This window comes from Myotis nattereri (genome assembly GCF_964212035.1).
Source record: "Myotis nattereri genome assembly, chromosome: 4".
Classification (NCBI taxonomy): domain Eukaryota; kingdom Metazoa; phylum Chordata; class Mammalia; order Chiroptera; family Vespertilionidae; genus Myotis; species Myotis nattereri.
This window is the reverse complement of record NC_138079.1, coordinates 33,390,855-33,535,033: the sequence shown is the minus strand read 5'-3', so window position 1 is coordinate 33,535,033 and position 144,179 is coordinate 33,390,855. Positions and strand designations below refer to the sequence as shown.

The 144,179-nt window shown below is 41.3% G+C and overlaps 1 protein-coding gene across 1 annotated transcript; it reads right to left on the bottom strand.

Moving 5' to 3' along the window:
* Window positions 1-48,615: 48,615 nt before the first annotated feature.
* On the bottom strand, window positions 48,616-142,694 carry RGS7BP (regulator of G protein signaling 7 binding protein). The gene is made up of 6 exons (XM_081089110.1): window positions 141,825-142,694; window positions 140,737-140,903; window positions 83,394-83,524; window positions 67,750-67,897; window positions 64,389-64,459; window positions 48,616-51,649 (listed from the first exon to the last, which is right to left on the bottom strand). Exons 1-6 carry the CDS (start codon window positions 141,987-141,989, stop codon window positions 51,558-51,560), a joined length of 774 nt encoding a protein of 257 aa, XP_080945236.1. The 5' UTR covers window positions 141,990-142,694; the 3' UTR covers window positions 48,616-51,557.
* Between the last annotated feature and the right edge of the window lie 1,485 nt (window positions 142,695-144,179).

Here is a 144,179-nt window from a genome sequence, read left to right as displayed (position 1 = left end):
AACACAAGGCATCCTGCTTGCCTTTCTGTTGCTTAGCAACAACCTCCTCCTTGATTACCAGAGTTTTTCTGAGCTATCTACTCGGAAACTGGGTACATGGGGCTACAAGGAAGAAGGCAAAGGCCTGCTAGTTCAATAAAATACAAGTTCACTTGAAAGTACCAGCAAGTGCATTCCCAGTACACCAGTACAAGCTCTGAGTGGGAGCAACAGACTGATGTCATGCTGAACCCAAATATAGATGGGAGGGGAGTGGGGATGGGAGGGAGAGGGAATCCTAATGTTCTGTAAATCCTGGAATTATCAGAAATGGAGAGAGAGAGAGAGAGAGAGAGAGAGAGAGAGAGAGAGAGGTAAGTAAATAAAATGTCAGACGCTGTTATTTTAAATATTAGATATGTTTTAAATGTATATTAAAATCAAATTTCTGCCGAAACCGGTTTGGCTCAGTGGATAGAGCGTCGGCCTGCAGACTGAGAGGTCCCAGGTTCGATTCTGGTCAAGGGCATGTACCTGGGTTGCGGGCACATCCCTGGTGGGGGGTGTGCAGGAGGCAGCTGATCGATGTTTCTCTCTCATAGATGTTTCTAGCTCTCTATCTCTCTCCCTTTCTCTCTGTAAAAAAATCAATAAAATATATTTTAAAAAAATCAAATTTCTTCATCATTCTCTTTCTAGTATAGAGATTAATTAATTCTGCCAAACACGAAGAAAAGCAAGTACCTTGACATTCAAAGAGCTTCAAACTTCCCAGATTAAAATGGTCATAAACATTCCTCAGGAATTGCAGAAATGAAATGCTGACATGTTAAATTGTTGGGAAATCCTGTTCTCTGCAAGGTAGAACAAGGACCGAGTCATCAAGGAGATGACATAATGCCACAGACAGTTTTGAAAAGTCAGGGGTAGACATCTGAAGGCTCTATGCCCACCTGGAAGATCATCAGATGGAAAACATTCTACCTCCATGGATCACATTTGAATCTGGAGGCACTGTGCTTAGGAGAAGAGCAGCAAGTTGAGAGTCTCTGTGTCTGTCCGTTAAAGCCTTAAGCTATGTATCTATCAGCCATAGCTGATGGAAAACACGTCTGTGCATGTCTCTTCTTTAAAATTAGGGATGTAGAATATTCTATTACGATTAGGTATCGCTGACACTCCCACCCGAATCAACATTCTCAAGCAAGTTAAAAAATGCACAGAGTTCTTTCAGTCTTTGTGGACTTAAAAAAATCGTTTTTGTTTAAACAGAACTTTTTGCCATTTCACTCACCACTTATTTATTCAATGAGGTATGCCTAAAAAGAGAAATCTTTCAGGCCGTATTCTGGTCAGTGCTGGTAAAAATTGTAGTAGGAGAGAGGGGACAGGCGGGAGAAAGGGGGCGGGAAGGAAGGTAGAAAAGGTGGAAGGGGGTAAGGAGCTAGGACTGAGAGGGGTAGAGGTACCCGGCCACATGCTCTAGGCCAGTGGTCAGCAAACTGCGGCTCGGCAAACCGTGGCTCGCGAGCCACATGCGGCTCTTTGGCCCCTACAGTGTGGCTCTTCCACAAAATACTGACTTCTGTGCATGGGCCACGAAGTTTCAATCGCACTGTACGAGCGCCTGCACGTGGTATTTTGAGGAAGAGCCACACTGAAGGGGCCAAAGAGCCGCATGTGGCTCGCGAGCTGCGGTTTGCCGACCACGCCTCTAGGCCATCAAGGCCACAGTTGTATAGTTGATAAAATTATTATTATTATCACCCCTTGAAGTTTTATTTCATTTTTGCAGTAGAAATTATTGCTTGGTTTCCTTTTAAGACGTCCAAGTTTATTTTCTCAAGAAATTACTACAATCCCCCCGCCCCCCAGATCATCTAAGGATGTGACCAGTTTACTTTAAAATATTAGAAACATTGGGTAATTTACATAGCTATCAGTGCAAAAGTTTCTGCCCTCTCCCTTCAAAAAATCAGAAAGCACACCAAACAATATTTGGATAATTTATTTTAAATTAATTTTTCCTCTGTATCAAAGTAATACATGTGGATAATTAAAAATTCAAATAGTACTAAAAGGCTTATCAGGGAAAGCAGTAGTCCTTTAATGGGTTTCCTCCCTATCTGCCCCGCATACTCTCCCTAATGCAGTCTCACTTCCTGGAGGCAGTGACTTAGCTGTTAATTTTGCTACTTTTTGATACTTTTCTCCATATTTTAAAATAATGTTTGCTATTTATTGATTTATTCATTTTAGACATTATCAATTTACTTTATGGTATAGATGTTTAGCTTTTTTCATATATATTCCTGTATTCCTTTCTTCCCTCCCAATATAGTTATAGCACCTTAGTCTGCCTTGATACTGTAATAATAATACTACATATAATTATATCATAATTAATCATTATTATTATAATTGTTCACTATGGAGGCAAATCATCTGATATGATTATGCTTCTTTCTTGTACAATGTTTCGTTCTTCTTGAATTTCTTTTGTCCCTCATTGGTCTCATTTTCTGCAGTTGCCATATGTGTGTGATGTGTGTATGTATGTGTGCATACTAGTACACATGTATCCCTTAGTCTCTCGTATTAGAACATTCCTTAAATGTCTAGTGATCTTTGAGTCCATTCGTGTTGAAATGTGAAGTACTGAAAATCTGAACTGAAGCTCTGTGAGTTGTGTGGGCTTGCCAGATTTGTATTGGGAAACCGCTAAGAATAATTTGTGGAAGCTCTTTTTTTCTGGAGCATTCAGTTTTTTTCTGGAAAAGCAATTGCTGATTTCCTCTGTGTGTGTGTGTGTGTGTGTGTGTGTGTGTATCCGGTGTGTGTGTGTCTGGGTGTGTGTGTGATCTTGGCTGCTGGTATTGCCGGGAGTGGGTTGGGTGAAGGAGGCTGCCTATCCCACTATTCAGTGTACAGATCGTCACTTAATTGTTTTTAGACCCATGTGTCTCCTTCTGGTGCTGGCTGCGTGAGTGTTGAGTCAGCCTGTGTCAGGCTCCGGGTGCCGGCGCCTGCAGTGAGTGCTGTGTAGTCTGAGAGGAGAGTGTCCCCTCACCTCTGGTTGGTGACCCCTCTGCAAACCCTAGGTTCTAGATTCTTTAGATTCATCTCCAACCCTCCACGCAACTTCCATTGCAATGACCATGTTTCATGGGGAGTCTTACTTAAGAAATTAATCATGAATGACAAACACAATCCAAAACCATTAAAATATACACTTTAGTGAGTAAATTGCATGGTATGTGAATTGTATCTCAATGAAGCTGTAAAAAAATTATCCTCACATCAAAGCAGTGTGCAAACCAGTGAACACTACTTTTCTAATGAAATAAACTGGATAGGTCTATGTGTGTCCATAAAATAATTCAAATTTACTTTTCATATTGGAGATGAAAAATAAATAGTTAAAAAGGCTACGGAGAACATTCAACTTGGTAGCAATAAATAAAGTAATGTAAATAATCGAAACTTTCAAATTTGAACTAACTTCCTAATTGTTATGTAAATTATAGGAAAATCTGAGAAATAATATGGACATGTGCAGCAATGAAAACAATTCTCTGTAAATGTTCCATTTTCTATAGAAGTTACTCTCGTAGGAATAATTCCCAAAGAAATTAAGGGTTATAACAAACAAAAAAACAAAACACCCCCAAAATAGAAAAACATAAAAGGCAACTTCTATAATAAATGGTGTTTGTGGCATGCATACACACTGAAATAAACAACACTGCCACATTTACATTTCCAATTTAATAAATAATCATAGAAAACACACTGTACAGAGAAATCATTCATATAAAGATGTAATAAGAAATGAAATTTTGGATGCAGTATAATGAAAATTGTAAGCCGAGGAACATGGTTTGAAAAAAGTCTATCTATCTCTCCAACGTGTATGATGAAAATAAAGTTTAGAAGCGTCTTCGATCCTATCCTACAAGTAAACCTAGAAAATCAACAGGGGCTTTTTAAATCCTCAATAACATTACTTAGGAGAACAGATGGGTCAAAGAAGATAAGTAGCTAAAGGATACTAAAATAAGAGGAACTCATACATCTTAATGGACAAAACCACAAGATTTCTTTTGTGAAATAATAACCCTAATACCTATATTATACATTAAGGACTTGTTTGCTGTTAAAGGCTGATCTTAGGTACTGAAGGTCGAAATGGTAAATCTTACAATTTTAAAAATGGGCAGATGGGGCGCACCCCTGCTCTGTAGAGCACGCCCGCCTGAATCTTCTTTCGGAGTGTACTTCGTTTTCTCTTAAACTTCCAGCGCCCTTCTTTTGCCCATCACTCCTTTCCTGAGCCCATGCCCAACTGGCTCACTTTTCCTGCTTCTGTGACTTTCTAAATAAAGAGAAATAGGCAGATGGAAACCTCTGCTTTTCTTATCTTTGCTTTTTCAGAGGTAATGACTTTATCTCCTTCCAGAATACTTTACGCAAATTATTTAGATACAGGCAGATGAGGTGCCCCAATCAAACTACTCACAGCTCTGCTCTTTTAGTTTTGAGGAAATGATGGAGAGCTATGTCAGTTTCCTGTGGGTGCTGTAACAAATGACCACAAGTGGACATCTTAATGAACAGAAGTTTATCTCTCACAGTAGGCTGAATTCAAGGCGCCAGCAGACCAAATATTAGAACAGGAGTTGCCCCTAGTGTTCTTATCATTTAGGAAATTGTAAGGATTTTTTAAAAATGTATTTTTATTGATTTCAGAGAGGAAGGGAAAGGGAGAGAGAGAAGCATCAGTGATGAGAGAGAATTATTGATTGGCTGCCTCCTGCACATCCCTCACTGGGGATTGAGCCTGAAACCTGGGCATATGCTCTGACCGGGAATGGAACCGTGACCTCCTAATTTATAGGTCAATGCTCAACCACTGAGCCACACTAGTCAGGCAAGGAAATTGAAAGGATTTTAAGAGCTCTGTGTGGAGCTGGGGCGGGACCAATATATAAATTTCATAGTATTTCACATATACCAAAACAAGTTTCAAGTCAAAAGTCATTTTGCTGGGGAGGTCAGTCTTCTATTAAGGCTGATTAAGTGAAGCCCACCCACATTATGGAGGATAGTCATTTTACTCAAAGTCCGCTGATTTGAATATTGATCTCATCTAAAAAATACCTTCACAGAACATCCAGAATAATATTTGGCCAAATATCTGGGTACTGTGGTCTCGCTAAATTGACACTTCAAATTAACCATCACAGTGATCTTTGCTTCAGAGCTCCCCATTGGTTCAGCTGAGACGATTGGATCTGCATTGCAATCCGAGAGTCTTCCTAACAATTCTGATTCTCCCCCACTTCTTTGTTTTCACAGAATCGTGGTCCAAAAACTCTTCCTGCCCATTCCTGTTTCCTTCTCCTGTTTCTCTTCAGGGTGTTGCACTGCCCCTCCCCCACCTCTTACCTGTTACACTCCTAACTGCCTCAGTGTGCTTCCTGAAGACCTGCACGGACACACCCTCAGAGAAGAGTTTGGGAATAAATACTTGCAGCCCTCTTTTTTTCACCCCTTCCTCCCATTGGATTTCCTGGGTGATGGGAGTGTCTTCTGTTCTAATAGACAACTCTTGGTGAGCTAACAGGTCAGGATGGGAGTTGGTCAACAGAAAGACCAAAGACCACTCTGGGAAGGAGAGAGGGAATGGTGAATGAGTTATTGATAAGTCACAACTAGATGATGCAACCTCCATAAAAATCCCCAATATTTGGGATCAGAGAGCTTTCAGGTTGGTAAACATGTGAAGGGCCTGGGAGAACAGTGTCCCTGGAGGGGACATGGCAGCTCCATGCCCTTCCCACACACCTTGCCCTGTGTGTCTCCTCATCTGGCTGTTCATCTGTATCCTTCGTTATATTCTTTACAATAGATCTGTGTGTTTCCCTGAGTTCTGTGAGCCATCCTAGTAAATTATCGAACTCAAGGAGAGGATGAGGGAACCCCAACCTATGGCTGATTGGTCGGAAGAACAGGTGACAACCTGGGACTTGTGGTTGGCATCTGAAATGGGGCAGCTAAGGCACTGAACCTGTGTGGGAAGCACTAACTCTAGATAGATAGTGTCAGAATTTAATTGAATTACAGGTCACTCCCTCTACCCCCGGTGCTGCAGAGAACTGTGCCATGTATGTAAAACCCACACATCTGGTGCCAGAGGTATTGTGAGTAAAGAAAAACACAGGGGTATTTTTTCTAAACAGAGTTATCAGATTGAGCCCACACTCAAGGAAAGGGGATTACACAGGGTGTAAGAACCTGGAGGCAGGGATCACTGGGGCCATTTTAGAGGGGGACCATCTATGCTAAAGTAAGTCAGCTTTACTATTCATGTTTTCAAATGGTAAGGAAAGACCATACCGTATCACATTGTGACAATGGTTTTTAAAGTTGGGTTTTATGTTCCAATAGCACTGATAAACATTCCTGCCAGAGCCCACGCCCCGAGGAGAAAAGGGTGTTAGCTTTCAGAGAAATGGAATGGTGGAACATGCACCTTTTCTCATTTGTCCTCTGCCTACTCTTGTCATGCTTATATGTTGCCTCCTCACTCGCCTTAGGCTTGGCCATCTGACTTGCTCTGACCAGTGGGACGTGAGGTGAAGGAACACAGTGCCAGTTCTGAGTGGAACTTTAAGAGGCATTGTGTGTTCCCCCTTACCCTCTTGCCCTCCTGCCTGCCAGAATGAAAACACACAGAATGAGAGGCACAGGACACAGACCCCACCCAGAGTCAAGTCTAAGCCAGCTGAGCCACCGTGAGCTGCAGACCTGCAAGCAAGCAGCGTGTCCTTGCTGTGGTCAGCCTTGACAGTCTGTGGTGTATTAATGCTGTGGCAAAAGTTGACTGGGGACAGCGCGGATAGAGCCAACTTCCCAAAGAGTACCTAGTTCTGTCAGTATTAATACTGCTTCCAAATCCCACTGAGACTGATGGAGCCCAGAGGATACTGTGTTTCAGGAGCATTGGTCCCCAAGGCCGACTGTATGACTCTAGAAAAATTCTCAGTGCTGCCTGGCCGGTGTGGCTCACATCGACCTATGAACTAGTAAGTCATGGTGCGATTTCTGGTCAGGGCACATGCCTGGGTTGCGGGCTTTATCCCCAGTGTGGAGCGTGCAGGAGGCAGCCAATCAATGATTCTCTCTCATCTTGATGTTTCTATCTCCCTGTACCTCTCTCTTCCTCTCTGAAATCAATAAAAAATTTCATTTAAAAAGTTCTCAGTGCCTTCAGTAAAGACTTTCGCAAGAAAGGATTTTTTTTTTTAAACCACTGATGACAAGCTATTGTCTTTAAAACTTAGGAAATGTTCAGTTTCTAAAATTTCAGATATCGTATTTTACCTCTGTCCAAAACTTTTCAATTTGGTTTACTTTTTAACTGAGATAATTGCCATTGAATCCAAATAGTGGAAAAGGAAACTCCTAAAATGAAATAGTGAGTGGGCTGACTATTATTAACTCAGTAGGATAGCTATTTAGATGGCTATGTGATTGTGCTATGTCTCTGAACACAGAGGAAAAACCTGAAAGGGAAGTGGCAAACAACATATTGCCTCTCAACATCTCTGGGAACACTGATGTAAATGAAGCAATTATATTTCTTATCTCAAAAAGAGCAAAGCAAAACAAAACACTGAACAATGTGGGAGACACTCATTACAGAGTTTAATTTTTTAAACATTTTTGTTTAATTTATTTGTTTCTTAATCCTTTGCCTGCATAGTCAAAGAAAAGCCAAGGTTGAAAAATTGTTTAATGCTATGAGGATCAGAAATTATCTTGATATAGTATTTGGGTTATTCTGGAATATCGTGTGTGTGTGTGTGCGTGTGTGTGTGTGTGTGTGCGTGTGTGTGTGTGTGTGTGTGTGTGTGTGTGTGTTAGCCTTGGTATTTTTTAAATGCTCTCCAGGAGATTGTAATCCAGGTAAACTCTACATTTGCAATCCTCTGGTGAACTCTAAATTCCAATTATAAGACAGGCTCAGAGGTCTACCTGGATCATACCTTCCATTAGCCCCAAGCCAGCTAGCATTTCATTCTGATTCCATGTTTACTGAGCAATTCCCTGCTCACTGGAGTTTGGCCAGAGAAGGAGTTCACACTCATCAACTTCTTGTGATGATTCTCTTGCAGATTCTAAAAGAGCTTCTTGTCATGATTTTCCAATTTATGATGGAAAGAATACGTTCAATTTTTTGACATGAGAATTTCCAGTCTGTGGGACGTTATACTTCTCACAGTAAATAAATGAATTGGAATTCCTGTGCTCATTCTAGTCTCCTGTGGATTTTAATTATCATAGTCTGTCTTTCACTCCTTAGTGCAAACAAGTTCCTTGCCTGGGGACTTCAAAGTAGAAGGCGAGATTTAGCAGGCTTTCCCTACAGGCCCACCTACCCTGCTTTTGCCTGCTCCTAGTGTCTACATCCTGCAGCTCAATTACATCTCTCTAAAGTGCAGTTTTGGTCCTGTTACAATTCTGCTTAAAAATCTTTCAGGCCTGGCTGGCATGGCTCAATGGTTGAGCATCGACCTACGAACCAGGAGGTCTCAGTTTGAATCCCGGTCAGGGCACATGCCTGGGATGTGGGCTCGATCACCAGTGTGGGGTGTGCAGGAGGCAGCTGATCAATGATTCTCTCTCATCATTGCTGTTTCTATCTCTATCTCTCTCCCTTCCTCTCTGAAATCAATAAAAATATATTTTTTAAAAATATCTATCAGGACCTCCTCATCGCCTCTGGCCCCAACCTACTTTTCTTCACTCGGTGCTTTCCTTGAGAACCCACTCCTATGCTCCAGGCAAACTGAAGTATGTAAGCTCCACATGTTCCTGCCTATTAATTTTAAGCTGAAACTGGGTTTTTCATCTGACACACTCTCACTTCCACCCTCTTATCAATCCTTTCTGTATTACCTGGCTAATTCAATTTACCTTTACATGTGATCTCAGTCATGCTGCCTTCCTCCATCACCCTAGCCAGTGGTTCTCAACCTTCTGGCCCTTTAAAACAGTTCCTCATGTTATGACCCCCAACCATAAAATTATTTTCGTTGCTACTTTATAACTGTAATGTTGTTACTGTTATGAATCATAATGTAAATATCTGATATGCAGGATGGTCTTAGGCGACCTCTGTGAAAGGATCGTTCGACCGCCGATGGGGTCGCGACCCACAGGTTGAGAACCGCTGCTAGCCATAAGCGAACTATTCCTTGTAGGCGTTCCTTTAGCAATACCAACCCAATAGGTTTTCTCAGTGTAGACCTCTCTCCACGCCCTCCTACTAGTTGGCCCCCCTCTACATTTTATTCATATCTGAACTTGTGGAGGCTTTTTGTGACTCCTAAGCATCAGTGAGCTTCCTAATATATGTCCCATAATGCTCTTTACTTGTCCATTGTGACAATCATCACATTGCAATTACTTGCCCAGAATCTGTGATCCCTGATGGTCTGTGAGTTTCATGAACATAAGGACAAGTCTATTTTATTCATTGCTGAATATCAAGCCTCTAGCACCGTGCCTGGCACATAGTAGGTACTAAATATGTATTTGTCAAATGGATGTTGAATGAATTCAATTTCAATTCAAAAAATTTCATTAAGCACCTTCAACATTCCAGACAGTGTTCTAGGTGTTTGAGTTTTATCAGTGAATAAAGAGAAGACAAAATACTGCCATTTGCAACAACATGGATAGGCCTTGAGGATATTATGCTAAGTGAAATAAGTCATTCAGAATAAGCTAAGGATCATCCGATTTCACCCATATGTGGGATATAAAACTGAAACTCATAGACATGAACAGTAGTTTGGTGGTTACCAGAGGGGAGGGTATGGGGAGTAGTAAAGGGTAAAGAGGGCCAAATATATGGTGACAAAAGATGATTTGACTTTGTGGTGGGCACACAGTGCAATATACAGATCGTGTATTATTGAAATGTACACTTGAAACTATATAATCTTATTAACCAATGTAACTCTAATAAATTTAATTGGAAAAAAAAACCCCACATAAAATAAAGATCCCTTCCTTCATGGAGCTCAGCTTCTAGCAGGGAGAGACAAACAATACAGATGATAGTAAGGAAATTACATATGTTAGAAAGTGATAACTGCTATGGGAAAATGACAAGGTAAAGTAAAATGAAAATGAAAAACTAAAGTATAAAGAAAAAATGGAGGCGCATAATCTGCAGCATTAAATAAGGTGATCGGGGGGTCCAATTGCAATGGTGGCTTTTGAGCCAAGGCTTAAAGGAGCGGAAGGGGTTAATCATGCAGGCATCTGGGCTAGGGGTAGAGTGGTTAGGAGGGATGACCCGTGCAAAGGCCCTGAGAATTCCTGGTGTGTTGGGGAAATAGCAGGAAGCAGTGTGTCTAGAGCAGGGGTGGGCAACCTTTTTGTGAGTGCGTGCCAAACCCAGCAAAATCTCTAACTCAAAATTCTTCTGCATGTCAACCCTAATTTTTTGAGAACATGTTACGCCTACTTGATATCTCTTAAGGTGTACGTATGTGAAGAACCTTGAAGAAATAATAAAATTCATTCAAGCGACAAAAACACAGTATATGATGATGAAAAATACATTTATTTTTTAATGTATACATGTACACTGATAGTCTGACAGAAAACTTTATGACTCCGTTTGATATTATCAATGGGACTTTTGCTGCTGCATCACTGATGACAGAGATTTTACATCAGGTTTATATTTCGTGACCTTCAGAGATATGCACGAGCTACTACTTTCATCCGTCAGGCTACTCCTATTAGGAGACTTAATAAAATTCATCACTTGAGAACAAAGATTCACAAGCATATGTGGATGAAACCAAAACACTGGTCAGATCTAGGAAGGCAGGGAGAGTTAAGGCAGAGGCATAGAAATTGCTCTTCCCCTCTCTTGTCAATCCATGTGTATGGTCTTTAAGATAACTTGTTATGTAAAATTATTTATTTATCTAAGATGCACCTACACTGAATTTATCTGAAAAATAAAAAAGTCGATATTAAGAAAAAAATTGTAAATGAAAGATTATAAGAGAGGGTTTCATGTGCCAGCAAAAGTTACTGGCATGCCATGTTTGACACGAGTGCCAGGGGTTGCCCACCCTTGGTCTAGAGCAAGTGAGCAAGGAGAAGGAGAAGAGTAACATCATCTCAGAGGACTTTTGGCCATTTGTAAAGACTCTGGCTTTCATGATAAGTTGAAAAGATAAGCTATTGTGGGGTTTTGGACATGATCTGAGTTATCTGACTTAAGTTTTACAAGAATTACTCTGGCAGTGAGGTTGATAATAGTCTAAGGTAGGAGGGCAAAAGTTGAAGTAGAGAGATCAGTTAGAATGTAAGAAAACCTGACAGGACCAGGTTACTTAGATCACAGTGTAGCCTTGAAGATGGTGAGAAATGATAAAGTTTTAAGTTTTTTAAAAAAGGTAGAGCCAACAAGAGTTCCAAAAATGTTTGCATATGAGATGTGAGAGAGAGAGTGGAACCACAGATGACTCCAAGGTTTTAAGCCTGAGTTAATAGAAGAATAGAGTTGCCATAAACTGAGAAAGGGAAAGTTGTAGGTTAAGTAGATTTGATGGAATGGGGGGTGGGTGGGCGGTAGAGATTAGAAGTTCAGTTTTGGATAGGTTGGACATGAGATGTTTATTAGATGTTCAAGTTTGGGTATCAAGAACCCAGTTGGATATATGAATCTCAAGTTCAGAAAGAAGGTCTAGGTTGGAGCTATTAATTTGGGAGTTATCAGCAAGAAGGTGGTATTTAGAGTCATAAACCTAGATGAAATCATCAAGGGGGTGACTGTAGACAGAGAGCAGAAGAGGATGACAATCAAGTTCTGGCACATGTCAGCATAAAGAAATATGAGAGAAGCTGAAGAACTAATAAAGGATTCAAAAAGAGACAGAAGAGAGAGGATGAAACCAAGAGTGCATGTTCTGGAAGCCAAGAGAAGACTGTATTTCAGGGAGAATGCTGGGTTGTGACAAATACTGCTAATAAGTCAGATAAGGCCGAAACCGGTTTGGCTCAGCGGATGGAGCGTTGGCCTGCGGACTGAGGGGTCCCAGGTTCGATTCCGGTCGGGGGCATGTGCCTGGGTTGCGGGCACATCCCCAGTGGGAGATGTGCAGGAGGCAGCTGATCGATGTTTCTCTCTCATCGATGTTTCTAACTCTCTATCTCTCTCCCTTCCTCTCTGTAAAAAATCAATAAAATATATTAAAAAAAAAATAAGTCAGATAAGGACTGAGAACTGGCCATTACATTTAGCATTTGATCATGAGTGACCTTTCTGAAAGTGGTTTTGGAGGAGTAGTGGGGGTAAGAACCTTTGTAGAGTGGACTTAAGAGAAAATGGAGGAGAGGAATTCAAGGATGAATGAATGCACAGCCTTGATCTCATTCTACCTTCTGTTAACATCATTGTCTTCACCTTTTCTCCTCTTCTAGGTTATACAATCCTTGAAGACAGGAAGAAGCGGTGTCTTTGACACCTGCATAGCATGGAAGTGGCACAGCACCAGCATACAGCAGGCACGCAATAAATGTTGGTTGACTGACTGATGGGCTGCATGAACATTAAGGGTGAAATTATCCTTATTTCTTATCCTTTTTGCCTTCTCCTGTTTCCTTTATAATTTTCCTTCCCTTCTCCTCTCCCATCTAGACAGATGCCCAGTGTACTCCTGCCCCAACTTTTCCCATCCTCCCTGCACCCCTCATCTACTTGACCAGGGGTCCTCAAACTTTTTAAACAGGGGGCCAGTTCACTGTCCCTCAGACCATTGGAGGGCCGGACTATAGTTTAAAAAAAAACTATGAACAAATTCCTCTGCACACTGCACATATCTTATTGTGAAGTAAAAAAAAATAAAACGGGAACAAATACAATATTTGTATTTGCATGTGGCCCGCGGGCCGTAGTTTGAGGACCCCTGGACTTGACAATTTAGCCACATTGAACCTAGTCCCTCAGGAAGGCCAAGAGGGTAAAAACAAGATAGCTAATCTAATAAAGGAAGCCAACCTGGGAATCTAGCATTTCATAGGGGCTTGTAATGGGTAAAATCCACCTAAGAAATGTATTCTAAGGCTGGGTGGTAAAGGAACCAGATCTCACAATACAAGAAAAAGAGCTTAAAATATGAAAGTGTAGTTTTTCCCCTTCCTTTAATATGAATTACACGCAGCTAACAGGAATGTTAATCAGCTGTTTCTAATAGAGTCAGAAAACAGACCTAATTGCCTTCTCATGGTATTAGCTTTTAAAGTTGTAAAAGAGAATTACATTTTTAAAATGAGGCATGGGCCCATCTGTCTAATGATTTAATGTACTTTCTTCAAATTCATCACTGTAATGGGTTGGTTTTAGGCTGCTATATAGTCTTTAATTAATTCTGGAGTATAGTATTTAAATTTCTGGATTTCATTCATTCATTTACTTAAGGGATATTTATATCTGTTAGACACTGTGGTTCAACAACAACAACAATAAAAATGCATTTAAAGCAAAGGCCAGATAATATCAGTTTAAGAATTAGAAGCCACTGTTGCCCATTAGGGTTGATAGGCTAAAACTAGAAATTTTCCTGTTCCCTTTCTATCCTCTCCTTTGCAATTATGATACACAATTCAACTATGAGCCTCAAACAGTTAAAAGTATATTTTGAACAACTGAATCCTCAACAGATAGAAGCTGTTTGCTATTGGAAACAAAAACATTATGGTACAAAGAAAAAAATGAACGTAGTTCAATTATTTAACACCCAATGAGAAAATTCAAGCAACAGAATTACCCAGGTGTGAAGTCTGAAAGCAGCTTGATAAATACCGTCCACCAGCTTGAAGGTAAGAATGGTATGAATTCAATAAACCAAATTATTTCTGCAGGGAGAAAGCCACAGGAAGGGCACCGAGAACATTTCTGTCATCTGGGTCTCTTATATTTCCAGGCAATCAGCAAAAAGTGACCATGATTTTTCCTTGTTTACAAAGACTGCCTGGAAGCCAAAGGTTAGCATCTGGGGTGAACAGACAGGCCTCAGGAAAGTGAAAGGATCTGAGTGCAAACTGTAAACGATTTGGCCATTAAAGAACATAAGTGCATACATCATAAATTCATTAGATTTTAATCAAAGGAATACTGAAAAAGATGAAGAAGTAAATCCTAACTGCTGAGCTTATTCAGGAAATAGAAGGATTATCTGCTCGGGAAAGTATAATAGTCATGGTTTGGCTAATCCAGTGGTTCTCAACCTTGGCTGCACATTAGAATCACCTGGGAATCTTTTTAAAATCCTGATTTCTGGGCCTCATTCTGGAGGTGGGCCAGGCGAGGCTGCACCAGCTGTAGCCATTCAAGCTTGTTCTTGTATTGTTCAGGCATTTTTGCAATAAGACCGAGTTAAAATCAGCTAGTTTTTTGCATTTCTTTTTGCAGCCCTCCCCCAACAATCAAGCTATCAGAACAACAAAATAAAACCAAAACAGTCTCTCAGTAAGAACATTTTATGAGTTTCTTCTCTATCATTATTCTCTTTGGCTGAGATCTCCTTTTTTTGACATGCCTATTTATCTTCTTTGCAATGCCTGGATTCATGGTCTTCTTCCATCCACTGTAGTCATAATTTAGCTGGATAAAAGGTAAAGAGCAAGTCTATTTTGGAAGTCAATTTGTCATTTTTTGCATTTTAAACTATTTTTGTTCAGTCTCAAAATCCATTTCAGATACATTTAAAAGTTAGACTAATAAAATACTAACATTTAGAAATCAGAATAAAATATAATTAACAGCTATGAAAATTGTGAAGGGATATCTTTATAATTATAAGCTTAGAAACAATAGATATAATAGTAAAGAAAATACTGACAAATTTGAGTGCATACAAAGAACAGCCTTTGCACATAAAAAACAAAAAGAAGTTACAGTATTTATGTTATGACCTCTTGAAGAAGAATGAATTCATCTCTGCAGTGTCATCAGCTCTTCTATTATTGCTTTTCCTATAACAAAGGCCTTTTATAATATACTTTTAAAAATCCTCAATGTCAGTAAAAATAAATCATAATACATCATAGACCATAGAAGACTGAACAAATGAGAAAAGAACACTACGCCTTAAAAACATAAATGAGCAAATTCTACAAATAGTCAAATTCTCACAAGAAGAAATCCATGGACTCAATAAACATATTAGAAAAAAGTTCAAATTCACTGGTGAACAAAGAAATGAAAACCAATCAATGAGGTGTACTTCTCCCCCCACCCACTTAATTAGAAAATCATATAATTACACACATTTCTTGTGAAGGTACAAAATAGTGGCTGTACAAATTGCTTCAAAATGTTTGGACCCAATGTTGTGTCCAACATGTTGGATCTACTATAGTTCAAGAGCTATAAAAATGTCGAAGTATCTGCTCTCTGCCAAAGTGACAGACTAGCCTGGGTGCCAGTCGCCAACACTCAAAGCTCTGTTGTAACTGTAACTATAGAAGTGAGAGGATGGCATGGATCCCAGGAACCAACATCACCAACAATAGTAATCATTGAAAAATCCACTGAGGATCCTTGCTTTGATTAACTATTATGTTGAGAGTTGCAAAATGTTCATTTCCTCCTTCTACCATTTCATCTACATTTATTAGCTGCATTCTTTTATAAAAAGGAACTTGCCTTTTTTTTCTTTTAAATATAACTATGGACTTTTGGAGGTTATAATTCACTGTCATCATTATTCCACATTTAACCAGTGGAAGTCTCTATGTCCATTTGATATGACCCAATTAGTTTTTGAGCACTTCTTTTTTTTTGAAAATCTTTATTGTTGAAAGTATTACCTATGTCCCCTTTTTCCTCCCATTGACCCCTTATAGCCCCCTCCCCTGCATCCCCCAACCCAGTTGAGCATTTCTTTGGTTTGTGAGACAAGATGTTCAGGGCTCACATTGAACTTTTTCTGCCCTTGACCTGGAATCAGCCATTTCCAAGATGTGCTATTCCTTTTAGTGGGGAATGGTATTTAGAAACTCATCTGGGTCAGCGGTTCTCAACCTGTGGGTCGCGACCCCTTTGGCGGTGGAACGACCCTTTCACAGGGGTCGCCTAAGACCATCCTGCATATCAGATATTTACATTACGATTCATAACAGTAGCAACATTACAGTTATGAAGTAGCAACGAAAATAATTTTATGGTTGGGTCACAACATGAGGAGCTGTATTTAAAGGGCGAGAAGGTTGAGAACCACTGGCTTAGATGAATCTTTAATGATGAGATTTCTGGCATCGCTATCATTATTATTTTTTTATTTTTTTTTTTGCCAGGGTCCTGTTGGAGTAGTCATGGCCTTCTGGAAGCTTCTCCAAGCACACTGTGTATAATACTATGTATAACATTTGTCACTCGAACGCACAAGGCTGGCCTGTGAGTCAGACACATTCCTGGAGCTTCAGAAAGCTGAATAAGACTGAGAAGGGGCGATTAGAGCAGAATCTACATCTTAGTTTCAACCTCAGTGTCATAGAACAAAAATAACTTTAGGAAAAAAATATGTTTTTTTTCCCCACTGACATTTCTACTTCGTTTGGGTCATTGAATAGACAGACATAATCCAAAGCTAAAACTTCTTCCAGATGTATTCTTTATGCCCTCATTTATTCCACCCACAGAATTCAGTCTATTCTAAGGTGACTATAGTCTATTCTAAGGCTTTATTTGTCTCTAGGCCTTAGGCCTGAGAATAAACTTACTTCTGGCCTTAACAGGAGAATGTGGAATACCCAGTTACTGAATGTGAACATGTGTGGTCTGTGTAAATTCTTTGTAGCATAGCCCAGTTAGTGTGGCTCAGTGGTTGAGCATCAATCTATGAACCAGGAGGTCACTGTTCAATTCCCAGTCATGGGAACATGCCCAGGTTGCAGGCTCGATCCCCAGTAGGGGGCATGCAGGAGGCAGCTGATCAATGATTCTCTCTCATCATTGGTGTTTCTATCCCTTTTCCCCTCTCCCTTCCTCTCTGAAATCAATAAAAATATAATTTAAAAATTTATTTTTAGCAAAAATACCAATGTATCTTTCATACCCAATTTAATTTTCTAGTTTTAAACTCTCTTACTCCAGCCATGCTGAGTGGACATAGGTGATCCTGTCCAGAGATAGTCACCTCACTCTATCAGATTTCTTTTCTCAAGTATTTGAATCAAGAGACCCTAGAGGGAGGGTCCAGTCATTGGTGGTCTAATGTGAAGTTGGGCCAATGGCCCAATATAAGATGAGGGGATAAAGAAAAATGACTGAGGTGATGACAGTTGGAGTAGACTGTAGAAAGAATCAGAGAAGAAGGAGACCACACCATCACTAAGACAGAGAGCTTCCAATAATCCCACCCTCTGTCTCATTGTCTTGGAATCTGTGAAGTTTATGTAGCCTTGAAATTAACTTCTTTCTTTAGTAGGATTAGTTTGATTGCTCTTTGACACTGACAAATCTTGGCTTAATATTATACTATACTAGAGGCCTGCTGCACACAATTCATGCATTGGGGGGGTCTTTCAGCTCAGCCTGCACCCTCTCGCAATCTGGGACCCCTCGAGGGATGTCTGACTGCTGGTTTAGGCCCGATCCCACGCGGGATTGAGACTAAACCGGCAGTCCAACATCCTTCTTGCAATCTGGGACCACTGGCTTCTAAGCGCTCGCCTGCCTGCCTGACCACCCCTAACCACTCTGCCTGACTGCCTGATTGCCCCTAACCACCTCTGCTTCAGCCCCGCCTGCCCCCTGGCTATGTCTGGATTCGGATGTCCAGAGGGTTGTTCGTCTGTCTGGTTTAATTAGCATATTACGCTTTTATTATTATAGATAATGGTGCATGCTTTATTTCAATTCTTTTTTGATATAAGATACCTTTGTGTTTTGGGTTATTTTTATCTGTAGTTATCAGATAAAAAGACATTGTCAAATATTTGCTTAGAAAAAACTGCTCTATAAAATATTAACTAAATATGACATCTTGTTTTGCAAGAGCAATCAAATATTTGTGAATCTTTGCCACTCTAGCTAAGATTTGGATCAATCAATCTACAGTTGACCCTGAATAACATGGGTTTGAACTGCATGGGTCCACTTAGCTGTGGATTTTTTCCATCTTGTAAATAAACTGTGTAAACTTACAGCATTGATAAATATAGTATAGTACTGTAAATGTATTTTCTCTTCTTTTCAATTTTCTTAATAACATTTTATTTTCTCTAGTTTACTTTATTGTAAGACTATAGTATATGAAACATATGCAAAATATGTATTAATCAACTTTATGTTATTGGTAAGGCTTCCAGTCAATAGTAGGCTATTAGTAGTTAAGTTTAAAAGTTATACATGGGTTTTTGGCTGCACAAGAGTTGGCACCCTTAACTCCAACATTGTTCAAGGGTCAACAGTAATCCAACCAATCAGAAGGCAGTAATACCTCAATCCTTTATAGGCCTCATATGTGTGTCCAGCTATGCTATCTAACAGAATTGGTAGCTCAACTGTAGTGGTGCCCATTGTGGAGCCAATCAATATTCATCAGAACATAAATGTTTATGGTTAGTGAGTCAAGAATATAAAAATATAAAATATAAAGATATAAAAGGGGTAGAAATTTTAAATTGGAGAAGATAAAAATGCAACAAAAGTGACTGGCGGAATGCAGTTTGGTGTATATTTGATCTCCAGGGTCTGGCCAGTTCCAGAGCTGCCTAACTGGCTCCAGGCCTGGCCCCCTGGTATCATTCTTGCTCCAGAGTTTCCTGTGGGATCAAGCTGGGATCATACTGATTGAGCCCACATCTTTACCTGGCTTTTCCCCTGACCTCATCCTGCTTTCCCCATCCCTACAGGCTTTCCCTGCAGGCATTTTCTCAATGAAACAACTTGCACAGTAATTTGCATCTCAGTTCCATTTCTAGGGAATCCAGCTTAAGACAGACATCTCACATTTGACCTGACTAAGCAAAGATGGTCTTCCACTTTGCTGTTGTCTGTGGATTTGTTAGCACATCAGAGGAGGGATAACTATCCAGGCTGATCCTTTCATATTCAGTTACAGGCACATTTTGTATGATTGCATGTTCTTTATTGCACTTCACAGATATTGAGGTTTTTTTTTATGAATTGAAGGCAAGACCTTCCACCAGCAAAATGATTATGATTTGCTTTACTGTGACACTGGCTTTACTGCCACAGTCTGGAACCCACAGTATCTCGGAGGTATGATTGTACAGTTTTCCTCTGTGAGAATTCTTCATCTCGTCACATATGTTTACCATTTAGCACCTGGTGCCAGAACTCTCTTCAGAGTTGTCTTCATGTCTTTATTTGGAAAATGCCTTGATGAGTTGTATGAGGATGAAGGGAAAGACCCCGAGGGCATGTATTTAAAGAGAATGATAAAACTAAAAGGTAGGTAAGTTATTTGCATGAGAATAAACAGAGTTTATACTGGGGTGAATCTAAAAGGACAGAGGATTCAGAGAGGAGAAAGAGATTTGGCAATAGGACAGAGGAAGTAAATTCCCAATAGTAGCTGGAAGACATTTAAAACTAAGGACATCTAATAGTTCATTGTAAGTTGTGTTGTTATGAAGCAAACTTCCTATAACTAAATCTTCAGTGTAAATGTAACAACCTTGTGATGGGGTAAAGAAAAAGTCAGGGCAGTAAAAATGCCAGACCTTTGCTGACACCTACAACTAGTAGTAACAACATACCTTCACTGGGACAATGGGCCAAGTGTCCTGGCAGCAACTAGCAGTAAAGTGAATGATGGCCCTGGGAATCCTAACAGAGACAGAGAGTGCAGCTGTGACATGAAACTGACTTAGGAAAGGTATGAAACAAATCCTCCTTTCCCCTGAAGAAAAGACAGAACAGGGAGAGAAGGCTGGAATCTGGATCACACACACACACACACACACACACACACACGCAGTCAGTACCTCCTAACTATTGTAAACTCACAGACTTTACTGAAATTCTGCCACAGAGAAACACAAAGACTTTAAATGTGTTACGTAACCTTTACTTGTCTTTCTCCCCAACCCCACACAATAGACAACATCAGAGACTATTACTGTTGTCCTTGGGAGGATGAAGTGCTTTTGGAAAGTGTACCCTGGAATAAACAAAAGATAAGCACAATTTGGGAACTAAAAATAATTTCCTAAGAGGAAAGAGTACCTTTCTTTCCTCCTCTCTAAGTCCTACTGACTATTTTATGTCCTGTCTCAAGCATCCACCTTTGTAAAGGGCCTGCTGACCTATTCTCAATCAGCAATGACCTCTTCCTGCTTTGAGTCCTCTGAAGCTTAGAGTTTGAAGAGTTCTTACAAAACATTTACCCGACAGAACATCAAGAGTTTTACTGGCCACATGGAATTCTTCACACCAAGAAAGTCAATTCATGTGACAGGCCATGTCTAATTCAGAGACAGGGTTTTAGAATCTATAAAATAATTACTAATAAAAGGGTAATATGCTAATTAGACCAAATAGACTGGATGTCCTTCTGGATGTCCTTCTGGACGTCTTTATGGACAAGGCCACAGTGGCTGCGAGGGCCGAGGAGGGCAGGCAGCCGCAACAGCTGTAAGGGCCGAGGAGGGCCTGTGGCCAGCAGTTGTAGCAGCAGCAAGGTGATGGTGGTGGTGCCTTCCCCTGATCACCCGGTCACCTCCTGCAGAGAAGCGACCTAAGCCATCAGTAGTGCATCCCCTGAGGACTCCCAGACTGTGAGAGGGGGCAGGCTGGGCTGAGGGACCCCCCTGCCCCGCCCCAGTGCACAAATTTTCGTGCACCGGGCCTCTAGTATCTTTATAAACTCTAAAAATACAAGAACAACAGTTAATGGGTATATAGCATGTGCTGTGTATAAATACTTTGCTCATACTGACTCATCTAATTCTCATTGTGATCCTATGAGATAAGTACAGCTCTTATTCTCATTTAATAGGTAAGATAAATGAAAAGCAGAAATGCTAACTGGCTTCTCTAAGGAAATAGCAAAGCTAAGATTGAACCCAAGCAGTCTGCCCTAAACTGGTAAGCCATAGTGCCTGTTGTATAAATTTTAAAATCCTGGCTCACAAATTCTATTCTTCTCCCAACAAAACACTGTAACAGCTCCCATGACAAAGCTCAGGAGGGCAGACGAAAGTGAACAGGATCAGGAAAACAGATTATTTTCCCCCTCTGTTCTGGGAAATCACCAACCGTAAATCCTGAGCTCTTGGTATTCTTCACTTTTTACCAAAAAGATTATGCATCATAAATATTAGTGGATCTGGGCCTTTGCTATATATCTTGTTGCCCCATGTCAGCCTTCAAAGGTCATAAACATACATCAGATAGGTGCTGGAGTGAGTCCCAGGTCCAGAAACATGTATATTAAGGTAACTATTCTGCCTTGTTCTTACACAAGATAAGGCAGATATGTCCCCACTCAGTCACTAGCTGTTAAAGAGATTCTTTTTAAACAATAGGGAACAGAGCAAATTTGAACATTGTCTGCCTTCTCAATTATTCTATTTTAATATTTATAATGAATAGAATTGATCTGTATGTTGATTATGTAATTATTTGTTTTTTCCAAAATATATATTTTATTGACCTCATAGAGGGAGGGAGAGAGAGAGAGAGAGAGAGAGAGAGAGAGAGAGAGAGAGAGAGAGAAACATCATTGATCGGCTGCCTCCTGCACACGCCCCACTTAGAATCAAGTTCACAACCTGGGCATGTGCACTGACTGGGAATCAAACCATGACCTCCTGGTTCATAGGTCAATGCTCAACCACTGAGCCATGTCAGCTGGGCTACTATGTAATTATTTGTATATCTTCTCATTTTTCCTCACTGTATTGAAGAACTAAAAGGCAAGACAGAATCTTTGTGTCCTCTGTATTACCTTGTACAATGCCTTGCACCCTAAAAACTCATTGAATTGGACTAAGTATATATGTATGTGTTGAATCTGACAAGGTTTGGGCAGGAAAAGGAGAGAAATCAAGAAGACAAAGAACCAAAAAAGAAATAGGAAGAAGTTTAAAGAAGGAACTCTTTACAAAGATGTGGGTTGAGGGTAGGTGGAGAAGCATATTTTCCCAAATAGCTTCTATTTCTTATATATTTAAGGCCTGTCACCTATGTCGAGGTGCGGGGGGTTCCCATATAGGTGCTGCTCCTAAGTGGGACATGCACAGGTGGTCTGGACCATCTGCTTGAGGCTTGTGCCAATACCTTCTGGTCAGACACTTTCACAGAGACAGCACCGAGATCTGAGCCGAGCGGGAGAAATTACACACAGACAAACAGGTTAGATGCAAGCACACAGGGGGTTTATTTACCAGTTCCTGATGGGTCTCAGGCACCGGGAAGGATCCACCCGGCGATGCTCACTGATACACACAAAGGGGTAGATGATGCCGTTGGCTGCTGGCTCTTTCTTCAATCGACAGTTAATTGGGCAGAGTTTCATGCTGGGAACCGAAATGTGAGCACACACAGGTCCTCACGCTCTGGCGACAGGAGAGCTATGCGCTGCTGAGTTGATCAGACTGTCTGGTTATATATCCCTCTGTAGGCGTGGTCTTCGTTGGTGTGTGTATTATCAGCGGCTGCCATGTGTGGATCCACCCGGGGTCTGTTAATCTATGGGTGTGTACAGGCTTTGGGCGTTCCCATCAGATAGGTTGTTTACCAGTACTAGTTGGGTTACAAGGGTGCATTCTTGGGTCTCACACAGTATTCCTATATCTAACATTAGGCACTATAATAATTACTATAACAGTCCACACAGGGTTACATGCTTTAAGTCTTACATTCTAAGGTCCTAACATTAAGTACCGTAATGATTACTATAACACATATAGGGGCTAGAAAGAGCAGAGAGCTTTCTCCTTCTCGGGGTCTGAAGGGACAAGTAGAGGGTGTGGCTGCTGGAATCTGGCAAGAACTGAAGCTGTAGGAGAAAGGCTGTCTAGCAAGAGCTGTCAACTTGGGGAGGGGGGGTGGGGGGACACACAGACACTGCTAAAGTGTGACCTAGCAGAGACAGAGAGAGGGGGAAAGAGGAAGAGGTGATGGAGCAAATACCTGGACCTCTATCTCTTCCCATAATCAGAGCCCCTGGAGGAGCCTCCCAATGGCCCAGTCAACTGGAAGCCAACAGACAGTGTGGGTACAGTCAGATCGGTATAGGGCAAGGTTCATTTATTCATTCAATACCTGTTGATTACTTAGTATGTGCAAAGCATGGGACTCAGTAACGTGAAAGAAACAAATATAAAAAATGGCACAATTGCTATTTACATTTTGAAAATGATTCATAATGGATTGCACCAAAAAAGCTTTTACCTGTTTAAAACCTGAAGAGCGCAGTGCGGGTGGGAGTCATTCACACCAGAGGAGCCGAGGGGGTGCTGGGACCAAAGGCTAGGAGGGCCACCATCCCACTGCCTTCCTCTCTCCCCTTGTGGCACACACCACGCTTTGAATGTTTAAGTGCTCCCAGTGGGCTTGAATGCAAAGTGACAATTTGCTCTTCTCAACTCCTCACCATCACTCCTTAGAGAAAAAAATCTGTTTAATTCTGGTGACAATCTCTAAAAATACGCTTATACTGAAATCTTGATTGGTCAACTGTGGACACTATTAACTGACTTCAGGAAAATAGCCGCAGAGAAAAGACCTTCGTTTAATTACAATCACAGATGACTGGTCCCCATGATCTACCCATCACCCAGAGTGAAGGTCAACAGCTGCCCAGCTCCACCCAGGTCTGCAGAGTCTCCAGTTGGCTCCTGGGCATCTCACACTTTTTTTTTTTTTTTTTTTTTTTACAATTTTAACTTTAGTTTTTTCAAAGTAATACATGAATCACTTTTTAAAAAACCCATTAGTATTACAAAACTTATAATGAAAAAAACCTAGGCCCTGTTCCCTATCCTATTCTGTCTCCATTTTTCTTTCCACAGAGGAACTATTTTCAAATCTTTTAGTTGTTTCTTCTGGTATTTTTCTCTATATTTCTACAAATATAATGGTAATATTTTTACTTTTATACACATCAAAAATATTCACAGTAGTTATATAGGTAACATCATGCTTACAAAGTCTTTAACCTCCGCTTTTTGGGGGGTCTCTATTTCATTTGCTTTTTATTCCAATTTCTCCACATCTCTAGATGAGATTTCCAACTGAGAATTTTATACCTTAAAGATTACACAATTGCAATGGAACATGAAGAATATATTTTAATGCCCACAAGTACTTAATACATTTATTCTTGAGATATGCATGAACTGCACTAATAAATGACTTTAAGTTTATTTAAGGAAACTTTAAGAAACTTGCTATTTAAAGATAGACCTGTGTATGAGCCCTTTGTCAAAAAGTAGTTTGTTTTTCAATCCCTGTTCATTAGTATTATATGCCTTATTCATCATCTTTAATGTCATATTTACTCTAAAAATATCCTTACATTCAATTTATGACCTATTGTGACATGAAGATAAATTCTTTCTCTATTTCCTTGTCTTGCACTTCGTAAGGTTTTTCTCTATTAAGTGAATTGCTCAGTCTCTATTATTTCATTTGGATCCTAAATTAATTTGCCCCCCCCCTCCCCCGACATATCTGTATATGCTGGATCTGTATGCTTTGTTCAACAAATTTTTAAGAAGATTATTATGTTCCAAAGTTGTTTTTCAAAGAACCAGTTCAGTTCTATTTCTGAATACCATCATTTCCCATCGTTATAAAAATCTTTCCAAAAGCATTCTTTCTCCTAAGTGATTTGATATGGTGTCTATTTTGAACATATGAGCAAGCAGACTTATTTCTAAATCGTAGCAAAGGGTTTAACCTACAGCTGAAAGTTTCATTCAGTTCTGGAAGCTTTATCAGAGTGGATGTGGATGTCCTCATCACAGAACAAGGTGCGGAAATATCAGATACAACACCTGAATTCAGGAAGTTTCGGTGTTTGGAGTGATGCATACATGAAAGAAATAAAACTTAACATGTATGGAGTTTGAAAGCCAAAAGCGAACGATGCAGGTAAACTGTGCTTATAGGGTCTCCAGGAAATGAGGAGATCACTGTGGGGGCCTTGGCCGTCGATGGAAGGTTTTGTGTGGTTCTTGAGATCAGAAAGCTTTAAAAATGGAGCAGGGCACAGGCAGGGGGGACGGTGGAGAACAAGAGACAGTGCTGTGGCAGAAGTGACCTGTGGTTTCTGGGAGATACGGAAGGCCCTGACTTGCTTGCACTGAGCTGAAGCTGAGAGCTAAAATGGAACCTATCTGACAGCAAGGGCTTCCTTCCACATTGTCGAGTATGACATCGGGATAATTTTTATTGTAAGGATGTCTTATTACAGATGTGCTGGGGACACTCGAGTCTCAACTTACGCAAAGCAGACCTTAGAAAAAAACGTTGCATACTATGCACCAACAAAGGTTTGCCATAAGAAAGAATTCTGTGTGGTATGAAACTACAAAGTGGGTTGAAGTGGGGAAGATTATCTCCAAGCGGCACAAGACGTACATTTTCAGGGCATTAGTGCGGGTTGCTTCAGGGTTATTTGTATTATTCCACCTCCTCTCCGCCCCCCCCTTTCCTCTTTTGCATTCTGATCATGCCTGGGAGGATTCTGCTAAGGCTGGACCTGTATTAAGAGAGCCACTTACACCAGATTCATGACTAGTCATGCATGGTTCATTAGATTTTACATTTATGCCAAAACAGTGAAGCTTTGGGTGCTAATATGGAAGCAATATAAATGTATCTTAAAGTGTTTTCAACTAGTGCAAAATTTGAGTGGCTAAAACAGTAGAGTCAAAATAAATATCATGGAAGTAGGGATTCTTTGCATTTTCTTACCACGAGTGCAAAACAGATCAATTCACTGAATAGCAGTTTATCAAAAGATCAGTTTTCTAAAACACCAATTTGCTGAGTACCAGTTCATGATTTATGATACAGTGATTAGCTGATTGATTGCTTCATCAAAAGACCTGCTTGCTGAATTATCAATACACTTAAAACTTCATTCCATTAGCTACTATAGCAGAATGGCATATTTACTCATTCTATCCATAAAAATGCAAAGAAAATGTGGCTATTTTATTTTTCAACAATTAATTCAATCTCCCTTATGAGCACTCCCTTCAGTCCCCAAACTCCTACCCTACTTGTTAGTGTGGGCCAGGGAAACTTAAATTAAGGGTTTATCATATTCTGCTTTCAAATGTCTTCTTTTAGTCTATGCCTTTTAAATGCTTATTCTTTCCCAGTTTTTCACTTTCCGCCTTGTCCCTGACAAAGACTGGCTTCTGGGATCATGGTCTTATGTGTCCTGTGGCAGTGATGGTGGGGAGGGGGAGTACTCCTATCTGTGAGTGGATCCTTGTGCTTCTGTGGCAAGAATGTCACCTGTCCATCTTGTCCCTGCTCTCCCTGCTAGCTCACGTTGCTGAAGTCTGGTAAGGTTACCGGACAGCTTGTGCTCTAGTTTCTCTCAGACTAGTCTAGTTTGTTAACTCAGACTCCCCTCAGCTGTTGGTGATGCTGTATATTTCCCCTAAGATCTGGCTGTGAATCCTATTTGGTTCTTGCCCTGGAGACATGGCTCTCACTGCAGGATGACCCTGAAAAGCTTATCGCCAGCAATAGTGACTCCTGTGTGCTCTACCAGTGCCACATGGGAGCTACGAGTAATTTTCCATATCACCAGAAGCCGAGGAAGATTAGGCAGCCGCCAAGACCATGCAATCTCATAGCTCTTGCAATTTTACTCTAAAGCAGCTGCCTCGAGCTGTTGAAGGGCTGCTCCCAAAGTCGTGCCTTCTGACATTGTGTGATGCAAGGATCCCAGGTACCTCCTTGAAGTTTGCATCTTTCTCTCAGCCTGTCTTCACTGGGATACCAGCCCTGAAATAACAAATTAGACAGCAAACATCACAAATCTTGCTTTGTCTCTACTTCTGTCCTTTTCTCTTCTCCATAATCTCCTAGCGCCTGAGACGGTCCCAACTGCCACCTCTTGCCTTCCACCATATCTTTCTTCCTGGGAGGGGGGCTTTGTCACTCTGCTCCTCCCTTCTTTGGGGCTAGCACAGAATGTCTCCCTGCCTGAGAACTTAATTTACTGGGGAGAAGAAAGACAACTTGAATTTCTGAGAGATCTGACTTTGTTTATGTTCTCAGGGCATGTTAATTTTCATATATCCTTAATTTAAAGGGTAATGAAAGACTGACCATTTGTGTATCACACATTCAACACTGACAAAGTGCTAAAATATCTGAACTGGGGGGAAATAACTTGGTTTTATTTTATGATGTGTTGGACTAGAGGCAAGTAGAGAAATGTCCTCTTATATTCACAATATCTTTCAGCTATTGCATTTTGCTGCCCTCTCACAAAAAGCTGCCTCTGAATAGCATATTAAAACTTCAAGGAAATTTGAACCAAGCTGAGACCAGAGTAGATAATGATGCCAAATGTGTTGAGCCAGTAAGTCTCGAATCAACAAGAGTAACTCCAAAGATTATGTCCTATCTAGGAAGTAGAAGAAAATATTTTTCCCCAAACAAAACTTAACACTGAATTATAATTTCATAGATATTTCCTAAATAGTATTAAGGGTAAGGCAATGTGCTGGGCAGCACTTCACAGAACTTCCACAGAGCCACTAGGTAACCAATGGACAAGGTGATTCAGGATGCTCATTACCAACTGTCCTGTTTTGTTTGGGACTCAGGGGGGTTCCCAGGATGTGGGACTTTCAGTGCTAAAACTGGTAAAGCCCCAAGCAAACCAAGATGAATTGTTCATCTTACTGAGACAACCTCAGCACCAAATTTTATGATTTTAATCCCAAATTTCTGCTGGATTATAATATCCCCTGGATGTTTCAGTTAAGATGGTGGAGTAGGTAAATGCAATATTGGGGACCTACTACAACCACATCAAAATTACAGAACCACCATTATTCATAACTGCTTGAAATCTTGCTGAACACAAGTCCTACAACTAAGGATATAAAGAAAAAGCCACATCGAGACTGGGAGGAGGAACGGAGACAGGAATGGTCTGGTTCCACACCCACGTATGGTGGATAAAAATTGGGAGGGATATCTTGGCTACAGAGAAGCCCCCTGAGGAGCTAGGGGGTCTCAGTCCCACACCAGTATCCTAAGCCCATAGTTCCAGTGCCAGAAAGAGAAGTCCCCATAACTTCTAACTGTGAAAGCCAGCTTGGATTGTGGCTGAGTGAGATGGAGGGCTGCTGGAGTCCCAGGTGTTCCTCTTAAAGGGCCCACACAGGAACTTACTCAGATTTTCTTGCTTTGAGCTTCAATGCTAGGGCAGCAGCTCAAAAGGCACCAGAGACATAGGTAGGGAACTGAATTGTTTGGCTTCAGGGTGAAGGCTAGGGGGATAGTTTTCTCCCAGACAGAAGTTTTGGCAGAGGCCATTGTTCCTTTTCTGAGCCCTCCCTCACAGAACTCCAGGTGGGCGCCATATTTGAATTTCTATCAATCTCACTAAGACTGTTGGCCCTACCCTGGTGATTCCATGAGACCCCACCCTACCCAACTTGTGGGCCCAACCCAAGACATTTCCAGTGGCTTTTCTACACAAATGGCCACTCTTGGTTCAGGCTTCAGAAAAGAAGCAGGATCTGGCTTCTTCTTACCTTGTACCTCTGGTTAATTGGCCCCACGCCTGGCACTAGCAGTAGCTAGCCTTGGTTAACAGCATGGCCTCTCCTGGGCACCTCCAAGCCCAGCAGTCATCTGCAGACTGCTCTATAGTTCTTGCCAGGTGGCCCCAGGCAGGGCACAAGCAATAGCTGACCTTGCACTTCCTAGGAGGCCCGAGAGTTAATGCACCTAGTGGACAGCTGTAGACCATGCCAGATTACCACCCTATCATATCCACAAGCTACACATTCAAGGAGAGAACTCAGTGAGCACCAAAGCCATACTAAAGCAAATCCTGCTCTGTGGGGTCAGCCCCTACACACGAGCTCCTCCTCTGTAGTTACAGCCACTCCTTGCAGCCAATTAGCTGGGGCTCAATCCCTCTGAGTGATATGCTATCAAGGCTCAACTACAACAGGACAGTGCACACAGCCCACAAAAGGTTGCACCCAGAGCTCTCAGCATAGGACACTGGGCACCCATTGTGCCACTGGGACCTACAGGACACTACATAAGGCCGCTCTACCACATCCAGGAGACGTAGCAGCTCTACCTCATACACAGAAACTAATATAAGGAAGAAACCAAAATGAGACAAAAAAACAGGTCCCAAATGAAAGACCAGGAGAAATCTCCAAAAATGAAATGGAGGCAAGCAAACTACCAGATACAGAATTCAAAACAATGGTTATAAGGATGCTCAAGGAAGTCAGTGAGAACTTCAAAAGCATAAAAAACAACAACATAGTAACCACAAAAAGAACCAGTCAGGTCCTGACCGGTTTGGCTCAGTGGATAGAGCGTCGGCCTGTGGACTGAAGGGTCCCAAGTTCGATTCCAGTCAAGGGCATGTATCTTGGTTGCGAGCATATACCCAGTGGGAGGTGTGCAGGAGGCAGCTGATCGATGTTTGTCTCTCATCGATGTTTCTAACTCTCTATCCCTCTCCCTTCCTTTCTGTAAAAATCAATAAAATATATTTTAAAAAAAGAACCAGTCAGAAATGAAGAATGCAATAACTGAAATAAGGAATACACTAAAGGAATCAACAACAGATTAAATAAAGCAGGGGATTGAATTGGTTATTTGGAAAACACCCTATCAGAACAGCAAAAAAGAATAAAAAAAAATTGAGGATAGTGTAAGGAGCCTCTGAGACAACTTTAAGAGTATCAGCATTCACATCATGGTGGTGCTAGAAGGAAAAGAGAAAGAGCAAGAAATTGAAACCTATTTGAAAAATAATGATGGAAAACTTCCCTAACCTGATGAAGGAAATAAACATACAAGTCCAGGAAGTACAGACAGTCCCAAACAAGATGAATCCAAAGAGGCCTACATCAAGACACATCATAATTAAAATGCCAAAGATTAAAGACAAAGGGAGAATCTTAAAAGCAGCAGGTGAAAAGCAGTTAGTTACCTACAAGGGATCTCCCATAAAACTGTCAATTGAGAGAGAAACCAAGATGGCAGCATAGGTAAACACCAGAAATTGCTGCCTCGCACAACCACTTCAAAAATACAACTAAAAGACAAAACGAATATCATCCAGAACCACAGGAAGGTTGGCTGAGTGGAAATTCTACAACTAGAAGGAAAGAGAAAAGCACACTGAGACTCAAAGGAGGTGCGGAAGTAAAGTGCAGAGGTATGGAGGCACACGTTGAAAGGGCTGGAAACTGAGGACAAGGTTGTCTTTTTCAATCGGGAGGGAGTCTCAAGCTCCTGACTGCTCTGAACTCCAGTTCCGGGCGAGTCTCTGGGGACCGAGACTCATACGGGGAGAAACTGGACTGTCTGGCATCAGTCAGAACTCAAGGGCGACTTTCTCTCAGAGGTGCTTGCAGTGATTACCGTGACACTGAGACACGGGACCTCTTAGGGTAGGACTGAGGATCAGCCATAGCTGTTTGCTCCTCCCTGTTGATCCCTTGAGACCCCACCCCACCCAAGCTGTGCGCAGAGGCTTTTGCATATGAAAGGCCTGGCCCTTTGCAATCTGAAAATTACCTAACAAATTGCAGCTGGGCCAGACAGACCCAGAACTTCCAAGAAAAGGCCCAAGGCACCACAGCAGCTCGCATTGCTTCACAGTTGGGCCTCATCTGGGCACCTCCAAACCCCAAACAAAGAAGAGGAATCTGCAGATCTCTCCATAGCTCCTGCTGGGTAGCCTCAGGCAGAGGCTTAATTAGCACCTCCTTAGAGATCCAAGAGCCAGTGTACCCAGTGGTCAGAGTGAGACCATCCAGATTACAGCTTCTCAGATCCATAAGGGACACACTCAGGGGGCAGACTCAGTGAGCACCAAAGCCCCACTGAAGCAAGTCTTGCCCCATAAGGGTGTCTCCAGCACAGAAGTTCTTGCACTGCAGACACAGCTGATTCTCACAGCCAATTGGCCTGGAGGTCAATTCCTCCCAGTGATACCTACAACAATCAAGGCTTAACTACAACAAGACTGTGCACAAAGCCCATAAAGGGGTGCACCAAGAGTGTCCATCTCAGGTAACTGGGGAGGCTGAGCCACTGGGCCCTATAGGACACCTAGCACAGAAAGCCACTCTATCAACACAGGGGAGCAGCCAAAATGCAGAGACAAAGAAACAGGTCACAAATGACAGAAACGGAGGAAAGCAAACTACAGGATATAGAATTCAAAACCACACTTTTAAGGTTTTTCAAGAATTTTCTAGAAACTGCCGATAAACTTAGTGAGACCCTCAAGAAATCTAGTGAGACTCTCGAGGATATGAAAAAGGGCAAACTAGAAATTAAGCATACACTGACTGAAATAAAGAATATTATACAGAGTTCCAACAGCAGACTAGAGGATCACAAGAATCAAGTCAAAGATTTGAAATACAAAGAAGCAAAACACACCCAACCAGAAAAACAAAAAGAAAAACAAATAAAAAATATGAAGATAGTGTAGGAGCCTCCGGGACAACTTCAAGCGTACCAACATCTGCATTATGGGGGTGCCAGAAGGAGAGAGCGAGCAAGATATTGAAACCTATTTGAAGAAATAATGACAGAAAACTTCCCCTACCTGGTGAAAGAAATAGACTTACAAGTCCACGAAGCGCAGAGAACCCCACACAAAAGGAATCCAAAGAGGACCACACCAAGACACATCATAATTAAAATGCCAAGAGCAAAAGGCAAAGAGAGAATCTTAAAAGCAGCAAGAGAAAGAAAGTCAGTTTCCTACAAGGGCATACCCATACGACTGTCAGCTGATTTCTCAACAGAAACTATGTAGGCCAGAAGGGAGTGGCAAGAAATATTCAAAGTGATGAATAGCAAGAACCTACAACCAGGATTACTCTACCCAGCAAAGCTATCATTCAGAATTGAAGGTCAGATAAAGAGCTTCACGGATAAGAAAAAGCTAAAGGAGTTCATCACCACCAAACCAGTATTATATGAAATGTTGAAAGGTATCCTTTAAGAAGAGAAAGAAGAAGAAAAAGGTAAAGATACAAATTATGAACAACAAATACACATCTATCAACAAGTGAATCTAAAAATCAAGTGAATAAATAATCTGATGAACAGAATAAACTGGTGAATATAATAGAATCAGGGGCATAGAAAGGGAATGGACTGACTATTCTCAGGGGGGGAAAGGGGTGTGGGGTTGTAGGAAGAGACTGGACAAAAATTGTACACCTATGGATGAGGACAGTGTGTGTGGGGGGGCGGGGTAAGAGCAGAAGGTGGGGTGGGAACCAGGTGGAGGGGTGCTATGGGGGGAAAAAAGAGGAACAACTGTAATAATCTGAACAATAAAGATTTAATTTGAAGAAAAAAAAGACTGACAACTGATTTCTCAACAGAAACCTTGCAGGCCAGAAAGGGATTGGCACAAAATATTCAGAGTGATGAAAAGCAAGGACCTACAACCAAGATTACTTTACCCACCCAAGCTCTCATTTATAATGGAAAGACATATAAAGAGCTTCCCAGACAAGAAAAGTTAAAAGAGTTCAGCACCACCAAACCAGTATTACAAGAAATGAAAAAAAAGGGTCTTCTTTAAGAAGAATAAGAAAGATAAAAATTTGAAGAATAAATTTTTCATAAATACAATGAAATCTCACCTTTCGTGACAGCAGGGATGGACCTAAAGGGTTTTATGCTAAACAAAATAAGTCAGTCAGAGAAAGAGAATTACCATAGGATTATACTTTTATGTTGAATTTCAAGAACAGTATAAAGGAACAAACAAAACAGAAACAGATTCATAGATACAGAGAACAGACTAATGGTTGGCAGAGGGGAGGGGAGTTGGGGCACTGGGTGAAAAAGGTGAACAAATTAAGAAGTACAGATTCATAGTTACAAAATAGTTATGGGAATGTAAAGTACAGCATAGGGAATCCTATCTAATAAAAGAGAAACATGGTAATTGGCGTACGATCGCTACCCTTCCCATTGGCTAATCAGGGCAATATGCCAATTAACTGCCAGCTTGAAACTAACATGAGGCTTGCTTGCTTCAGTGACGGAGGACTCCAACGTTCCCCGCCTGCCGCTGCAGGTATCTGAGCTGCAACTCTAAGCAACTATGTAACAAATATAGAAGCTAAACAAAACCCCAAAAACCTGCTTTAGTCACTGGGCTTCAGCAAGCCAGATCGCAACATTGTAAGCAAAGATAGTGTAAGGAGCCTCCGGGACAACTTCAAGCGTACCAACATCTGCATTATGGGGGTGCCAGAAAAAGAGAGAGAGCAACCTACTTTCAGCAGCGGAGTCCTAAGAGCTGGAGCCAAACCTCAAAGCTAAAGCTGGCCCAGAATAAAAAAAAAAAGAAAAGAAAAAAAGGAGGGGTTGGGAGCTTCCATCACCTGCCAGCCTGAAATCAGCCCTCAGCCCCTCACCCAGGCTGGCCAGGCACCCCAGTGGGGACCCCCACCCTGATCCAGGACACCCTTCAGGGCAAACCAGCCGGCACCCACCCGTGCACCAGGCCTCTACCCTATATAGTAAAAGGGTAATATGCCTCCCAGCACCGGGATCAGTGGAGCCTCAAGGCCTCCCGGCACCGGGATCAGTGTGACAGGGGGCAGCGCCCAAACCCCCTGATCTCCCTGCGGCTCTGTGTGTGACAGGGGGCGGGGCCACAACCTCCCTATCCACCCTGCTCTGTTCATGACAGAGGAAGGCGTCCCAACCCCCTGATCAGCCCTGCTCTGTTCCTGATAGCGGGGAGCTCCCCAACCCCCTGATCGGCCCTGCCCTGAGTGTGAGAGTGGCGGCGCCCCAACCCCCTGATCGACCCTGCTCTGTGGGTGATAGAGGGTGGCGCCCAACCCCCTGATGGGCCCTGCTCTGTGAGTAACAGGGGGCAGCGCCCCAACCCCCTGATTGGCCCTGCTCTGTGCATGACAGGGGGCAGCGCCCCAACCCCCTGATTAGCCCTGCTCTGTGTGTGACAGGAGGTGGTACCGCAACCTCCCCATCGACCCTGCCTTGGGTGTGACAGGGGATGGTGCCCCAACCCCCCAATCGGCCCTACCCTGAGTGTGACTGAGGGTGGCATCACAACCTCCCGATTGCCCTGCTCTGTGCATGACAGGGGGCGGCACCCCAACTCCCCAATCGGCCCTGCTCTGAGCCCGACCAGGGGCTGCAGCTAGGGATTGGGCCTGCCCTCTGCCACCCAGGAGCAGGCCTAAGCCAGCAGGTCGTTATCTCCCGAGGGGTCCCAGACTGCGAGAGGGCACAGGCCTGGCTAAGGGACCCGCATACCCCCCGAGTGCACAAATTTTTGTGCACTGGGCCTCTAGTCCTATATAATAAAAGCTTAATATGCTAAGTGTCTTGGTCGTCTGGTCGTCCGGTTGTCCATTCAACCAATCAAAGCATAATATGCTAATGATATGCTAAGGACGCTCAACTACTTGCTATGACATGCACTGACCACCAGGGGGCAGACACTCCAACGGGTAGGTTAGCTTGCTGCTGGGGTCCAGCTGATTGGGGCTGAGTGAGACAGGATGGACATGCCCTGGAGCCCTCCTGCGTCCCTCCCCGGCCTCGATTGTGCACTGATGGAGTCCCTTGGCCTGGCCTGTGCCCTCTTGCAATCCAGAACCCCTCAGGGGATGTTGGAGAGCCAGTTTTGGCCCGATTCTGCAGGCCAGGCTGAGGGACCCTACTGGCACATCAATTCGTGCACTGGGCCTCTAGTATTGTCAATAATATTGCAATAACTCTGTATGGTGCCAGGTGGATACTGGAAATATCAAGGGGAACACTTTGTAAAGTATATGATTATCTAACCACTATACTGTACACCTGATACTAAATATAAAATAATAATGAATGTAAACTATAATTAAAAATTTTTTAAGTTAAAAAAATGATAACCCTTGATATTTGAAGTAATTTATGGATCTGTAGAAATAAGCGGAGGTGTGCAGGAAAGAGTTCTCTGGTCTTTGGGAAACTGGTTCTGCTGCTTTACTAGCTGACTGACCTGAATTAGTCATGTTACATGATATAAATGGAAATAACCATCATAAAGGTTTATTGTGAGGATTAAATAAAATCATGTATGCGATGGTGTTTTGCATTATTTACAATATTATTTATTTGCAGTCATATTCCTTCAGCAATAATAGAATAATAGAAAACAAAAATTCTGTTTTTCTGCATTCTCATGATGTTTTCCCCTTAGCATGCTTTATAATTCACCAGTTAAAAATATTTGAAGATACCGCAGAACACAAAGTATTATTTTAGTGCCCTCTTTGGGACACATTTGGAACTACACTCATGTGCAGTTGTTTTCCAAAAGCAATGTAGCTATGTTTTAAACGTATCAGCAACAGTGATTATGATCACCAATGTAGAGCCTGAAGGCTTTTTAGCTTCTAGAGATCAATCATAAGGAATTGAGTCAACAATGACTAACACCTGTCACAGAGCTATGCAAAGGGATGAGGCTGGTCTCCTGGAATGATTAGCTGTTAAAACTGGAAGGAACATTAGAAACCAATCCTTGCAGATGGCTTCCTGTCTGCTGCCCCCGAGCTCAACTCAGGGATTTAGTAACAGGAAGAGTAGTAGGTTTCAGGTCTGGGAGGCGCCCTGAAGAGGAGAAAGTCAATCTCTGGCACAAGGGAGAGACAACAGCCATCAGGCTCTACACGTATGTATTTTCTACGTATCTACTAGTATATATGAAAGAAAGAATGAATGAATAAGTGAAACTCTGGTGGCAGAGCTATTTGTTTCTGACCCTGGGCCCTGTCTGGGTTGAGAGTGGAAATCAGAAACTCAGCCTTAGAGCCTCTGATCTGCCAATGTGAGCTCTGGCTGGAGGGGAACTTTGAGGGGGAGGGGTGATGGGAATGTTTTTTTGTGTTTTTTGTTTCGTTTTATCTTGATGTAGTGGTGAGCCAATTCTGGTGCATATAAGTAGGTAAAGTTGTCAAGCAGTACACATAAGGTTCATACATTTTTACGTCCTGTGAATTGTGGCTCAGTAAGGTACTGTTAAAATCTCCTTTCCTCTCCTTCACCCTTTCCACCAACTAGAATTCCATTCTGGTTTCCTGGTTCCTCTTTTACAGCATTCTGGTGTGGTCATGGTAGGGGTTAGGTCTTCCTGAGGTATCTTCATTATAGGAAGCAGGAAGGAGGTAGAGAATTTCCAAAGATGACTTGCCTCCACCCTGCAGCTTTACTCAGGAGTCAAGTAGTAGCAACTGTTTCAAATGTCACAAAAGAACATCCCCCATCTACTCCTTGCTTACCCGGGTGGATGGAGCTGGAGAAGAAACACAGCTGTGCTCATTTAGTCTCACGTTACATTTATCACCACATATCTCAAGTAGGCTCTCCGCAAATCCTTGCAATCCTATTATATTGCGTGAGTCGTTGCTTTCCTACTTCCTAAAATTATTTCATACCTAACCCCATCTCTCTTTAAACCAGTGGTTCTCAACCTTGGCTGCACATTAGAATCACCTGGGAATCTTTTTAAAATCCTGATTTCTGGGCCTCATCCTCCGGAAATTCTGTTTCTTTGTTACTAATGTTGTGGCCCCACCCCATAACAAAGAAACAGAATTTCTGGAGGATGAGGCCCAGAAATCAGGATTTTAAAAAGATTCCCAGGTGATTCTAATGTGCAGCCAAGGTTGAGAACCACTGCTTGAAACCAACAAGACCCTCTCAGGCTTTGTTTCATATTTCACTGAGAAAACAGATGCAATCAGAGGAAAACTGCCTTATCTTCCAGCCACCAAGTCAATTAGACTACCTGCATTTGTACTCACGCTTTGGGTTCCTGTCTCATCGGTGGTTATAAATGGGAGCTATACCTAGAATTCTTTTTTTAAAAAAAATATATTTTATTGATTTTTTACAGAAAGGAAGGGAGAGGGATAGAGTGTTAGAAACATCGATGAGAGAGAAACATCGATCAGCTGCCTCCTGCACACTCCCTATTGGGTATGTGCCTGCAACCCAGGTACATGCCCTTGACCAGAATCGAACCTGGGACCCTTCAGTCCGCAGGCCGACGCTCTATCCACCGAGCCAAACCAGTTAGGGCTATACCTAGAATTCTTTTAATCCTGATGCCCAAGCCCCACTCCTAGGGAATATTTTTTAATCTGGTATGGACTTTTTTTTTTTAATTCTCAAGGGATTATAATATATGGCTATAATTTAGAACCAATAATTTAGAATGCCTACGCTCCTATAAGGCAACAACTCCTCTGCTTATAGAGTGGATCTTACTCCCTTTCATCTCCTCAAAACCTTGTTCCTCTACTTATCTCCCCCATTTTCCTGCATGATAATTTTTTCTCTCTCTCTGCTAGATCATTCCCATCAGCATACAAACATGCTTTAATATCTTCTGTCTTAGGAACAACCGTTCCTTAACCCCACCTTCTAGCTGCCACCTTACAGCAAAACGCAATAGGCTGTCTCCATTCTATAACCTTCAACTTTTCATGAACCTCCTTTTGTCTCTATCATTCAACATTGAAATTATCAACGTCCTACAAGTTGGCAAGCCCAATGATTACCAGCTTTGTCTTATTCTACTTTTCAGCAATATTTAGCACAACTGATTTTTCTTGACTAGGTGAGAGAGCTTTCAGTCTTACATGGAGGGGAACTTTCAGTCTTGAGCACCCATTACTATCATCTTCCTTCTTCCTTATTGGTGCTTTTTCTCAGACTTCTTTGCCAGCTCCTCCTCTTTTCCCAGCTCAGTCTCTGTTACTAATCTTCAGCCATGCTGTTTCTCAAGGTAATCTCATCCAGACCATATGTTGTTGGCTCACACATCTGTGTCTTGAAGTCTCATCTCTTTCATAAGAGGCAGGCTCACACTCAATTGCCTCCTCAACACTTCCTTTTGGGTATTTCAAAGAAATTTTTAAATTTATTTGAGTATATTTAGAACCATCTCTGTTTTCTCTAATAAGTGTATTTAGAACTATCTCGGGGGTTTTTAGTGTTTTGGAATCATTTGTTTGATGATCATCTTTCTGTTTCAAGTTGTACACTATTCTACGAGCCTTGCGTGTCTGTTTATGATTAAGAATTAGTAGTTAAAGGTGATTGTGAGTAGTAGTTGTTGACTAATGGTTTCATCCTAGGGTAAATATATGGTGCACACAGCATAGGTCTATCATTAGAATTTTGTGGCATGGTGGGCCTAATTCCTGTAATAGGCAGGAAGATCAGAATGGTAGCAGGAGAGGATGACCAGCATGTATCTTTGGAGATGGCTAATAATAATGATCATGGTATTCCTAAGGGTAAGACATGTGGGTAGGGTATTACTTTATATATAGAATTTGAAGAGATCAAAAATGGATGAGCAGGAGCCTGGCATCTGCTTCCCCAAAGGAAAGTGACATTCTCTTATCCAGTTCCAGACCTGAAACAGTGATCTAAACCTTAACCTGTCACCAAAGAAGAGTCTGCATGGACTTTAAGATGGTCCCTGCAAGATTACAAACTGTATACAGTAGTGATTTCACAAAGGGCCCTATTACCATTTATCCAGGTATCCAAACAATGGGCAAAGGAGAATATTGAGACCCATCAAGGGATTCGGATTAAGGATCTGAGCTGACACTGATACTCAGGGACCCAACATCTATTAGGGGAAGAACAAATCCCCTCAGATCGTAGATGGAGTCCTCATCCAGATCTGCCTCATAGTGCGCCAGCTGTGTCCACGGACCCACTGGGTAATCATTTCTCTAGTTCCGGAACGTAATTTCATAGACACACTTAGCAGGTGGCAGTACTTTCACATTGATTTCTTGACATGTAAGGGAGGAGCGATTGTTGTAGGAACGGCTAAGTCAGTGGTCGGCAAACTGCGGCTCGAGAGCCACATGCAGCTCTTTGGCCCCTTGAGTGTAGCCACGAAGTTTCAATTGCTCTGTATGTGCGCGCCCGCACGTGGTATTTTGTGGAAGAGCCACACTCAAGGGGCCGCAGTTTGCTGACCACTGGGCTAAGGGAAAGTTCCTGAAACTCTTCCATCCTCACCAAGACAGTTAATGAAAAACATTTTTACAAATCAAGAATAATGAAAGATATTCAGTAGTGGTGAGTCTTATTGTATCTCTCATTTAATTCACCAGTTTGGCTCCTTCAAAAACTGGATGGGTCATGGCAGATGAAATGCACTGCCACAGCTTATCCAAGAAACCCCAATAATAGCTGCCTTGCCGAATGCGGTATCTTTACTCTACCAGATTAATGCAGCCTCGGGTACGTGTCATGAGACTTCAACACAGTTTCAAAGGTCTCTACTAATTGTGCTGTATTAGACGGAAAAAAGATGCAAGAAGTTTGAAGAGGATCAAGATTTAGAGATCTGTGAGTCCTGAATGAGTTGCTACTTTTAGCTTCCCTGCAACAAATTCTCCATCCTTCAGTGTTCCCAGCAGAGGTTTTACTGGGGGCAGGTGGAGAGGAAATCCCTAAAAGCCCAGGATGAGTTTTTATCAACCAGCAAGTGCATGGGCACTGTTACAAATTATACCAGATTGTGGTGGGCTTTTATCTAACAAAGAGAGGCCCTATGCACAAAAATTTGTACACTGGAGGGGGGCGGGTTTCCTCAGCCCAGCTTGCCCCCTATCACATACTGGGAGCCCTAGGGGATGTCCTACTACCTGCTCCCTGCTTGCCTTGGGGAGCGGGCCTAAGCCACAGCCTGGCCTCCCTTTGTGGGAGTCGACCAGGCTGATCAGGGGAAGGCACCAGCCCCATCACCACACTGTTGCAGCCACTGCCAGTCACCACAGCCACCAAGGTGTTTTCATCAGCATGGACTCCAGTCCCTTTACCATGAAAAAATGACAGCTTTCTTTAGGCATTTTCAAGAAGTGTCTTTCATAGGATATGACCTCCCTTTCTTTCTTTCTTTCTTTCTTTCTTTCTTTCTTTCTTTCTTTCTTTCTTTCTTTCTTTCTTCTCCTCACCTGAGGGTATGTTTCCATTGATTTTTAGAGAATGTGGAAGAGAAAGGGAAAGACAGAGAGAAACATCAAAGTGAGAGGAACACTTTGATTGGTTGCCTCCATCATGAGCCCTGACCTGGGTCCAGGCCAGGGAGGAGCCTGCAACCTAGGCACATGCCCTTGGTCAGAATTGAACCCAGAATCTGCGTTGGGCAGGCAGAGGCATTATCCACTGAGCAAAATCAGCTAGGGCAGGATATGACATTTCTTAGCCCTCCAACAGCAGACCTTCCTTTTTTTCTCCAGGAGTGTGGTAAAAAAAACCCTAGATCACCTATTTGGACTCTTATTACCCAAGTTACTAAGAATATTACCAGTGGCATACAGGGAGCTTAACCAATCAGCAGTCAGAAAGGTGTTTCCTCTGTAGTTCACACCAATTGCTGGTTTGGCCCCTGCCCAGGCCTAACGCTTCTGGCGAGTCATTAGTCCTGGGCAGGGGCACCCCCAGCTCCCTGCCGCCATGGCCATTAAGGATCGCTGGCTGGCTCCACCCCGGTTCCCAGCCACCACCACCATCAAGGATCGCTGGCTGGCTCCTCCCCGGCCCAAGCTTAAAGCCTCTGGCCGAGGCTTTAGGCCTGGGTTGCGGCACCCCCAGCTCCCTGCCGTCGCCGCTATCAACGATTGCTGGCTGGCTCCTCCCTGACCCAGGCCTAAAGCCTCAGGCCAAGGTGTTAGGCCTGGGCTGGGGCACCCCTAGCTCCCCGCTGCCGCCATCAACGATCGCTGGCTCAATGATCACTGGATGGCTCTGCCCCGCCCAGGCCTAAAGCCTCTGGCCGAGGTTTTAGGCCTGGGCGGGTGCATCCCCAGCTCCCTGCCGCTGCCGCCATCAAGGATCACTGGCTGGCTCCTCCCTGACCCAGGCCTAAAGCCTCAGTCCGTGGCTTGGCGCCTACATATGCAAATTAACCACCATCTTGGTTGGCAGTTAATTTGCATATCACCCTGACTAGCCAATGGGAAGCGTGTCGGAGGTACAGTTAATTACCCTATTTGTCTTTTATTAGATTAGATGAGAATATAGAGAATGGAACTTTATGTGTTCATGGTATAATATTATTACTTAGCAGCTATGTGCCTGGGGTATAGCCCAACTCCATGTCCTCAGATGACCTTTCGGAACCAGCCTTTTCTACCACTAGCAGACCTCACATGTCTATAGCACTCTGTTCTCGCTGTATAATGTTTATTTTAATCATTGAGTGGTTGGGTATCTGGTGTTTAGCATAACTCCATGTCCTCAGATGACCTTTTGGAACTAGACTTCTCTGTCCCTAGAAGACCTCACCATGCCTCATAGCAGAATAGTCAGATCCTATTGATCTCAGCATTCTTTCTAGAGGACATCACATTTGTCCACTATGTTAATGCCATCATGTTACCTGGAGTTGGCTAAGTGGTGAGCACTCCACATTGCCTGGTAAGACATAAGGACCACAGAGGATGGGAGATAAACCTTACAAAGATTAAGAGGCCTGCTACATCAGTGAAGTTTATAGGGGTCCAGGGGTCAGGAGGATGCTGGGTCATCCCTTCAAAGCAAAAGCAAGGTACCATCCCTTGCATCTCCTACCACTTGAGAGGTCAGCCTCTCAGGTTTTGGAGGCAGCATATTTCACAGTTGGGGTACTGCTCTGCCTTATTTATTGGGTAACTAAGGGTGCTAGTTTTAAGTGGTTCCCAGAGCAAGAAGAGGCTCTGCAGCATAAGCAGCTCTGTTACTTGGGCCATATCTTCTGGCAGAGGCCATGGTACCAGAGGTGTATGGGTCTAAAAGGATGCAATGGAGATTCTGGCACACTCCAATAAGAGAGTCACGGTACAGACCCGTAGAATTCTAACGCATGCCCTCTTTAGCAGAGAATAATATCCCATTTGAAAAGCTGCCCTTGGCAGAGATGCAGGCTATGAATGGGTCCAACAGCATTGGCTTTGGGAATAATGATCCCCTAATGATGTTCCCATCCTAATTCCTGGAATCTGTAAATATTAAGGATCTTGAGATGGAAAAATCCTGGATTATCTGGGTGAGCCCCATGCAATGACCGGGTCTCTATATGAGGGGGGCAGAGGACGCAGAGTCAAGGAAGGATATGTGATGATGGAAGTAGGAATCAGAGAGAGAGAACTAAAGACACTATGCTGCTGGCTTGAAGATGGAAAAAGGTGTCATGAGTCTAGGAATGCAGGAGGCCTCTGAAGCTGCAGAAGGAAAGGAAATAGATTCACCCCTAGAGCATCCAGAAGCAATGCCGGCCTGCTGACCCCTTGATTTTAGGCCAGTGGAACTTATTTTTTGACCTCTAGAAATGTAAATGATTAATTTATGCTGTTTTAAGCCATTAAGTTTGTGGTAATTTGTTACAGCAGCAATAAAAAAGGCTTTTATCACCAAGATTAATTCATTTACAGCCATTGTTGAATGTCCATTTTGTTGGCAACAGAGATTGACACTGTGCCCTTGATTCAACACCATTCCTTGGGGAGAACAACCTGCTTCTTGGTGACAAGTTGACCATTTCCACCCTGGCTAGGGTAAACCTGCTTCCTTGATATGGGTTTGCCATTATCAACCACCTACAGGGCTTCAGCCAGCACCAGTATCCACGAACTTACAGAGTGTTTGATCTACTGACATGGGACCACATAACATTACCTAAGACCAAGGACTTACTTAACATTTACAGCAAAGGATGTGCATTAGTAAAAACACAACTGTGGGATCCACTCTTCCTACACATACTCCACCAAGCAGAAGCTGCCATCCCAAGAGAGTGGTGGCAGAAAGGAGAGGACACCTTGCAACATTTGGTACTAACCTTCAGAATTCACTATACTCCTTAAATTAGTCAATGGCCACTATATAGTTCTGAGTAACTAATACACAGAATATATGGGTAAAAAAGTTAAGGGGTGAAAGTAGGTGTGGCCCCAGTGATCTACTGAGGAATTTGTGCTTTTTATCTGAGGATCTACTGCGTGTGTGTCTGGAGTCCCTAGTCCTGGGGTGTAGGAAATAAGAGTCCCATTAAACTTAAGCTACCACTGCTACCTGGTCACTTTAGGTTCCTCATGCCAGAAAATAGGAGTTACCAAACTGACCGAGGTTATGGACCCTGATTACCATGAGGAAGCAGAGTAACTGCAACATAATGAGGGCCCAGAGGAGTGTGTTTGGCACTCAGATGACCCATCAGGTCAACTCTTGGTATGCTCATGCCCAAGTTTAACTGTAAATGGGCAAGTGCAGCAACCACAATCTACTAAAGACATGGTAACCAGGGTGTCTGACCACTCAGGGGTGAGGGTCTGGGTCACCAAACTCAGGAGTGCCCAAGTAGAATGAGGGGGTCTAGAATGGGCGATTAGAGGAGGAACACGATGAATATCACCTATATAGTCTTGGGACCAACTACAAAGTGGGGCTGTGGTTTGTCTCATTATCCCTCATCTTGTATATGAACTGTGATCCCAGAATCCTGAAGCTTGATCTGGATGGAGCAAATCAATGTGAGAAGCTAGTGGATCTGCGCAGTGCTAGGCGTGAGCTGTCCTATGTGCCATGGTGTCTGTTTCACTGAGCCAGGGCATCCATCTCTCAGCGGCTGTGAACGTTGGCTGCTAATGGCAGTGTGTATATTCTTTCACATCTCGCTTTCTTGCATTCAACATTATTATGGTTTCATTCTTTCATGAGGTTGTATATGGCTGTAATGGAGTTCATTTCTTTTTACTGCCCTATAGTATTCAATTATATCACTATAACACAATTTACTTTGCCATTCTTCTGTTGATAGATCTTTGAAAAGTTTATGGCTTTGGTTATTAAAAATAATGCCAATATGAACATTCTTTTACCTGTCTTTGAGTGTACACACACACACACACACACATACACACACACACACAATTTTGTTAGGTCTCTATCTAGGAGTGAAACTATTGGATCACAGGGTATACATGTATTCTACAATAGTAAATAGTGTTAAACAGTTTTCCAAAGTGGTTTGAGTCCTGTTAGAAACAATTTCACAGCTCTACGGGTATGAAGATATTCTCCTATATCATCTTCTGGAAGCTTTATTGTTTTATTACCATTTACCTTAAGGTCAAAAATCAACTTAGAATGAGGCAAAATAGAAGTTTAATTTTTTTCATATGCAAACCAATTGACCATTTGATTTAAAAACACTTTATTTAAAAGATTTCCCTTTGTCCACTGTTCTGTGCAGTCTCATGCAATGATTCATTTTTTGGATTGTTCTCATAAATGAGCTTTCGTACTAAGCCAACAAGTGGACAGTTATTGGGTTGAACCTTTTGTGATATTAATATTATCTTCATTTTACTCTGAGGCAATTGAGGCTCACAGATGTTAATTAGTTTAGTGAGCAGGTTCTTCTGTACAAAGATTCATCTTATTAATGCCTTAAATGAGATATAAATTATAAATGGATTCATCATTTAGCAGATAACAAGAAGAAGAAAGGGGAGTCAGGTCTGCTAAGGCACTTCTGTTAACTTCATGTAGTGTCCATTTCTGACTCCAAAATAGTTGTTTCAGCCCCATCGTTATGTTTTCATTGCAGCCTAGTAGGAAAAGAGGAAGAACATAGAAATGCATGCCCCTTATTTTAGGAATGTTACCGGAAATCACACAATTCCACTCAGATCCTGTAGTCCAAAATTCAGATATACAGTATAGCCACAGGGAGCCTGGGAAATGGAGTCTTTACTTTAGGTGGCTAGTGTCTCGCTGAAATTTTGGGTCTCTGTTACTACAGGAAAAAAGGAGAGAATGGATATTGGAACTGCTAGCCATAGTCGTATACTTATTTGCAGAATAGCCAAGATTCAGACAAAAGTCTGTGTGACTCTCCAGCCGTGGGCAAACTACGGCCCGTTTGAAATGAATAAAATTAAAAAAAAAAAAAGACCGTACCCTTTTATGTAATGATGTTTACTTTGAATTTATATTAGTTCACACAAACACTCCATCCATGCTTTTGTTCCGGCCCTCCGGTCCAGTTTAAGAACCCATTGTGGCCCTCGAGTCAAAAAGTTTGCCCACCCCTGCTCTAGGCTGTACTGCACAACTCATGACAACTAGCTGGACCGCAAAGCTTGCCTTTGGAGAAAATTCTTGGGAGACATTCCTGTCAGAGCTTAATTCCTAGATGTCTCCCCACACATGTGTATAATTTTCTTTTATTAGAAAATATAATTATTTAACTCAATGTATTTTGTTGTTGTTGTAGCTTTCTGAAAAATGGAACTAAATTTAGATACAGTGCTATCGTGAGTAAAATAGTTTCCAAAGCCTATTTTAATCTTTCCTCCACTGACTTGACTTTGACTTCTTTCTATACCTTTTCCCTCTCTCCCTTCTCTCCTTACCTCTGAGTCCCACCTCTCCTCACCCCTCCCCTCCCCTCCCTCTCTTCTCCTCTCCTCTCTGCCTTTCTGGGTATGGGGAGGATGAAGGAAAGTGGTAACAATGTCTATTTCACTTTTTAATTCTTTTTTTAACTTTTATTAATAGTTTTTATTACACAAGTAATACATATTCATTGTAGAAAAATTAGAAAACACAGAAAAGCAAAAAGAAATAATAATCACCCATAATCCCACTACCCATAAATAGCTACTATTAACATTTAATGTATGTCCTTCTAGCTTTCTTATGCATATATATACATACATAGATAGATTTATATATAATTTTCTTTTTTACAAATATTGTATCATACTATCCATACTGTTTTATAACATGTGTTTTATATTTAATATATATTTGTGAACATTGCTGTTTATTCCCTGAAAAATTATACAGATACTACATGCTCATTGTCGAAAATTCAGAAATTACAGATATGCAAAAAGAAAATATAATTGCTCCAAATCTCACCTCTCAGAGATAGTTACTGTTAAAATTTTAGCAAATAGCCTTTCAGACTCTAATGCACACATGAATATGTATATTTTTTTAAATGGATTTCTTCTGTAACTTCCTTTTTTTCATTTAACAATATAGCTTCTTCATTTCCCTACATGTACATATGATTCTTATTCTTAATTGGTGCACAGTATTCCATTGAAAGGATATACCATATTTAACCAGCCCTTTACTGTAGACGTATTTACATTTTTCTATTCCTCCAAATATTGCTGCTATAAGCATCCTTTCTTGCATATATTTTTTGAATGATGAATGAATGTAACTTAGTTCATTTTTTTCTGACCTTTTCGAGGAGAATTTCCCTAAAGTGGAATTACCTGGCATACATGTAAAATACATTGCCAAAATATTTTCCAGAAAGATTGACTCAATTTACACTCACGTTGACTCTGTAAGAGAATATTCATTTCCACACTTCCTTCTGTCCCTGGGCACTTTAATTCTTTATACCTTTCTGATACACAAAAAGGAATATATTACAATAATTTACATTTTTGATTACCAGTATATTCAAATAGTTTCATATTTATCATTAGTGCATTATTTAAATTTATGGTACATAAATTTGGTATTTAAATTTATGGTACATTGTCAGTTCGTGTCTTGGCTCAATTTTCTATTGGAAAGTTTGATATTTTTTTGAGTCATAAAATGTCATTTATTCATGAATTCATTACTCACTCATCCAATAAATGTTTTTAGTATTTGCTTTGTGTCTAGCACTGTGTTAGGTGTAGAAGATATAGCAGTAAGCAAAAGAGACATGGTTGCTGCCTTCTTGAACTTCCAGTTTAGTGGATATAGACAATTAAATAAGCAATAATGAAAAAATGCAGTAGAAAAGAAAAGAATGAAATGGCAACATTTGGAAGGATACGGTATTGTAAACCATGGTAACTTCTCAAAGTAGTGGGATTTAAACTCCTGATATATATTACAGGTCTACACTTTTTGTTGCATATATTTCAACTTTTGTCTTCTCTTTATCTGGTTTATTTTTCATTGTATAGGAGTTTTGGATTTTTAATTGGTCCATCTTTTCCTTTGTTGTTTCTTCCTCTTGTGTCATGCTTAGAAAGGCTGTTTTCCACATGAAAATTATATAAATGTTCATTAGTATTGCCTGCTAGTCCTTTTATATGTTTATTTATTTGCTTTAGCATTTTAATCTTTACTGCAGTCAGAATTGATTTTGATAAAAGTTATGAGGCATAGATATAATAATTTCCTCAAAATGGCTAACCAGTTATCTATATATAAAAGCCTAAGCAACCGTCCAACCGGTATCTATGACATGCACTGACCACCAGGGGGCAGTCGCTCAATGAAGGAGCTGCTGAGCTGCAGTGACTTGGCAGCTGTGGTTCTCAGGTGATGCACCTGGAACCACAGAGGAGGGAACCCGATTCTGGGGTGTGTCACCTGAGAACTGCCCTTTCTCAATCCGGGACCCCTTGGGGGATGTCAGAGAGCCGGTTTCGGCCTGATCCCCAAAAGGCCAGGCCAAGGTACCCCACTGGTACATGAATCCATGCATTGAGCCTCTAGTACCAATATAATTTACTTAATAATCTAATCTTTCCTCAGGGATTTGAAATGTCATTTTTATAATGTACTTCATTCGTCTATGTTCTTGGGTTTATTTCTGGACTTTATATTTAATGCTAATGATTTATTTTGAGCCAATACCATCACTACTCTTTTTCATGCTATCGATAGTTACTTGAAACTTGAACATTTTGCATTTGGTGACATTCTAGAATACAAAGAAATGATAGACATTGCCTAGGGATGTGTGTGGGGTGGGAAATTAGTCTGGGTGATATCCCTGATCCTTTCAACTCTGAGACTTCCAGAGTCTGAAATTCATATGGGATCATTGTTAATATGGCCCATTTGTTTGCTGTCTAAGATAAATCAGATGCTTTTATATTGGTTTCCCCCTCTCACTCTAAAGCTCAGCTTTCAGAAGGTGGCAGTATTGCCAAACAGTAAGCATCAAATGTTACATGGAGCACCAAGGAGCCAAAGGATCTGGCAGGATTTTAGAATCTCCCCACGAGCTTTCATTAGAGGAGGCAGCAGGGCTGTGCTACTTCTAAAGTCTTCTTTGTACTCCAGAACAATGGCACACCCAGAAGTCCTCGATGTGTGCAAAACATTAGTGGACCCCTATTTTAAAGTGACACCTTGGCCTTCGGGCATTTCTTTATAAACCTTATCCAAAAGTGCCTGTGGGCCCCTCCACTGACTGATGCAACGCCTAGAATTGTGGATTTAAACAATGTGACTGTGGCGGGATCTGGGTGATTTTTATTTTCTTTATACTTAGTGGCATTTTTTTAGATTTCCTGCAAAGAACATGCCTCATAATCATAAAATTAAAAAGAGAAGGCAGCATGGGGCATTAAAAATATGGCGGTAAAATGGAAGATGGTGTGCCAGAAGACGCTCACATCCTTTTCTTTTTCAAGCACGTGAGTACATGCAACAAAATGGATTCAAGGTTCTCTCCTTATCCCTAGAGATCAGCTCAGTGTTATTGCTAATCTGGAAGCAGATGCCAGCAGGAAGCTGAGACATTAGAACTCTATCTCATGGAACTACACCTGAGAAAGTCCTTTGGTGGGGAGAGGATAGGGGGTCAGGCTCCTAAAGAGACGCATTGGCATATCTAATGGGAGACGGTGAATTACCTGTTGCAACTATGAGCCAGTGTAGGTGATCAGGACTTTGAGGACTGAATTTAATTTTTAGGACCTGCCACTGAAAAAAGATCTATAAATCTTGGAGTGTGTCTAAGGGAACTACAAAACTGATCAAAGGCTGGGAAACAGGCACTATGAATAGAAGAGAAAGTGGTTGCATTTATTTACCTTAGGTATGAAAAGCCTAGCTAGGGAATTAGACAAATTCCCATCTCCATGAAATGCTACTATGGTCCTCCCAATCATGGAGGTGAGACCTGAATTTATTAACAGTCTTCAGTTGTACAAAGCACAATTGCACAGAAGTTAAGTGGTACTTTTACGCTGAGACTAAGAGACTAAGGCTAGAGTGAGCACAAATTAACCAAGCAGAAGTGATTTAGGCCAGGCATTTAGAAGAACGTGCTGAACACCAAGGTTAGAGTTATCCGTTAATAACTGCGCATGGATTAGTAGGAACTAGAATGAAGCTAAGGGTTTAATATAGTAAAAAGATGGGAGAGGACAGAGACGGGGGAGAGAGAACGTGCCAAATTAGGCTACTTCATAATCTCTAAAACAATGGACCAGGGGATAAAAATGAACCACATTCAGGAAAGGACATTAAGCTTTAATCAAACCTCGTTTATGAAAACCAGGGTTTGCAGACCAGGTGAATCTGGGAATGGTGACCTGCTTTGCAGGGGAGCACTCACCCGAGGTGTCTTTTAAATAGCATATTCCCACAACTGTTTTGTTTTACAAGTATTTGATTTAGAAAATTGTGATTTTCTTGGGTAATTTTTTAAGGTACTTCTTTATATGAAGTCAAGCATACCTATAATCATGCATCCACTACCAGTTCATTGGAACACAACTCTGACTCCACAAATAAGGCCAACAGCCAGCTGGTGTGATCCACACCGCGACCTGCATAGCCTTTGAGATCTCTTTCAACCCTTTAATCCTTTCATCCTGAAAAACCTAGAAGACAATTCCAAAGATTATCTCCACAACACTAGATATTATGTTGAACTATATGAAACTGCCATTTCTCAGGTCAAAACAGTCAAATATCAGCTACTTCATATAATTCAGCCTAAGACACTAATTATTCCAGTAATTTGTCTGTACCTGGTCTTCATCTTCACGAAAGCTAAAGGCTTTAGTATACTTATGAGAGTTTTCAGGTCAAAATATTGGTGGACATGTAAATGCCTGTGTTCATAAGGAGGAAGAAATTATAGGGTTGGGATTAAAGATGCGCTTTTAATAAACCGCTTAGAGGCATCTTGCTCATCCTTTTATTATACCAGACACTGGTGCCTCTTGTCTGACTTCAGTAAAAAGGAAAGAAGCCCAAAGGCCTGATCTGCCAACCTATGGGAAATTCTGTCTGAGAAATGGGCCAAAGAAAGAACAGTGGGGAATACAACAACATGGGTACCATGTTACAAGTTTAGTGGAGGAAGATCACAACACAGCTGTGAGCAGAAAAACAGCACGTGGCTTCCTCCTTTCTAAAATGTAGTATTGCTTCATGTACCTGCTTTCAGAAATCTGCATAAGATAAGACACCGAGTACACATTGGAAAAGTCATATCTGCATAGTCATCTAAAATGAGACAAGCTTAGCTGAACTGAAAAGATTTTATTAACAATGTAAAATGTTAAATATTTTTACGATCTGAGCTAATTCCAGCATGCCCTAAAGCGTTAACACTATGCTGATGCGCAGACTTCATGCTTCAGAGTTCAATTAGAACAAAATGTCATAATATTCAAATTTTACATTTGAGGGTAATTGTATATGTTACTACACCATTTCCTAACTGGATTACTTCATTCTCCAAGAAGCTGAAAAAGACACCATTGGATCGAAAGGAAATTAGTTGCCCATATGCATTGTACGAAGGTATTAGGATTATTGTGTATTTACAAAATTTAAACACTTTTCATATATGGTCTTTGCTGCATTATAAATTAAGATATTTTTCTGTTGAAGCTCTTAGATTCTGACGGAATGGAAGACTAAATGTAAATGAAAGCAGAGAAAGCAATAGGTGAGGTGGTGTGTTTGCTTATATTGTTTCTAATGATATTGATAGATTGGATTTTAACACAGTTTTGCAGTTTTAAATGGATTTCTATGTTTAAAGACTTCTTCCACATAAGATAAATTGTTAACATGAGATCAGCAAGAGCTATAGGGTTACTAGTGTATGTGAAATGATTTTTCTCTGTATAATCCATTTTAAAAGACCTTTAAATAATTTAAAAATCATAATTCTTGCATCTGTCATGGTATGGTTTGGAGCAGACATGAATAATGTCGACTTTAAAAATCCTTTTAAAAACAGCCTGCTTTTTGAATCTGTGTTGTTGTTTTTTTCCCCTTGACAGCAGCTACTTTCAAATGTAAAATCATTTAAAAGGGTAGAGAGAGGCGGATAGAAGTAATAAGGAAGCATAGAAAACATAGTCAGAAACCAATAACTGTGGTCGAGCTGTCTGGAGTCCTCGGCGTCTGTGGTTTTTTTTTCAGGTCTCCCTTGGGGTGGGTTTCCAGGAGGAGTTGTCTAGCTGGAGACGAGACAACATAGCCCAAAGAACCTTCTCTTCCGTCTTCTAACCAGAGGGTAGGAAGTTAGATTTAGAAGACTGCTGTCATCTGTGATGGGACAAAGTACATATGAGTGAGGTACAGACAAAACCTTCTTCTTATGAATTGGCTTTAAAAATCCACCATCTTTTGAATCCAGGTTTCTTAACCTTATCATGATGGACATTTTGGACCAGATAATTCTTTGTTATTGGGGGCTGTCCTGGGCGTGGTAGCCTGTTTAATAGCATCATGGCCTCCACTCACTAGATGCCAGTAGCAACTCCCCCACCAGTTGTGACAATGATATGGCCAAACGTTCCCTGGGGGAGGGACAGAGAGCACACAGTTGAGAACCAGGGCTTGGAATTAAATGTGAACTACTTAGCTGCCATCTTTCAGTTGGGAAAAGTATAGATTCTTGGGAAGAGCCCACACTTTGGGGAAAGTAGGCTTCTTTTCTAAACTTGCCTCTGCTATTTACCAGCTCTGTGATTTGAACATGCAACTTAAACTCACTCAGCTTCAGTTTCCCCATCTGTCAAATAGGGTTTAATATTGCTTAGATGAGGATTAAGTGAAATAATCTATGAAAAACATTTAGCTTAGGTGGATACCTTGGTGCCTAGCAGAGAGGAAGCACTTAGTAAATAGAGATACTATTAACTATTCTTCTTTATGTAGGAAGGTCGCCTTGCCTCCATTCACCTACTTCATGTCTCAGGAAGAAGTGTCAACTATTCCCCGTTCAGTCTTCCCTTCCAACTTTCTATAGATATCCATAACAAGGGCAAGAGAAGCTGGCCAGCTGTTGAATTCATAATGTTTTATTTGAAATTTTTCCCCATGATGACAAATAGAGGAAGAAATAAGCCTGAAAACCAAGTCTTGTTTAAGGGGCTGGGTTTTAGGAAATAGTGCAGTCCAAAGAGAGGGTGAGTAGAAATATCCTGCTAGGCAGAACTGGCCAGTGTGGGTCCCAGAGGCTCGAGAAGGACCATGAACAAGTATGCTTTTCATTGCCAGCTGGGATGGTGCTAGAACATAGTGAGACTGGAGCTATGGGCAACCCCATGGCTGGTTGGTTTTTGTTGATGACTGAGCCTAGATGCTCAGGAAACTGTCAAGAACAAAGAGTCCTGGCTTTTGGGTCCTCTTATGTAAATTGTGTCATCCCAATGCCCAGGCCTTTCTTCCCCTTTCCCAAAGGTTCATGTAAGCAAATTAGCATCACCCACCAAGTTGACAGTGTTCCTTGGAATGGTACGTACTATGTTATACATTTAGATGAAACTGAATAGCCAGTTGGAGCCAGGGAAGAAAACAGGCGCTTCCGCTGGGCCAGCAAATCAGTCAAACACAGTGCACTTTCCCAGTCTCCACAGATTAAAATCCTTTCTTAAAACTCACATTATGCTAACATGGAGGGGAAAAAAGACTCTCTTTGTCCTTTCCATGGTGAAAAATAATTCACTATTATCTGGATGCCAATATTTTGAAAGCTAAAACCAGGATGTCCTTCTTTTATAATTAAACTTGCGCTGTGTAGGTAGAAGAGAGTAAAGGGGGAATAAAGGTGGTAGAAGGAGACTTGACTTGGGGTGATAAATACACAATACAATGTATAGATGATGTGTTATAGGCTTATACACCTAAAACCTACATAATTTTAGCCCTGGCCAGTGTGGCTCAGTTGGCTAGAGCATCGTCTTATACACTAAAAGGTGTGGGTTCTATTCCTGGTTAGGGCATGCACCCAGGTTGCAGGTTCAATCCCTGGTTGGGGTGTGTATGGGAGGCAACTGATCGATGTTCCTCTCTCACATTGATGTTTAGCTCCCTCTCTCAAATCAATAAAAAATAGTTTAAAACCTATATAATTTTATTAACCAATGTTACCCCAATAAATTCAATAAAAAGTAAAAACACATACGCATACAAAAGCAAAAACAAACCTTACCCTAAATAGTTAAGACAATGAAAGCAATGTCAGAGAGTCTATATGAGCCAGATTTCTCAAGATAGTATCTCAGAGATGAATCATGATATATTTGGAACAGAAAGATAGCTCACTTTCTCACCATTTTTCGGACTCTTACTTCTTTAACCACCAAATGAGCAATGACTTACTGGTAACCTAATTGGATATGGCAAAGATATAGCAGATTCTTAAGAGTAAAGAATTTTATCTTTCGATATCTATTTGGATACTGACTACATTTCCTGAAACTCAAGTTCATCTGCAATTCAATGCTTCCTTGGAACAGAATCACCAGAACTATGAAGATATTTATAGGAAAGAAAATCTTTGTACTTTATTTCTTTAAGACTTGGAAGACCTATTTCCTGAATTTCCATATATCCTTTCTCCAAACATTTAAGAGATTTGGGGAGTGACCTAATTGGTATTTATATATTATAAAATGCAATTCTGATATGTACAGTTCTCACTACATGAGGAAATGTCTACTACAATGTTGTATTTACAAAGAAAGTGTGCATGTTGCCGAAACCGGTTTGGCTCAGTGGATAGAGCGTCGGCCTGCGGATTGAAAGGTCCCAGGTTCGATTCCGGTCAAGGGCATGTACCTGGGTTGCGGGCATATCCCCAGTAGGAGATGTGCAGGAGGTAGCTGATCGATGTTTCCCTCTCATCGATGTTTCTAGCTCTCTATCTCTCTCCCTTCCTCTCTGTAAAAAATCAATAAAATATATTTAAAAAAAAAAAAAAAGAAAGTATGCATGTAGATGCTGGGGTATGTGGATGCTGTACATTTTCTCCCATTCTCTCCTTTTTGTTATACACAGATATTAAGAGACTAGAGGTTCAGTGCACGAGATTTGTGCACTCAGGGGGGTCCCTCAGCCTGGCCTGTGCCCTCTCACAGTCCAGGAGCCCTCAGGGAATGTCCGACTGACGGTTTAGGGCTGCTCCCTGCAGGGAGCAAGCCTAAACTGTCAGTCGGGCATCCTTAGCACTGCCACAGAGGTGGGAGAGGCTCCCACCACTGCAGCTGCGCTCATCAGCTGTGAGCCTGGCTTCTCTGACTACCAGGGGGGTGCTCCTGTGTTGAGCATCTGCCCCTGGTGGTCAGTGTGCGTCATAGCAACCGGTCATTCTGCCATTTGGTCGATTTGCATATTAGCTTTTTATTATATAGGATGTGTATCAAGACTGACAGTTGTCAGAGGGGAGGAGGATTGAGGGGCTATGTGAAAAAGGTGAAAGGATTAAGCAGTACAAATTGGTAGTTACAGAATAGTCACAGAGATGTAGATTACAGCATAGGGAATATATCGTGAAAAATAAGCATGGGGCCAGGTGGGTGTTTGAGGCAGAGGGGGGGCCACTCTGTAAAGTACATGATTGTCTAACCACTATGCTGTTCATCTGAAACTAACACGGAATAATATTGAATGTAAACTGTAATTGAAGAAAAAGGACTGACCCTTGTATCTGTGCATTCATTACAGTGAATGAGAAACATTTTGTGCTACTGAAATTCTCTTCACTCAGTCTTTATATCTAGATTTCACTTGTGTGAGTGCTATACACACACACAAGCATGTATAGTAGTACTCACACATGAATAGGAAGTGTTAGGAATGGTAAGAAAGTGTTAGGATGTTAAGCAAAGAACAGGCTGCCTATTAAGGATGACTGCTGGTTTGGGGCATCTTTGTTGAGCGTTGGTGACACCTTAGCCTAGCCCAGAGCTTGTCTGATTATCACCCAGAGCTGAGGTGACGCAAAAGCTCAAAAGTTGTTGGCAGACGTTCAGAGCAGCTTTCTACACCATAGGAAGCTGACCCCTGCAGTAAATGCTGAAATTCACAGAGCAGTAAGTATGCCTGCAACAGTGTGAAGTGAATTAAAGTCCAAGGAAAGATGTCTTTCCACATTGATTAAAATCCTGTCTCTGAAGTAATGGGTGACCAAAAGAATGTGAGCAAAATGGATCGTTTCCCCACTCATTCTAAACTTTCTGGGCTACTCCACTTGAGCTTGTTGAGACATCTTTGATTTTTATTAAAAATGTTTGAAATTTTTGTAGCATCTTTCCTCCAAAGTACATACTCTCAGAGAACTGTAACCTAAGAGAATTGTAAATGTGAAAATAAAAAGTGAGAAAGGAAAGGGAAGGAAGGAATGCATAGGAGAATGTGAAAAAAAAACGGACTAGGAAATTCAACCATCAGTTATTTCAGATCTCAATCATTCAATGTTTAATTCTTGGATGCTACTTGATCCACTGGAGTTCTCTAAGGCACAATGATATCATGTTTCGATTGCTCAAATTTCCTTAGCTAATAAAGGATTTCTTATATAAATGATATGACAAGAAATAGGAAGACATAAAAATGAATGAGAAGTTTTCAGCCATGGCCAAGCATACCAAAAGGTTGCAGGTTCAATTCCCTATCAGGGCACATACCTAGCCTGGGTGAGGATGGGAGGCAACTGATCGATGTTTCATGTTCTCTCTCTCTCCCTTCCTCTCTCTCTAAAATCAATAAACATATCCTCTGGTAAAGATTTAAAAATATAGAGAAGTTTTCAAATAATAATCTGAGTTTAAAGCTATGTTCTTAGGTAAAGTAAAAAAAAGTACTTATAATGGCCAGTAAAAGACCTTCAGTTAACCCAGTGGTTCTCAAACATTAGCTTCCTCAGCATCGTCTGGGGAGCTTATTAAAGCACAGATGGCTGGCCCTACCTCCAGAGTTTCTGAATTAGTAGGTGTGTGGTGGACCTGAGAATTTGCATGTCTTACAAGTTCCCAGACCTGCCGATGCTGTTGGTCTTGAGACCACACTTGGAGAGCCATTGAATTAGCCAAAGTGCATGCTTGTATCAGGTATAGATGGATCCTAACAGAAAGATGGTCCTTGGCCTCAGGGATCTTCCTTTGAGTAACTATGAGGCTTCAACAGTAATGCTGCAAGAGAGATACAAATACAATGTTATGAGAATTCCAAGTGGGGAAGTTACTCCCAATTGGAGGAAGAAGGAAAAAGGAAGAAGACATTCGTGAATCCAGAGGCCTTGGTATTCATGGTGGGCCACAGGGATTAGGAGAACTTGGACATTTGGTGAAGTAGGGGGTAGGCATTCTAGATGGAGAGAGTAACGTGAACAAAGGTAGCCTGAATTTGGGCCCAAATAAACAGACCAGCCTGGCTGCAATGAAGGGTATATGAAGGAGGGGATAGTACAAAACAGAACTACTAAGAATTCCCTAAATATGGCCAACCTCCCCCTGCCACTCTGCCTTCATATATGCCGTTTCTTTTTCCAAGGAAATGCCAACCCCTTTCTTCATTAGCTTAAGCATTTTCCCCCTGCAAAGTCTTTTCTGATTGCTCCATGCTTCTGCATTCCTTCTGTAAACAAATGCCACAGCCCTTTGCACATTATCTGCTTCCAACCATCTTTCCTAGCCTCCTATAAGCAACTCTTCATAGAAGCCTTCATAAATTTACCCTTGCTACACCAGCTCTTCATCTCCCACACACTCCTCAAACCTCCTTAATTAGGCTTCCAGTCTCCAAGTTCCAAGTAAGCTGCTTCTGCCAACATGATGTCATAAAGCTCTTCAGATTTTCTTCTCAGTCCCCCTGGTAAACTGGTCCTCTCCCCTCAGGGAAATGCCTTCCAGGACTCTTCTCTATGCACATTATCCTTGGGTGGTCTCAAGCATTCTTAGAGCTTCAGTTACCATTATGCTGCTGATGCTTAAATCTGTATTCTCAGTGCTCCAGTTTTACATGTCTCACCTCAGCATAAGACTTGTATGTATATCCACTCTTCACCACTGGGAATTGCTCTTGGAGTTCCGCCTTTGTCCAAAACTTCAATTGTCTTCTATCTCTACTGCTCCTCCTCTGTTCCCTCTAACTTAGTGAATGACACCATCATTCACTCTGTTTTCCAATGCTGAGCTAAGGTTTCATTGTTGATTTTGCCTTCTTCCCTATGCGGCCCATCCAATTGGTCATATCATTTTCTCCAGCCCCCTGGCTTTATCCTAAATAAATCCCTTCAATGGCTTCAGGGTAAAGTCCAAACCTCTTACTATAGCTTACAAGGATCTGAAAGATATAGGCCCACCTATCTCTCTAAAGCCTCTTTTCTAACTACTTTCCCAACTAATGAAGTTCTTGTAGTTCATCAAAATGACCCACTCTTTCATCTCCCGAAATGCCTTCACATATCCAGGAAGACTGCCTAGACCAGTGATGGTGAACCTATTGAGGTCGGCGTGTCAGCATTTTGAAAAACCCTAACTTAATTCTGGTGCCGTGTCACATATAGAAATTTTTTGATATTTGCAACCATAGTAAAACAAAGACTTAAATTTTTGATATTTATTTTATATATTTAAATGCCATTTAACAAAAATCAACCAAAAAAATGAGTTCGCGTGTCACCTCTGACATGCATGTCATAGGTTTGCCATCACTAGCCTAGACTATCTTTTTTTCTATCTCTTTCTTTGGCTAACTCTGATTCATCCTAAGAAATCTCAGTTCAGATACTTTTTAAAAAGTAATTATCAATATCCCCCCTATTCCCAAATCTGGCTAGGTGAGAATACAATATGCACTTGTAGCAACCTGTGTCTATGGCATCATTATATTCTAAGCACCACTTCCTTCGTCTTTCCAGTTGTGTGTGTCTGTGTGTGTCTGTGTGTGTGTGTGTGTTGTTTGCAAAATTTACATGTTCTACCCTGCAGATTCCATCACAATTTCTGTGATGGGAGGCATATGTCATTTGAAAAAACTTCTAAGGTGATTCTTATCTGTTCTGTTGAGACGGAGAGCCTCTAAGGAGAGAGACATCCCCATCACCTCGCCCAGCATTGGACACATCATCTGTGCCCATCACGTGTTGAAAAAGGATGGCAGGGAAAGAAGCTTGCTCTTCCTTCAGTAGACAATGAGCAGGCAGTTAAGGTTGTGAGTAGGGGCTCAACGTAATCAGAGTAACCCATTAAGAAACTCATGCGTGATCAGTGATGTGTGCGTCAGACTGGAGGAAAGAGAGAGATTACATGTCACACTGAATTCTACATAAAAGGTTGTAGACACTACAAAGGGTATGGGGCTACCAGTAAAATGGCCCAGAGTAACATTCAGGCACCAACTTGAAGCACAGAAAATTTTTATGGCAGGCCCTGGGGGAAGGACCCACAAGGTCACTTCCAGGCTCGAAGATGGCATAACTGTCCAGTGTCCCTCTGCCAGATGTCAGACTCTTCTGTCTGACACAGTACGGCTGGTTCTGTGTATGGGGGTCCACATGAGAGTGCATCAGGGGTATGGATCTGGGGAATTGTTCCTAGACCCAGTTTAGTCTGGAGTAGGACTGTCCACAGGAGGAGGCCCATTCTAGAGCAGATACCATTACTGACGAATTTGCGTCAGACTTATTCACATGCACGGTATTAACAACCAAATTCCAGGCAAGAGTGAATGTACTAACACACCCCCACCGCATTTATTCAGTCAGAATTTTAGAAAAGGTGAAACTGTCTTTCAGGCTAAATTTATTCCCACCGATTTGTTTTGTCTGATTACAGCGTGCATTCAGAAGATACTTGTCCTTCACTTTCCAATCTCCTTGCAGCCTTTGTCAGTGACCTTGTGGGCTCTCCACAGGTGTCTCCATTTGTAATCCATTTGACACAGCAAGACAATCATAATTAATGAAGCTCCCTACAGCACTGCCAGTGACCCAGAATGTAGGACAGGAGAGTCACTGAAGCAGTGGAAAGAACGCGGGCTGAGAGCCAGGAGATCTGGACACTGTCTGGAGGAACAGGGTGGCTCACTCTTTCTTCATGAACCTCTTTGTCTCCAGCCTTAACCTGAAAGGCCCTGTCTAAAATGAAGGCATAATCATGAACCATTAAAATCTCTGCTCTTGGCCACCTTCCGTTATTTGCAAGTGAAAGTCAATTTTGAGTACACTGTTGTTAAGTCAAGTTTTGCTTGTGGCAGGAAGGGGAGGGGGGATCTGATTAAATCTTTAAGTGCCGTGATAAATGCAGAACAGTTTCTGATTTGAGGATGGGGATGGAGCCTGAGGACCAGGGGAGCTGAGCATTTCCAGTGTGGGTTCCCCCAGCACTCGCCTGGCAGGATTTTCACATGGTCAGGTTTTGAGGAAGGAAAAAGAGGGACAAGGAGTAGAATCTTTTCCCTTTTTCCCTCTGCTTCAAACACACATAAATGGAATAAAAAGAGAAAGAAAATAAAAAGCCAAAAAGAAAATAGATGTCTTTCTATAATAGTTTCCATCCAGTTAGTATTGTTTTGACCATAAGGTCCCATAGAAATGGAATAAAACTGTCTACATTTCACCCCAGACCATTTCCTGCATATATTAACCTAGACCTGCTTAAGAAACAAATCACCTGGAAGGTGATGGGGAAGTCCCTGAGGTGCAGTTCAGCAATAAGAAGTCAGAGAAAGGAATCTGGCTGATTTGTTCATTAAAATGGTGCCATATGCATCTGCTAAAAAGCGTTTCCAGCTCCAGAGACTTGTTCCCCTTCCCTGGGGCCTTCTCAGACCCTGGCCCAGACTCACACCCCTTTCTCTACTGGTCAGCTCACAGTGGCATCATGCTGCAAGCGCCCATTAAACATGTAGAGAACAGAGATGTATCTTCATATGCTAAGGGTTCCCATTTCTCCCGCAAATGAAGAAAACTGAATTACCCACAGGACTTCCCTCATTTAAAAAAATATTTTAAAATCCTATTGCACCACTCTCTCCATGAGAAGTCCTTGACTCTCCTAGCTTTTTCCTTTTACTGGAATTCCCCAAATTGATTCAAGGTTCAAGTCCTGGGTATCATTTATTTGAATGACTATTTTCTTTTTATTCATGTTTATTTAATTTTATTGATCTCAGAGAGAGGAAGGGAGAGGGAGAGAGAAACATCCATGATGAGAGAGAGACTCATTGATTGTCTGCCTCCAGCATGCCCCCTACTGGGGGTCAAGCCGGAAATTCAGGCATGTGCCCTGACTGGGAACTGAACTGTGATCTCCTGGTTCATCGGTTGATGTTCAACCATTGAGCCACACCGGCCAGGCCTCATTTACGTTTTTCCTTACAGTATCAATCTTTAACTACTATTATGATATTTAAAATCAAATTATCTTTCTGTTTATAAAAGTGATATAAAGTTACACAAAAATATTTATATTATACTTTTTATGATTCTAAAAACATTCTAAGTAAGTAAAATGAAATTTTGTTTTTCCATTAATGCATGGTTCAAAAACCGTTGGATGAATTTTCACCAAATGTAGAAGGGATGTTTGGGATGGCCTGGTTTAGAAAAGAGGCTACATGGCATACATGGGATTCAGACGGGGCACTCTGGGCCGTCATCCTCCTGGGCAGCTGGACGTGAGGTACAGCGAGAGGCCTGTGTGCTGTTGATGGGAGTAGATTTGCCAAACACATTAGGAAGCTGAGGATAGCTTCAGACATGAACCCCACATCCAAAGTCTTGAGAATCAGTGTTCTGAACTGCAGGCTCAACCTTTCATGGATGCTACATATCATCAGTGGTAACAGGGGCTGCTGTCTTTGATGATGACTTCGAGTTTTCCTGAGCTGAATTGCCGGGGCAGCCAGTAAATAACAGTAACAATAGTTATATCAACAATAGCAACAACAATATGGTAAAGCATTTGCGAGTGTTTGCTCTCTGTAAGGGTGGTAATAGGTATGTGACATGCATTGCATCATTTAATCCCCACAACAATCTCTGAACCAAGTGATACTGCTATCTCTTTTTCAGGGATGAGGACATGGAACTCTCCAGAAGTTAAACAACTTGTTCCAGGTCATAAAGTTGGTAAGTGGCAGAGCCAGCATTCAAATCCAAAGTCCCTGTTCCCAACCACCGGGCTTATTTCTAGCAACAGACTCGCATGGTGTGGTCACATGTTGTGGTAAAACACTGCCTCCCTAGAACTGACACCAGGTCACCAAAACACTGCACCCACGGCTCAAGCCAGTTAGCCGTGGTCACCAGGCTCTTCAGTTATCTGATTCACCACATCCCCAGCCTCTTGTTTTCTGACACCTGCCTCCAGCCCATGGGGCTAAGGCCCCATTACGCCCTGGCCTCCTCGTCTGGTGTTCTCACTTCCACCTCTCCGCCCGCTGCCACGCTGCTTCCCAGCACAGCGGCGCTCCATCTCTGCTGCCAAGTCCTCTCCCTCCTTGCTCAGGGGCAGGCAGCACCCGGGGCTCCCTCCTGCCTAGGCTTTGCTCAGTGGGAATGACACTGTTTAATTAGCTAGTTATTAATAATAGGAAATGAGCAAAGGGGGGGGCAGACATTATAGGCGTGTCATTTGGGCAGCTTCACCAGGAGGCTACAATTTCACACTCCCCAGAGAACCACCGGCCCATTCCCCACAGATTACTGGGGGAAGGGACCAGACTAAGGGGAAAATGGGTGCCTATACAGGAAAGTTGGGGTGACGTAGGGAAGGTGCCTGGCAGTCAAACTTGGGAACAGAGATCGTTGGCCAGAGTGGGCAGGGCCACTGCAAACCTGCAAAAATGTGGGAATGCATAATCCCCTAGACAAAGGAGCTAGTGCTCTTGTGTGACTCCTGGAGCTCTCCCTTGGCTCTGGTTCCTTTGATTTGCTCCTGCCCGTGTTCCCTCCATAGCTGCATGGCCCAGGGCCCTGGGGACCCACACATGGTGGACTGATAGACTGCAACTGTGAACACCAATTAAGCTAGCCTGCTGCTGTACTGGACGGTGCGGACGTGGAATGGAAACTCTGGGCCCTTGCTTTGATCTTAGCCCCGCTGAAGGCAAAATGGGACTTCTTCCTTAGTGGGACAAAGGGAAATGGGACCTTGGAAATGCAGGTGTGTAATTCCAGAGATATAAAGCTTTTTTTTTTTTTTTTTTTTTTACAATATCTCATCCTCCCCTGTGAGTCTCAGAAAATTCTTTTCTTGGGATATCTCAAGAAGCCCACTCCCATAGCAACCCATTGAGACACGGAGATCTCCCCACAGGGAACAGAAACACAGGAGTTTCTTACCTCTAAAAATCCTCTCCCGCCCTCTATGTACCAGCCTCTGAAGCTGATGCTTCACGTAAGGCTGCTCCGGCCATGTGTGCTTAGAGAAAGTGCTTACCATTGTTATTAGTCCCTGGTACGCAGCTGCAGACCTGGGGCTGCAAAGCTGGGTGCAGATTTAACAAACATTTCTTGTTCATGGCCAATGTTATTCTACTATGTTCCAGGGTTGCTTTAGGTACTGGAGATACAATAGTTAACAAAAGCTTACAGCAGCCCCTCCCTCATGGAATATCCCTTTTCCCTTTCTGGGTTAAGGTGCATACTCCCATAGAATAGTTCTGGAGAAGTACTGCCTGGAGTCATCTCCCAGCCTTTCTACTTATAGTCTGTGTGACTTTGATTCAGTCAGTTAACCTCTCTGTGTCTCAGTTTCCTATAAATTGGAAACATTCATAGCATTCCTCTCAATGATGTCGTTAGAATTAAATAAGTTAAAATAGTTAATAATCTACAGTAATGTATTTAGGACAGTAGCTGTAATATTGTGACTTATAATAAATATATATTTGGTCTTCCTCCTAAAACCCTTGGAATTTCTTAAGTGATGAGAGCTATAGAGATGTCTATTGTTATGTTAATGAGGAAACGTTTGAAACCACCTAAGAATTGGAGGCGGGTTCCCAGGGGAAACAACCGTGAGATTACAAGGTTGTAACTTTTAGTCCCAACCCTGACCTCTGAGAAGAAGAGAGAGGCTGGGGATTGATTTCAATAACCAATGACCAATGATTTAGTTAATCATTCCTGTACTGAAGCCTCCATATAAGCCCAAAAGGATAGGGCTCTGAGAGCTTCCAGGTTGGTGGACATGTGGGGACCTAGGACGATCTGCATACTTTCCCCATACCTTGTCCTATGTATCTAGTCTATCTGGCTATTCCTAAGATATGTTCTTTTATAATAAACTGGTGATCTAGTAAGTGAAAGTTTTCTCTGAGTTCTGTGAGCCACTCTAGCAAATTAAACCCATGAAGGGGTTTGTTGGGACCTTCAGTCCATAGCCAGTTGGTCAGAAGCACAGGTGACAACCCTTAAATTGCCATTGATATCTGAAGTGTGTGTGTGTGTGTGTGGAGGGGGGGGGGGCGGGGGGAGAGGGCCAATCTTTAGGACAGAGCCCTTGACTTGTGGGATCTGATATTATATCCAGGTAGCTTCAGAATTGCTAGGTGGTATAGATAGCACGTCCTAGTTGGGTGCTGAATCGTAGTGGCACACTTGAAGTTCCCAATGTATGTTAACTATTACTGTTACTTTATTTAGATAATTAAATGTGCAGATGGAAGAGATATTCCTTTGGTAGTATTCTCCACTAGGCTGTAAACTTCTTAAAGGCAAAGGCCAAGACTTCAGTTCTTTTGTGTTTGCCACACCTGGTATTATAGTGCTTCCACAGCTCGGGCAACAGGTAACTGCTCTTGACTGACAGGGCCAGCGGAGGACACGCCTGCTTTGAGGTCAGGATAAATCTGGGCTATCTTCGGGCAAAACTGTGTTCACCAGAGGGATTCCATTCTTATTATCACATTTTTTGAGAAAAGACAAAGGTACACCAAGTGCTTTCTGTTGTTTGTGTAAGAGAACTTGCTTTAATTTCTCTTGAAACATGTCCCAAGGTTCTCATGTTAGAAAACATCCTCTGCCTCAAAAGGAAATGACATGACTCACCTTGATTTTTCAATGGTAAAGGCATAGTTTCCCTGAGTTTGCTTAAAAGGTTTTTCATTTCTCGCATGTCTCTGTAAAAGTGATAGAAAGAAAAAATTGTCAGCTGTAAATTCTGGAAATGCAATCTCAGTCTGTTCTGTGATTCAACGGAAGGACAAGAGTCTGTGCTTAATTGTACAAGCTCTAGTTGCAACAAGCAAATATTGAATCTATTTTGCTTTTTTAAGAAAAAAAAAAAAACAACCCAAGATGAGTGACTCTCGGAGGAAAGAGAACTAGCCTGGCCAAGATTTCTCTTGGACATTCTGCTGCAGGAGCCCTCATCTCTGCCACAGGTTGGACCTGGCCAAGATCAGGGAAGAGCCTCTGGTCACAAGGATAGTACTTCAGATTTCCAGGGGGAGGCGGAGGACACACAACTAGAATAATGGGGTTACCCTGGGTAAAGCTGAGGCTGGGTGCTGGTCAGATGGCTATTGTGGTTGTGTAGGTTCACTCCCTGTTGTTGGGATTGGAATTTGGTGTAACACAGGTGTTAAGGATTCACAGGGCCAATAGTTATTAAACTGACTTGGAATGATGGGAGAGAATATGACAAGTTCTAACACTGTCAGAGAAGAGCTCTTCATAGTGGATGAAACAGAGAGAGAGAGGGAGAGAAAGAGAGAGATGTGACAGGGATTGGTGGAGGGGGTGGTGGTGGTGTGGGACAGCTGGGCCTTCTTCTAGACACTGGCCTATATGTCTGACACTGCATACTTCCAACATCCTTCCTCATCCCAGACTACCTATGAGCATGAGACCACAGAGCCGGAGAGTCAGAAGCCATCTTCCTAGTAGGAGGAGGCAAGATGGACTTTTCAAATCTTTGGGATAGTGGTTCCCCATATGTTCAGCAATGGTTATCCACTGGAGTCAGCACTCTTGAAATCCCAAGACATAGTGGTGGATTTCATTTGAAAGAGCAAATATCAGATACATCTTTTTTGTTAGGCAAGCAATAGCTGGCACCCAGGATTTAAGAAAAAAAAAGTTTTTTCTGGGGGGGGTGGGGAATAATCTTAAAATGAAGGATATACTATCTATTAATCAATTTTTTTCCTGCCATTTGAGGAAATAGAGCCATATTTTAATTTTAGGCTTGAAATCCCTCAGTCCATGTCATGAAACACAACTGTTCTGTTGAGTATAGTTTGAGAACCACTTGTCCTAGGGCAGTGGTTCTCAACCTTCCTAATGCCGCGACCTTTTAATACAGTTCCTCATGTTGTGGTGACCCCCAATTTCATTGTTACAAATTGAACATAATTAAAGCATAGTGATTAATCACAAAAACAATATGTAATTATATATGTGTTTTCCGATGGTCTTAGGTGACCCCTGTGAAAGGGTCATTCGACCCCCAAAGGGGTCGCGACCCACAGGTTGAGAACCGCTGCCTTAGGGCGATCCCTATGGGCTCTCCTCCTCAAATATTGACTGGTATGTGAGAAGAAACTCGGGAGGAGCTGTTGGAAAAGGAGCGGAAAGCAGCCTGTGGATCTGTGGAAATACACCTGTATAAACACGCAGAACACTTTCCACAGGTGTAAGGATTGTCTGTGCGGTACTGCATGTTGCTAAGCCCCAAAGAGTATTTCTAGAAAGAGAAGTTGAGGAGAGGGAGAAGGAGGACAGGGCCCTGCATCCAGGAACACAAGGGCACCCTATGTTTTCCTGTGACATTCCCAAGGGTAGATGGGATGGTGGGTGGTGGGCAGGCACAAGGTGGGAAAGGGCTAGTAATGCAGTATGGGAGGCAAGGTCTCCTTGGAGAGCACCCTTTCTCAGCCTTGGACGCTTCATGGGAGAATCACCTTTTGCTGAGCCCTACTCCCTGAGAGCCTGATTTGGTTGGTTTATGGTGGGGTTCAGTCATCAACGTTTTTAAAAAGTCCTCCTGGTGATTGTGATGTGCAGTCCAGTGTGAGATCCTAGGGCTGAAAAGCAGGAGCTGTGGAAGCTACCTTCCCAGACAGGTCTATATTCCTGCTTCTCTCAGTCATTCCCATCTCCTTCAACCTGAATCCAGGCTTTAGGATGAACTGAAACATGGCCAGCTCCTTGGGCTAGATGCCCCTGTTGTTACGGCTAGCTATAGCTTGCTTCTGCAAGCATAAGGGCTTGGATGTGGCTTCTCTGCAAAGCTTCAAAAAAGGAAAAAGGCTTTGCTGATGGCTTATGCCCTGACCACAGCCCTCTGGCAGATATTTCTTCCTGGGCATAGAGCAAAACATTTTCCATTTTATAAATTAAGATAAATCACTCCCTCATCATTTGTCTATAGTTCTAGCAAACTGTGCCAAACAGCTTTATTGTTTGAATTGTTGGATTTACAAGCTTATACAAAATCCAAGTTTTATTAATAGTACATAATTACCACATGCTTCAGTTTTCTATAAAACACAGAAATTTGGCAATTAGCTTTAGAATTATATTATGATCTGAAAGTAGAACCACAATGGCTATAAATGCCCTCGTGTGTTACATTTCCAAAAATTAAAAAAGAAAATGTTTCTTATCTTGTCAATGACCTCCCCAACCCCCCAAAATACACACACCCTCACACCCAACACAGAGCGCTGGGTGGAAATGCCCAGCATTCATTCAGCTGCTTTGCGCAGACGCTGGGGACATCAGTAGCAAAGGACAAGATATTAGCTTGAAGGACAATAAACAAGCACCTTGTCCTTCTGCCTCACAGAATAACATTTTTAGCATCTAGATGAGACATGGCACTTATCATTGCACCCTTCCCTCAAGTGAAACAGGATCACTGTAGAATCTCTTCTTCCCAAGAAAGAAACTCCCTGTCTAGCAGTGAGCAACTGCTGGCTAAGACAGATGCATTAACTCGCTTTGACCACTAAGGGGCCATCGGCTACATTCTGGGAGAATAAGAGAAGGGAGCCCAGCAAAAAGCTGTTTGTGAACTCGACAGCATGCTCAGCCCCTGCGTGGCAGCTAAGCAGGCCATTCCAAGCATCTGAAATCCGAGAACCTCCCAGAGGCATCTTGGCACAATCTGGGGACCCACCCACTAGATAAGCTGTGACAGTACGTAGATCCAACTTTCTCCCTTGCCAAGGAAGCACACTGTTTTATTTCCATGGAGACGCGGTTGTGGTAGAGTGGGGTGAGCAAGCCTGCCTCTGCAGGAGGTTCTGCTGCGGTTCCATGGCAGTCTGGACCCCTTCACTTCTCAATCCAGCTTTCTGAGCGCTCTGTCTGTTTCTGACTCTGAAACACAAAATCTTGACTCTCTGCAGCCCAGAGGAGTGGAGGAGGATTGGCGGTCTATTTAGGGTAACTTCCCACTTACCTTTCAGTGTTCTCAATGTCTGTGGAAACCTGCCAGGCATGCTGCTGCGTATCGACGGGGGATGAAGCGGAGTCCTCTAGAGCAGGTGGTTCAGTGCTCTCTTCAATTTTGCAATCCAAACTCTTGGTTCCCCCCCCAGGCTCCTTTCCTATGGGGCAGGGAGGTGGGGCCGGGGGGAGGGGGTGTTGGTAAAGAGGAGACAGACAAGAAATCATAAGTGCAGCTGTAGGCCCAAGACGTCATTACAAAGGTTGGCTATGCTTTGGACCAAATGCTCCATTAACACTAATTTCTGAATACTAAAATAATTGATGTGTAAAAATAAATGTGTGTGTGTGTGTATGTGTGTAGCATGTTTTGCACAACATTCTGGGAAAGATAGCTTGGGGTCGATGCAATTTGAAGATCAAAAGTAAAGGTCCTGTCTTGGATGCAGTGTTGGTGCTCTGTAACCCATTCTTAGGGAGTTAGATCAGGAGAAGGAGATAAGCAATTAATTGGTGATGAACTATATACCATTCATCAGCCTAGAGTAGAAATGAGCCTCTGAATATGCAGCCAAAGCACAAACACAAATTCACCGAAGAGAACTTTTGATCATTTTGCATGGACTTTATGCACATTGATCCTGGGTAATGGAATTGCTTTTCCAATTTTATGGCATGCTGTTGGGTGGAAATTAATTAAGCACATAATTTAGCATATTACCACTTCACAGTGGGAGGGCACTGACCTCTTAAAAGCTTTTGCAGTGTGCTTCCTGGGAGAGTGCAGCAAATGCAGTCCATTTGCTCCCCATCTCTGGGCAGGTCAGCGTAGGATGCTAGTCTGTGAGGTTGAAATGCCTTGGGGAATGGGGTATGGTTTGGGCAGCAAAGAAGATACAAACAGATGGAATTCCTTGCTCTGTGGGCTCTGCCTGGCTTAGGGGCCACAGTGGCCCCTGTCCTGCCATCAGGACTATGGTGCCCAAAGGTTTTATTCCTTATTTCAAAATGAATTCACCTTATTTCAAAATGAAATATATCAGGTATATTATATTATATTAGTTTCAGGTATACTAATTAGTTTCAGGCATATTAGCTTTAGAGAACTGGTAATATAATGTTCCTTCTTGGAGTCCTCTCTCTACCTTCCTCATAGGTACACCTTTTACAACACAAGCATCAATAGAATCCAATTCATGACCACTTTGTTTGCACTTACTGCCTGCAATAATTCTACTTTTATAAGACAAATACCATTCTATAGCTTTGTCAAAGTAAAATAACTGTTCATGTATTCCTGAAACGCCTATGAGATTGTAATGGCAAGCAATAGCCTCCTTTTCCTCATTTTCCAGAACTAGCTCTATAATGTGGATGAACAAGAATAGCTCTTGAACGTTGGACTTGAAGTTTAGTACTTGTGTCAGCTCACAAACTCTCTGAAAAAATTTCAGAATGTTATCTTTAAATTTTTGAGTTATGAAAGGACTCCGAAATATATCTAGGGATGGATTCTTATTATATTAACTAGAGGCCCTATGCACGAAATTCATGCAAGAGTAGGCCTTCCTTCCCCTGGCTGCCGGCACTGGCTTCCTTCTGGCACCCGGGACCCAGGCTTCCCTTGCAGCCTTGCCTTCATTGGGAAGATTGTCTGGAAGGATGTCCGGTCTAATTAGCATATTATGCTTTTATTATTATAGATTTTTTTTTGGCATTTGATTAGCATTTGCAATCAATTTCCTCCCTTTTTTTTGTTAATCCTCACCCAAGGATATTTTTCCATTGTTTTTTTTTTTTTTAGAGGGGAAGAAACAGGGAGAGACATAGAGAAACATTGATGTGAGAAAGACACATTGATTGGTTGCCTCCCACAGGCACCCTGACCCGGGCCAGAATGAGCCTGCAGCCTAGGTATGTGCCCTTGACCGAAATCAATCTGTAGGCTGCTGCTCTATCCACTGAGCTAAACCAGCTAGGCCAATTTCCTTCTATTTCTTATTTTGAAAATTAGCAAACCTACAGCAAACTTTCAAGAATGATACAATGGACACCCAGGTATTCTAGTTTCACCAATTATTAATAATTAGCCATATTTTCTTTTATATTTCATTCTCTCTGCTTCTGTCTCTCTCATCTATATGTGTATGTACTGTACATAGGTTTCATATATATTATATTGATCATATATATTTTTTCTATATAAAAAATTTAGAAGTAAGTTGCAGACATTAATGATACTTTATCCTTATTACTTCAGCATATATTTCATAAGGAACAAGGATGTTTTCCTATATAACCTCTAAATAATTATTGTATCCCAAAAAATCGTTGGTTAAATATGAGTCAAGGCAATTTGGTACAGTGCCATTATTTAATAGTCTATATTAAAATTTCCATAATTGTTCCAATAATATCCTTTATAGTTTTTTTTTTTTTATCAAGGGATCCAATTAAGGATTATGGACTGCATTTAGTTGTTCTGTTTCTTCATTTTCCTTTTATTTAGAACAGCACCCTTATCTTTTTTTGGTCTTTCATGTTATTGATATTTTTGAGTCCAGGCCAGTTGTTTTATAGAGTGTCTTTCATATTGGATTTGTCTGATTATTTCGTATGTCTAGATTATGAGTAAACCTTTTGGCAAGACTATTATGGAAGTGATATTTTGACCTTCTTACGTTGTGTCAGAAAGCACATGAATCAGTTTGTTCCATTATTAATGATGTTAGTTAAGTGTTATTGATTGCTTGGTTAAGGTGGTTTCTGCCAGCTTTTTACCATTGTAGATGTAGCATTTTCTCTTTGTAATGAAATATCTATGGAGAAATTTGTTGTTATGTTATGGCCTTTCCATTTAAATCTTTGTTTAGGCTTTAGAAATTTTTTATCTATTTTTGTTGATTACTTCTTTCTATTCTCTCTGTTCTTTCAGAATTTCATCTATTTTTCTTAACTACCCCCCATACTCCATAATTATTTTTGAGGTAAATTCTGGGATAATACCATGACTTGATTTTTCATTTCATTATTTTAGGCCAGGGGTGGGCAAACTTTTTGACTCGAGGGCCACAAGGGGTTCTTAAACTGGACCAGAGGGCCGGAACAAAACCATGGATGGAGTGTTTGTGTGAACGAATATAAATTCAAAGTAAACATCATTACATAAAAGGGTATGGTCTTTTTTTTTTTTTAGTTTTATTCATTTCAAACGGGCCGGATCCGGCCCGCGGGCCGTAGTTTTCCCATGGCTGTTTTAGGCTCTCAGTATGTCTATTAAAATAATTAAGAACTGTGAAGGGTTTGAGATTTTCCTCTATCTGTGAGTTAGCCTGCTATAGTTTAATAGATACTGAAAGAAGACATGAGACTCCTGGGTCGGAGACAGCTTATTACTCACACAATGGCAGTAGCCAGAGTATCAGCATTGGTTTCTTGAGTCCTAATTCCCACAGGGAGATACAAAAAAGGCCAGATCTTATCCATACATCCAGGAGCCTGTGTGACAGAACAGGAATGCTGAGCTTAGGGATTTTGAGTCTTTTTATAAGCATGTCTGCCTTTTGCTCCAGAGGGAAACATTTTCATTATACTGAATAGTAAGCATGTTTTGCTCCAGAAGGAGACACTGTCTCTATTTCCCAAAGTATTTACTAAATAAACATCCTTGAAAAGATAGTGTAAAACAAGGGACAGTCAGTGCCTCACTTTGCAAGATGTACAGAAATGCAAGAGACTAAAGGAGAATTGTCTTCCAACAGTAATTAATCCAGCTATTGCATTTTTATTGGTTGATACCATTTTTGTTTCCAGTGAATGTGGCTGCTTCCTTCTGTTTGCAAACAATTATTGCTTTATGGATATGACACACTAATAAAACTTTCTGAGAATACTGATTACATATATTTTGAATTCTTCATCTGTTTCCACTTTAAAATTTGTTCTTCAAGTATCAGTTGTTTGTTTTTTGAATTTGGCATTTTCCTGTCAGGGTATTGGTTTTTCTTAAAAATCTAGTCATTCCTGATGTCTATTTGATACCATTGTAAATAACCTGGTTATTCATAAGATAAAAGGAGCAAAGGAAAGGCCAAATAGTATAGTCATTTATGCAGTTTTGCCAGGAAACTGCAGTTGAATACTCCCCATGAAGCCACCAGCCTGTCCCCCACTGGGAAAATGGACTAGACAGGGGAAAAATAGGCGCATGCCCAGTAAAGTCTAGGTAACACAGGGAAGGTACTTGTCTATGGCTCACACCTGGGAGCAGGTCAGTGGCCGGAATAGCATGGCCACTGCAAGCATAGGAAGATTTGAGATACTTTAACTCCTAAACAAAGGAGTTTGCTCTCTCTTCCTCTTGCCTCTTGCCTCACACTCCTGCATTCACCCATAATTCCCACAGCCATGTGGACCCCACACAATGGACTGATGGACTGTAGCTAGCCTAATGCCAAACTGGACCCAGCTCTACTCTGGACATGGGCTTTGCTTTTAGCTCTGCTGAAGCTCCAGCTGCACATCTTCCAGGACTGGATTAAGGGAAATGGGACTTTAGAAATGGAGGCATGCAATTCCACACAAATAAATATCACTCATCCTCCAGTGCGAGTCTCAGAAAATTCTTTTTCTTGAGATATCATAAGGACCCCACTTCCACTAGCAAAGGAGAAAGACCACCCACACATTTCTTTGATAGCATGTTCAGATTAGTCTTTGAGGACATCTGTTTGTTTGCCTATCATTCTGATTACAATATCCTCTTTCTGGTTATTGTAGGAGAGGGGCAGGATGTGTGGCTGGATAAGGTGTGTCTAAAGCTTATAAAGGGTGCTTTTATTTTTTTATTTTTGAAAGGAGGTTTAAATTTTATTTTTCAATTATGGTTTATATTTAGTATTATTTTGCATTAGTCTCAGGTGTACAGCATAGTGGTTAGATCATCATATACTTTACAGAGTATTCCCCAGTATTTCCAGTACCCACCTGGCACCATACATAGTTATTACAATACTAGAGGCCCAGTGCATGAAATCATGCATGGGTGGGTTCCCTTGGCTGGGCCAGCGATTGGGGCCTATGGCCAGTGGGGTGCGGGGGGAGGCATGGGGGAGGGACCGTGGGAGGTTGGCCAGCTTCCCCCCCCCCCAATTAGGGCCATCAGGGGGGATGGCTGGCAGAGGGGAGGGACCGCAGGAGGTAGGCTTACTGGGTAGAGGAGCCGTGGGAGATTGGGGGCTGCCACCGCCCCAATTGGGGTCAATTGGAGAGAGGGACTGGTGGGGCGGAGGGGCCACAGAGGTTGGCTGTGGGAGCACACTGACCACCAGGGGGTGGCTCCTGCATTGAGTGTCTGCACCTGGTGGTCAGTGCGCACCATAGCAACTGGTCAGCCAGTCATTCCAGTTCTTCGGTCGTAACAGTCATAAAGGTCCTTAGGCTTTTATATATATAGACTAGTGGCCCAGTGCATGAAATTTGTGCACAATAAAGGGATTAGAGTAAATATTTTAATATTGCTACTTGCCCTTTCTCTATAATAGAAGTGACAGAGATGAAAGAAAATTAGTAAAATGTCTATGAAATTATCCCTCCTGTCAGTGTCTGGGGTGCTCTGCGGGACCCAGAATCAAGTCCCCACCAACCCACGCCCCTCGAAATCACGCAAGACCCAGACCCGGCTGGCCCCACCCTGGTCAAGCCCCACAGGGCAGGGGGCGCACCCTCAAGTCCCCCATCAAGCCCCACTGGGCAGGGGGCACAGTCTCAGGTCCCCTGTCAAGCCCCGCCAGGTGGGGGGTGTGGCCTCAGGCCCAGCCTTAGGTCCCCCAGCCCCCAGCAAGGACGTGAGGGCGTGAGGGCGTGAGGGCGTGAGGGCGCGAGGGCACGAGAGTATGAAGACCATTTGCATATTAGCTCTCTATTATATGGGATTATTGCTGATATTCCCTATGTTGTACTTTACATCCTGTGACTATTTTGTAACTACCAATTTGTACTTCTTAATCCCTTCACCTTTTCATCCAACTCCCACCCCTCTGGCAACCATCCGTCTGTTCTCTGGGTCTATAAGTCTGTTTCAACTTTGTTTATTTTGTTCTTTAGATTCCACATGTAAGTGAAATCCTATCATATTTGTCTTTCTCTGGGTGCTTCTCATCAGCCTGTTCTGGGGGTTCCATGCTTGCTGAGTTTCCTGTTTACCACTCCTATTCTAATGAAATATACTGAGCAACTTACCCTGGGAAAAAACACTGGAGTCCTGTGCTTACTTTCTTATTTCAACAGCTGTCCTTTTAGAAGCTCAGAGTTATTTTACACCGTGCTCTGCTGTGCTGCAGTCCTCACACTCAGACCAGGCACTTTCCTGGAGCAAGCATTGATGCCCTCTGCTCAGCATGGGGCAGCCCAGCTTTTCCACTACAACTTCAAACATTAATTTCCCTGACAATAGTTCCAACTGTCTGAGATTTGCAATTGTTGATTCCAAGTTTGAAGTATCTCCAGAACTGATTTCACTTTTGCAGTAATTTTCTACTGCATGAATTTGTTTTGTTTCTTCATGAATTTCTTATCCAACTATGGTTTCCTCTATTTAGTTATATTCACCAATCTAATCCCAAGTACTTTCTAGTTTTGAGAAATTCCCTAGTTTTTAGAAATTCCTTAAAAGTTCTAGTTTGTTGAAGTCATCCTTTCTTGTTTTTCAGGGGCATGAGAGACAACCTCTATATTCTTTTCCTCTTACAAACAGGAGGGGTCATGTGACAGGTATGACCAATGAATTCTGAGCAGGAGTGATTTATACCTTTTCCAGACTGGCTCCTAGAAATCCTCCCATATGATCCCCTATGCTTTCTTTCCTCTCCCTGGTGACTGACTGGATGTGGAGAACAGAAAGAGAGACACTGCCAACCCCACCCAGCTCTGGCATTGGACTATGAGATGGATAAATAATGAACTCTTATTATTCTAACCCACTGAGATTTGGTATTTCATGTAGCAGTTACTCTACCCTGATAGATATAAGAACTAATATGGATTTATTTTTTTTCATTATATCTTTTTCTGTTATTTCAATAGATTCTCAGGAGGGAAAATACTACATGCATGAGTTTAGTTCAACATCTCTGAACAAGCTTTTCCTCCAATCATACTCCCTCTCTTTTGACAACAGATACAGAATGAAAGCAATTCACTAACTTGTTCAGTAATTATTAATTGAAAATTTACTCTGCTCCAGGCACTGTGCTAAACGCTGGGGATACAATGGTGAGCACACTCAAGGCGATCAAATCTAGAGAGGACAACAGACAAGAAACCATGCAACTATCCCTCAATGTAACGTGCTGCAATCTGTGCCATGGAAATGCCTGGGAGACACACTTGGTGGGCATCATCCCAGCCTTGAAAAGCTAGGAAAAACTTCTTCCTATAAGAAGTCCCATCTGAGTTATGACCCAAGGAAAGTATAGAGGTAGACCAGGTGAAAGGGATGGGTGTTGGGTGTGGTAGTGTGGATTTCAGGCAGAGGGAGCAACTTGGAAGAACTTGGAAGTTCAGGTTCCTCCAAGTAGTTCAAGATGCCTTGAGTGTGGTAGGGCAGAGTATGGGGTGGGGCACAGGTGAGGGGCTTGCTGGTGAGCAATGAGGCTGGAGAGGATAAAGGATCAGAGTTCATAGATGCTCTGCTAAGCCACATTAAGGAGTCAGCAGAGAAACACCCCACAAATCTGGACAGTGGCCAACTCGAGTTCTTCCACAGCTTCCCCCTTTGACCATTAGAATTATCGTTCTAAGTTGTTCTTAGAATGGAGCCCTTTTCTCTAACATCAGCTGGGTTCTCAGGAAAGGAGTCAACCTGCTTCCAAATGGCATCTTCAAGTCAATGTGTTACTTCACCCAACAAAGTGAATATGCATTGAATATCATTTCACTTCTTATTATGAAATAAAATAAAAAAAACTCTGTCCCCTGAAAAATCAATTTCAGGCTTCACTGAACAAATATTTGCTCAGATAAGGGATGGAGGTAGGGGAGAAGGAGAGCTTTTAGAGCACCTTGAAATCATTAAGCTGGCTTCATCACTGTTTAGAACTAGCATATCAAAAAGTTGGCCACTTTTCTCAGGGCCTTGCAAAGCTTTCTGCCTCCAGCTCCTTGGGGACTTCCATGTATTTTTAGCCTGTTTATGGATAATATAATAGGCGTGTTTGAGGAAATGTTAAGGGAAACCACCCATGAAGCACATACCAGTTTGGAAGGCTGGTTATTCTTATATTCGTGAGAAATCGTCAGCCCTTTTAGGGGAACAAAACTACATCTGATTGTGGGGCAGCCTCCAGAGTAGCACAGAGCACCCTCACCCTCAGAGGTCCTAGCCATTGGCCCGAGGGATTGGGAGGGGTCATTTATTTAGAGTGGGGGTCTTTTTTTACACTCCACTCTAGAGACCACGTCCCTTCTCCTGATCTCTTATTTCTCCTGTCCTCTTTCTCCTCTTTTCTCCTTTTTACTTCCATTCCTTCTTGCTTTCCTGCCTGTCTTCAGCCAACCAGTGACAATGAGAAGCACTGACAGAAACAGTGCCTTTTTCTGAGGTCCTGAGTGTAGCCTCTAATGTTCAGCAAAGTCAATTTTACTCATTTACGTAAATTTCCCCCAGAATCAAAACAAAACAAACCCATCGTCTCTGAGCTAATAATGTAACTGTGTACTATGATTTCGTTGGTGGCAGGGGCAAACTCCCTATGCCCTTTGTGCTCTGACACATTATCTGCTATGAGACTATGCCCAGGGAAGGTTTTCGGACAGTTGTCATACTGACTGTGAAAACAAAATGAACATGGTTGGCATGAGATGCACGGAAGCTTCTCCAAATAGTTATTCTCACTCTCATGCATTTTCAGAACTGGTAGGTACCTTTTAGTTCCATGCACGGTGAAAAGAAACATGGGAAAATATAGGCTGCTTGTTAAGTAATCCACTTTGACTCTCTCCTTCCTAAAAAGCATGTAATTTAAATAGAAATAAGTTACATTAATTCAGTTGTTTACCTGGCTTCAAATGGTTTCAAATGCTTTTCTATACCATGGTGAGAAGTTATTCAGAGTGCCATAAAACACATAGTGGAAAACAACAATTATATCACACACAGAGCTCCGTTCTTCCCCATACACTGAGAAATAAACATTTGCCAATTCAGAAGAGATGCAGAACCATCCCCTTTCCCCTCACTTCCCCTCAGTGCTACTCTGTGATCCCTAGGCACTGTAGTGCCATCACTGCTCCTAGAGTGGCAGCCCCTGAGGTGGCTTCATGGAGGTGAGGTCCCCTGGCAGCACAGGAAAGGGGCAGACAATAGAAGATACTTTAAAAGAGGCCCCTCTGAGACTTTTACTGCTCATTTCTGGCCTTTAAAGTAGAGCAGAACAATGGACAAGATGGATTTATTGTGCAGTTAATTAATTTCAGCTCTCCCACTGTGGGTATCTAAGGCTAAATCATGGTCCTTTTTTAAAAAAAACACACACAAACTTTATTGTTGAAAATACTACAGATGTCTCTCTGTGTCCCCCATTCACCCCTTCTAGGCGGTACCTGCCCTGCCCCCCTCCAGGCCTTCACCACCCTATTGTCCGTGTCCATGGGTTATGCATATATGCATACAAGTTCTTTGGCTACTCTTTTCCCACCCACCCCTGCCTTCCCTCTGAGATTCCACAGTCTGTTCCATGCTCCTTTTGGAGCACACAAGTGGTAGATTTTAAATTTTTATTATTAATTAATTAATTAATTTATTTATTATTTTTTGTTAATCCTCACCCGAGGATATTTTTCCATTGATTTTTAGGGAGACTGGAAAAAAGAGGGAAAGACAGAGAGAAACATCAACTGGTTGCCTCCTGCATGAGCCCCAACCAGGGCCCAGGCCCAGGAGGAGCTTGCAACCAAGGTATGTGCCCTCAAACCTGGGATCCTTTTGGTCTGCAGGCCAATGCTCTATCCACTGAACCAAACCGGCTAAGGCTAAATTTTTATTTATTGGTGAGAGAGAGAGAGAGAGAGAGAGAGAGAGAGAGAGAGAGAGAGAGAGAGAAGGGAAAACATCAATTTGTTGTTCCACTTCTTTATGCATCCATTGGTTGATTCTTTTATGTGCTCTGATCGGGGATTGAATCTGAAATCTTTGTGTATAGGGCCAATGCTCTAACCCAGTGGTTGGCAAACTGCTGCTCGGCAAATCACGGCTCGTGAGCTACATGCGGCTCTTTGGCCCTTGAGTGTGGCTCTTCCACAAAATACCGACTTCTGCGCATGGGCCACGAAGTTTCAATCGCACTGTACTTGCGCGCCTGCACGTGGTATTTTGTGGAAGAGCCACACTCAAGGGGCCAAAGAGCTGCATGTGGCTCGTGAGCCGTGGTTTGCCAACCACAGCTCTAACCAATTGAATGCATTTATTTTATTTTACTTTACCAAGTATCATCATTTCTTAACATTAAGTATCCTAACTCAAAGTAAAATATTTTATAAATCATTAAATGATTTATGGAGTTAACTTTCTCTCCCATCTTAAAAACATAACTCTCTGAACTTCATGTTATTTTGGTAAGAAATTAAACACAATGGATTTTCTACATTAAACATGGTATTTTGAAGTATGCCCACTAATAATTAAATAAGCCAAATCTGTGGGTAAAATTTAACCATAGTGCTATTATTTTCCATTTCTCCATTTAATATGCTCTCTTTGTCCTTCTCCAATAGAGCTGAGTGGAAAATGGGACAATTAGAGGAACAATTACAAACTTTGCAATGGGACCGATGTGCTCTGTGGCCTTGGACAAGTCCCCTCTTTCAGCCTCAGGTTCTTCAAATGTGAAAAGGGGGAAATGATACTTAAGGATAAAATAACATGTATAAAGCACATGGCAAGTGGAAGGTACCTGATGAGTGGAGGCTGTTATCATTCCTTTAATCCTACTGCTCAGCTCATATCTACTTTGACAAAAGGTGATGACTATGGTGTCCTAGTAACTGTTCGGTATGTGAAGACATGAAGATAGAATAATAACAGATGGTTTTAGATCACCCTTAGAGTTCAGAAGTTGGTCATGTTTATATTCTTCAAACAGTGTACATGTGTTCTGATCTTGGGTCCTTTGCATTAGATACCAATGTTTATGAGGTTGTTTCCTCTTGTCATTCAAATCTAGGCTAAATTCTATCTCCTTACAGAGTTTGACCATCTCTTCTAAAACACCCAGTCATGATGACATCACCCGTTCTATTTTCATTACTGACATCTCACTTATTGGTATTTGGGATGTTTACAACATTTTTAAAAAAAACTATTTCTTTGCACTGGACTATATAGTTCATAAGAACAGGGATCTCTTCAGCCTGATCACTGCTCCTACAATGATCCCTTACATGTGCTAGGTGCTCAATATATACTTGTTCAAACAATGAATGCACGTTTCCACTCAGAATTGGAATCATAGACTATTTTAAGGTTTATTCTGCTTCGTTTCTTCTGACCTACTGTTCTATTTTAGTATCATCTGCCTCGTTGCATTAGAAAAGGATAAGGCCTTTACTTCTGACTATATTCCTTTTCTGTCTTTATGTCGCTGGTTTCTTTTATTGGTGTGGGTCATTTCCTTTTCTTAATGCGAGGCTGAATACACTAGAGTCTTTACTGTTCATAGTCTGTCCTTTGTCTTGAATTCATCCTGAATTTTGCTAGATAACAGTTCATTAATTTCTCATTAGAGCCTCTTGAGGCCTCAGCTCCCACTAGATTTTGAATTAAGATTTTTCAGTTTTAACATTTTTCTATTCTTTCCCTCTTGTGATTACTTTTCCTCTGCATATTTTTATCTCTGTGTTAATCATGGTGATACATTCCGGGAGAGAACCCCTTATTTTGGGGGCTGAATGGGAAAATGGTATATGCTCAGAGGACCTGGGCACAGATTTGCTGTACGCTGTGGCAGAGAGGCAGAGCAGAGGCAGAGCAGAGCCAGAGACGGCTACTGACAAGTGAGGTGAGATGAGAAAAAAGACAGAGCAAGCAAGGTCATGTGTGAAGGGGAGTCGCATGGAGTGCTCTGTCATCTCTGCTCCTTCAGAATGGGACTGTTGCCAAAACTGATTGACTGGGACGAGAATGAGAGAGAGAGAGGAAAGCCATGGCCCCGAGAGCAGGATCATTCAGTTCCCTTAGAGTGAATGAAACCTGCAATCTCATTTCATCTGGTGGCAGGAAATGGCATTAACGGTCAATGTGATACATGGACTCTGTTATGGGAAAAGATTTCCTACCAACCAAAGTGTGAAGAAGTGAGAGCAACTATTTTTTACTATAAACATGGAAATTAGACTTTGTCAAGTAATGGTCCAATCTATAATTTAACATGCTGGAATATGAAACTACAAGATGTCTAAAATTATTCCCATCTGTCATCTTCTTAAAACAAACATAGCTTTTCAGAACCACACTCTGCATGGGATAACCAATAGCCTTTATTAAATGTGGATTTTACCTCACATTTCGGTAATTTAATTTAATTTTGTTGGCTATGAAAAAATAAAAAAACATCATTTTAGTACTGTTATTCTTCATTTCTTTGGTGATAGCTTGATGTAAAGTATAAAAGATTTCCAAATAATAGATTGTATCAATCAAACTTATGAGATAGCAACAATTCAGAAGCATTGTATATGCAAAAAATATAAAGATCTGCTAAAGCTATTGCTAAGGACTAAGGATAATTATGATTTTCTTAAATGAGAGAAAATGACAATCTTTGTTACTAAATTCATGCACACTGCAGAAACGTTAAAATGATTTGAGGCTTCTTTTCTCCCCATGAAGAAACCATACCCTTTGCACCTGCAGTGACCTTATGTGGCCTCCAAAGAGTAAACTCATGACTACTCAATACAATAGTAAAACTAAGTGTGATATACAATACTTTCTGGACCTCTGGTGGCAGCCAGGGGGGTGATTAGAAATAAAAATAACTGTGAAGCAATTTGGTTTCAGTATTTAATCTCAAAGAAAAATTGACCAGAGACTCTTATTGAGCCAAACTTAATGACTCAATTACAATTCCTTTTCTTTCTTTGATGGAAAAGAAATAGTAAAGAAGAGGGGAATGGCCAACCTGTAACACTCACACAAAGGAAGAAGAAATTAGGTAACCTAAAAGTTATCAAAACACCACATTTTCATAATAGCATTAAAAGGAGCATACCAGAAGGCAGAAGGGGTTCTAAGTATAAAGAAATTTCGAGTGTTACAGGCTAGAATGGGAGTCACTGTTCCCCTAAGACTCTAAGGACTATTTGACCTCTCTCTCTCTCTCTCTCTCTCTCTCTCTCTCTCTCTCTCTCTCTTTCTCTCTCCATTAATCTATCTCTATTTCTCTGAATATGGAAGGCAGACAGATGGATCCATAGTAACATAGGTTAGAATTGATGGTGGCCTACGAGTAGACCTGGACAGAAGATTAAAGAGATGTTCAGGAAAGCTAACAATCAACATGAATTATAAATTATTAAATTTGATGTTAAGTAGTAGAATTTAGTAGTATATAGAGGTTGACTTAGAAATATTTGTTAAATCAATAAATGAGAAAAGAAAGGTTTCTGGCTTGGGGATTGGGTGACTGGTGGTGCATTGATTTCTTAAAGAACTTAGTGAGTTCATCTAGATAGGTCCCTTCCCTAGCCCAAGGCCACATTAAAGATACCACTGTATCAGCTATATTATTTTCAGAGTTGTATGTAAGTTAGGCACTAGAGCAAGAAGCAGGGTTTATTATTTTTAAAAGAAGAGGAAGGGAAGGAAGTAGGTCAAACCCTGACAATGGAGACAGAGGACAGTGAAGACCAAATGAGCTGATCAGTTCAAAGGTGATGTGTTTTTTATTTGTATGCTCAAAACCAAATACAATAAGGAAGAAATCTGGGTGAGGGAACCTCTTTTACTTTTAAACAGAGCTGGTAGGTGTGTGTGTGTGTGTGTGTGTGTGTGTGTGTGTGAGAGAGAGAGAGAGAGAGAGAGAGAGAGAGAGAGAGAGAGAGAGAGAGAACAAATAAATACATTGGGCCATGACAACCTGTTTGGATGTCACCAGTTCATCAGTGTGTAAGATACTCCTTTTTTCTGATCAGGTTTCAGGAGTGTCGAGATAATCTCTCCAAACAAGTTCACTTGTATTAGTAACAGAAGTAAAGATAGAAATCATTAAAAGGTAAGCTTTTGGGATGCCAATAAAAATAAATGGTATCTGTACATGGAGAAAATGTTCTCTTTTTGGAGCATAGTATGACCCTGTTTTTAGTCCTGCTATGTGCATATGTCTGTATATACACAGATATAATTTTTACAAATACTTTATCATGTTATTTAGCTCCCCTCAAATTACATGCTCGTTTGATTTCAAATCTCTACTTTGTTTCTTCCCCTGAAGTGTCTTTTTCCTTTCCTACCTGAACCCCGTCTTCTTCACAACCCAACTCAAGCCAAAGCCTTTCAATAAGATTTTCCTTGAGTATTAGTTTATTGACTTCTTCTATCTCTGAATTTAAATCATAGACAAGTATTTAATTCTATGTACCCTCTATTCTCCTGAGCTCAAGCACAAAATGTTTGCATTCGGGAGGTTCCCAATAAATTACTGTTTGGTGAATTAGTGAAGAAAATACGGGTTCACTCCTCCAGTAATGGAACTTTTGGCTTCCTCCCAGCATTCACTCCATTCCACCCTCTCACATCATATAAGAGCCACTGTTTGGGTGGGGTTGACCCTCTGCTAGTTCCAGGAATGGGCCTTGGTTGCCTAAACCAGTCCGCATAATTCCATCCCTCTGGCAACAGTGATTTGTTCAAGTGTAGACCCATGATCTGACCTGGCCCAATCAGAATGAAGCTTAGGATGGTTGCTAGTCTGTAGTAGGGAGAAGTTCTGGCTCTTTATGGATCTTGTGATGTGCAGATGTTATTACTGGAACTGTTGCAATCAGTTTGCTAATGTGGGGGAAGGCAGCCTGAAGGGAAAGCCAGGAGAAGACAGAGCATCACTGAGAATGGGAGTCAGTAGTCTGGCCAAACCATGCGGAAGCCACTACCACTGCTGGAGGCTTTAGTCATTTCAACCAATAGACTCCCTTTATAGTTTAAGCCTGATAATGAGATTTTCTATAACTAATATGCCTCCCTATTGTTTGTTGAGTTTCTCCTATTTTTAAATCTTTGAGATACAGTATGTAATTTGTCTTCTTGCAACCTAATTCATTTAGGGAAATACATAGCAGCAATCTTGGATAACATTCACTAGCCTAGTAAGATCATTATATATTTTTGATGCCTATGTCGATTCTAACCAAAGTCATGCTCACAAGTGGTAAAATAATAAATTGAGAACTGTTTCTATCACAATTTCTGCTCAAGGCGATCAGTGTTCTTAGGCATTTAGAATTGATATTGATTTATTTTATTAATTAATATCAAATATTTCCTGAACATTTACATCCATTCTAATCGTATGTGGATAGACATACATTGCGTGTAGGTACTTTGCGAAAGATGAACTTCTGCTTAATATTCCTCAGGGTTTATGGCAATATATTAAATGTAGCTACCTTTTCGATGAAACTGAAGAGACCCCAGCAGACATATGGATTTTAGCATCTCTGTTGTGTACATTTCTAAGCAGCACTGCAACTGGATATAAAGCCGACAGATTTCTGGATGAATCTCACCACCTTCCGGGCTGCAACACAATGAAAGAGAAAAGCTGTGAACATTCTCAGGATTTCACTCATCAGCCATTTGCCTTAGCTCTGAGAGGAAAAGGTGCTCAATAATGCTTCCTTAAATCTTTGAGTCTAAAATTTAGGACTTCCTGCTTTCAAACCAATGACCAATTTCATAGTTCTTACGTAAGTGTCTTTCTGACTAACAGCTCTTAATTTTTTCCCCCCTTCAGCAGCAGATTTCTGCTGGGAGCTGAAAATCATAAATGTTTTAAGTAATTGAAAATATCAGATATTTTCAACTTTAACTATTGGAACAAATTCCAAAATATATTTAAACCATAAAAATATCCTAGCTTGCAAGAAGAGATTAAAACCTCTTATTTTCAGAGAGACAAATGAAGAGCTAGTCAATTGCCAGTGGTGAGATTGTTCTTTAATAGTTAAGACCCTAGCATATGATTAGAGAGCCAGATACAGATTATTTTTATTGAAGGCTTTTGTTTCTGTCTACAGGATGTTCCTTTATTGTTTGCTATGGTTAATTTATGAGAGGCCAAAAGTTTTTAATGAAAAAATAAAATTTTTATGAAAAAAGAGAAAAGTTATAAAATTCTAATAATTACACCTAACAATCTAGTGCTAAATACTGAACTTATGTTTTAAAATTTATTCTACAGTACTTGAGCCTTTCTCTATTAACTACAATAAAAATATAAATGTGAATATGACAGCCCTAGCTGGTTTGGCCTGTGGATGCCGATACTCTATCCACTGGGGAACATGCAGGAGGCAGCCAATCAATGATTCTCTCTCATCATTGATGTTTCTATCTCTCTCTCCCTCTCCCTTCCTCTCTGAAATCACTAAAAATATATTTAAAAAAAATAAATGTGAATATGATAAAACACAAATGATCACTTTTATTTTTTGATTAAGAAAAGAGGAGTTAGTTGGCAATAAAACTCTTTTTTTTTAAATCCTCACCCAAGGATATTTTCTCCATTGAATTTCAGAGAGAGTGGAAATGGGGGTGAGGAGTAGGAGAAAGACAGAGATCGAAGGGAGAGAGAGAAATATCGATGTGAGAGAGACACATCCATTGCTTGCTTCCCACAAGCATCTGACTAGGCTGGAGTGAACCTGCAACCCAAGTGGTGCCCTAGGCCAGAATGGAAACCGAGACCCTTGGTGCTCAGGCCGACCAGGGCAGAACTCCTTCTTTTATATACAAGTAAATTAGCGTGTGTTGGATAAAGCAAACTAAATAAAAGGGATAAAGTTTAGAGCGAGATTTAAAATGGAAGGAGCTTACAAGTGAACTCTGTCAATTGTCCTAATGCGTTATTTTTATTTCTATCCCCGTTCATTTAAAATGCAGTGAAATCTGATGAAATAATGCAGTGTTTGGATTTGATTCCTTTGGAAAGTGGGTCAGTGGCAAAATGTCTGGGGTAATTACTAGGAGAAAAATTGAGGCTTCAATTTTTAAATTCTGGATGTAAAAGGAATTTGTATTTATGCCGCACTTTACAAAGACAGTTTTCACTTTCAGTACTTATTTAGTGGCGGAGCCAGGGTGTGCCTAACTTTGTGGCTTACATAACCCCCCAAAATGCAACATTCTTTGCTTCAGCGCCAGTGAGGGGCACACTCATCCTGTGTCTTTCCTGTGTCAGAAAGAACAAAGTGTCTCAAAAGAGCTTCTATGCAAAACGCAGCTTTAGCAGAAAAATAAAAGACCGCAATACTCTCTCATTTGTGTCTCAGGGTTCTAGCCCGAGGCCAACATTGGGATCAAGCTTATCTCTAGTAGAAGTTTCCAGATTTTCTTTCAGAGCTTCCTCCCGTGGGTGCCTCCCACCCTCAGGCTGGACCCCATACTCCTCCACCACACACATAAGGTCTCATGATTTCATAGCATCTGAGCCTTTCAAAAAGTCCCTGTCTGTGGCCCATCCCGGGATGGCCCCACTAGACTCTGAAGGGATATTGTGCATTACTAGTTGGTGTAATCAAAAGTCGTGCTGTATGTTACCTGCTAATACATTGACTCCGATAGAAAAATGTGAAGATAGTGTCTCACCCCTAAGGCAAGTTAGAGGGAAAATACTTTAAGGCAGGCAGGTCTTTTCTGTGCTGCTTCATCGTCCCAATCCTAGCTGCCTATTTTCACCTACGCATAACATTGGCCCTGGTGGCTCACATGCAGATTTAAAAAGCCACCTATAGTAAATCTGTTGTATGTATTGTACATTTGATGAATGGGACAATTAGCGAGGACAGTATCATTCCAAGCCATGGAGTATTCTTATTTTCAAAGATATAAAATATGTGCTTAGTGGCTTAGTTCCAAAAATATGCAAACCTCATAGATAGATGACATTTAAAGTAATTTAAAGAAATGACTAGAGTTAATATTCTAGTCATAACTTCAGAGCCAGTATGTTTTGTTTATTATTTTGTAGCTAGACAGAGAGAGCTAAAGCAATGTATTAAGTGCTTCTGTAAAAAGGCAAATCGAAATGGAGATTAAAATGCCTAATTCATAGCATTTCCTTGGGTGCCATCTCCCTAATGCCTTTGTAACCAATGGCGATTCCAGGAACTGTGGAACCATTTTGCCCTTTGTAGCTGTTATGGGAAGGAACTAAATAAGTGCCTCTGGAAGTGGAATCTGCCAAACTAAAATTAATTTCTGCTAAAGTTGAATTACACATTTCCTAGTTAGAAACTTCATACATATACGCATGGATTATCCTTTGAGAGCTTGGAAAAATTGAGAAAGAGAGGAACTAGTTAAAGAGCAGTGGAAACGTTATCTTTCATGTCAGTGATTCATGATCCCTTGACCGGGTTACATTAGCCTCGAGACTTGTATATTGTATTTTTCCCACGTTAGAGCACTCAGCTGTATTGCTAATTACTAAAGGTTCATTAAAAGGCAAATTGTCAAATGGGTTAGACTATGTTTAATGTTATAAGCAGTGAACTGAAACACAGTTTTGAGAAGCGTTAAGATCATTTAGGTTATTTTCATAACAAATGAGCAAGAGTCAGAGCATGGGGAATGGAAGGAAAGCCAAGAAAACAGCAATTTGAAAGTGTGAAACTTCCCAGGGATAAATGGTAAAAACTAAGGAAACATTTACATTAATGTACCCGCCTGGTGTGCTCAGTGGATGAGCGTCGACCCTTGAACCAGGAGGTCATGGTTGGATTCCAGTCAAGGGCACATGGCTGGGTTGTAGGCCCTATCCCCAGGAGGGGGCATGCAGAAGGCAGTCAATCAATGATTCTCTCTCATCACTGATGTTTCTATCTTTCTCTCCCTCTCTTCCTCACTCTGAAATCATATTTTTTAAATAATGATTTAAAAAGGAAATGGCAGCAACTTAACTCAGAGCTAACTTAGACTATCACTTAGACTTAGTCTACAATGATTCATTCTTCTTAAAGTTTAGGTCTATGAGACATTCCTGAGGTGACTGATGCTCATTCAATTCAGACAAAAGAAATTTTATCAGTTAGCCACTAGGTTGTGATTATTTATTTTCTTATGAGCATAAGTCAAAAGCTAAACTGATCATTTTGATTATGTTGAAAGCCTCAGTATTAATAGGAAAACACCCTAGGAATGAACGTCAACAATAGTTCAGTGATTTAGAGCTCAAGTTGAATGCAAAAACATTTAAAATAACTGCCAAATAATGTATCTTTCACATAATTCCTTAAAGATGAGAATTAGGATTTAATGTCTTTAATTATCCGACTTAAGAAATCTGAACTGATATAGTAACAAGGGTACATGTGTGTGGATATCACCTCAATCACTTGATGATAGAAACACTTTCTATTGTGGATATTCTTATTTCGTAATTCAAAAAAGACTGACCAAGCCAACTATCAGTGGTGATGTGCAGCAACAGAGACTCTCATGCATTGTTGGTGGGGGTTAAAATGGTACAATTCCTTTGAAAATAGTTCTGAAAGTTTCTTATAAAATTAAACATACACCTGTCCTATGACCTGGCAATTCCATTGCTAGGTAATTACCCAAGATAAATGAAAACATTCACAAAAAGATCTCTATAGGAGTATTCACAGTAGTTTTATTTAGAATAACCCAAAATTGGAAATAGGCCAGGTGTCTGTCAAGAGGAAAGTGGATAAAGAATTCAGTATATTTCCACAATAGAGTAATACTGAAGAATTAAAAGGAATGAACTCCTGACACATGAAACAACACAGATGCATCTCAAGAACATGATCTTCAGCAAGAAAAATCCCATAACACAAAAGAGTAAATAAATCATAACACCATTTATATGAAGTTGAAGAACAGATAAAACTAATTAATAGTGACAAATATTAGAATAGTGATGGGAAGGGGCATGAGGGGAGGGAACTTTCTGGGCTGAGGATAGATAGAGATTTGAGATACATGAGTGTATTCATTTGGCAAAACTTTCTGAATGGTACACTTAAGATTTATGTATTTGCTTATAAGAAAATTGTACCTAAAAAGAGAACCATAAGCAAGTATTGACCTCTAGTTAATAATATGCATGCTGAACTGTTCAGGAGTAAAGTTTACTGATGTCTGCAACTTCGGAAACATAATGTGAATTTCTGGTTGGATAGAGGGATGAAAAGACAGGTAGATATGTGGTAAAGCAAGTGTAATAAAATGTTAATTGTAGGAGAACCAAGATGGCGGCATAGGTTAACGCCGGAGTTTGCTGCTTTGAACAACTATTTCAAAAGTGAAACTAAAAGACGGAACGGACATCACCCAAAACCACTGGGACGCTGGCTGAGTGGAAGTCCTACAACTAGGAGGAAAGAGAAACGCATACGGACACTCAGAGGAGGCGCAGTGCTGAAGTCAAATTCTGAGGTGCGGAGTGCGCGCGCGGAGCGGGCTGGCGGCGGAGGGCGCGGTTGGCGTTTTCAATCGGGAGGGAGTCGCAGACTCTGAGCTCCAGATCCGGGCGAGTCTTTAGGGACCCAGACTCAAACGGGAGAAGCGGGACTGCCTAGCTTCGGTCAGAGCGAGTGCAGCTTTCTCTCCGAGCTTTGCAGCGGGTGCTGGGACTCAGAGAGGCAGAGCCCCTGGGGACAGGACTGAGAGCGGCCATAACTGCTCTCTCAGGCCCACCCTGTTGATCCTGTGCGACCCGCCCCGCCCAAGCCCTGCACAGAGGCATTTGCCCGATAGCCTCAGGCAAATGCCAGATTAGCACCTCTCTAGAGGGCAGAAGTTCTCTCACTGCTGACACAGCTGATTCTCATAGCCACTTGGCCTGGAGGTCAAACCCTCCCTGGAATTAGCTACAACAATCAAGGTTTATAAGACTGCGCACAAAGACCACTAGGGGGTGCACCAAGGAAGCATAACAAAATGCGGAGACAAAGAAACAGGACAAAATTGTCAATGGAAGATATAGAGTTCAGAACCACACTTTTAAGGTCTCTCAAGAACTGTTTAGAAGCCGCCGATAAACTTAATGAGATCTACAAGAAAACTAATGAGACCCTCGATGTTATATTGGGGAACCAACTAGAAATTAAGCATACACTGACTGAAATAAAGAATATTATACAGACTCCCGACAGCAGAACAGAGGAGCGCAAGAATCAAGTCAATGATTTGAAATGCGAGGAAGCAAAAAACACCCAACCGGAAAAGCAAAATGAAAAAAGAATCCAAAAATGCGAGGATAGTGTAAGGAGCCTCTGGGACAGCTTCAGGCGTACCAACATCAGAATTATAGGGGTGCCAGAAGATGAGAGAGAGCAAGATATTGAAAACCTATTTGAAGAAATAATGACAGAAAACTTCCCCCACCTGGTGAAAGAAATGGACTTACAGGTCCAAGAAGCTCGGAGAACCCCAAACAAAAGGAATCCAAAGAGGACCACACCAAGACACATCATAATTAAAATGCCAAGAGCAAAAGATAAAGAGAGAATCTTAAAAACAGCAAGAGAAAGAAACTCAGTTACCTACAAGGGAATACCCATACGACTGTCAGCTGATTTCTCAACAGAAACTTTGCAGGCCAGAAGGGAGTGGCAAGAAATATTCAAAGTGATGAATACCAAGAACCTACAACCAAGATTACTTTATCCAGCAAAGCTATCATTCAGAATTGAAGGTCAGATAAAGAGCTTCACAGATAAGGAAAAGCTGAAGGAGTTCATCACCACCAAACCAGGATTATATGAAATGCTGAAAGGTATCCTTTAAGAAGAGGAAGAGGAAGAAAAGGGTAAAGATACAAATTATGAACAACAAACATGCATCTATCAACAAGTGAATCTAAGAATCAAGTGAATAAATAATCCGATAAACAGAATGAACTGTTGATTATAATAGAATCAGGGACATAGAAAGGGAATGGACTGACTATTCTTGGGGGGGAAAGGGGTGTGGGGGATGCGGGAAGAGACTGGACTAAAATCGTGCACCTATGGATGAGGACAGTGGGTGGGGAGTGAGGGCGGATGGTGGGGCGGGAACTGGGAGGAGGGGAGTTATGGGGGGAAAAAAGAGGAACAAATGTAATAATCTGAACAATAAAGATTTAATTAAAAAAAAAAAATGTTAATTGTAGAATCTAGGTGATGGGTATTTTCTTGATGTCCAAGGATTTTCATTTCCCCAACTATTTTCATGGCATAAATTGAACAAAACAACTGAGAAGCTTTATGGCTAGTGAGGTCAAGTTTAGGAGAGAACACACTGGGGATTTCAGTTACAAAATGCCTTGGCCCTGTGTCTGCTTTTTTGCCGAATTTGCCAGACTTTGGTGTTCTGAGCAGCTACTAAAAGCTTTTTGAAAACCAGCAAATGTTTGTTGTTTTGAAAGTCTGTCCCTAATGTAGTGGTTTATATATTTAGTTGAAGGCAGAAAAACATAATAAAAGGAAAATGGGTTCAGGAGTCAGAAAACTTAGCGCTAAATATAGACCTGGCTGGTTAGAATTGTGATCTTAGAAAAGCCACCTTAACTTCTCTGGGACTCAGTTTCCCAAGCTGTGAGGTAGGGATAACAACCATTTGGGCTGAAGTCCCTCAAGGTTATTTCAAGGATCAAATGGGACCATGTGTGGGAAAACGAGTACAAATTGTGAAGGACTGTTAGAGGTTGGCTGCAATCCATCTTAGCTCATGAAAGTTGTGTTTACTTAGCCTCATGCTTGCGTAGAGTCTCTAGTTTTAAAATTATCTGCTATCCTATTACATGTCTTATGTGCTTACTGCTCCCACATATGAACTTTGGTTAAATAAACATGCCGTTAGGCTGAGGAAAATAGGTGTGACCCCGTTGACAAGCATCAGCATTTCACAGATGTTAGTAAACATGTGGGGTTTGTTGCTATAGCAGAGATGGGAACCAGAACTCCTGTTGCAGCCAATGTAACCAAGTTTGTCATTTCCCAATCAGTCCTGTTGTTGGCTATTGAGCCAAAAGGTAAGGAAAGATTCAGGAAGCCAAACGGGATGAGGGAAGGGATCATACCCTTTGCTTTATTTTTCAGAGAAAATAGCCAGGGAGGAAAGGGATTTAATGGTTTACCCAAGGATTTTTATCTCCAGGCTATCTCTTCTAATACCGCCTGTGGTTTCTTCCCACATGGATTCCATTTAACCCTAATTCTGTGCCAAATTTAAGGACAGCCTCAGATTCTAGCCTTCAAGGTTTCCTTGAAGTAGACACTCAGGTAGTCCCCTGAGTGTATATAACCCATGGAGAGTCACAAGTCAAAGAGGGCACACATGTGTGTGGATACGTGACCCAGTTGTTATTTTAGGTTCAGACTCACTCTTACAGGCAATTATAGGGTCTATCCAAGTTCATAAACCCAGAACATATGCCAGATACTCACTAAATGACTCTACTATTGTATACCAAAATAAGCAGTGCAATTAAAAGAGAAGCCTAGTTAATGAGAAGAAATGAAAAGAAGACATTTTTCTCCCTATGTCTTCATTTTCCTCATAATCTTCTTCTAGTGAGTTTTTTTTTAATGAAAGTTGTGTTTTAGGCAGAGACCTGTAGTTTCTTCATAGAGAGTCATAGCAAGTTTGGTCCTCCCAGGACCATTGGAGAAATAATTGCAGTAAATCCCCTCACTTCACAGCACCTCCTTTCATGGTAACATATGGCTCTGTGATGTCCTCACCACTGAACACCAGTGGGGATCAAACTCTACCCTGGAGCTATTCGGGTTGAGTCAGAAATGAAAGGATTTTCACAGGAAGGAGAAACTGAAGTGCAACTGAATTACCTTTTGGTCGCTACCTTGAGCACCTTTATGCAAAGCAACTAGGTTCAAGGGGCTAGCACAGTTCATGGCAGTGGTTCTCAACCTTCTGGCCCTTTATTTATTTTATTTTATTTTATTTTATTTTATTTTATTTTATTTTATTTTATTTTATTTATTTTTTTAAGGTTTTGTTTTTTTTAAAATATATTTTATTGATTTTTTACAGAGAGTAAGGGAGAGAGATAGAGAGTTAGAAACATCGATGAGAGAGAAATATTGATCAGCTGCCTCCTGCACACTCCCTACTGGGTATGTGCCCGCAACCAAGGTACATGCCCTTGACCGGAATAGAACCCGGGACCCTTCAGTCGCAGGCCAACACTCTATCCACTGAGCCAAACCAGTCAGGGCCCTTCTAGCCCTTTAAATACAGTTCCTCATGTTGTGACCCAACCATAAAATTATTTTCGTTGCTACTTCATAACTTTAATGTTGCTACTGTTATGAATCATAATGTAAATATCTGATAGGCAGGATGGTCTTAGGCGACCCCTGTGAAAGGGTCGTTCGACCGCCAAAGGGGTCGCAACCCACAGATTGAGAACCGCTGGTTTAGGGCCATATTATTTATGGCCCTCATTTCCCTGTTACTTTTGTTTTGTCCTCTGGCAGGATCTCTGACATGACCTCTGACATTTCCCCCTGACCCCGTTGGGAGAGAGTTGATAAATACTGGGTAGTATTACCAAGCAGCTTATTTATTTTCCATTTAAAGATTAAAAACTATATTTAAACAGATTTTAAACACTTAAAAAAATCAATAGCCATCAGTTTCCTGACATTATGCTACTTACAATGAAATAAGACTAAAACTATGGCTATTGAATTGTAAATCACCTTATTTATCTTAGAAGTTACTGATTAAGGCATTGCTGGAGAGAATTGGGACTGGGTGGTGACTTTGTTGGCGATTCTGAGACTTTCTGGGAATTTCTCAGGGCATCAGAGGCTGACAGAGTTAATAGGCTACATATCATAAATTCTTTTTCGTGATACTTGAATCTCATGCCTATTGATCAGTAGAAAATGAACCTTTATATATAAGGCCCGATCTTTTCAATCTCCAAAATAAAATAGCTTTCTTACTCTGTTTTAGCCTCTTCCCTCATCTTTCTATCCTTTGGGCTTGAGGGTTTCCTGAGCCTTCCATTTTTTGTTTGTTTGTTTGTTAATCCTCACCTGAGGATATTTTTCCCATCGATTTTTATAGAGAGTGAAGGGAGACAGGGAGAGAGAGAGAAAGGGGAGAGAAACATCGATGTGAGAGAGACATATGGATTGGTTACCTCCCATATGCACCCCAACCTGGCCAGGGACAGAACCTGCAACTCAGTGCCCTTGACCTGGAGTTGAACCCAAGACCCTTTAGAGTGCGGGCCGATGCTCTAACTACATAGCACACTGGCCAGTGCATTGGCCCTTCCATTTCTTTCTCCCCCTGATTCCCTCAGTGGTTTTCTCTTTATGATCTCCTGTTTGGGGTCTTATGGAGTCTGCAAACAGCTCATTAGGCCCTGGTTACAGGGGTTGGGATTCTCACAGCTGGCAGACAGAGGCCTGTGCCTGAGAGAGTCTGAGTCTTGAATTCTTAAGTCTCTGCTGGAATGACAATTGGCACATTAGGTTACATGGGTAGAACACAGCTCTTCCCCGCTGACTATAGCTAGGATCAGTCTGTGTTTAAATATATATGTGTATGTGTATGTGTATGTGTATGTGTATGTGTATGTGTATGTGTGTGTGTATGTGTGTGTATGTGTGAGTGTATTTATTTTACAGAAACATATAACTATCTGTTTTCAATTTTATTCTGAAAAATATTTTTTTTGCATCTAAAATCAAGATTTTCAATCTCGGATGCTTATTATTTGTACTGATGTCAATGATCTTTAAAGGTCAATTATCATTCAATTATCATGTGATACACTGCAAAGAATTCAACTCATTTATTTTCATTATATTCAAAGTCTGGGTCATTAATTGCAGCATGCAGTTCATTCCTGCTTTTATCCACTGGGATTTTAGGCCTCAACATATTGAATTGTTAGTTTAGCTAAATGGTATTGAGCCCTTCATTCTTAATTATGTCATTAAGTCAGGTGCTGCTCTATTTCTCTTTAGCTGAAGCTGCAGGCTTCATCAATATTGCTGACACAATGCCAGTTTTAAAACAACCCAAGAGAGCTGGGCAAATGGAAGTTATTCAGTTAATATAAAAGAGAGTTTTTGATAAAAAAAAAAAAAGAAATTTCCTCATCTCCTTTAACTATAACAGCACAAAATGCCAGTCAATACTTTAAAAATGAATTGTGACATGTGAATTGTGTAGGTATAGAATAACTAATTTTCAAATCCATCATAGTTGCAATGCCAATCACCTCCTCTTACATGTGAGACTGTTTACAGCAGTGACAAAAGACCAGGAGAGTCCAAAATATGGCCAACACAGGCCTGAAATTCTATTTTTTAGACTCACAGAAGATTTAGGCAGAAAGGCTCTTTGGGCAGGGTTTAGGGGTTAGGGCAGACAATGGCCTCTGTTTATCATACTAATAGCAACTGTAAATATAGAGCTTCAGTGCCTTCAGGTTAGCCCTTTCGTTCATTCTTTAGCTTATAAGGAGGATTTAGAAAAGAGTTAGAACTTTTTTTAGCATTTGCAGCTTACTGTTTCAACTTCAGACTTCTACCCAGCACTAGAAGCTCTTTAACTATTATATCTAACTAGAGGCCTGGTGCATGAAATTCGTGCGGGGGGGCTGGGGCGGGTCCCTCAACCCAGCCTGCACTCTCTCTAATCCGGGACCCCTTAGGGGACATCTCTCTCACAATCTGGGATCACTGGCTCCTAACCGCTTGCCTGCTTGCCTGCCTGATCACCCCTAACTGCCTCTGCCTGCCAGCCTGATGCCTCTAACTGCTCCCCTGCCGACCTAATCGCTTCTAACTGCCTCTGCCTGACTGCCTGATCGCGCCCCTAACTGCTTGCTCCCCTGCGCAGGCCTGATCTCGCCCCTAACTGCTCTCCCCTGCCGGCCTGATCTCCCGTAACTGCCTCGGCCCCCACCACCATGGCTTTGTCCGGAAGAATGTCATACATCTAGAACAGGGGTGGGCAAACTTTTTGACTCGAGGGCCACAATGGGTTCTTAAACTGGACCGGAGGGCTGGAACAAAAGCATGGATGGAGTGTTTGTGTAAACTAATATAAATTCAAAGTAAACATCATTACATAAAAGGGTACGGTCTTTTTTTTTTTTTAGTTTTATTCATTTCAAACGGGCAAGATCCGGCCCGCGGGCCGTAGTTTGCCCACAGCTGATCTAGAAGATGTCTGGTTGATCCAGTCTAATTAGCATATTACCCTTTTATTAGTATTGATAGGATTCTGTGGTGTTATTCTGCCTTTTTATTAGCATGCAATGAAACTCTGTATTTTTTTGCATAACTGAAAAGATGACACTTCATGCCAATATGGAAATGTGCATTTCTAGACAGATGTAAGAGCTATTTTTTTACAAAAAGGCAAAAGCCTTATGCAAACAGAACCAGTGTCTGTGTACGAAAATATCGTATTCCACCAGGAGCTTTCCCCACAGGACTATAAATTCCTCAAAGCCAGCAGGTTTATCTTGTTTATCTGTAACTTGCAACACTTAGCAGATTGTCTAGTACACAGTAGGTGTTCAATTAATTGGTCCTCAGGGTAGACTTTAAAGAGTAGAGCCTATGAGATGTGAGGAGTTGGAAGGCTGGGGTTACATTTCACCATCACAGCTAGGTTTCTTAAGAGTTTCTTTTCTTGCAGACCCCTTTTAAAAATGCATTCTTCAAGTAATGCATGTGAACAGACATTTTATTCAGAAAAGTAAAAAGAGAAAAGATGACACACAAATACCAGAAGTATCCATTGTTAAGCTTTTGGTACATTTCTTTCCAGATCAATATCCTCAAGAGCAGGACGTTTTATTCATTATTTCTGTTTTCTAAGCACTTATCGCAGTCACAGTGTCTGACTCACTGAAGGCTCTCAATCCATGGTTGTGGAAATGAATCCAATGGAACATTCAAGGCTGACCGTGTGGCACCAGCACTCTTCTCAAAGAGGCCAGGCTGGTAATTTCAGCAGCTGTGGATCTGACCGCAGTTGTTCACATTTTCTCTAAGAAGGAATAAATATTAACATAAAGACCACCCCACAAGCTCTACAGTGAAGCCTAAGTGGTCCAGTGCCCAACAGTCTGGGTTTATTATTTCCTGATGCCGTGACTTATAAGGTGTGGCCTTGGGCAGATTCCTTAACCGCGAAGGGTCTCAAATAATGAACTAAAATAAGAATAGCTGCTCCACTGGCATTATGTAAAGATTTACGTGAAATAATACATAGGAGCTATATGGTCATAACCAGCACAAATGAATGGCAAAGTGCCCCAGGGAGGCAATTGTATATATGATGTCTAGACATCTTTCTATCTTTGTCACAGGCTTTCTTCTTACTTAATTATTAATTCACATTCACATAGTATTTACTGTGATTTCCTGCTGCCCACAAAGGGTGAATTTGGAAAAGAGAAGAAAGTGTTACTTTTCCTGGAATCCTTTTGTGAGAGTGCATTGAAACTCCCAGGATTATCCCATGGTGTTTTGATCATAACATATTGTAAAGTCTCCTTTAAGACAAATTAATTTTTTCTCCACAGTGATAGAAAACTTGCAGTCTTTTATTCCTTCCTTGGTGTGGTATCATTTTACTGCCATCAAGTTTTCAAGTAAATGGCTCCACTGTGGAGACCTGCCTCTAATTTCTTCTTTCTCTGATAATGAAGTATAATGCACCATTAGGTGAAACGGAATGACAGGGCTCTGCGCCTCTGCCAATGGTTGGCTCAAGAGCAGAAACAGCTCTTCCAGGCAGACGGACATCTGGGCAGGAGGAGATAATGACGAACACACGTTTAGGTCAGTCCCTCCCCTAGAAGCATTCCTTTTGATTTTCAAGCTAGCATAAATTATGTAAGATCATTAGTCCTTTGCTACAGGGAAAAAAAGATTAATGAACTCACTGACAAAGGACTTGAGGGTAGAAACCTGCTTTATTATTTCTTGGCATTTGACTCAGCAGTAGCCAAACGCAGTATAACAAACGTTTACTGAGAGTTTACTATGTGCCAGACACCACGCTAAGTAAGCACTTACATCTCATTTAATTCTCACAATGAGCCCATGAAGTCGTTGCTGTCTTTATCCTTAATTTACAGATGGAAGGAAATGAGGCTTAAGAGAGGTTATGGAGCTTCCTCAATCAACAAATAGTAAACGGAATGATAAGACTCAAACCTACATTTATGCTTCCAACTACTACGTGAAGTTGCCACAATGTGCTTAGGAATGTTCATCTGTTAGTTCATGCATCCAATGCACAGATATTGAGAGCAGACTTTCTGTAAAATATGGTGCCAGGAATTAAATTAAAATGTCCTACTTTTTCTTTGTTGAGCCCTTAAATTATTGTGGCTTAAAAATCGGCCCTACTCTTAGTTCCATTCATTTTTCTATTTATAGGTGTACAATATTTTCTGCCTAACTCAGGGGCACGCCTAGAACCAGGGGAGCATAAGCGCGTAACACAGGAGGCACACCGGGCTAGCACAGGCTGGTATGTGCGGGGGAACTGGGGGAAATTGCTGGGGATCCTTCATCTAAGCAGAGCAATGAGAATGGGAAAGGGCAAGGTAAGGATTGGATACGGAATCCTCTTTCTTGCTCGCTGTCTCTCTCTGCATGCACAACAATGAGTGCCCTGAGGGGAAGGGGGAAGGTGGCATTGATGCTGTTTGTGAGACATTATTGTTCTGTCTTTGCCCAAGAAGAGGCCAAAGCATCCAGGATGCAATGCAGAGGATTTTTTTTTTTTTTTTTTTTTTTTTTTTTTTTTTTTACCACTTAACTAGGAATGGGAGAGTTCCCTATACAAATGAAGTCACAAACACTATAAATTATTTGCAAAGCGTTTCAGAAGTGAGTAGTGAAGTAAATATACAGGGGCGGGCAAAAGTAGGTTTACAGTTATTTGTATGGAAAATAATACAGTAATTAATAAGTAACAATACAAGACTAAACTCTGTGTTTCACATATTCACAACTGTAAGCCTACTTTTGCCCACCCCTGTGTTAATGCAAAAAAAAAAAAAAATGACATTTTTGATGGCTAATGGCTCAGTTGGATATAGAGCATAAGAATTTTTACATGTTAGACAGGTAGGCTTCAAACTTTGTATATATACTATGCACCCCCATCAATAAAATAAACATGCAGCACTCCTTAGATACAGCCTGTATTTGTTGATAAGTTTTTTTCATATACAACGATACTAACATCTTGAGTATATTAAAATGTACAAAAAAAGGAATATGAAAAGGAGACTCTAAAATTCAAGGTTATATTTTCTTTCAGATCACCTTGCACACATCACTTGGAAGCCCACAGGCTCAGGTGGGAGGTTCTCAAACTTTAACGTGCATTAGAGTCACTTGGAAGGCATGTGGGCCACAATGCTGCACTGCCTCCCCCGAGTCTCTAAATCAGTGGGTCTGGGCTGGGGTCTGATCATCTGATTTCTAATAAGTTCCCAGCAGATCCAGGAACCATTCTTTGAGAAGCAGTGGGTGAGCCTATTACAGCCATATCCCTCAGGGAAGCCATCTAGCATCCAAAGGAAAGAAGCAGTGATGTTGGCATGCCAGTGGTAAGGCTGATCTTTAAGGCAGATGACCCTATGGAGTGCCCCCAAATCACAACACAAGGCCACAGGCTCATTCCATTAAGCAAAAGAGTAGCTTCAGTAAACATCCAAGTACATTCCAGGCACATGGAGAAAAAAATGTTTTCAGATGACATTCAGGATACACATTAGGGAAAGCTTAGTAAACAGATTCCAACTCACACCTTAGCTCAACTTAGGCAGATGGAAGAGACCATGGGAGGCAGGCTCCAGGCCAGCAGTGACATGGCATCCCAGTGACAGGCGCCCCCAGGAGCCAAGCACTGCCTGCCAGATTCTTCTGAGAGGCCTCCTGGAGGGTGTGCGTTCAAGTTGCAAATCCTATTTGGTTCGCACTCCAGGTTTTACTGGGCAAGGTTTCATCCTCATTTGCACTCCACGTCTTGTTTTAAAAGTTTTTCTTCGTTTTGGCCTTCTTTTATTTCCTGTCCTTGAACGCATGTTGCCAGCACTCAAATATGATCTGACATCTCATTGCAAATCAAAGGAAACACAGCAACACCTACTTTACAAATGAGAACAGGCATTAACAAACAGCCCCACATGGAGAGACGACTGGAAAGTGGCACAGTCCCTGACAAGGGCAAGGGCAAGGGCGAGAGCAAGGAACTCAGAGGCTCTCTGCCTTCTGCTCTGAACAAGTCATCTAAGAAATGCTTGTTGGGAAGCAAGTGGGGAAGATGAAAATGCACGAAGGCACGTTCCAGCTCACACTGCTAAAATCCCAGGGATCCACAGGAGATACTCAGTCTGCTTGAAGGATGTAAGACTGCAGCCTGCAGTTTCAGAGACAAACTACAAAGACAGCTCCAGTCTGGCCTTGTTAAAGGTAAAGGTCCAGGCTGTGCTCTCAGGAACTGCTGCAGAGAATGCTCGCACCAGAGGCAGAAGTCATCACTCAGCGGAGTGTAACAGGAAGACTGCAAGAGTTGATCCAGGCAGGAAATGGAAAAATAATAGAAAGACGCCTGGCTGACGGTACTAGTAAGACAGAGGGAAGGGGCCAATGGGGGACAAGTCTGTTTGGGTATGCGTGGGAACTCAAGCACATTTCACTAGTGGGAGGTTACACATGCTGGTTGCTAATGTGGCTGTGAAACACGAAGACAGCCCATTCTTTCTCAAAAATTTAGGTAGACGGGAAATAATTTGTATTTAATTTTTACACAACCATTTCTCTCTGTCTCGGTTTTATTTTTGTTTTAAACGGTGCAGTTCCACATTTTAAACAACCTCATTCATTCCCTAAGTGGACTACTTACTTAACTACTGTGTGCTTAAGTTACATTTCCAAACATGAATATGCGATGTCTCCAAGAGATAGGCGCAGAAACCCATTTCCATCTTCTATGAATTATGAAATGCAGTTTCCACCGCAATTTAAACATGTCGTCTAATTAAAGATACAAATCTTGAAATGTTTTTCTTCTCTCACCACTCTATTTTACACACACACACACACACACACACATACTTTTATTTTTTTAGGTCAAGCACACAGTGTTCTACCAGAAAGGAATAATGTCAAATAACAATAATAGCAGGAATAAAGAAAAATAATCACCAGTCTACATGGAGCCAGGAAGAAGACTTAGAAAACAAAGAGTAAGAAGCTTTAGGGCAATTTTCCCAAACATCAAGCAATATTAAATTTGTTTGTTTTTTGGAAATGATAAAATAGTATGATGACAATAGTAAAATAATTTTTAGATGAAAAGTAAGTTACCCCCAAATCCTACTTTTTAATATTTCTAAGTTAACTTTTGTGACATATTTTCCAAACTTTGATCATCCGGATATTTATTTTCATCCAATTGAAATTATTTTAGGCCAATTTTGTATTCTTCCTCTTCTTTTCTAACTTATCCCTTTATCATAGACATTTTCCCATTTTAAATAATTTTAGCATAGTAATGTGGAAAAAAACAAACAGGGAACTCACAGAAAAGGAAATATGAAAGGATAATAAATACATAAATAAATAAGCACTCAACCTCATTAGTAATCAGGGACATACATATTTAAATCAGCAAAATATAGCATTTCATACCCACTAGATTAGAAAAATAAAAGTCTGAAAATACCAAGTGTTTAAGAGGAGCTGGAGCAATGTGCCAATGGAAAGGTCAATTAATACGACCAATGGAGAACAATTTGAAGCATCAAGTCCAATGGAAGTTGTGCATATTCAGCCAGCATCAATTCTGCTCTGTGTCTGTCCTCTAGAGCAGCACAGAGCTCCTTGTGGTGATGGAAATAGTCTTCTGTGCAGAGCAGAATGGTAGCCAATAGCTGCCTGTAGCTTTTGAGCATTTGAAATAGGCTAATGTGACTGAAAAATTGAATTTCTAATTTCAGTTCTGCAAATGTAAATGTCTCTGCCTTTGGCAACATATAAGTATACCAATTTTACCACAGAATTACCAGGGCTGTTGTAATCATGTTTGACATTTTGCTAATATGCAATGTGTAAAATACTATATATTAGCTTACCATATGGTTTTTCAACTATTAACAGAATTGCCTTTTTTCCTCATGTTTGTTTATTCCAATTGTGTATCCATAAGCTTTGTCATTTTTCAGCTAAAGTCTTTGCTATAAATCCCAGGAATATATATATTTTCTGGCAATAGTTACTAACCAATTTTATAGACTCCTTAATTTCTTTCTAATTTATATCTCCTAGAACTTTAGTATAATTTTTCCATTTTGTTTTTTAATAAGTGTTAAAATATTTCTGCATTTTTACTAACAGTTTCTCATTTAAAGGTTAAAACAACTTTAGTTAAGATTAACAGGTACAGCCCAGCCACTGTGGCTCAGTGGTTGAGCACTGACCTATGAACCAGGAGGTCACTGTTCGATTCCCAGTCAGGGCACATGCCTGGGTTGTGGGCTCAATCCCCCAGTAGGGGGCATGCAGTAGGCAGCTGATCAATCAATGATTCTCTCTCATCATTGATGTTTCTCTCTCTCTCTCTCTCCCTCTCTTGTAAACTTCCTCTCTGAAATAAAAAAAAAATTTTTTTTCTAAAAAGATTAACAGGTACAAGTACGGAAAAACTAAACTACTATTAAAACAAGAGAAAGATGCAAATACTGAATTACACTGAGTAAAACAGACAAATATGCATAAAGTATAAAGAACTCATTTGGTTCATAGGAAACAGTCAACTAAGAGGTGGAGGCAACTGTATTGCTCATTTACTGAATTGGTTCATTTACTGTGATCTGCTACACATTTTATTCCATTGTCATCTGGTCTCTATATTTGCTGTGGAGAAACCTGCTTTCAGTTTCATTGTAGTTCCTCTGTGGGCAATGTCTTTTCTCTCTGGCAGTTTTTAAGATCTTCCTTTTTCCTTGGTGCCCTGTGTCATCATTGTATTCTCTCTATTTTTCCTTTCTGAAACTCTTATTAGAAATATGTTGGATGTTCTCATTCTAGCTTCTTCTCTATGTGTTTTACGACTTAAGCTTGAAGTCACATATTCAACAGGACTTTGTAGATTCCTGAGAAGTATTGCTTTTGGACTACAATGGCAGTGAGAAGCATAGTTATTATTTCTTAGGAGGTTGAGTCAAGTAAACATCCTAGTTATCTTCTTGTGCTGGAGGTATATTTTCCCCAGACTACCTTTTTGAAACATGTAGCCTTTTGAGTGTTGTGGTTTGTATCAGAATCCCAACAGGAAACAAATGAAAGATTCAAAAAGCATTTATTTACCTAGGGCAGCGGTTCTCAACCTGTGGGTCGCGACCCCTTTGGCGATCGAACGACCCTTTCACAGGGGTCGCCTAAGACCATCGGAAAACACATATATAATTACATATTGCTTTGTGATTAATCACTATGCTTTAATTATGTTCAATTTATAACAATGAAATTGGGGGTCACCACAACATAAGGAACTGTAATTAAAAGGTCGCGGCATTAGGAAGGTTGAGAACCACTGACCTAGGGATTGATGACAAAGGTATGCATGGCAAGCAGGGACCATAAGGAATTTGAGACTGGCATCATGGCATTGTCACACTTCTAGGCACTAAATGATGAGCGGAGAGAGAGTTGTATAGTGCAGGCCTCCTTGGGTAGAACAGTTACGAGTGGTTATGGGACACAGCCAGTTCAAAGGGACCTTATAAGGAGGGATATAGAAGAATAAATGCCTTGACCTCACCATTCCCCATCCCTACAAACTTTGGCCAGGGTTCCCAGTTGACTAAGCTCAACAGGAAGCTAGAGGACCAGGGAGCCTGGTGATACAGGGTGGAGAAAGACAAAGACCGGATCTGAGCAGCAAGGGCAGGCACGACTTTATGTGAGTATCTCTTTTCTATATCAGTTATATATTTTTAAAAGTGTTTGTCATATTTTATACAACTTATCTGTCTTGTATGTTTTAGAGTTATCTAACTGAGTGTATTGCCAGAAATAGAAGACACAAGACTCTTGGATGTAGATATTATTCACATTTTTAAAGATGAAGAAGCAGAGGTTGGGTCACATATATATTAAGTCTGGGATTGGAACACTGAGTCCTAAGTCCAGGCTTTGTCTATTGCACTAAACATTGAATGCAGGCATGCTGTGTGGCTGACTCTTTAAGAGGAAGGGAGGGAGAAGGGAGCTCCAAGATTAAGTGTAAAGCCCCCCAAAAGAAAGATATGTGGGCGTAAAAGGAAGAATACCAGAGAGTCACTAATATAGAACTAGCATGTAAGTATTATAGGTTGCAGGTGTGAATTCACACTGACATTGATCCTTCCACAGAAGCCATTGTTATGGGAGGAAAAAGGTAAATCCTAATCATCTCTTTTCCTTTGGAAAATACAAATAAAAATGTCCTGATCTCAGATTATCTGAGCATCTACAACTGTACCATGACCACATGACTTTAAAACAGAATCAAAAGCCTCCGAAGAGATAAATCGGTCAACAGACACCATGGATGGAAAAAAAAGCAACATTTAAAAGTCTAGAAAACCCTCAATTTAAATTCAGACCCAGATGTAGAACACAGAGAAGAAATTCTAATTCCAGATTATGTTAAATCAGGTCAAATAACTGCTACACATGTAGAAAAATTAAAAATGAAGATATATTAGGTATATGAGGTCAATTATATTCTAAAACTTTTGTTTTGCAAAAGCAAAGGAAAATTCTGCTTTGTTGAGAAATTAGAACAAAAACAAAAAAGAAACCCATAGAATGCAGTAACACACATCCCACTTGAAAGGCTAAATAATCAAGAAAAGTTGCTGATAGAGTCTAAAAACTAGATATATTTTGGGAAGCTATTTAGAAAATATCATTGACTTTGGAAGAAATAATCAGAATTGGTAGACAATAAAGGAGTAAAAAAATAAGAAAATTAAGAATTTTTCTAATGTGTACATTTTAAAACATTATTTTGGGAACTGTTGTTTAGGGGTAAACTTCTCTAGACTGTTTCCTTAGAACACATTACCACCATCTTGTGATCATCCAAAGACATATTGGATTGAGTGTATGTGGTAATTCTTAAGTGAATATATAAGATATAAAATTCACAAGTTTAGAATGAATGAGATTATATAAATAGTGTTTTATAATCTGCTTTTAGAATAATGGTACACAATAATGCTTTTCCATGTAAGTATACCTACAAATTTTCATTTTAAGAAAAATTTACCCACATATCCTTATAAAATGCATGATTATATCTTTAGCATAAATCGCTATGGAATTAAAGGTGGAAATATTTCTTACAGCTTTATTGAGGTATAATTGACAATAATTATACACATTTAAAGTAGACAATATGATGTTTTGATATTGTATACATTTGTGAAATGGTTACTACTAATTAGCATATATATCACTTCACATCATTACTATTTTTGTGCATATGGTAGAAATACTTAAGACCTATTCTTTTAGCTAATTTCAAGTATACAATACAGTATTATTAACTACTAGAGGCCCGATGCACGAAATTTGTGCAAGAGTGGGCTTTCCTTCCCCTGGCTGCTGGCACCGGCTTCCCTCTGGCACCTGGGACCCAGGCTTTCCTTCAGCCACCGGCAGGCACCTGGGACCGAGCTTCCCTTACAGCCCTGGCTTCTTCCGGAAGGTCATCCAGAAGGATGTCTGGTCTAATTAACATATTACGCTTTTATTATAATAGGTAAGTGAGGCATTTGTGCACCGGTAGGGTCCCTTGGCCTGGCCTGCACCCTCTCGCAATTTGGGACCCCTCAGCGGATGTTGGACTACTGGTTTTGGATCAATCCTCACAGGCCAGGCTGAGGGACCCCACTGGTATACAAGTCCATGCACCAGGCCTCTAGTATGTGTATAAGATCTTTGGTTAATCTCTTCCCGCCCTTCCCATCCCCCTTCTCTCCTAGATTTATCAGTCTGTTTCATGTTTCCATGCCCATGCGTTGAGCGTCTGCCCCTGGTGGTCAGTGGATATCATAGCTACTGGCTGATGGGCCGGTAGGCCAGTCGCGTAGGCTTTTATATGTATAGATACCACATTGTACTTATCCATTCATTCATTTGTAGACAGTTAGATTGTTTCCCTATCTTGGCTATTGTGAATAATGCCACAGTGAACATGGGAGTCCAGATATCTCTTGAAAATACCAATTTCATTTCTTGTGGATATATACCCAGAAGTGGGATCGCTGAATCAAATGGTAGTTTAATTTTTATTTTTTTGAGAAATCTCCATAGTGCTTCCTATAATGCTATACCAATTTACATCCCCATCAACAGTATATAAGAGTCCTTTTCCACAGTCTTGCCACCACTTATCTTTTGTCCTTTTATAATAGCCTTCCCTACTGGTGTGAAGTGGCATCTCATGTGGTTTTGATTTGCATTTCCTTGACCCCTAGTGATGCTGAGACATTTTTCAAAAGAGGACATAAACATGGCCAACAGGTTTATGAAAAATGGAAATATTTTTAAGGGTTTTGATAAATGTTGCTAAAAAATCATCCATCAACTTTAAACTAATTTATGTCCTCTACCAGCCACTTCTGAGATAATAGTAGATTTCATAACTTTTTTCAATCTTTGGCAATCTAATTGACATTTCTTTGATTACCAGCAAGCTAGAAAAATTTGCCATATATCTTCTGATCATTTTATTTCTTCTTTCATTACTTCAGATTTCATATCCTTTGCTTATTTTATTTATAAAGTATTTGTCTTTTTATTAATTTTTAATTGCTTTTAAAGTGTGTTCATTTCTTTATGAAACATTTGTTGAAAATCTTTTTCTTTGTCCTTCAATTGCAACTAAGTAACTATAGAAATTAATTAATTATACAATTAATAAATACAGAAAACATCCTTAATACTATCTAATGTGTTTTCAAGTTTTCTCAATGGTCCCTAAATATCTTTTGTTTTTTGTTTTTTTAATTTTTAAAACCAGGAATCAATCAAGGCTCACACAAGGTTGTTAAGTCTTTTTCCTTTTTTTTTTCCCATCTACAGAAGTCCCTTGCTTTTTTTTCCCTATGAAATTGACTTTTAAGAGACCTGATCAGTTGTCCAATAAAATGTTTCACATTTCTGAACTGATCTGTTTTTATGTGGTATTATTTTATTTGAGTAAAGAAATTTAAAAATTTGCAGTCAAATGTATCAAATACTTTAAATTTTGGTCACTAGTTTTGGTGTCATTTTTAGAAAGGCCTTTCCCAACTCAATTATATAAACATGTATCTCTTATTTTTCAGTACTTTCATCACCTCAGGTTTTACACTTAAATCTGTAAGTCATCTTATTTTAGTAAAATATATGAGCAGATTTTTCAGTAGATTTCCCATGACATTTAAATTATTAGGTGATGATGTTAACCACCTTCATGTGTAATATTAACGTGAATAAATCATACAGAAAATGTTATTTGAGTGTCATATATTTACTTTCTTTGTCAGGTTTTAGATATTGCATCAAATAGAAACTGCATCAAAGAGAGGGGAAGCTTATGCATCAAATTATAGAATAGCCAGTATTCAATTTCATGTCAATAGTTTATTCTATTTTATTATTTTCTCCCAAAAGACTCATGAGCATTCTTCAAAACAGTGGAGTCTATAATTCTGATCATAGTTAATGATGATTTTAAGTATAGTTCATTAAAATGAAAATGAGAAGAGGAAACAGCCATCATCTTCAAACTCACTACTTACACAGAATGTAAATTGGAATAGATGTATCAAGGAAGGATTTCATCATAATATAAGCCACTCAATTCTTACCAAGACATTGATGGTAATATTTCCTACATCTTCATAATTAGGAGTGAGATCCTTTCTGACAGGATTTTCCTGATCACTATGTTATAATTTAGCTAACTTTAAAGGGGAATTAAATTACCTCTTTCTTATGAAACATCTGAATTCTGTTTACATGTTCTTAATATTAGATTTGGCCAACTTAACGGCAGTAGCCAATAATGGAAAATGCTTAAGGTAGAAAGCTTTGAAATGTTTATAAATATCAACCGAGAAGCTGTGGCCTGTATAATCTCAAATAGCCTGACTTTCAAAGCATCTGCTCACCAGAAAGCTAAAATAAAAAAGACAGACAATACCAAACTTAGGTGAGAAGAATTTCTATATCTTGATACTGGGAGTGTAATTGGTACTACCCCTTTTTAAAAAATCTGTGTTTATACAGGGATGAGCAAAAGTATATAAGTAATAATATAAGAATAAACTTGTGTTTTGTGTACTCACAACTGTAAACCTACTTTTGCCCCAGTAGTTTTTACCTACTTATACTGAATATTCACCTGTTCTATGAGCCAGCATTTTACTCCAAGAGAATTGAAAATCTCTGTCCACCAAAAGATCATATACAAAAATATTTATATCAGCTTTGTGCATAATAGTCGTAAGTCAGAAACAACTCAAAGTAGTTCAATAGGAAAACAGATAAATTGCAGTAGATTTTAAAAATTGCTACATGCATCACATGGATGAATCTCAGATATACTGTATCAATTCATTTACGTGACGTTTAAAACTGGCAGAACTAATCTATGGTGATAGAAATTACAACAGTGCTTATTTATCTCGAGGTGAGGTTGAGTGGGGAGAGGCATGACGGGAGCTTTTGGGATACAGGGAGTGTTCTACATCTTGATCTAGGTGGTTTTTACGAGTACACAGGCGTGCACACATGTAGGATTAAATGAACTGTATACTTAAGATCAGTGCATGAACCCACTGTGTTCTATGTGTGTTCTGCTTTATTTGGGAAAAACATTCTATCCTTGATGGTTTTAGCTATATGATAGCTAGAATAAATATATTCAAATTTCTCCCATCTTAAAAAATACCTCACTCCTGTGTCCCCTCCCATACCTGCCTCTTTCTGTTTATAAAGTTATTTCAAAAATGCCTGCATTCACTTTCTTTATGTCTTATCTTCCAAACTTGCTTCAACCACTGTCCTTCTCCCTCCATGAATAGTCCTTCCCAAGGTCACCCATATTCCTGCTATTCAGTCTAAAGGACAATTTGCAGTTATTGTGTGACCTCTCTGTAGCATTTGACACTCTTGAATTGTCTTTCCTCTTTGAAAGTGTCTCTTTTTTTGTTTCTGTGATGCTCTTTCTTGGTTTTACTCCTGCCTCCCAGGGTGCTGCTTCTTGGTCTCCTGGGCCGGCTCCATTATCTCTCTTCTTACTGTTGGTTTCCTCAGGGTTCTGCCTGGCACTCTTCATCTCACATTACTCACTCTCCCACCCACCTTATCCATTCCCGTTACTTCCATTAACACTTGTAACATTTACTTCCAGCCCAGACCACTTTACTGACGTCCAGATCCACTTATATAAAAGCCTATTATTCATTTCCATTTTGATTTCCCACAGGTACCCCAAATCAATATTATTATCCTGCCCCCAAATCTTCTCCCTTTGTATTCCCCATCTCAATGAATGGCACCCCCATTCATTCAGATGACCAAGCCAGAATGTTATGGGTTAGCCTTAATTTATTCCCTTCTTTCTTTCTTCGGTTGCAATTAGCCCTTTTGATTCTAACTTTTGAATTATGCTTAATTCCTTCTGCTTCTTTCCATTCTCATTACACTAACTAAATTCAGGTTAACATCACTGCCCAAATCAATTACCCAAACATCCTCCTAAGTTTTGACCCTTCCAACACATCCTTCACAGTAAAGCCAGAGTCAATTTTATAAAATGCAAATTTGATCATGTTATTGCTTTGTTTAAAACTCTTCAATGGCTCCCATTGTCCTCAGGATATAAGCCAACTGTTTGATGTGGCCAAGAACATGGCTTTTGGTTACCCCTCTACCTAATCTCTCTCTTCTGCTTATCGATTGCCACACTACAGCCTTATGTTAAAACCAGTTTCAGTTCTAAAATGTGCCACAGTTTTTGGCAGCCCAGGCAGGGCCTTTGCACATCTCTTCCTCTGGCTGTTACACTTTTCTCAACAACTTTGTCCTCTTCAACTCCTATACATCCTTAAAGTCCCACCTTAGATATCAATATCACTTTCTTTGGAAAATTCTCCCTAAAATCCCTAATTGGCATGAAGTACTATCCTGGTGAGATACCAGTGCACTCTCTACCTAACCCTGGAATGCCATGTCTCATACTGAACTATCATGACCTGCTTGCTTCTCTCTCTACCCCACTGCACTATCAGCTTGATGAAGGCAGGGCCTGTGCCTTACTCACTTTTGTCCAGTGCCTAGTACAGTGCCTGACATATTGACTCAGTAGTTGTTAAATGAAGAACAAGCCAACTGTTTCTAAAGTACTAAATATTAAACATCATTAGTGTATTTATATGTATAATTGTACTATTAACAGAAAGTAATGAATCAGGGATGTCTAAATCATCATCATCATATTTTTTGGCATTCCCGGCAAGGGAGCCCTATTAAAGAATTATTATTTTTTAATACTCAAAGTTTACCTATTGTACAAAGATAGCAGGGACTTTATTTTGCCACAGAAATAGAACTCAGGACTTCAGTTAGTGATTAAAGACCATGTCTTAAAGGCCTCTGCCCTCCCACTTCCTTTTTGTCCTCCAGGGAGAATTCAGTGGATACCCTGTGCAGCTGCCCCACACACCTTCCTTGTGTCTGAGCACAGATCCCCCTGGAACAACTATTTTGCCTGCTCCACTAATGTATCTCCTTCAGATCCATCATTTTCTTTCATGACCCTGCTGCCCTAGCCACAGGGGGTTGGTTAGAGAGAACACCAGACCTAAGCTATATCATCACAGTACCCACCTGTTATCCCCAACTGATTACTCTAGAGATGGGAGCAAGTCTGTTCCTTCTCTGGGATTTTTTTCCCACTTTTTTTTTTTCTAGGTAGAGGGAGCTGGTTTTGAGTGCCAAGGGGATGAACTGTCACAGAAATGACAGATAAATGTTCCTCCTGGTGTTAAAGTTCTGCATTTAGTTATTCCTGAAAGCCACCCCAAACCCGATTATTCCCACATCTGGTTTCAGAACTTTGATAGAGTTCTCTTTTCAGTTTAAGCTATTCTGTGTTGGTTTCCACCTCTTGCAGCTAAAAGAACCTTGACTACTTTAGAGTGAAATGCTCTAGATCTGTTTCTGTCTTGGCCAACATTACCCTAAGAAGGTTCCCAAACATCCAATAATCTGGCTAATAATCAGTACACTAACTATAGATAGCATGGTTATGTTCTACCAGCAGAAGTCTTTCTCAGCATCAACTTTGTGTATGTGTCCACAGATGGACTCCACCATTTTACTTGTTCAGAGGGCAACTCTTTGTAAAATATTTCTTGACATCACCCTATTTATGGCTCTAAAAGGATGACTATTTTCTATGCATTTTTTGGATATATGTTGACTCTCTTCAGTAGTCTAGTATTTTGATGCTAATCTCATGAAAAGTGAATGGGACAGAGAATCATTTGCTTAATTTAGAATTCTAAAGGTTTTTTGAGTATTTCTTCACACTTAAGTAGTCTTCCTATATTTACTGGCACTATTAAGTTATATATTTTCCTGCATGTGTCATGTGTACTCTGAGCATCTCCATTGAACTATTATGAAATAGCAATGTTGTATCATTTATAAAATGGTGATATGCCTCCTGATTTGGATCAAAAGACCAAAACCATGACATTAATGAAGCTACTTACACATGAAGGAAAATATCTGGAATGAGGTAGAGGAGTTCTCCCCCAACATCAAAATCACAGAGTTTTATGAGGCCGAAGGGGCTGATGCATGTGCAAGAGACAAGCATCATGGGATTAATAACTTTGTATTCATTCATTCATTCATTCATTCATTCCTGTGATGAAAATGTGGTACCATAAAATGTTGATGAATTTTTTTAAAAATATATTTTATTGATTTTTTTTACAGAGAGGAAGGGAGAGAGATAAAGAGTTAGAAACATCGATGAGAGAGAAACATCGATCAGCTGCCTCCTGCACACCCCCTACTGGGGATGTGCCCGCAACCCAGGTACATGCCCTTGACCGGAATCGAACCTGGGACCTTTCAGTCCACAGGCCGACGCTCTATCCACTGAGCCAAACCGGTTTCGGCAAATGTTGATGAATTTTAGACACAGAGCTGAGGTTATTCAATTCATGGTGCTGGAGGAGACATGTAAAAGGATACAAAAGAAATTGCTTGCATATGTTTCCTTTTATTGGAAAATCAAGCAATGCCCACATGGGAAGCAAAGAGTTAACAGCCTGAAACACCCTCTCTCCTACTCAGGGAAAGCGAGTGACCTTAACCAGAGCTCTTTATAAACACGCTAATGGTATTTATTAGTGGAAAGATACCAGAGAGTCCTTATCTAAAATAACACTTTTTGGCAGCATAGACCTGGTCTGTCTAGACTGTGTATTGTAAATAAATCTGCAGTTTATGGATTTATGGGGTATGGCTGGCTAGAGATTGAGAAGTACTCGTAAGCATTTTCTGTCTAACTAAAGGAGCATAAAACTGAAAACCCCAAAACCAAAATGACTTTATTTATTTATTTTTTGAGAACAACATGTTCACATAAATTGTTCAGAACTCAGCTGTTAATGTGAAATCAAAACATATCCGAACACAGGAGAAAGGGACAAGTTTGGGGAATCTGTGTGTGATGGGCTCGGGCGCCTCTGAAAGAAGTGCCTTATCTTGGGTTCTTGCCAGTACCCTTGGATCCGTAGAACAGTTTTGTGTTGGATAAGATGTACGATACTCATGCATCTACTTTGACCTTTCAACTCTTTGGTTAGCACACCATGTATATATAAGGAATAAGAAGCAGGATAAAGGTGGCATTTCAGAATAGAGAGCGAGGCTAGGTTATTTACAAAAATAGTGCTGTGAAAATTGGTAAATATTTAGAAATAAATGAAATCCGTCCTTAGATTGTATACTACAAAAATAAAAAGAAGAGAAAATCTTAAAAAACTAGAATAAAATAGAAAAATGTCTGAAAATAATTCTGATTTTGAATTAGGAAAGCTCTTCCTACATAAGTAAATAATCAAGAGATGAACTGGTGGAGAAAGGATTGATAGACAAAAAAAAAAAAAAAGAAAAAATGTATTTACATCCCTTTTGACAAAGGTAGATTTAGTATATTAGGAGTTTTTAAATGACTGAAAAAATTAATTATACCAAAGGTGATGAACTACAATATTAGTCAAGGATGTAATTTTAATTTTCTCCTTTGTGCTTTGTATTATAATTTCTAAATTTTCTATAATAAACACATTATCTATGCCAAAAATACATGCTATTTAACTTATACCTATAGACATATTTATAAAATAAGTAAGAAAAATATTAAAATATGATCACTGGTTATTTTGGGGGTGAAGATATTATGAGTAATATTATTCTTTACTCTCCTGAATTTTTTAAATTTTTTAAAAGTAATCTTCAATACAATTAGATTTTACTATTTTTGAAAATGCAAATCAATTTATAATGGTGCTTGAGCAATTAGACATTTGTATTAAAAAATATGAACTCATCCTACTTATCATACTTTATATAAAAATTAGCTCAAAATGGATCAGAGATCCAAATGTAAAACATAAAGGTAAAACTTTTAAAAGAAAATAGGAGATAATCCTTGTTGTCTTAGGTTAGACAAAGAGGTCTTAAATTAGACACCAGAAACACGATTTATAAAAGATAATTGAAAATTAGAGTTCATAAAAAAATGTTTTTTTTTAATTTTTTAAAAAATATATTTTATTGATTTTTTACAGAGAGGAAGGGAGAGGGATAGAGAGTTAGAAACACTGATGAGAGAGAAACATCGATCAGCTGCCTCCTACACACCTCCTACTGGGGATGTGCCCGCAACCAAGGTACATGCCCTTGACCAGAATCGAACCTGGGACCTTTCAGTCCGCAGGCCGACGTTCTATCCACCAAGCCAAACCAGTTAGGGCTTCATCAAAATTTTTTTTAAGATTTGTTCTGTGAAAGACACTGTTAAAAAATTTAAAATTTGTTTTGTGAAAGACACTTAAAGATTGAAAAATTCAGACTGGGAAGAATATTTTCAAATCACATGTCTGACAAAGGACTCATATTCAGCATATATAAAGAACTCTCAAAATTCAAGAAAACAAACTGCCAGGCCCACATGGCTCAATGGTTGAGCATCAACCTATGAACTAGGAAGTCACTCACTGTTTGATTCCCAGACAGGGCACTTGCCCAAGTTGCAGGCTCAATCCCCAGTGTGGGGTGTGCAGGAGGCAGCCAATCAGTGATTCTCTCTCATCATTGATGTTTCTACTCTCTCTTCCACTCCCTTCCTCTCTGAAATCAATAAAAGTATATTTTTTTAAAAAAGAAAACAAACAACCCAATAAAAGATAAGCAAAAGACTTATATAGACACTTCACCAAAAAAGATATATGGATGGCAAATAAGCACATTAAAACGTGCTAAACATTAGGCAAATTCAAATTAAAAACACAAGGAGACACCTCTATTCTTTTAGAATGACTAAACAAACAAAAGCTAACAATATTAAGTGCTGGCAAGGATGCAGAGATATTTTAATTCTGTTCATTGCTGATTGGAATGCAAAATGGTACATCAGTTTGGCCATTTCCTATGAAGTTAAACACATAATCGCCATAGGATCCAGAAATTCCATACCTAGGTATTGCCCCAAATAAACAAAAATTTATGCTCACACAAAAACCCATATGTGAATGTTTGCAGCAGTTTTATTCATAATCACCCAAACTGGAAATAACACAAATGCCCTTCATTTGGTGGGTGGATAAACAAACTGTACAATGGATTCCTCCTGAGTAATAAAGAGGAGTGGACATTCAACAACCTGGACGAATCTCAAGTAGAATCTTGGATGAGTAAAAGAAGTGAAAGAAGCCAGATGCTCTGTGCTACAGCTAAGCTACATGCTCTTTGGCATTTTGACAAAGGTAACATTAGAGGGATAAAGAACAGATCTGCCTTTTCCAAGAGCTGGGGATGGCGATGAGGGATTGACTACAAAGGGACAGCATGAGAGAATGTTTTGAGGGGATAAAATTCTTCTGTATTGTGATGTTGGTAGTGCTTATACAACTCTATGCATTTACCAAACCTCATAGAAATGTGCAACAAAAAATTGAATTTTAGTATATGTGAGTTAAATCGAATTTTAAAAGGTAAAAAAAATAAAGTAGGGGGACTAAAAGGGAAAATTGGGGAAATGTTGATTTTTGAAGCTGAAAAATTAAGTTTTTTAAGTGCATTCAAAATTTTGATATAATATTAATTGAAATTGGTTATATATATATATATATGTTTAGGTTGTGTGGATAAAGTAATGCATATTGATTAGGTTTACCAACTTTTAATTAAAATTCATAAATCCACAAGAAAACATGTTAAAGCAGAGGAGGAAAGGAGTTTTATATTTAACTAGAGGCCCGATGCATGAAAATTCGTGCAAGAGTAGGCCTTCCTTCTCCCAGCTGCCGGCACCGGCTTCCCTCCGGCAGGCACCCGGGACCCGGGCTGGCTTCAATCTGACCCCGGCTTCATCAGGAAGGACGTTCAGAATGATGTCTGGTCTAATTAGCATATTACCCTTTTATTATTATAGGTTGGCTGAGATGGTTATGTCTAAGGCTATGATTTCTCTCCTCTTCCTTTCCTGTCTTTCCCACTCTTCCCATGTGGCTGCCTTTAGGCATTTAACACTGAGTGAAGTTTATCATGTGGTTCTTCAAGTATGAGGCTTACCATATATATTAGAAAGCTTATACAGCAGTTTGATAGAGGTATTCTTCATACAATAATCTCTTTTATGGAACCTCAATAAAAGTCAAGAGTTAACACTAAAATCACATTTCTGCAAAGGAATTTCCATAATAATCTAGAGCAAAATAGTCCTATGATGTAGCTTTCTGGAGATCTAACTGAGCCGGGGATAGAACTTAGAGAAACTTGTGGCTAACATATACCTAGGATATTTCTCTTGAACATAAATGATTGTAGCTGAGGTTCTAGTGAGAAGTAAAGCTGAGACTCCAAAATGAACATCCCTAGCAGGTACAGTAGAAACTCTCTTACCCAGTGTCATTGAGGCTGACAATTGGGGATTAATGTCAGCTATAACTCTATCTTAAACTGTTATTTGATAACTATACACTCATCCACCAATCTTCTGATGAAAGTCTGGCCTTTGAGTATGGATCTATTGATTGGAGTTCTCATCTGGCAAAAACCATACCCATCTCATATCATCTCCAATTTCCATTTTCAGTTTCTTTGAGGTACAGCCATAACTTAAAGATATTTTGTGAGGTACCCCAAGTACAGAATCCTCCTAGAATTTCATCATTATTGTTCATAGCCTTTTACAGTTATCTTGTTCACACCTAATTTGATAGCAATTATTTTCTTACATGCTCACTTTTATGGTCACTTTCTAAAGTATTCGACTACTTAATTTTTATACTAACAGTTCTCTTTTGGCCCTCCTGTTTTATCAGATTATAACTAATCAGAATTACAGCAGAAACATAAGCCAATATAACTGATTCTTGATAAGCATACAACCCAACTGGAGGGACAGAGGTCCATGGTGGGGATTAGAAGATGCTTGCTAACATGGGCGTTAGTCAGAAGGATTCACAGAGAGAATGGAGAGCTTCCTTTAATTCAGTGACTCGAGGAAGTGAACGTCAGTTAAAAAGAATATCTATAGGACTTGAAATGTAGGCTGACTGACAGACTACAGGTATGCTTTTATACATTGTTTTGAAAAGTAATATGTGTGATATGCGCTCCTTGTCTCGATGAGAAATCAGTCCTCTGCACAAAGAAGAGTTGCAGCCATAAGGGCAAATAGGACCAAGATTTTCATCCTACAACTACTACCACTCCGGCTGCTGCTGCTACTCAACATATTTGGATTTTTTGTTGTGACTGTACATGGCAATACACCATAAGGGACATAATCACCCTGGTTAACACAATCTCTTTTTCTCCAGGCTCCCCCCACTCCAGGTATCGGATTCCCACTAGATTCCTCACATAGTCCCTGTAAGAATTTCCTACACTTCTCTATTTCCTCCCCATGTGCACTACTTCTTGCTCCCATCTGAGGTTTGCTCACAGAAATCAGAACGATTTTCCTTATACTGCTATGGCCACAGGCTTTGGTTTTCAGACTTGGCCCTGCTCCAAGATCATGAGCTACTTTTTTGGCTATTGCTTACTGTCTAATTAGGATGTTACCTCCTGAAGAAACTTCTGGGCTCCGGTTCTAAAAGGGCGGCTATCCAGGGCAAGACTATTTTGACTTTGAGAGTTACAAATGATCCGCCTCTGTAAAACAGAGACTTACATAGGTACCTCTATAGTAACTTACTTCAGTAGTGACTGTACCCCAAAGGGCTTGTCCATATGGACACCCAGACATCTAAGTCTCTGAGCATTTTTTACTGTTACCCATTTTGATCCCCAAGATTCTTTCCCAAAAGACTAGATTTTTGCTTTTTAAAACAGTAACTGACAGTAACTGGCCAAACACACTCACTTGCTTCTTGAAGCCACACTTCAAAGGTGCTAGCAAAACTGTTTAATCTCCAAAAAGGAGAATCCTACGAGCTATGTAGGGAAGGTGAGAATCTAGTTCACCCAAAAAGCCATATGAATTTATTCGAGTTTTAAGTGGAGATAGGAATGTGAGGAAGCCTTATTATCCTCTTTAATATCAAGTCTCTCTATGTCAGGTAGCCTTTCCTGTCACTTAATGACCCATCTTTATTTACAGCTTTGAAGCGAACCATATATTTTGCTCTTTTGTTATGATGGTTAGCTGGAGAGGCAGGCCTGGTAAGAAGCATCTTTTGAGAAGTTATTGCATAGGGTGAGCACAGAACCAGTTCCACCCCAAGCACTGATGCAGGTTTCTGAAGGCCATTATCCCAACCAGGGGATTCTCTGAATATATGACGTTCACCTGGGATCAGGCATCGAATGCATCCACTTGTGCCCTTGACAAGAGAAATGTGTACATTGCCATGAGCCTGTCCAAAGATCTCACTCAAGAACGGGCACAGCAAAACTTCTTGTACTCAAGTCAATAGCCACAGTCTCCACTTCCTCACCTCTCATTGTCTCCTTGACTTTCAGTCTGAACTCCTGACCCCACTGCTTGTGTCAGTCACCAAAAACCTGTCTCCCACAAAATCCATGGAGTCCCCTGTCCTCTCATACATCAGCAGCACTTGGCACAACTATCACACCCTCCACTTTGAGACACCTTTTCTCTTGACTCCCAGAGCCCTATAACCCCAGGTCCCTGGCCTCTCCTCCATCTCCTTTACTGCTCTCTTTTTCTTGCAAAACTTTCAGAGTACCTTAATGCTCAGTCCTTCACTGTATTCTGTTTTCTATCTACATCATCTCCCTACGTGAACTCACCCAGGCCCAAAGGTTAAATACCACCTCCATACCCATGACTTCCAAATTTAAATTTACTGCCCTGACCTTTCCTCTGAGCTCCAGACTTGCCCTAATGGACATTAGCTTCTAATGCAGTGGTTCTCAACCGTGGCTGCACATGAGAATCACCTGGGAATCTTTTTAAAATCCTGATTTCTGGGACTCTGGATTTAAAATCGGGATTTTAAAAAGATTCCCAGGTGATTCTAATGTGCAGCCACGGCTGAGAGCCACTGCTCTAATGGGCATTAATGGACGCCTAAAGGAATTTCAAAGTTATGATGTGCCAACCGAGCTTTGGATTTTTGCTCTCTCATCCCTCACAGGGCGCCTCCCCCAGACCTTCCTGCTCCGTCATGTGGCACTGACATCCAGTCAGTTGCTCAGGCCAAAAGTGAAGGATTCCTGTTTGATTCTACCCTTCCCTCATTCTCTCACCCCACCCCCTCCAACCCTCCATCCATCTGGAGGTCCTTCTGGCCTTACCTCTAAAACAATACCTCTAAAATAAGCCACTATCACCCCAGCAACTGAGCTCCCTCTTTCCCTCACACATTTTACAATCACAAATCTCATCCTCCAATTGCTTTTTAACTGCATTTTTTAAAAAATCAAATCTACTCTTCTCTGTGACCTAACAAGGGCAGGTGATTCTAAAGTTAAGAACCACTTAACCCCATCCTTGACCTTGTCTTGTCCTGCTCCCCCACCCTCTCACCGCACTACGATCTGGCAGGTTTTGGAACTCGCCAACTCTGTTCCTGCCTCAGGGCCTTGGCACTTGCTCCCCTTCTGCCTGAAATGCTCTGCCCCAGATCTTCACATGACCAGCTCCTTTAACCATTCTGGTTATAACTCAAATATCTCATATTTCACCCCTCAGAAACGATGTCTTTGGACACCTAATCTAAAGACTTCCTTAGATAGCTGCCCTTTCCCTGCCCCTGGATGGGACATACTTGCTGTCACATTACCCTTTCATACATTATTGTCTTTGTACACATACCACTTTTGTAATTATCTTGTTTATGTTATCATATATGTTTTCTAAAAATATAAATTCCATGAGGGCATGTCACACCTGCTTTAGTTTCTGGGGTACCCTGTATCTGGTACATAGCTGGTGCTCCATAAATCTTTGTTGAAAGAGTAACTGTAGCTCAGAAATAGCCATGAGGAAAAAAGACTGAAGTAACCTCCAACCTTTACTGATAATACAGTGTTACTTCAATGTGTCTAAGTACAAAGAAGCATAAAGCTTTGAATGTGTGTGAAATTGTTCTTAAATCCAGGTCTCCTCTAGGTAATCAAGTTCATAGGGAAGAAAACATATCAGGTGTTGATCTTTATGTTTAATTTCCAATCCTGCCATTTTCCAGGGCAGTGGTTCTTTTATTTTCTTTTATTTTTTAGGAAGGGTGAGGGAGAGAGAGAGAATCATTGATTGGCTGCCTCCTGCACGCCCCACACTGGGGATTGAGCCTGCAACCTGGGCATGTGCCCTGAGTGGGAATTGAACCACAGTCTCCTGGTTCATAGGTCGACACTCAACCACTGAGCCATGCTAGCGGGGCAAAGGCAGTGGTTCTTAATTTTGGAATCACCTGGGGAGCGTGGGTCCACTCCAGGGGTGCTGATGTAATTGATGTGGGCTCTGGCCTGAGCATCACAAGCTGTAAATGCTTCCCAGGTATTTCTAATATGCAGCCACAGTTGAGAACACCTGTTCTAGGGGATATTCGTGGACCTCATGAAATATGCTTTCCAAAGTCCATGAAATCTGGACAATAGAGCCATTGCTTTAGAACCTAGTATTAGAGGTTTCCATAGCTTCTCGTTCATTAGTACAACCGGTGATAGAAAGGCCTATTCATCCTGGCTGAGTTTCAGTATCATCATCCACATCAGCCTCTCTAAAGCAACAAAAGGTTGATGAGGTTTCAGAGCAATGAGAAGAGAATTGAATGTAGGTGTGTGGAGGGAGTATGTGGGGGGATGTTCCACTCAAGAGAACAGAAACCAAGAGGCTACATGTGGGCCCAATCAGGAAAGTGGTATGGTTATCACGTGGACCGTATACCACTATGGAAGAGTTCTCTGGGCAGCCAGGCAGGGGCTGGCTGGTCAGCAGGGAAGATGACCTGGTAACAGAGGTTTAAGTTAGCAGTGCTCTGGGAAGTGAAGGCACGAGGGAGGCAGACCAGATTTCAATCAGCCTGTGTAGGCAATGAAGCTCTGAGGAAGTTCCAGAGTCTCAAGAAGCAAGAGCAGTGCTGAAGGGAGCAGACTGGTAACATCAGTGATTCAGGCTGCAGCACGGGCTGACCCAACAGCAGACAAGGCCCCCTGCTCCCCACTCTTGCCAGAGCAGAATGGCCTGGCAAGGGGGTGTGGGGACCTGGAGAGCTCCAGGCTCCCCAGAGAAGATCTGATGGGGACTGAAGGTAAGAGGAGGCCCCCAGGGATGAGGAACTTGGAGAAACTTTCATTCTTCACAGAGGTATTTGAGCAGACTGATGCTTTCATTTTCTCTGTGAAGTGGGAGACTAGATCACTAGACGTATTGTTTTTAAATGGAAATGGCCTTCTAAATGCCTAGAAAAGCAAACATTGATGCTCCATCATTTAACTTCCAGAAACAAAGGGTTAATATTTTGACACTTGAAGAGGTATTTACACAATTTCTCCTGAGAGTAAAGGCTCTTTCTAAAGCCCATCTTTATAAAGCTTTTGCAGATGAAGCCTCATTGTTCTGGGCAGCTCCTTCTGTTTTGGTTTATGAAAACAGACACTGAGCGGATACAAGCCCGGTACAACTTCAGGAAAGAGGATATTACAACAAATTGTGGTGGTGTTTGCGTTGTCTAGAAAAAGATTTAAACAATGATAACATTAAGTCATTGTTCGGCTCTTCTATAAATGGCTCTGGCTCAGGTTTTATCACCTGAATTAGCCTGACTTTAAGTAAATGTGTCTTTTGTGAGTTCTCTCCTCTTTATTTTTTTGAAAGACAGTAAGCATGCCGGAAATATTTATGAAACAAAATCTTTCAAGACCTGAGATTTTTCTCTAAAAATAGTACTTACCTACCAATAAGGAGTTTTTATTTTTTAGTTGTGTGTGTATGCATATAGCAAAGAGGACATAAAAAAATGGAGCAGGAGGTGAACTTTAAAGATGATGAAAAAATTTAATGCTGCCTCAACATATTAGTCTCTCTGGTACTCAGTGTTATTGATAAAGGGATTCTATAAACTACCAAAATCCCCTAGGTCCGTGGTCGGCAAACCGCGGCTCTCGAGCCACATGCGGCTCTTTGGCCCCTTGAGTGTGGCTCTTCCTAAGCCTTAGGAGTACCCTAATTAAGTTAATAACAATGTACCTACCTATATAGTTTAAGTTTAAAAAATTTGGCTCTCAAGAGAAATTTCAATCGTTGTACTGTTGATATTTGGCTCTGTTGACTAATGGGTTTGCCGACCACTGCCCTAGGTGATTTGAAAATTGGGTTCTCTGTAATTCTTGCATTGCAACCTACACACATTCAAAATCATACATGCAAGGACACACCCAACACACACATGCATAAACTAGATTTGCTTCCAGGACCTATGAATGTTTTATCTTTGTATTCCCAGAACCAGGTACCAAAAAACCTCAGTGCTTGGTACATAGAAAAGTGTGTTATAAATGTCAGCTGAGTTAAGGGCCGAGCTAGGAGGGTATTTCCAGACTCTGGCTGAGAGCCGCTCTAACCCTACTGCACGGGGACTTCTGCATGCACTGCAGCTGGGTTAGAAAGCTAACCAGAGGGAGTATGCCCCCACAGACTGCCTAACAAACTCCCCAGCTGCACAAGTTTACTCTATGTGCAAATTGTCTGATGTCGCCAATGACTTTGAGTGATTAAACAGATTTTTAAAGTTAAAAGAATAAAGATATTCTTGTTTTTACAGTAGCTTGTGATTTTCCTTAGAAACCTCCCTTATAAGATTTTCTAAGACTGCAAAAAAAAGAGAGATTTTTTAAAACTAGTGCTGTTCTGTAGGGGACATTTGTCATTTCTTTGGCCAGCCCATATTCAACCCTTCTCTCTGTTGGGACAGTCCCCACATCGGTGGCACTGAGGAGTCACAGTGTCCTGCTTTCCACTCTGGAAGGTGAAGGGAAGAGAGCCTCTCTCCCCTGCCTGCAGACAGGATGCTTAGGGACCAACTGGGCAATCCTACCAGCGCTTGAAGCTGCAGGGTGTGATCTAAGAGGAAGGGATGGCTAGGACTGGTTTGGGCAGCAGTGTCCATCAGCATTGGCTAAGGTCTAAGCTAGCCTATTTCTGCTATGCAGTCTATATGGTCTTCTTGGTTCATGTCAGTTTTCTAAGCCCTCCCTCAAATTTCCCCATTTGATTGTACGATCTGCCCCTCCCCCCCAGAACCTTCCAATAACTCCTCCTATTTGTTTAAAATATTTAGAGCTAGCTACTCTTGCTTACAAAAACAAGAACAAAAAAAAACCCCCAATGTAATTAATACTAGTACATCTCCTCAATTACTGATCAGTAACAGAGATAAGCCTATTCCTGGCAATAATGAATAAAATGAAGATAAATTTATTTATCTAATAAAGTTAAGCTATCTGCAGACACTATTTGTATTCTTTCAGTCCTGGCACAGTGCAAGTCTAGTGGCCTTTGAATCAAATACTGACCCTACCATTTACTGATTGTGTGACATTGGCCAAGAGAGTTAATCTCTACGAACCTCCATTTCTTCACTTACAGCACACGAATAAAAATATCACAGAGGTACATATGTTTTATGGACAATATGAGATTATTTTTCATCATGAAGATACTTTTAAATCTTAAATCTATTTTTATTATTCCAGGCCAACAAAATCTCCTCTGTGTAATCTCATTTTGCACATAATCCACATTTGTTATAGTATATCTCCTGTTTTTCTTTTTTGGATATAGCATGGGAGGTGACTTCAAATTCTAGTTTTAAAAAATACCTTATTCCAATGTAAGCAGTAGAAAACTTAAACTATGTTGAAAAGATGAGTAGATAACTTCCTTGTTCTCCATTCAGAACCTGTTTCTCTTACACACACACACACACACACACACACAATGAGCAGAGCTCAAACCACAGCTCATTTGCTTATTGATCACCAGGTCCTTTGAGGCCACCATCAAAGAACTTTGGCTTCTAACTAAAATTAGTGGTTAAAACATGTTTTTCTGGTTTACCGACGTCATTTAGTATAAAGTGAGGTCCTACCCAAGGAAGCTCTTAGTGGACGTAAATGGAAGTTTTCTGGTCATGTGACGCAGGCACCACTGGAGGAAGGCTGTGGAAACTGAGGTGGAGATGCAGACAAGGGGAGGTGGCATCGGGCTGGCACAGCAAGGGCTAAGTCTGACATCTGGTCATTGGTCTTAGATGATGTAACATAAATTTCTGGGGGTAGTTGGTGTAGCTCTTCAGAGGGCAGGAAAAAGGGGGAGAAGGAAAGAGAGTCCCATGTGGGGGCTACTCTTCATTGCCACACCCTGGGAACATCCCTTTGAGCAAAGAGGAAGGGAGGCCCAGGGTGGGGCACATTTGCTCAGGTGGATCCTTTGTCTATGCAGCTGAATCACCTAGCATAGTTAATAAATTCTGGTGCCCAGGCCACACCCTTATCACATCAATCAGAGTCTCCAAGAGCAGGACCAAGGCACTAGTACTTTCTGAAGCTCCCCGGGTGATTCCAATGGGCATCACAAATTGGGGACCACTGATCAATGTTGTTCTCATACTCCATATCAACAAAGCTTGTGAATTGATAAAGTGCCCCCCATCACCACACACACACACACACACACACACACACATTTCTCTACCTAGTCCTGGTTCTTTTGAATCTTAACCTTGACAAGAAAAGTCAAGATACATTCATTGTATTATGTGCATATTCTGTGTTGCTTTGAAAATGTTTTTAAAGTTCTAATCACTTTTATAACAGAAAAATACTTGCCTTAAACTCAAAGTCATTTTCTAGTGTAACCGCCTTTATCAGTGGCTCATCATCTCTCTAAGGCATTCTTTCTGAAATGAAATACTCTATTCTTGGTGTCAAACCACAGAGGATTCAACACTTGAAATAATACTCTTCTTTTTTAGGACTGAGATGACAAAAAATACATTTCTAATCAAAATATAATCTTCCAATCTTTTTTTATTATTCCTACCCCAAACTGTTAAAGCCATAAGCTTTAACAATTCTCCTTTTCTGGATTACAATGAAAGTCTTATCAATATTGTGAGGTATTTTGGTTAAGGAATACTTGAATAAGGCGTAATAATAACAACTGAATGTATTCATCATGGATGTATTTGATGTTTGCTTAATGCTTTACCTACATCACATCACAGCAATCCAGTGAGGTTAACACTATTATTATCCTTACTTTTCAGGAGTGGAAACTGAAGCTTGCTGGGGATGAGAACGCTCTGAGGTCCCACATTCGGTAAGTAGCTAAGTTATTCCCTTCAGAGGCATGCACAAAGGAACCAACATTTGTTCCTAAATGTGTGCCTAAATGTGTGCTACGTCTTTTCACTGCTGCCTCTCATTTTATCTTCATCACCATCACCACACCAGGCAAAAATATGACAGAATGCTCTGGGGAAGAAAAACGGATCAAAAGCCTTCTCTCCTGGCTCTCTGTCCTCCTGACCCTCGCACTTCTGTTTCCTCTCTAATTATTCTCACCAGTGAAATGGGGCAGCCCCACCAGGACCCAGAACAAATGCTTCAGGAGAAATACTTTCATATATATATTTTAGAACGGTAGTTCCAAATCAGGAAGAAGAACAAGTCTAAGGGTAGCGCATTTTGTAGGTAACCTAGAGGAAAAGCAAAGCATCAGGCTTTTGCAGGTAAAGGAAGAGAAGACCTAGAACTCTGCATACACAAGGATAATTATATTTGAGATTTTCTAGATAGTCAAGGCTTGACGTGTGAGTCGACTTTTCCCCCTTAATATTTAGTACACGTTATTTAGGTGGTACTGAGGATATAGAAAACAGATCTGTAAAAAGAAGAAAATGAAAGTCACTTATTCAGAAAGGAAAAACTGTAAAGATTTTGGTGTACATTCTTGCAATTATATCTAGTTATGTAATCTTCATTTGGTTTTAAAAAATGGAGTCATACTGTAAAAGTGTTTTATAATCTGCTTTTCCCCCCACTTAATGTCATTTTAAATGTGTGCATAGTATTCTAGCACCCGGGTATATTGTTATCTGTTTAACCCCATTTGGATAAATAGAACATTTCTTATCTTTCACTGTTGCAAGTGATGCTGTACTGTACATACACCATTGCAGCTTACAGAATACTTAGAAATTATGTGAAAACTACAGCTCAGAGTAGTGAAGAGAATTGATCAAAATGACCCAGTTGAAAGCCTGGCTAAAACTTTAAACTGATTACCAGTGTGGGCCTCTTTCTTCTACACCAGTGGTTCTCAACCCCTACTGCAGGGTCTTAAATCACTGACAGAGATTTTTTAAAAATCATGTCTAGGCCTCAACACAGACATTCTGATTTAATGGACCTGGAGGGGAGCTGAGTATCAGTATTTCCCAAAGCTCCTCTAGGGTTCAAATGTGCCGCAGGGTTAGGATCACTGCTCTGCACCATGGCTTCTGGAATCAAGACCACACAGAGAGGTCTCCTAGGATCCTATTAGCATCACTACTATGAGTTAAAGAGGGAACTCGAACCATCCGACAACTATTCTTTCTTGTGCTAACGGCATCCATGTATGTTACTCTGGTGACATCTTAGCCAATTTTCATGGGGTATTTTTCTTGAAAGTTGAAATAAAATTTCTTATTCGACTGTAACCGTCAGATTGAGAGTTCCGAATGTTTGCTTTAGAACTGGCCCAGGGGAAGAGCTGGGGCAGATGAGGTGCTACAGCTTGAGCCTCTCACCACCTGAACTCACAGCTACACAGCCCTTTGGCATGAGCCCTCAGCTCTCAGCCCTGAGCCCCCACCCGCTTGGTGGCAGCCAGCCTCCCCAGGTATCTCCAAGAACCCTGGGGCTGTCTTTATGCAATACACTGGTAGGTATCTAAACAGTCCCTTGTTGCTCACTGCCACAGTAAGCTGGCCTGAGCCACAGAGGTGCCAGTCAGACTAGAACTTGGCCATCCTGTCATTTCCCCTTCCTGGTACAGTGGAGCTGGAAATTGTACCCTGAGGCTGGGAACACAGAGCTTACCCGCCACTTCTCCAGGTCAGAGGCTGAGAATTAGAAAAGGACAGCTTGCTCTGCCTTCCATTTATTTAGAGAAGCATCTGGAAGCAAAGTTAATTGGACTGCAAAGCTCTAGCATTGAGTGATTCCGTTTTTAGTGCATGCACACAGGTTCCATCCCAGGGCCTGGGCTGGGAAGAGTTTAGGGGCCTTGCTATACCCAGAACACCAGTCCCGTAGACATTACAGCAAAGTGCTGATTCCTTCTTCCTTCTGGGGGATTTGCTCCTGGGAACTCCCTGCTGTCCCTCCTGTGATCTGGAGCCTCAGGTCTGCATCAGAACATGCACTGATGGTAAAGGAGGGAATACAAGCAGAGGAGATGCTTGTCCATCTGCATGGTGTCTGCTCTGGTTCTACAGAAATTCCTTAAAGGCAAATAACAGAGGATGGGGGAGAGTGGTCCCTGTGGGGCAGTGGACAGGGCTGGCTGTGGCCTGGAACCAGAAGACCTAGCTTCTCGTTCCAATTTAGTCCCTTCCAGGCTATGTGGCCAAAGTCAAGATACTTCGCCTCTCAGAACTTCAGTTTCCTCATTTATAAAACGGGGGAAATAATTCCCAGCTCATAATGGTATAGAAAGGATTCAGTGACATGATATTTGTACTTTGCATCCTGTAAAGCACTAGTTATCCATAGTGATAGTGAGTTCTATTTATTCAGTTTAAGGTAAGCATACCTCTTGGGAGTTTCTAAGGCTCTGGGAAGTCAAGGAATTGTATACAATACCCCCATTAGCTCTAAAGTTATAGGCCCAAGGAATCCTTGCCATGGTAGGGAGCATGAGGGTCATCATGAGACCACCTGGGAAGGCATATGGGTCCTAGTAGCTATTATTCCAATTGTTGGAGGGAGGGAGGGGGAGGCAGGGGGAAGGGCAAGAGAAAAATGGATGATCCACTGGGCTACACTGAATCTTGAGTTTGGACTAGGGACACACCGAATACTGGGAAGGAATTTCTAGCCTTAGTTTTAATTCCAGAAATGTTTAATATATTCATAAAGCTCATTAAATATGTTTGCCTTAATTAACTGACAATTCAAGGTCAGAATATATTTCCCCTCTTTTTCTGTATTTGGTAGGTGTTTCTTTTTTTAAAATGAGTGACAGGTGATGACATTTTAACACTCTCTGTGCCATTCTGAAAGCAACAAAGAAATTAAGAAGGTAATACAGGTCAAAGATACTAATACAAACAGAAATGATGAGACATCCTGGCATTTTTCTTATTGTGCACATCTAACAATCTGCAAGCATCCAGCACAAGCAAGCAGATGATCATTAAAAAGGCAGACACTAATGGCTGGGGTCCCCTTGTGGTTGGCAAATATTTTCTATCAGTCAACATTTAAAAATTGTGATATTTCACACACACGCATGAATTCATGGATTCCTTTAAGAAGAAAAAAAGAAAGCAAAAATATGGCACATTTGGCCCACATTTCCACCTGGTAAACAGCAACCTGCGTGGCAGCTGCCTGCTTCGTATCTGCAGGTGTGTGCTCTCCAGCTCACCATGGCCCAACCTGGGCCTCTTCACTGTTTTGACATCGCCTACCTGGGCCCCAGTGGACCTGAATTTGGAGGCCTTGAATTACATATTGCCTCCAACCATGAACCCCACGGCTTCATTCTCCTTTATTTCCCCTTCAACTCATTCCTTTGGAAGTACTGACTCCTTAATCAACATAGTTCCCAAAGAACAAATTAGTTCCTCCTTCTCCAATTTCTTTTTTCCTTTCCAGCTGATTCATCCTCCTTTCCTGCCTCTTTCCCCCTCACATCCCACAGAATTGCCTTCTCAGAAGTGGGAGAATGCCTTTGGAATATTGAAGTATGAAGCACGATTTTCCCAGAATGAATACTGATGATATTTCTTTTGCAAAGATTACACCTAAATAGATATCTGAACTCATTTCACATTTCCACATCAGAGCTACACTGGTGCCTGTACAATAATAACCTAATACTAAATTTTAGAGAAATAATTTAAAGCCACACTCAGTCTGAACAGATGTGGTAGCTGAAAATGTATTTCATCTTCAGAAATATTTGGGTGCAGGTGAGGGGGAATGGTTTATTCTTTAATTCTAAGACAAATAAGGCATTTCCACAGTGATGGAATGATATTAAAAGATGAAAAATCAGAAATTATCTGTTTCTTGATACTGAAAAAAAACAAAACAAAACACTTTACATAATTCCTCAGCTCAGTGAGTAGATGGCAAGAATGGAAATAAGAATTCTAAGCCAAATTGGACTGCTTCAAAATTAGTCCCACTAAAGGGAATAAGAGTCTAAAACTCTGAGCCTGAAGCTCTAACATGCCATAATTTTGGCCAAAGACTGAAAATCCCACGAGGGGGGCAATTTAGATGAATCCTGGTATGATTTCAAACTCCATTTGCTGAGGAACAGGAGTTCCTATGGATTTACTAACAAGGGTTTTGGGTATATGAACAAATGGTGTTTTGAGATCGGTCTGGGAATCTCTTCCCAGTCTCATTTCCTCTGAAGCTTTCTTTTCATCCAGCCTCAATGCAACTTTCTTGAATGTCCCCCTCTCCCTAGTGGGAAGCTGTCTTTCCTTTGAGCCCCTCCAACACTTAGTATCACTCCTCACCCTTCTCTCCATTTTTTTTTCACCCCAGTACTCACTGGTGTCCTGGAGTGGCCCTGGGAGGACAGTGTCCCTGCAAATGTCCTCTCCTGGGGAGAAGCAGGTCGGTGTTGAGACCCAGAATTCAGTCTCCCGAGACCTGAGGCCATGTCTAACCCAACGTGGTCAGTTCTAGTCTTGGCTCAGACAAACACACGAGGAGGTGTCAAGGATGGAGCAACTTGAGTAGGCATATGGAGGAAGAAAGTCTGAAAGTTTCGGGGCCCAGAGAGAAGTGCTTGAGGTGTTTGGAATGCAGAGCCAGGATCAGTTCACATTCTCTGGGGCGGCTTCAGTGGGGCCATCCTGTGTTATTTCCCTTTCTTTCCTTTCGAACTGAGGAAACTTAAAACCCTCAAATCAGCTATTTGCCGGCTAAAGAGACCCTTGTCCTGCAGTATGTCCAGGGGAGGAGAGACTCTGAGTGGAAATAACAGCCCATGGCAGTGGAAGGGAAGGGGGGCACGTTGGTCAATCCTGGGGCCCCTCCAAGAAGGACAGGGGCACGTTGGGAACACATTATCCCACTGGATTCTAAGTGAATATTTCAGATGAACTCATTTACTTGTGGAGTCATAGGTTCAAAGGGTACAGCACATGAGTTGCTTCTCTACACATTTGAACTCCTATTTCTGTTTCCCTTGGTTCAAGACAGACAAATAGTGTCCCCTGAGGTTTACTCACTGTAGGAAGCCTAGGGCCACACAAATATAAGAGAAAGGACACTGCTACTTGCTCTTCAGAGCCAGTCTAAGCGGCGGTATGCCCTTTATGAAGTGTCTTTCCTAGCTACACCCACTCAAGCGGAGCTGATGGCTGCCTCCTTTATGCCTCTACGCTATCATCTGTGTATCTCTATAACCACACGGACCACACTGTTTTGCAATGATTTATTTATAGGTCTGTCCTTACACAGATTCTAGGTGATATGGTCCCCAAGGGCAGGGGCTGTGTTTTATTTATCTTTATACTTCCAAAGCCTAGCATGCAGTCTGGCCCATAATGGGTGGTTCAATGTTAAATGGATATATGAGTGAGCTACAAACTAACACGGAGATGGGCAGAAAGGAGAGGGAGGTGCTGAGGGATCTCCTGGCACTTCTTTCTCTCCATTCCAGCACCCTTTTCCCCACTTCTCACATCCAAGCGCCCTACCCTGATTGTCTCCCCCGGCTTGCGAAGGATGCCTCAGGAAGCATCACTTTGGCTTACAGACGAAAGTATTTTTGTTCTCCCTGGACAGCAAATTTGGAGAGAGATGTATGTAAATCAGATCAAATAACCTGTAGCCAGCACAGCCACATGACTGCCCTGGCCAACTAGATGTTTATGGAAATATGCCTTCTGAGAAAGCCCTTTTAAAAGGGGGCACGCTTAATTGGCTACATCTTTGCCTTTTGCTCTCTGTCTTTCCTACTTGCCTTGCACAGGGACACAATTTCTTGGGGCCTTGAGGAAAAGGCAGGGAGCACTATAGAAATCTCAGTCCTGATATCCTTGAATCATGAACCAATGCTTGCTGTCCCCTACACTGGGTTTTTAAATATGTGAGAAAAATAAACCCTTATGTGTTTAATTAAGTCACCAAAATCTGGCCTGTGTTACTTGCAGATGAAGATGATTCCAAACTGGTAATCCAGTCTTTCTCTTTTCCCCAGACATGGCAGGGTTGGTTCATCCTAGGATTTTTACACCTGCTAGTCCCTGTGCCTGAAATGCTTCCCTCCCAGATCATCAAGTTAGAATGTCACTTTCTCAGAGGGGCCTTTCGGAATACTCTATCTGAAAATAACTTCCTGCCCTGCATCCATCATTCTTTAATAATATCATCCTATTTTTAATTGTCTTCACTGCATTTATCACTATTTGAAACATTCTCTCTCTGGCTTGTTTCTTTTTGTCTTAGTCCATTTGAGCATTACAACAAAATGCCATACACTGGGTGGGTGGCTTGTAAATTATGGAAATGGATTGCTCACAGCCAGAGTCTGGGCAATCTAAGATCAGGCACCAGCATGGTTGTGTTTGGTGAGGACCCTCTTTGTGGCTCATAGGTGGTGCCTTCTTGCTGCTTCCTCACATGGTGGAAGGGGCCAGAGAGCCCTCTGGAGGCCCTTATATAAGGGCACTAATCCCATTCATGAGGGCTCCACCCTCAGGGTTTAAGCACTTCCCAAAGGCCGCACCTCCCAATATTATCATATTGGGCATTAGGGTTTCTACATATGAATTTGGTGGGGACACAAAATATTCAGACGATAGCAATTTTTTCAATCCTCCTACACCAGTGATGATGAACCTATGACATGCGTGTCAGAGGTGACACGCGAACTCATTTTTTTGGTTGATTTTTCTTTGTTAAATGGCATTTAAATATATAAAATAAATATCAAAAATATAAATCTTTGTTTTACTATGGTTGCAAATATCAAAAATTTCTATATGTGACACGGCACCAGAGTTAAGTTAGGGTTTTCAAAATGCTGACACGCCGAGCTCAAAAGGTTCGCCATCACTGTCCTACACCATCAGTGCAGGAGCCTTGCCTATTTTGTTCAGAACTGTTGTATTTCTAGCACCTAGAAGAGTGTTCTGCGAATAGGTTCCCAGAAAAGGAGATGACTTCCAGAGTTGGAAATGAATATATTTCCCCATAGAAATACTGTCATAGATGTTGAATAGGTTTATAATTTATGGAATTATGGGTTAGAGAGTCCCTGTCAATCTCAGGTAGATTTTCTAAAATTGATTTCTTGAGTGCCACTCCTTATATCCTTGCAGGCCCTCTCCCATTTCACATCCGGCCTTCTGAAAATTCTATTCGAACCCTTTCAAAGGCATCTTCCCTAACTTCCTGCTCTCCCACATGCTTTTCTAAACCACTTATCTTTTTCGCGAGTCCATTTAAAAGCAGTACAATCTTATTCCATTTGAGACCCTACCCTCTGTTATGGTTTTCTGTGTGGGGAGCATGGTGGACTATGATGAGATGGCAAGTACAACCTTGACATTAAGGAGAGTAAATTATTGCTTTGAATAGCTAAAGAGTATGCCTTTACAGAGAGAAACCATAGATGTTGTAGACTAATAGGGTAGGGCCATCCTGTTACACACACTTGAGGAATAAAACGCAGACAGTTTGAGTAGGTAAAGAATTTACAAGTTCAATGGTAAAAGGTAAGTCCAGGAATACAGGTTGGGGGCTGTGACAGGCTGTGTTAGTAGTTTCTCAGTACCCATCCTCTCCCTTTTCCTTAGTTATAAAGTCCTCCTTCGGCAACGACAATGAATGCGTTTCCCAGTCTCTCTGTGGGTAGGGGCGCCCTGCCACACAGCTTGGGAGGAAGGTTTGTTTGGGGCTGCAGCAAGAGGGCTGACCTCGCTGGGAAGTGGGGCCTTTGCGCTTCACTTTTCTTCTAGTCTGGAACTTGGGCTGATGGATGGGGCTCCTGTAGCATCTTGTATCCTAAAGTGAGATGGATGGGGGAAAACGAAGAATGGGCAACAGAAAGAGGATAGACAACTTCTGCATTGCCCATTCCAGGGCTGCTCTGCTGTGAGAGGATAACCCTGGTGCCTTTGAGCAACTGCTCTTTTGAAGTTTTAGTTAAATGAAGCCCAATATAATCCATTTTGATGAAGATGCTCACTGGGGAGCTTTAAAAATACCCCGATACCCAGGGTGCATCCCAGATCATTTAAATCAGAAACTCTAGGGATGGAGTTCAGGCATCAGCAATTATTTAAAGCTTCCCTAGTGACTCTAGTGTGCGGCTCAGGTTGAGAATCACTGCTTCAGGCCAACAGGCCTCATCTTTAGCATGTTCAGGAACCTCCTGGGGGATGGAGTGTTGCTTGTTAAAAATTTGGATTTCCAGGCCTCACTCCTCCGAGATTTCATTTCTTTGTCTGAGGGTGCCCCAGGTGATTCTGAGACAAGCAACCCAGGGATCACACTTGAAGAAACATTGCTTTAGACAATGGGAATCTTTGGACGTTTTAAAGCAAATAAGTGATGAGATCAGAGAAGAATTTAAGGTTTAGTTTGGATCTAGTGAATCAATGGAAAAGAAGAGGTGAGAGAATGACACTAAAGAGACCAACTGGGAGGCACTACAATAGTTGATGGCCTGAGGGGACAGGATTCTGAACTAGGAACGTGACCAGAGAAATGGGAATGAAGGAGAGAGACATTAGACACTAAAAAAGATAAAACACTACAGGACTTTGTAACTGACGGAGTGGGGGGAGGGGAACTTAAGAATGTGCTAGGGGTTTGGCTTCTTCCTGTTAGTGTATTTCCCTCCTTCACTCCAACTCAGTTAAACTAGTTCACCATATATCTACAGCTGCAAATGTTAAGCTGATTTTTGCTAACCTGGTGGTGTCTAGAGTTTCCCATTAGATGGAAAGGCTTTATTTGCTAAATCAGCTCTTCTAGTTAAAGGCTCAGACACTTTATCCCAACAAGAGTCTGTTCACCAATTTTAGCATTTGTTTACATATATATGCATTTAGACAAGCAATTAAATATTTTCCATGAGTTTTTTTTATTTTTATTTTAAGTCATGTTTGTAGAGCAGAGGAAATAACTGGGGGTACAGTTACTGCTCTGGAGCTACGATTTATGCGGCTATCCTTTTGGATGAGGCACAACTAAACATTTAAGGGCTAAAAGTTTACAGAATGGATTGAAAAGGTAATCTCAATGGAAAATGGTTATTTAATTATTCAGTATAACACCACCCAGCAGACAGAGGTGAGGGAAATATTTTGTCAGCTAACCTCAATGAGACATAATTACTTCATGAGTAATTCTGTAGTACACACTGCCCCCCGATTTGTTGTAATAATGAGCTCCCATGCCTCAGAAATCCATCTGAAGGGAGCTCCTCAAGCCCTCCATTGTTTAAAAATGAACATAATGACTCTATAGTTACAAACCAGAAAAAAACCAGTCAAATGCAGTAGAAATGTCATAAACTGTAACCTAATCTAATTTCTCAGTTCTTACTAAAGTCTATGTCAAAGACACAGTTTCTTTGAAGAATAGACTAAAATACTAAGTCCCCCGAATGAACGAACAAGACACATCCTCACCGAGCTTGACACCCAGGTGCCAATGCGAATGAACACAGCCTTGCCCTCTTGGACTTCACAGTATAAATAGCAAAGTGACAAATTTTCCTAAAGTTTGGTTTAGAATCTAATTTTCCCTGTAATTGGAAATCTATCAAGAAGGCTCTAACAAGGTGAAAGCCATTAGATTATTAAAACATGAAAAGGCTAAACTTCAACAAGCAACGAGAGAGCGCTTGTCTGGATTCCCTGTCACATTCAGTTTCGTTGCTAATAATAGCACTCCGCTTTAACGGCGAGTCTGTGCTTTGTCGCTGGCTCCAGAGTGTGCTTATGGTCCTTAAGTAGCAGTAGCAGCACCCCCAGGTGACCACGACCTGCTCAGCTCTCCCACAAACACCTGAGAAGGTGAAGCCCTCAATGTGGGCTGTCAGGTGCCTCTCTCACTCCCCACACCTTCTCTTCTGTGGCAGGATCTTGGCTCCACCTTCAGAAACCAGTAATTACATTGGTGAGAGCAAAGTGCTAACCATAATGGGGATTTAGCACCTTTGTGAGCACATCCATTTCACACAGAAAGCCTTCTATTCCAGGGTCACGACCCCCACCCCCGATACGAGCTGCGGTCTCGCAAACGAGAAAACACTGGGCACTGGGAGTTTTTGTGTGAAGGTGTTGAGAGCGTATGTAGGTAGATCTGGGCAAAGCTCCATCCCCATTGGGCAAAACAGGCCAAAGTGTGCATTCTACTGCAGACGTGAATTTGTTACAGGTTGAATTATGTCTGCCTTCCCTGCCCCGAATTCATATGTTAAAGTCCTAACCCCCAGTACCTCATACTGTGACCTTATTTGGAAATAGGTCATTGTAGGTGTAATAAGCTAAGGTAGCATTGGGTCCTGCTACAGTAGGGTGGGCCTCTAATCCAATATAACTGGTGTCCATATAAAAAGAGAAAATTTGGACACACACACACACACACACACACACACACAGAAGAGGAACAGATTCTTCCTTCCAGCCCTCAGAAGGAGCCAGCCCTGCCCACACCTTGGTCTTGGACCTTTAGCCTCCAGAACTGAGGTACCAGACATTTCTGCTGGGTAAGCCCAGTTTGTGATATTCTGTGACTGCAGCTCTGGCAATCTGATACAGAATTGTCTCCCAGCATTATGGCTGATGGTCAGCATGTTCTGCTGGTGCAGATGTAACTCACCTTTCACTGTTTGATCAATGAGAGTTAAACATTTGAAAGCAAAAACACCTGTAATAGGAAGGGGAGCTAAAGGACAGAGTGGGTGGCTTGGCATGCCTGCCAGCCAGGCCTCTGTTACTAACACCCCAGGCCTCCTCCAGCATGTGGAGCAAGGAAAGCTGAGCGAGCTGCCTCCATGGCACCAAGCACTTCTGCGTACTCCACCAGCCCACACGCCGGCCGCTGTCTCAGCCCACGTGTCGAAAGGGAGCATTACTGACTGGCCAGCGCTCTATTCTCCTTTTCCCGCCTCCTAACTTCCCAGGAAACAGAATAGGGAATGGACAAGAACCAGCTAGAAGTGGGCCTGGAAAAAATAGAGCAGAAAAGTCAAGTAGGAATCCAATAAAACTAAAACAGACCCCCTCCAATAAATAAAACAGAAGGAAGAATGAGAAGAGAGATGTTGAAAAGTAGGGGGACATAGGCATGGCCGGCCAGGAAAATAACTGCTGGAGGGAAAAAACCTGAAATTTGTGGGCCTGGGTCTCTAGGATATTCGTTCTATTGTTCCAGAAAGCCATTAGGAAATTAAGATGCTTTCTGTGATCATACTATGTTCACAGCTTGACAAATTATTTCTGGCAGGCAGTCTTCAAACTTCCTCCATAGTGCTCATGTTTTCATAGCTCTGTTCTGTAAACAAATGTGATTCTACATGAATTAACTTAGAACGCTGGAGCCACAAGACTCACAAGTCATTCAAGTTCAACCCTCTCACTGAGATGTATAAAGCTTAACAGACGTGTCCACTGTCACGCAGCCATACTAGAAGGAGGTGAGTAGATTTTATAAATATTATATGATTTATGAAGCCTCTAGGCCAATTTATACAAAGAAAATATTTCTAAACTTAAGTACTTTTGAACCCTCACATCTCCGTATTGTTTTTAAGATTTTAAAGAAGAGGCCTTTTGATAACCATCTGGAAAATATCAACTTGGAAAATTTGTCAGAAGACAATGTAAGAAACTAAGGTAAGCAAAAATTTATTCTGACACAAATGCCCAAACTTCTGCAGATCTAGACACAAATACAAGTATTTATTTGAAAAATATTTGATGGATAAATATACTTTTATATAAATGCATCTTGACCACTTAAATTTTAAATCGTATTCGTAATTACACTGACGCTTAATAATAGCATTTACTGTCTTTTAGTGCTTGATGGATGTTAATTTAATCATCATAATATCATACGCTTTGGTCCTGTTACGTATTAAGCCCATTTTGCTGACTAGAAAACTGAGGCAAGGAGAAACAATATCTTTGTCCACGATCACACTATTTGTAAATGGTGCAGCTAACATGTGACCACCAGCAGGTTAGCTCTGAAGTCTATGCACTTAGCCAAGGTACCAGGTTACCAATGACCACCCTGTGAAGCAACTTGCATATCAGTAGGTCTAGGTCCCTAATTTTAACCAGGTCTGCTCTGGTTTAGGGTCAGTGCTCTTTCCCATCACACAATGTACTGCCTCTCACATTATCAGACTTCAGCTTCACTGTTCACTCTCATCAGCAGACACAAGCAGAAGGCAGTGGAGAAAGTACAGTGCAGTAGCCATCACAGAAGCAGTGCAGGAAAAGGAATCCAAGCCACCAGCTCACCAGCCATAGCACAAGCGCTTGGGTTTGCTGGAGGAGATTGGCTCCTCCAGGTCACTCCTGGCTGGTGCGCTGTGCTCCTCTCTCTTCCTTCTCAGGAAGTGATGTGGTTGATGGAACAGGCACTAGAGCGGGGAGTGAGAGACCTGGGTTCCAGTCTCAGAGCAGCCTGGGACTGGCGGAGTGCCATGGACAGGTTGGGCACCGCATACCGGCTCCCTTAATCCTCTCAACCACATGAGTGAGCATGACACCTGGTTTACAGAGAGAGAAGTGAGATTTAGAGTTGAGGAAAATTCCATCAAGGTCACAAAAGATATTATGTTGCCCAGGTCTGCCTGACTGCAAAATCCTCATGTCTACTTGACCACATTGCCTCTAAAGTCACTTCATTCCTCTAAATCTGACTCCTCAAATATAAAACAAGGTAATGGTGCTAAATTAGTTCTCTCTGTGCCATGGAGCCCCAGGGATTCTTTGAAGGTGTCTCAGAAGTCATTTGGGGAAGGAAGTCCAAGGAGACAGGGCCAAGACAGGCACTAATACACATATACTCACACACACACTCACTCACACAGCAGTGCAGCATCACTTTGGCCTTATAATTCTGGCTTTCCACGTTACGACTGAAGGGGGGATTCTGCTGCTAAAAGAGTGTGGGATCATTTTTGCCAATTAATTGTGAAGGCCCCTCTCTTAGCTTTAGTACCTGGGAGAGGATCAGCTTTGCAAAGGTACAATAATTGCAGTAAATCAAGCCAGTCAGAGGAGACTTCTGATTCACCTGGATGCCTCAGTCCAGAAAACGTCAGATGCCTTTGAAAGAAAAGGCTTCTGACAGATCTAGACACAAATACCCAAACTTCTGCAGATCTAGACACAAATACAAGCGTGGGTAACCTGGGGACTTGATACTTGTAATGGGTCTGTGAAGAAGTGTTTCAATTGTGTGTGTTCAAATGGTTTTCATACTCATGCCAGTTAGTGAGAAATACAATCTGAGTTTTCTTCTTTCACGGTCACCAGTCCTAGGGGTTTTCAATTGGTCAGGAATAAGAGGGATGAAGCATTTGTAGTTTGTTTAAATCAAATGCATTGCTTTTTTTCTCTCTTTCTATTTATCTTGCTTCATGCTTTTTTTTTTTTTTTTTTCCCCCTGTCCTCCTTCAATCTTGTCTCTCTCCTCTGGCCCAAATCAGGTGATAGACAGGAAGGGATTGGTCTTTGTTGGTAAGAAATGAGTGAATTCATGTACTCCTTTCCCTCACTTGTAATCCTACACAGAGCAAACATTGGTGCTTAGATGTTAGCTCTCAGGCCGGCATCTTGATGAATGCTTGGAGAGCCAACTTTTCTTTTCCCCCATCCCTCATAGCTCATATACCTTTCACTAAAAACTACATATGTAGCGAAGAATAAAGCCAAGGAAAGGCAAATGTTAATCGTGGTGATGGTGATCACATCTTTAAAAAAACACACATTAAGGTATACTTTACATACCTTAAAATTCATGTATTTAAGCGTGCAATTTAGTGATTTTTAGTAAATACACAGTTGCATAATCATTACCATCATTCAATTTGGAACATTTCCATCCCCAAAAGATCCCTCAAGCTCATTTGCAGTCACTCCCTGTTCCCACCCCCAGCCCTAGGCAACCACTAATCTACTTCTGTTTCTGACAGATTTGCTTTCCCTGAGTGCCTCATATAAATGGAATCATATAATATGTGGTATTTTGTGACTGGCTTCTTTCATTTAGCATACATTTCTTTCTGAGGTTCATCCATATATTAGCATGTCTCAGCGCTTCGTTCCTTTTTACCACTTTTTTGAACGGCAGCATTATGTAGAGGAAAGAGTGGATTTCAGAAGCATGCAAACGTAGGGCTGGAGCAAAGGTGTGCCACTTCTTAGGCATGTGGCCATTAGGCAAGTTCCTTAACCTCTTTGAGACCGATGTGTAGGATAAAGATAATAATCCCTCCATGAGTTAGCTGGGGTGTGCCGGCAAATAATGGGCTCTCAAAAAATCCAGACTTCCTCTCTACAGTTACCCAAAAACCTTTGCTTTACTTACCCAACCTGCTCCATAAAATTAATATAAAATGAATCCTATAGCCCCCTTCCAGGTTTGAAATGAGAGCCCACATAACTAGCAGCATGAGGAATGGAATTCACTCAGGGAATTACTTCCTTCATTAAAGGAGCCCAGATGGTGAGGAGCTAAAGGGATTTCCTTCAATTAGATTGCTGTCATTTTTTAAAAAGAAGGTTAAACTGTATTTAATTATTATTTTAAGGAGAAAAACATTTCAAATTTTTTAGAATATTTTATAGAGTTGGCCTGACCTTGGTAAGGCTCTAAGAACAGCATATTCTTATAAAACTGCCCCTGTAACATCAACCCTCAGATAACATGTAAGCAAGGAGCAAAGGGCTACAAACCTGAGTAAATAAAATCCATCTCAAATCCTCAAAACGCCACTTTTAGCCATTCGTTTCAGGATCTTCCTTTTCTAAACCTTAGGAGAACCTGAATTTCATATATAACAAAATAAACTAAATTGAACCAGTCCACCTTCTCTGATGAGAACATGTTATCAATTTGAGTTCCAACTAAAAGGAATCCTGATATAACCCCATGATACACTCTTGGGCAAAAAGTTTACAAAGATGCTACTCCTTAGCCCTGAGTATAAAAAGATCTGTTCTAAACCTGTTTTTACTTCTGAATCATTAGTTCTCTATCGATTAAAAATGAGGGAAAACCATTCTTGTCTGGTATGTATCACAGTTGCATTTCTTTCCCCAATTTCTGAGACACTTAATTTCCTCCCACTGTCTCGATTCACTCCCAGATTCACTTCCTGCTAAGTACAGTATAACAGTTAAAACAGAAAAGGAGAAGGCTTCTCTATACTTTTACTGAATAAAACAGGTTTGTAACATTTTATTTCTTTCACTTCAAGTAGATTGGTATACTCTATTATTCATGTAATGGATTTTCTATCTATTTTCATGATAGAAAATGCTTGTTTTTAAATGTATCAAATGCAAACTAGTAATTAAGAGAGGCGACATATGGCTTTCTGATCTTTATATCTCAATCATAGTCACTATGCACAATATTGGCATTAAAAATGGCAAAGAATGATTCTTTCAAGGAAAATTAGATATAATTCCTATAAGTGATCATTCTGCAACATTATCAAGTGATCTAATTTGCATGTGTATTCTGATAAAGCCACATCCACACAGATAAACAGATAAAAGGCTATATCCAAGCTGAACCAAACAATTAATATATTTGTATAAAAATTCTTTCCTTTCTATATTTCCTTATGTGGAAATAGGAACTGTTAATAAAATCCATCACTATTTGCCCCATGTTGAGAGATCAGGAAGAAGTGGATAGAGTCCCAAAAGAGTTTTTACTCACTATATTATCACCTAAAATAAGCGTGGGAATCCAAAAATGTGATACAAATACGTGAAAATAATTGGGGGGCATAAGCAACTTAGGTTTAGTTAGATTTGTGAATTATCCCAATCTTCAAAAAGTTTTCTTATGTTAAAACTTCCCTTTCAGATGTACAGTATGACAACCATAATTAATAACATTGTATTGCATATTTGAAAGTTAGAGTAAATCTTAAACATTCTCATCACAAGAAAAAAAATTAACTTTGTATGGTGACAGTGTTAAAGTCGACTTATTGTAGTAATGATTTCACAGTGTATACTAATATCAAATCATTGTTATATACCTGAAACTAATATAATGCTATATGTCAATTACAATGCCACCAAAGGCATAAATTACCTTTCCTTTTGTATTCTACAGTGAAGAGAGTAAATCAGATCCACGACTTTATTTTAGGGATTTTATTTTAAATGGTATCATAGGAATTTATGTCATGGTATAAATAGTTTAGCGTACCTGGGACTTAGCAAAGATTTTCTCTACTGCACAGGTCTTTGTGCAGATGTTTAGCAACAGATGACAAAATAATCTTGATGATTATACTTCCTTTGATTATTATTTGGACTATAGCTCGTTTAGAGAATCCCGATCTCAGGGTGATTAGCTAAAACCCCAAATTTGCAGAGTTCATCTCTGAGCCCTTGGCCACCATAAGTATGCCAATGTGCATGCATCCTCTATATGAATTACCACATAATGCCAAGTCTCCTACCCTGAGATGGCAGCAAGTTTTTGGTGCGCCTGACGGGCCATTTCACAGCCTTTGGTTCTTGTCTTGTGCATTTCCGCCCGGAGTGAGGGGCAACTGACAGAGACGTCCCCGATAGAAATGACCAACTCTCGGTACAGGGCCACTTGCGTGTTGAACTCTTGGACAAGCTGGAAAAGAAGTGAGTTTCTTTCAAGAAACACTTATCAGAAAATTTCCTATTTTGGTGTACATAAATGGGTTTCACTGACCCTGGAGCCTCCCCCCCTAGCCCCCCAACCTCCCCCCACCCACACACACACACATACTGCCCAATCTTTCTGGTTTAAAAGCCTACAAATTATTTAAAGATTAAAACACAAAGATGGTACATTCTCTTTGTCTTGGGCAAGTGTTTATTTTTTTATGGGGAAGTCCGGTGGTGGAGGCTCTGCTTCCGGACCTGTTGGCCCCCGCCCATTCAGACTCCGTTTCTGAAGGTAGCATAGTTGAGCACTGCCATTGCCACTCTCAGCCTGTTAGACTGCGAGGCTGGGCGCTCTCCTCCAGAATGCTCCGTGGATTACAGCAAGGGTATGAAGTTGAAGTTGATAAAGGCCAGAGCGGTGGTAAGAGGCACACCATCCACCTCCTGCGGGACCAGTGAACTGCCCAGGCTCCAGAGCCTGATGGGAAAACGGGGCACAGCCTCTGACGGGACCGTTCGTCCCCTCCTGGCCCCTCGGCAAGGCCCCCGGGCACTCCGTTTGGGTTTGTTCGCTGTCTCCCCACAAAGCAGCCCCTCCACCGCCCTGTCCTTTCCCTCCCTGGGGAGCAAGCCCTTTCACAGCGTCTTCACTTCCACCACTCTCGGAGGGGAAGAGGCATGACCTCAAGACTCTTGCCCTGGCACTTCTTGGAGGGGCCATCACCACCTGGGTGTCACCCCGGATCTAGGGGACTTCAGATTTAAAAATAGTGCATGTGCACGTGATCGGCATGGAGGCCTGAGGGTGGGGGAGTGGCTGGTACTCAAGCAAACGATTAACACACACAGACACGATTCCCCCATCTCTTCTAAAAAAAAAAAATAAAGCGCAGTTTTCACCTACCATCTTGCAGTCGTCCAGGGTTCGCTGGGTTTTGCTGGCGCTCTCGGAGCCGCTGCCCCTGCGTTCCCACTCCCCGCTCTGCAGCTGGGGCTTGCTGATCTGAAAGATCGAGGAGCGGGTGGACCGGCTGGGGCGCTTTTTGCGCCCATTCGGTGCAGAACTCATGCATACACATCCACCAAGCCGAAGCCTCTGGTGCAGTGCGCCCCTGCGCGGGCGGCCCAGTCGTTGCCCTGCGCCGAGCAGCCGGAGCGAGGACCGAAGCGCGGCGCTCACAGGGCTGGGGCTGGCTGCGCGGGTGGGTAACCTTCAGCCTGAAGGAGAGCCGGGGGAGCGCTGGCTGTGCCCTGCAGCATCGCTTCCACTAGCAGCGAGGAAGAGGCTCAGTCAAGTTCTGCTCAGCAGCATTGCTGGCCCCGTCCCGGGAGCTGGGCGCTGGCTCGCACCACCTTCCCCTCGGCATAGGATGCACGGCTGGGCGAGAAGGAACGCGCCTCCCGGCGGTGCTGAGTTTCCATTCAGATGCGGGAGCAGCTTTTCAAAGCTTGTGCTGCAAGGTGGGGAGGGTGGGTGGGGGGGGGGTGTCGCTCTGGCTTCAGTGTCTTCCCGCAGAGAAGCTGGGTTCCTCTTGCCCCTCCCTCCCCTGTTGCTAGGCCTGGAAGGGCTGGCAGTCCCTGAAGCAGGCAATTGGCTCTAACCGGCCGCCTTGATCCCTCGTCTCCACCGGCTCATCTGTTTGAGGATCCCAAGTGAATCTGTGGCGGGACTGGCGGACGCAGGGAACAGGCCCGCTGACGTCCTTCTCGGCCCCGCACATTGATAGGGCCGGAATACGAATGTGATCCGTCCACACAACCCTCTTCCCCCTCCACAGTTTATGCACTTATCCAATCAAATCCCCGGGAACATCAATTGCAATATTACTTCATCTGCTCTATTATTAGAAACCAAACGTGTCATCAGAGTGGAGCACGTTGTCACATGCTGGGACCTAAACAGGGATTTCAAATCAACTAGTGTGGGCTTGAGGCCTCACTAGCTGAGGCTGCCTGAGGGCCAAAGATTACCGAAGCCCAAACCTAGGAGGGAGGGAGGCTTTTGCTTCAAAAGGAAGATGTCTGGGTAACCCAAGAGGAAAGCCTTGTTTCCCTGAGTTCTATTGAGGTGGTGTTTTTGCTTTTCCTCCGAGGAGGGGGGTCAGGAAGCCAGCAGGGCAGAATGCACTGAGGCCATCAGTCGCATTGGTCCTCATCCCACCCCGTTTTAATTAGAAAATTTTTTGGCTTTGCTTTTTCAGAGTCTCCAGATCCCCAGCTCTGAGAGTTTCCCAATAGAGACTTGAGCAAGCAGGTCTCCCTGGCCACTCAGGGGGACCCTCTTCTCCTTTATGGGACATCGGTGACCCAGGGGCTATGGAGTTGGCCCAAAATGCCTGTCTGAGAGAAGGTGGGAGTGAGTTCCGGGACCATTTAAGTCAACCCTTACCACGCACAGCCTAAGGTTCTTCAGCAGCAAGAGAGGGGACGTGGGCATTTGGTGCCAGTGTTCTGAGAATGCTGACTGCTGTGAATGGCTTATTTGGAGGGGACAAATAAAGAGGTTTGCCACAGGGGAACTAATTATGTGTAGAACAGCCTAATGAAGAACTAATCAAGGTTCCTGGTCAGTCTCATCTCATAGGGGGATATGGAGAGGACACAGCTAGGGAGAGCCAGAGGTAGCTAGGAAGCTAGCACCCTAAGGAGGTGTTAGAATTTTTGTGTGTGGTGTTTTGTTTGTTTGTTTTCCAAGCCACGTAAACATAATGGGGGTGGCGTGGTATAATAAGAAAAATACTTGGTCTTTGTCCCCAGCTCCTGGCACAGAGCTCCTAAAACCTTTGGACTTTCAGGAGTGACCAGGGTGGTAAGCCTCTGGTCCCCAGAAAGACCAAGCCTTGATTTGAGGTCTAGAACTTTCAGCTCAACCCCCAAACTTCTGGGGAGGTCAGAGGGGCTGGGGATTGATTTAATCATGAAAAGCCATAATGAAATCTTCATAAAACCTAATGGATGGGGTTTGGGGAGCTTCTGCATTGAAGACATGGAGTTGCTAGGAGGTTGGCTTGCTCAGACAGCGCATGGAAACTGCGTCTCCCTTCCCATACCTTGTGCTCTGCATCTCTTCCCTTTGGCTATTCCTGAGTTGTATTCTTTATAATAATAGGCAAAGAAAGCACTTTCCCAAGTTCTGTGAGTCATTCTAGCAAATTATCAAATATATGAGGAGGGTATGCGGGAATCCCTGAATTTTCAGCCAAGTCGGATACAAGTGTGGGTAACCTGGGGACGGGATACTTGTAATTGGTCTGTGAAG

Coding starts and splice junctions, on each gene's coding strand:
- RGS7BP (XM_081089110.1), bottom strand. CDS start 141,989: ATGAGTTCTGCACCGAATGGGCGCAAAAAGCGCCCCAGCCGGTCCACC. Junction 140,904..141,824: donor CCCTGGACGACTGCAAGATG/GTAGGTGAAAAC, acceptor CTTCTTTTCCAG/CTTGTCCAAGAGTTCAACAC. Junction 67,898..83,393: donor TCTTCAGTTTCATCGAAAAG/GTAGCTACATTT, acceptor CCTGCCCCATAG/GAAAGGAGCCTGGGGGGGGA.